The 127898-nt window shown below is 42.6% G+C and overlaps 4 protein-coding genes across 6 annotated transcripts in view; 3 read left to right on the top strand and 1 right to left on the bottom strand.

The window, feature by feature from the left end:
- CES2 (carboxylesterase 2) overlaps positions 1 to 4935 on the bottom strand; it is a 21826-nt gene extending 16891 nt beyond the window's left edge. The window contains exon 1 of one of the 3 annotated variants that reach the window (XM_034788508.1): positions 4843 to 4935. Coding sequence is in view for 2 of the 3 variants with exons in the window: in XM_034788506.1 (XP_034644397.1) it covers positions 3829 to 3910 (82 nt within the window). In the remaining variant the exon portion in view is untranslated. Of the gene's footprint in view, positions 1 to 3828; positions 4377 to 4652; positions 4780 to 4842 lie in introns of those variants that run through there. The other 2 variants (XM_034788507.1, XM_034788506.1) reach the window with 2 other exon arrangements.
- A 95-nt stretch (positions 4936 to 5030) lies between these two features.
- On the top strand, positions 5031 to 9202 carry CIAO2B (cytosolic iron-sulfur assembly component 2B). Its single transcript, XM_034788509.1, has 5 exons — positions 5031 to 5266; positions 6092 to 6171; positions 6890 to 7015; positions 8133 to 8178; positions 8761 to 9202. Exons 1-5 carry the CDS (start codon positions 5125 to 5127, stop codon positions 8856 to 8858), a joined length of 492 nt encoding a protein of 163 aa, XP_034644400.1. The 5' UTR covers positions 5031 to 5124; the 3' UTR covers positions 8859 to 9202.
- Positions 9203 to 44336: 35134 nt separating this feature from the next.
- Positions 44337 to 49807, top strand: RRAD (RRAD, Ras related glycolysis inhibitor and calcium channel regulator). The gene is made up of 5 exons (XM_034788493.1): positions 44337 to 44473; positions 44648 to 45017; positions 46499 to 46572; positions 47144 to 47348; positions 48937 to 49807. The coding sequence occupies exons 2-5, from the start codon at positions 44660 to 44662 to the stop codon at positions 49212 to 49214; spliced, it is 915 nt and encodes a 304-aa protein (XP_034644384.1). The 5' UTR covers positions 44337 to 44473; positions 44648 to 44659; the 3' UTR covers positions 49215 to 49807.
- Positions 49808 to 58118: 8311 nt separating this feature from the next.
- CDH16 (cadherin 16) lies at positions 58119 to 123292 on the top strand. Its single transcript, XM_034788492.1, has 18 exons — positions 58119 to 58147; positions 67729 to 67786; positions 71621 to 71719; positions 75298 to 75438; positions 77428 to 77566; positions 80985 to 81143; positions 85448 to 85644; positions 88043 to 88168; positions 90259 to 90409; positions 91230 to 91460; positions 93310 to 93386; positions 95778 to 95966; positions 103332 to 103579; positions 106974 to 107107; positions 110523 to 110762; positions 112231 to 112347; positions 121426 to 121542; positions 121871 to 123292. The coding sequence occupies exons 1-18, from the start codon at positions 58119 to 58121 to the stop codon at positions 121981 to 121983; spliced, it is 2565 nt and encodes an 854-aa protein (XP_034644383.1). The 3' UTR covers positions 121984 to 123292.
- The last annotated feature ends 4606 nt before the right edge of the window (positions 123293 to 127898 follow it).

Below are 127898 nucleotides of genomic sequence, written 5' to 3'. Positions count from 1 at the left end.
GACAAAGGAGATCCAGTGGATATAGTGTATTTAGATTTTCAGAAAGCCTTTGACAAGGTCCCTCACCAAGGGCGCTTAAGCAAAATAAACAGTCATGGGATAAGAGGGAAGATTCTCTCATGGATTAGTAACTGTTTAAAATATAACAGAGGGTCCTGTGGCACCTTTGAGACTAACTAACTCTTCTGTTAGTCTCAAAGGTGCCACAGGACCCTCTGTTGCTTGATCCATATGGGTAATTGTGAAGAACCTCATTTATTTCAATGGGTTTCCATACAGGAGTAAGTGTCTTCTCTGTGCAGATGCCCTTGACTGTCAGCTTTTTCGGGCAAGGAATATGTCACTTACTATGTTTGTAAAGTACAGTGTACATTTGCTACACTACATACATGATTTGCAACAAAAGTGTTTACAAACTTTTCACTATAGTAAAAAGCTTCACATTATTATTAATACTTAAAGGTACTGCAATCATTTTCATAATAAAAATCACTCCATAAACCTTTTGCAGTGAGGTGCAGTTTCTTAAGGTTTGTTAAACTTTTTAAATGTATGTAGTATGGATATTTTTCATTTCTTCTTCCTCTTTCTCTCATTCTGACTCTTCCTTAGATTACAAAGCCCAGACCAGCAGACTACAGTGTGATATTTACCACAATTTATCACGCAGATAAGCATTTCCTTATCTATCCAACTTTTCAACTAAAGTCTTTGTGCCTGATCATGAGAGATGCTGAGTGCCCTCAACTGAAGTCCATGGGAAGCAAAGGCATTCAGTACTTCAGAGAGGTGTTGGTATGCCACAGGACCTGATCCTTTGACTGAAATCTAAAAGTTAATTAGGCAGAACGCTGAATTCAGTAGCAACTCTACTGTGGCAACATCATCATTTTTTAAACAATAAGCATCTGTCCAGTCTCACACTTTTACCATGTTGGTTTGTACTTTCTGTATGACTGATTGGGCTCACTATAACCAGATTGGATGAATTATGGGGGCTGTACTTTAGTTTTAGGGAACAGCAAAATGATGTATGACTTTTCCCACAAATCTCTTGAGGAGGCACGTATTAGCTCCGCTCAAAGCTACTAGCATCTATATGAACCACCAGAAGACACAAAAAGACTTAATTCAACATAATTTTCCTCTTTCCGATGAATGTGTAATGATTTTTATAAAAAAGGATAAGGTAAAGTAGGCGATGTTTGTTATTTACTGAACACAAGAAATCAATACGTGCCCATTAAACAAAGAAGACATGCCTATGTTGCAGGCTTAACCCATGCTCTTACCCGCTATCATCCTCACACAAAACCCTTATGCATGTGCTTTGAACCTATGCCTGCTTGCCCATCTCGGGGTACAGGTTAAAGCACAGGTTCCTCTTTAAGATGGGCTCTGACCGGCCCACTTTGCAATTAAGTTGTAGCCCAGGTAACAGCTCAGGTTTTGACAGCCCTCTAAGCCTGTAGTTTCTGGCCTTCCTGCCTACTCACTTCCTACTCGCCTCCTATGTACCTGAAGCTACCTGCCAGTTTATATACACCTGGACAGCATTTAATTTTTCATTCCATGCACCATATCTGCAGTATTCAGCTCACCTCAGCCAAACAGCCCTAGAAGATGCCAAGCCAGCATGCTGCTAGCTAGCCAAAGGATCACACCAGGGTTCTGATTAACCTCTGGTGTGACTACAGCAAAGAACATGACTTTGGGAGAAGCATCCAAAATCTGCACTTGTATGATACATATCTCTGAGAGACTGGAAGAAGTGGGGGTCAAGCTGACAGTTGTTCAGTGCAGGGGATGCATTAAAAACCTAAAATGCATCTACCACAAGGCAAAGGTTGGCAATTGCAAGTCTAGCAAGTGCCAAGCTAAACATAAAATCTGTCCCCATGGCTATCGGTTACTCTCCCATAAAGGAGATGAGAACTATTATATAGGTGTGCATCAAAGGGATTAAAATAGATTTTGTGCAACATGCTTTCACAGGAGTGATTAAACTGAATTGAAATAAAAGGCAGAGAAAGAAGATGTGACCTGGTTGTCAGTGACCCAGCTGTTGGGGGAGGCTAGCGCCTGGCCTCTCCCCTTGTGCCCAAGGCCCCTGCAGGAGCCCAGAGCACACTGTGGCCCCAGGTGACAAGGTCCCAGCCCTGGGGTGCTGGGCGGCAGCTCCCCCAGCCTCAGTGCTCCAAGAGGCTGGGCAGCACGGCTGCAGTACCCCCAACTTCAATGCGCCTTGCAGCCCGGCCCAGAGCACCAGACAGCACAGATGCTGCACCCCCAGACCTGCTGCACCAGGGAGTGTGGCCCCAGCACCAGCCATCCTGCCTTCTTGCTGGAGGCAGGTCGGCCAGCCAGCCAGGGCTGGGAACAGCAGGAGGAGGCCTGGCCTTGGGGTGGAGCGTGGGCAGGGCCACACTAGGCTGTTTGGGTGGGCCCAGGCACAGCAATTTGGGGCACCTTTGGGTCTTAGTGTCCTCCATCCTGCCTCTTCCTATCCCTGTTCTGACCCTTCCTTGCTGCAGCCTGGTGAGTCTTCCTCTGGAGGGGATCTAGAACTTAAAAGTGAAAAAGTCTCCAGCCTGCCAGACCTATTAGCACAACACTGAAACTGTTAAAGAGCCATTCAAGGGGTAATGAAGCCATTAACAGGTATTTGCCAACCCCCAGGCATATACTATCAGTTTCCGAATTTACTGACAAAAACAGTTGTGCATTACTGTAATATTTACTCAGAACATGTTAGTCTACAGGACTTTAGTTTAAAATTTGCTTTAAAAATATTTCATTGGTGTGTTGCTGAAGATTATAAAATCACACCTCTAAAAAATCCTTGCATAGATTTTTAGATGCACAATCTGAGTATTAATCTTTAGCCTTAAATGCTTGGCTCTTCAGACATATAGTTTTTAAAATAAATCCTTCAAAAGACCGCCCTTATCTAAAATACACATATAAGCCCGGGCTGCCGCAGGCATAGGGGCACCAGTTTAATAATACTGCATAGGACCTCATAAATCCTAAGGACGGACCTGCCGCCGCCCATGAGTTAGGGCTTGATTTATGGCGATTTATGTCATAACTTCCTTCACATTGAGATAAAAATACACTCCAGATCCTGCACCCCCAGCCCAGAGCCCTGACCCCCTCCTACACCCCAACCTTCTGCCCCAGCCCTGAGCCCCCCAAACCCTGAACCCCTAATTCCAGGCCCCAACCCGCAGTCCTCACAGCCCAAACCCCTCATCCCCAGCTCCACTGAGTCATAGGCATCAACAATTTTCTTCAACTGGGTTGCTAGAAAAAAAAGTTTGAAAACCAGTGTTCTAAGTTTCAGAGTAACAGCCGTGTTAGTCTGTATCCGCAAAAAGAAGAACAGGAGTACTTGTGGCACCTTAGAGACTAACAAATTTGTTCTAAGTGACATACAAGCCCTGTAGTCATAGGACAAAAAAGGGAGGTTAGTGAGTTACAGATTGTTATAATAGGCTATAAATCCAATGTATTTATAAGACCACAATTTGCAGTGTCTAGCAAAGTTATGAATTTAAGCTCCCAGGCTTGTCTTTTGAAAGCGTTGTGCAGGTGTCTTTTGAGGATGAGGACTGATAGGTCAGATCTAGAGTAATCAACAAAACCCCCAAATCCCTAGCGCGTGAATACTTTTCACAGAGTGCTCATTTTATATCAGGCCTCATCAGTCCTCATATGGGTCACCCTAGCAGAATCAGACTGAAAGTGTTAAAAATGTCTTAAGGGTCCCTCCCATGCTTAAATCCCTTCCTGACTTTTCCCATCAGTAAAGGAGTTTATATTTACCCTCAGTTGCAATCACAACCGACCATGCAGCACAGATCAATGACCCGAACAGCCAAATCCTGACAGCAGGTTGCATTTTCATGTCTACACTAACCAACTGCTACTTCTCTTCTTTTAATTGCCAAATGCAGGCACAAAGGTCACATTGCCAGAAGACTGACTAAGGGCTTGTTACTAAACTCTCGAGCCAAACAGCTATTAGGTAAAAGGCCCTGGAGGTATGTGTTAGAAGGGAATTAATTTCCACCCAGTCCCTTAAGTGGATAAAAAAGTCAGTTCTGGAGACAGGTTGAACAAGAGCTACCAAGACCAACCCTGATCACTTATCTAAACAAAACCCCCTACAAAGAAGTTCTACAATTCATCATTCTTTCTGTGATCACTGGCATGTCTGGCACTTTAAAGACAAACAGGTCATTGCCCCCAGGGAGTTTACCACCGAAAAATCTGCATTTTGTGATTGCTCAGACGGGTTGCAAAAAACAAGCACTTTGAAGGTACATGGGATTGGGCTGAGTTACTGCTGTGCCACATTCACAGGAAGGTGCCATGGGAGCTTGCGAGCATCTCGGGGGGGGGGGGGGGGGGAAGCATAGCTCAATGGTTGTGAGTTCAATCCTTGAGGGGGCCACTTAGGGATCTGGGGCAAAATCAGTACTTGGTCCTGCTAGTGAAAGCAGGGGGCTGGACTCGATGATCTTTCAAGGTCCCTTCCAGTTCTAGGAGATGGGATATCTCCAGTAATTTAGAAGGACTGATTTTCAAGTGTGTATTGTTATTATGGGCTGTTGTTTGCATCCACCCCCTTCCCCGACCCCAGGCACCTCGGTGCATGGGACTCAGCAGCGGCGTCACTGTTGATGCCTGTGCGTGCAGTGACGATGCGCTGCTGACTGTCTGTGCTGGGGGGCAGCCCCACCCCGAGAGCTCCTCGGCCTGCCAGAGAGACCTGACCCCGAGAGCGGGACCGCGCTGACTCCACCTGCCCCGTCGCCTCCCCTCCCGGCACCAGCCCTGTGCTGAGGGGCTCTCTCCGCCCCTCCCAGCAGGGGCCGCTAGAGCGGAGACTCTTTCCTCCGCTGCCCGGAAGTGTGCGCGCTGCAAATCCGTCCCCTTCCGTTACCGGAAGTGTGTCCGAGCGAGCGAGGACTCTCTGCCCCTCCGGTCTATTTGTGCACCAGAGAACATCTCCCCCCGCCTAGCGCCGGAAGTGGACGAGTGTGCGGGTAATCCATCTCCCGGAAGCGAGCGCGGCTTTACTTCTTCCCCTGGTGCCGGTGCTGGCGGCCGGGGGCGATGGTGGGGCCGGCTCCCGGCGGGGGGAGCCCCCTGGAGAACGCGAACCCCCTGATTTATCGACGTTCGGGGGAGCGGCCCGTCACGGCGCGGGAAGAGGACGATGAGCTGCCCGACTCCATCGACGACCGGGAGATCTTCGATATCCTGCGCTGGGGCGGCCGGGGGGGCGGCGGCGGCTTTTGGGGGGGGGCTCAGGGGGGCAGACCGGAGGGCGCGGGGGAGAGTTCGCTTCACGCCCCATCATTTCGCAGCCCCTCCCCGCCAGCTGTACGTTTCTTCCCTGTGCGGGAAAACGTGGGATTTATTTCTCTGGTCTGGCTGCGGTGCAAGCCCGCGGTAAGCGCCTAAGCCCGCACCTAGCAGGACTGGGCTCCGTTCCTGACGTAGCCACCGCTGTGCGAAGGTATCAGTGGACGTCTGTGTGGTCCTTACACCGCCCTCATCACCACAGTCTCTGAGCACCTTCCCGTAGTGCACTGTGACGTGACTGTCAGATCAGCGCCCTTCTCCCTCATCCCCTCGCCAGGGGGAAGGATTGTGCGTGTAGTGGCTTGGTGGGGTTGGGGTGTTTCTTTGTTCATGTAGGTGTGCAGGTCTGTCATACAGAACATTGCAAAGCGCCAGGCCCCTCTGTAACACTACTTAAGGGCTCTGAATCCCAAAAAGCTGGAGGAGCCGCCCATAAAGCAAACTCTGAAAGCTACACTAGTATACAAATAAGTTAATCTAATACTTTATTATAGCTCTGCAGAAAGTTGTAGGTCTCTTCTCACTTGCCCCTTGAATAACAAAGGGATATCTATGTTATATGTAGAAAAGTGAGAAATTTAAAGGGTATGTGTGTGTGTGTGTGTGTGTGTGGGGGAAATCATCATCCATTCACATGTCCCTTTCCATTGGTACTGGGTGCCAACTGGTACTGCTATTATTTCTGTTTACTGCTTTATTTTCCTCTACATTATACATCTTATTCGTTCAATTAATGACCCGGAACATCCCCTTACTTTGGAAGAGCTGAATGTTGTTGAACAAGTTAGAGTCAAAGTAAGTTACTTTAGTAACAAAATTATAACAGAGAGGATTTAACAAGCATTGATATACTAACCACATTTTGTCTCATTACTGGCATGTTTGAATGCAAAATGCATAACTGTCTCAGGAAACATACATAGAAAATGCAATTTAGAGACATTTTAAAACTGGAGTAAAGAACTTCCAGTAAAGGTCTCATTCCTGCAAGGGTGGGATGCTGCCAATGACTCAAATAGGCAAGGAAAAGTTGGGGCTTTAATTTTCAACAAAGTTAGATAACATCAATCTCTTAAGAAATACAAATATTATTTATACAAATTAAATATTATTAAATTGCCATGGAGCATTTATTGGATTATTTTCTGTTTATAACATTTTGGTCAAATAATTATATCTGTTTTAGCAGTTATGTATATTGGGACAGATTCTGTCCTCAGTTATGTTTGTTATCTCTGACTGTAACCAGATTGCACAGGTATTACAGAACAGAATCTGGTTCATTGTCTACTTAGTTTATCACACATTTCTGGTATGGAAGGCGAATGTTTAGAGCTGTCATTTGTATGGCAGGTAAAACATTGCATTTGAGAATAGCAGTACTGTAGATAAAATAAGCAGGGAAGGAGGAGGAGTTAAGGACAATTAAGTTGAATTTCAAATAAAATTGTTAGTATTGACTTATGGCCACATCAGTGAGTTTTCTATATGGAAAATGTTTGTTTTTCAACAGGTGAATGATGCTGAAAGCACAGTAGTGGTGGAATTTACTCCTACAATTCCTCACTGCAGCATGGCAACATTAATTGGCCTATCAATAAAAGTAAAGTTGATCAGATCACTACCTGAAAGGTTTAAGGTGAGTAATAAAATCAGCCCCAAAGGAGAAGAGGGAAAATGTTTTAAAGAGAGAAACCTATAGTGAAAAATAACTAGGGCTTTTCTTTACCTCCTCCTGCTCTGGGACAAGGACATGCTTCATGAAACCAAAAAAACCCCCCACAATAAATTTGAAACAAGCACAGAATTAATAATCATTGCAGGCTCCAGGCAAATGGTGAATTGGATTTGTGTGAGAAATAACACTAACCACTTCAAAATTAACTGATGCCCTGTGGAAGAGATTCTCATTTTTACATATGGGGAATCTGACACCGCAGAAAAAAGTTAAATGCTTTGCTCCAGTCCACAAGGGAAGTCTATGGCAAAGGTAGGATTAGAATTCAGTAGTTTCTGACTAATAGTTATGGGCTCAGACCATTACATTATGCATCTGTACCAAAGAAAACTGATTCAGATAATGAGAAGAAAAAAAAAATAGAAAGTGACTGGTCCAAGTCAAAATTCCTTTGTGTAGAAATATTTTCATGTTTAATTATGAAACTGTTTATCTCCAAAATTCCAGAGTTTTGTTGGCTTGCCATAACGTTAAACCTCCTTTAAGGGATAGTGTTAACATGTTCTTTTAAAAAATTGATTAATATTTAAAAAACAGTCTGATAAAACATCCTTCAAATAGTATGTCCAGAATTTTGATAAATGCATTAAAAAAATCGTAAGGATTTTTTTTCTGCTGTCCTGTTAAATGTCTCTAATCTTTTCAGGAAGAGAGAAACTGACCATAAGAGTGGGAGGGAGAAAGTAGGAGGGGACTCTGAGCTGTCAAGTGTACAAAGTAAACAGTTTTTTTACTCATCAACTTCAGTATTGACCAAGGTGTTGCTTGTAACTGTGGGAGGTCCAGACTTTTCAGGCATGAGTTTGAAGCTGATAAAGACCTTTTACATTTATTTTTTGTGAGAGAATGCTACATTCTGCTTTCTGAACTGCTGCATACATTTTCCTTCTGTCTTTTTATAGCTTTTGTCCAACAACTTTATAAAGACTTCAAGAGTGAAGTCAAAGTAAACATTGACCTATTGTAGTTTAACAAGTTTTATAAATAATGATTACAAATTCAGTATTTTATTTTTTAGGTGGATGTTCACATAACACCAGGAACCCATGCCTCCGAGCATGCAGGTGAGCTTTTCTTAAGTCCAAGAGGTGCTATGAGGTGCTAATAATATTAAATAATTATAATATAATAATCTAATAAATATTAGAATTAAGAAATGGAATAGATCTGTCATCAAGTTCACTGACCTGTAAGTGCAGGATAGGGAGGGAATTTTAAGTCAGGTGAGACTTTAAACTCTTGGTTCCACACCCTTTACAGCAAACAGTTACCCTTATCAAAATCTACCACTAAATCCAACAACAATGGATAAGCATGGTAGTTGAATAAGTGCTAAAATACTGAGCAGTAAGATAGTAAGTTTAGGTCCTGATCCCCCAACTTGTTCCAGGCAGAGGGACCCCTGCTCTCACAGGGGGCTCCAATAATATATTAGGGACTCTGGTTCCAGCCTTCTGGAACAAGTTGCAGTACTGTGCATTAAATCATTAATTTACACTGTACAGCACAATTCTGCGGCACACTTGGCAACTATAGAATTAAGAAAAACATGGGGCTTTGTCTGCCATTACAATAGTGTGGGAGGTAACCAATTTGTATGTAAAAATGTGTACTGACCAAGCTAGTGTGGGATTCTTTTCACACAGTTAATAAACAACTTGCTGACAAAGAACGAGTAGCGGCTGCTTTGGAGAATTCACATTTGCTGGAAGTGGTGAACCAGTGTTTGTCTGGTCGATCATAATTGTTTGATGAAGAAATCTTTGTTTTTCTAATGTGTTAAGATAATTTTGTATATAATTTCTAATATGTAGTTGTATATGTTTCTGTGGGCAAAATAAAGCTACTAAAATTTATAATTTTAAAAAAAATGACTGCTCCACTATTACAAGAGTTAACGTGGAAATGGTGCATCCAAGATACCAATAAATTAAGATGACAATTTTATTTTGCCATGAGGGAATTTAACAGTTACAATTTTGTATTTTAATTCATCACCTGTAACAGTGCGACTTCTCCTTAGAGAGAAAGAACTCCCATCTTAAAATAAAGATTTGCTTTGACCAGTCATCACTATCCTAAACCAAAGACTGTTTATATTCTGATCGTTTATACACACATTAAGCCAAGGAATAGTTTAATCTTTATATTCAGATCAGTTTATGCACACTTGTACTGGACTGTTAGTTTGCTTATATTCAACCTTAGAAGTTGGGCTCTTTAAAAGTACATGTGCAAATTGAATTTGGAATTTAATTGTGTATATCACACAGCATATACACAAGTCTGCATGTACTTTTAAAAATCTGGCCAGTTTTGCTACGTTAATTCATGTGTCCTGTTCTGAGGAACCATCCAATATTTGATATAAGGTATAATCAACACACTGGGGAATATGTTAGTCTGAATTCCTTTGCTTTTGTTGATAAATCAACCTCTAATGGTATGCTTATATCAGACCTACTACAACAGGGCCCTGATCCTGACTAGGGGATGTAGGTTCAACCAGAATACAAATAATAGAAAAGATCTTTAGGACTGGCTCTTCTGTGCCCAGTACTGCTCAGGAGGGGAATAAAGGTGGCTTACAGCTAGTTCCAGTTCTGCCTTGCTGCAACACTTCACTGTATTCCCCTGCAAATTTTGGCGGCTGAATCACAATGTTAATATTTTAAAATAATGTGTTAAGTTTCACCATAAAAATGTCAGCAGTGGGTAAGGCATCATAGTTGGCCAACTAATAGCAACACCTATCTCATGTTAGAAGGTTTGGGAAGATGGCATTTTCATTAGAAGTACTGTAGATGTTTTCTTTGGCAGTGAACATACATAGTGTATACATATACAGTGACAGTAAACATATACAGTTAGAACCTCAGTTGTGGACTGACTGGTCAACCATACACCTCATTTGGAACCGGAATTACGCACAGGCAAAAAAGAAAAGACAAATACAGTACAGTGTAAACTACTAAAAAAAAATAAAGGGAAAGTTTTTAAATTTTTTTTTTTTTTTTTTTTTTACAAGATAAGGAAACTGTTTGTGCTTGTTTCATTCAAGTTAAGATGGTTAAAAGCAGCATTTTTCTTCTGCATAGTAATGTTTCAAAGCTGTATTAAGTCAATGTTCAGCTGTAAACTTTTGAAAGAACAAACCATAACATTTTATTCTGAGTTACAAACAACCTCCATGCCCGAGATGTTCGTAACTCTGAGGTTCTCCTGTATAGCTTTCAGTCCAAAGCAGGTAAGCAATTAAGTTCAGAGTGTTTTTTTACTGCCACCTTAGAGACAGAACTATTTCTAATGAAAGCAACTAGTTCATATAGCGACTGGAGAAGTTGAAAGCATTGGAAAATGTAGAAAGGGTAACAAATTAGCCTCCATTTGAAAATATAGATATGTATCCTATTCGTTATGCCATTCTACATTCAGACTTGGGCATGGTATGTGTTCTCAAAGAGTGTTGTGCTAGTGAGAGTTGTAAGGATGTTCCAGTGCTGTGGCTGGTATCTTCATGCAGATTGCTCATAGATCTTGCTTTATGAGTGTTGGTTAGTGAGTCTTCAGAATTCAAAACAGGAAACTGACAATTTTTAAATACAATTATACATAAAACTAGCTAGTGGCTGTGGAGCAATGTGGTGGATGTTTGTTTTCATTGTCCATTTGTCACGGAGTGTTGGGGGACTCAGGGCCCTGCACCCCCGGCTTCCTGCGATTCACTGCGACTCTCAGCCAGCCAGTAAAGCAGAAGGTTTATTTGGATGACAGGAATACAGTCCAAGACAGGTCTTGCAGGCACAGACAACAGGGACCCCCTCAGTTAGGTCCATCTTGGGGTCCCAAGGCATCTCAGCCCAGCCCCCCTTGGGAGGTCAGAGCCATCTCTGCCTCCCAGCCATCTCTCCAGCCTGCTTCCAGCACTCTGCTTTCAGCGACCCCTCCCACAGCCTTTGTTCAGTTTCCCGGGCCCCGGAGTCACCTGACCTCCAACCCCCTCCTGGGTTCTCATGTTACAAGCTCAGGTATGTTCCCTCGGGCAGACTCCCATCCTCCGATGCAGACCATCCTAGTCACACTCCCCTGTCAGCATTCCCACACCCCAGCAAGAACAGTCCCAGTTCGTCACACCATTATACCAGCTCTGTCTATGACATCTTTACCTCCAAATCAGTCCATGTGGGACCCATTTATTTGACATAAGTTTAATGGCACTTCAGGTTTTTGGTGGGGAGAAAAAAAAAATCCAGTCACAGCATAGATCTCTAACTATAGAAAGTTGTTCAGGGGCCAGTTGTTAGTTATAAGAAAAACACAAGGGAAAGTAGCATCTGTTACTTCTTCATGTTAAATACACACCATGGAGCTAGGCATGAATCAGAGAGTGCAATGAGAACAAATGGGCAATCTAATGTGAGCTGCTATATTTCCAGAATTAGTCACAACATCATCTCCACATGTGTCTATTTCAGCTCCTCTTGCCAGGTGATAAAATATGAGGGAATAGAAAATAAAAATAAGACACTTACGAGGGAGGGTCTTAACTTCGAAAGGTTTACTTTTCCTGGGCTGGGTGATGCAAATATAGTCTTATTCCATTGGTATTATCTAACATTGAGATTGCTTTAATTGGCTTTAAGAAGCCTCTTTGTTTATAAAAACTACAAAAAATCTGTATTGCATAAACATGTGCTTTGGTCACAGGAACACATCAATGTTGGTAATTCCATAGTAACAAACCAGCGTCCCAACCTAGTGATGGGGGAACTCTGCTGCTGGGTTTTCAGTCTCTCTCGAAACTGGTGCTGATTGCTTGAGATCATTAAAGATCCTCCTGGGGAATATTTCACAAGAATGAAGGGTGCTAGTGCCAGTCACCTGACCAGATTCCATCTTCAGTAATTAAGTTTTGCTTCTCTAAAACAATCCCTGAGTCCTTGTTGGATAGGGTATGTGCTTCCTGTCCCTCCTAACCTGTGTGTAGCCTAGTTGTACCTTTCAATACATGTGCGTGGCTTCTATTTCTTTTGCTAGGAGTCACAAGGTAAGAATTTGGCTCTTTAATTGATGATGCATTTTAACCCAAATGCTGCTCTGTGGGAATCTGTATTTACACACATATGTCTAGTATGCATGTGTACATATTCACCACATATGCAGTGATGATATCTTTGTTGTAAAAGAGTTTATCATAACTGCCACACTTAGATTCATGGGCAGAAGACATCTTCATGGGACTTACTCTAACATTCCAAGCCCCCTGAACAGATTCAGACAGACATCATTAAAAAAAAAAAAAAAAAAAAGCATCCCAGAGATAAGATTACTCTTCTGCCCCCCACAGCTACACCTAGTCAAGCTCAGCACAAGCAAGATTTATTATGGGTGTGTGAGAGTTTTCCTGTACATAAAAATGGCCCTTCTTTAAAGTCTAATATCTTGCTGGAGTTTTACACCATTTGTAAGAGGTTCTCCTCCCCCTCCTCCCCAAAAAACAACAACAACAACAACAACATTGCAGGTTTCAGAGTAGCAGCCGTGTTAGTCTGTATCCGCAAAAAGAAGAACAGGAGTACTTGTGGCACCTTAGAGACTAACAAATTTATTAGAGCATAAGCTTTCGTGTACTACAGCCCGCTTCCACTGAGCCTGGTACAGTTGGACTGATGGTAATTAAGGCATTACATATATAATATGTGTGTGTGTATACACACACACACCCCTATATATATATATATATATATATATATATATACACACATACACACACACACACCCCCCTATAATATGTAATGCTTCAAATGCCTTCCTGAGATGAGATATTATTTAAGTACATAAGTTACAATTATAACAACTCTTCAGGCTCGTAAAATTACAATGACTAGACCTGTGCAAACTACAACTAACCAAATAAAAGGCAGCTTCAATGGTTGGGAGAGTTTCCACCTTTCCAGAAAAGCTGAGGATACCTTGTGTCTTCTGGTGCAGAGAGACAATATCTCAGCAAGATGAGGCTCTTTCCTGCATCTGTAGGCACAGACAGTACCATAAGGGTTAACAAACTGCAATTTAATGCTATTACATGAAAACAGGAAATCGACCTCCTTCAGGCAGCTCTAAGTGACTGGAGGACAGTTGTGGCACAGCCAAAGATCAGAGGAGTGCAAAGGCTACTTCCCCACCCCTTTCCTGAGCTTGCCTACATGACCATGTCTAGTCTGACATTGTGTGCTTTGAAAACAGACTTTGTCATTTTATTTGACACTGTAAACTAACTGCCTCCCCCAGCTGCACTCAGAGTACTCTACTTTTTCAGCAGTTGTCTTTCTGTTATGTGACTGAAGTGTAGATAACTAAGTGCAATAGCAGTACAATCCTGTACGTGGTCTGCAGAGATGGAAAGCAGGTGAAACAGTAAACTAGCTGCATCTATGGGAGCTGCATCTATGCTGTGCTTCCTGAAAGAATGCAGACACAGGTGATAATGGTGCGTATATAACACATGACTTTTACTACTCTCACCGTTGTCTTCCCAAGCCAACCACAACTTGGCTTATTGTCATCTCTTGTGGTGCTATGTCTGAATTAGACTGTAAACTCTAAAGGGCAGGGACTTGTCCTTTAAACAATGGCTGTGAAGCACCTATGGGACCTATGGCGCTGCAGAAGTTACTAGTATAATGGTAATGATGTATTTGTGCAACAGGCTTAAAGAATGGAAGAGCCTTTGCAATTTGTGGTCTGAGTTCATAATGGCTGAGCTCCCAGCAGTCCTTTGTAAAATCCATCTTTCAGCTATATCCAGCCGTGGCTGGCTGTAGCTGTAGAGGTGGGGAAGAGAACCACTGTAGGCATAGGGAAGCTGCAAGAAACAATCAAAGGGACCAAAAGGAAACTTAAGAAGGCAGCAGATAGAGCCAAGGCTTTGCATATCAGAGAGACCCAGATGGCAGGAGGGAGCCAACCAGAGCTCCTGGAGTGTGCAGATGGAGTAGAGAGACTGGAGAATGCAGTGCTGGACCTCTTGGAGGAGCTCTGACAACACTGCTAATTATTAACACCAATAACAGCCTCAGCACAGCCATGTCTCCCCCTTTCCTGTGCTCTCTTTTGCCACTGCCATTCAGTAAGGGTGTGTGAGCTGTCTGAGTGGCTATAAAGGAACTGCCCATTAAACCGAACTCAAACTTCAAGGTTCAGACTCAAGGGAAAACATTTCCAGGCCAGGACGTTCAAGTGAATACAGACTTGACACCATGTATTATTGTTCCACTGCTAGCTTATATAGGTAGGTTATAGAAGTCTCATTGCCAAAAAGTCTCCAAAATGCTGCTTCATAGTGGGTATATAACTGACCCATTTTACATTTTAAACCCAATTTTTGAAACAGCCCCTAACATTCCCCAAAATAAATGAATCACCCTGAAATTTCACAGCCCACATCTTAGCTCAGGGTAGAATTCTTCTGGGAAGTTTGTAACAGATCAGAAAAGGAATTTAAGAATTATGTTGTTTACATATGTCCCTGTCATTGACATTATTAAAGCAATCTAACTGTTTTGGTTCATCACACTTCCCTAGCCTGCAGCCTCCAAACATGTAGTGTTTTGCTGGTCTTACTGAAGGGAAGTGCCTGTCAGAGAGAGACAGAGTGTGAGGGGTTTTTTAGAAGGGAGCATAAAGCTTGTGGGGGAATTACAAGTATGTAAAAGAGTTTGTGACGGTGTGCTCATACCATATGCTAGAGCAGGCAGGGTAACATATCTGATAGGCCAGCAGCACGGATATAAAGAGAAGGAAATTCTACTTTGCCTTACTCTTATTTAATTACTGTGATCACCCCGTGGTGCATGAAGGTCACTCTTGTGCAGCCCATGATCAGATAATGCACCTTTCCTATCAACATTCTGTAGGACTCCATTTTCTCAGCAGTTTAGGCTTTCGTGCAGGGAAGGGCAAACTACAGCCCGCGGGCCGGACCCAGCCCATCAGGACTTTCAATCCAGCCTGCAGGATTGTCACCCCCGTGGTGCAGCGGGGCTAAGCCAGGCTCCCTACCTGCCTTGGCCCCGCGCCACTCCCAAAAGCGGCCAGCACCACATCCCTGCGACCCCTGGGGGAGGGAGGGCAGAGGGCTCCGTGCGCTGCCCTCGCCTGCAGACACTGCCCCCCGCAGTTCCCATTATCCAGGAACAGAGAACCACAGCCAATGGGAGCTTCGGGGGTGGTACTCACAGGTGAGGGCAGTGCACAGAGCCCTCTTCCCTCTCTCCCCCAGGGGCCGCAGGGATGTGGTGCCAGCTGCCTGCCCCACCCCACTCCAGGAGCCACTGCTGGACATGCTGGCCACTTCCGGGAGCGGTGCGAGGCCAGGGCAGGCAGGGAGCCTGCCTTAGGCCTGCTGCACGCCGCTGCCACCACGGAGCCGCTCGAGGTAAGTGGCGCCAGGCCAGAGCCCGCACCCTGAACCCCTCCTGTACACCACACCCCACTCCCTTCCCTGAGCCCCCTCCTGCATCCAAACGTCTTGCCCTGAGCCCCTTCCTGCACACCGCAGTCCCTCCTGCATCCCTTTCCCAGCCCAACATTCATAGCCCTGCATACAATTTCCCCACCCAGATGTGGCCCTCAGGCCAAAGAGTTTGCCCATCCCTGCTTTAGTGGATTCTTGAAGAATCACAAATGATGGCTGTTCAGTTACATTTGCTGTCATAACTATAAAGGGAAGGGTAACAGCTGTCCTGTGTACAGTACTATAAAATCCCTTCTGGCCAGAGACTCCAAAATCCTTTTCCCTGTAAAGGGTTAAGAAGCTCAGGTAACCTGGCTGACACCTGACCCAAAGGACCAATAAGGGGACAAGATACTTTCAAATCTTGGTGGGGGGAAGGTTTTTTTTTTTTGTGCTCTTTGTTTTGGTGGTGGTTCGCTCTTGGGACTGAGAGGGACCAGACATCAATCCAGGCTCTCCAAATCTTTCTGAACAAGTCTCTCCTATTTCAAACTTGTAAGTAAACAGCCAGGCAAGGCGTGTTAGTTTTTATCTTTGTTTCCTCAGGTTGCAAATGTACCTTTTTGCTAGAGTGTTTATCTCTGTTTGCTGTAACTTTGAACCTAAGGCTAGCGGGGATTCCTCTGGGCTCTTTAAGTTTGATTACCCTGTAAAGTTATTTTCCATCCTGGTTTTACAGAGATGATTTTTACCTTTTTCTTTAATTAAAAGCCTTCTTTTTAAGAACCTGATTGATTTTTCCTTGTTTTTAGATCCAAGGGGGTTGGATCTTGATCCACCAGGAGTTGGTGGGAGAAAGGAGGGGGATGGTTAATTTCTCCTTGTTTTAAGATCCAAGGATCTGTATTCACCAGGGAATTGGTGAAGAGTCTCTCAAGGCTACCCAGGGAAGGGAATTAGCACTTTGGGAGTGGTGGCAGCGGACCAGATCTAAGCTGGTAGTTAAGCTTAGAAGTTTCATGCAGGCCCCCACATTTGTACCCTAAAGTTCAGAGTGGGGAAGCAGCCTTGACATTTGCCCTTGGGAATAAAGAGCCCAGAGGCAACAGGGTGGGCTGCTCTTTACCTGCACAGGCGTGTGTGCTAAGCAGGTCACACAGTCAGCAGCCAGAGCTAGTGTCTGGTATGCTTGTAAACATTCCAGTGTATCCACTATAGTTCTGATCCCTATGGCAGGGGTATTAGCTGGTTCATTGTTTGGAATGATTTCACACAGAACAACAGCCTGCAAGGACACGTCACGTGGAAGGATGACAATCAGTAAAACTCCACTCACAATGAAACCAAGACACTTCCCTAGGTCAGAAATGATGTAAACTGCATAGCAGATCTCATTACAGGCCAGATTAGGGGCCAACACAATGGTGGACAGGTGGGCACTAGTCTGGTAGGCAGGTCAAGATGGGGCAGAGCTGGCCGGCTGCCAAGAGGAGCATATGCTACAACTTTATAGAGCGAATTGTCTCTCCTTGCTCTGCCTGGGGGCTGTGGCTCCATAGTGCCCCCTATTTATGACTGAGCTTAAAATGTAGCCGGCAAAAGGGGAAGGAGGAGAATTAGTTTGTGCCTTTGTTTATAGCATATCAATAAACAACAATACAGTACTTATACTACTTATACCACAGCACTTTTCATTCACAGATCTCATAGATAAAGACAGGCTAAAAGGTTAAAGTAGATTAGACCGGGGTTCTCAGACTTTTGTACTGGTGACCCCTTTCACATACCAAGCCTCTGAGTGTGACCCCCCCTTATACATTAAAAACACTCTTTTATATATTTAACACCATTATAAATGTTGGAGGCAAAGCGGGCTTTGGGGTGGAGGCTGACAGCTCGCAACCCCCCATGTAATAACCGCATGCCCTCCTGAGGGGTCCCAACCCTGGTTTGAGACAAATCTAAACAAAAATGGAGCTTTAACATCATTAGGGGAGCTGACAATCTCCCTGCAGAGTAATGAATGGATCTCATCTCCAGCTGGGGCCACTGGTCACAGGAGTCATACAGACTAGATGGGTGTGTGATATAACCCCTGTGGCAGTGAGGTACGATAGCCACTCCCAGCACAGTACTCTTAGAACCCGCTCCACACAGAAATAATCTTAGTCACATGAGAAGTTCCACTGAATTTACTCCTGTGCTTAAATGTTTGCAGGATCAGGTCCTTATACAGAAATCAGAGTTTTCACTGAAAAGTCACACGTGGCGATTATGGAGGCCACTTCACTGTTTCCTGCTACATTTTACTTTTTATTAACCCTGGCCTATTTTCACTTTGTTTTAATGCCGGGGAGTAATGTCCTTTCCCTGGGGTCATTTACTGGGAAACAGCGCATGTGTTCCCTGAATCTCTTTGCTGGAGTGCAGAAATGGTTGAAATGATGCCATCTGACTGCCCCTGCTCAAGCAGTCACTTGCTGATGATTAACATTATTGAAAGTAAATCATAGAATCATAGAAGACTAGGGTTGGAAGAGATGTCAGGAAGTCATCTAGTCCAACTCCCTGCTCAAAGCAGGACCAACCCCAATTAAATCATCCCTGCCAGGGCTTTGTCAAGCCAGACCTTAAAAACCTGTAAGGAAGGAGATTCCACCACTTCCCTAGGTAACCCATTCCAGTGCTTCACCACCCTCCTAGTGAAATAGTTTTTCCTAATATCCAACCTAGATCTCCCCCACTGCAACTTAAGACCATTGCTTCTTGTTCTATCATCTGCCACCACTGAGAACAGCCTAGCCCCATCCTCTTTGGAACCGCCTTTAGATAGTTGAAGGCTACCAAATCCCCCCGCACTCTTCTCTTCTGCAGAATAAATAAGCCCAGTTCCCTCAGCCTCTCCTCATAAATCACGTGGCCCAGCCCTCTAATCATTTTTGTTGCCCTCCGCTGGACTCTCTCCAATTTGTCCACATCCTTTCAGTAGTGGGGGGCCCAAAACTGGACGCAATACTTCAGATGTGTCTTCAACAGTGCCAAATAGAGGGGAATAATCACTTCCCTCAATCTGCTAGCAATGCTCCTACTAATGCTGCCCCATATGCCGTTAGCCTTCTTGGCAACAGGGGCACACTGTTGACTCATATCCAGCTTCTCGTCCCCAGGTTCTTTTCTGCAGAACTGCTGCTTAGCCAGTTGGTCCCCAGCCTGTAGCAGTGCATGCGATTCTTCCATCCTAAATGCAGGACTCTGCACTTGTCCTTGTTAAACCTCAGGTTTCTTTTGGTCCAATCCTCCAATTTGTCTGATCACTCTGGACCCTATCCCTACCCTCCAGCATATCTAACCTCTCCCCCCAGTTTAGTCATCCGTGAACTAGCTGAGGGTGCAATCCATCCCATCATCCAGATCATTAATGAAGATGTTGAACAAAAACAGCCCCAGGACTGACCCTTGGGGCACTCTGCTTGATACGAGCTGCCAACTAGACATCGAGCCATTGATCACTACCCATTGAGCCCAACAATCTAGCCAGCTTTCTATCCACCTTAAATCCATTCATCCAATCCATACTTTTTTAACTTGCTGCCAAAAATACTGTGGGAGACCGTATCAAAAACTTTGCTAAAGTCAAGGTATATCACGTCCACCGCTTTCCCCCTATCCTCAGAGCCAGTTATCTCATCATAGAAGGCAATCAGGTTGGTCAGGCATGATTTGCCCTTGGTGAATCCATGTTGACTGTTCCTGATCACCTTTCTCTGCTCCAAGTGCTTCAAAATGGATTCCTTGATGACCTGCTCCATGATTTTCCCAGAGACTGAGGTGAGGCTGACTGGTCTGTAGTTCCCCAGATTCTCCTCCTTCCCTTTTTTAAAGATGGGCACTATATTTGCCTTTTCCCAATCGTCCGGGGCCTCCCCCAATCGCCTCAAGTTTTCAAAGAAAATGGCCAATGGCTCTGCAATCACATCAGCCAACTGCCTCAGCACCCTCGGATGCATTGCATCTGGCACTATGGATTTGTGTATGTCCAGCAAATGTTGCTAAGGTACCAGCAGCCAGGAGATGCTTCTCTCCCTCAGTGGGCTATAACAGGGGAAGGATGTATGTACATTGGAAGTCTGTATTCCAGTAAAGTAGCTCCAGATTTTCATTTGTGGCCAAACACAGTAGTAAAAACAAGTCATTTATGTATTCCAACTCAAAACCACGGCAAAACCCTGAGTTATGAGCCAGCTCATACATACAACTGAAAAGTGCTCAGAGTGTCTCTCTGAAATTAATTCTCTTTATCTGTGCTTGTATTAAAATAAATCCCTTACACAATTTTAAATAAACTGGGTGAAATCCTGGCTCCACTGAAGTCAATAGGAGTTTTGCCATTAGCATCAGTTGGGCCAAGGATTTCACCCACAGCCTTCTTTTAATGTCTTCTTTATTTATAAAACAAACGAAAACAGAAATGCAAGGATTAGCTGAAGACTGATGTTTTAACACTGCCAGAAACATTCTGGTAAAACAGAGTTGTGCATTATGAAATCGGAGTACATACAATGTACTTGAGAGTGTGGGGGAGAGCTGCTATATAAGGTATGTTAAAGGGAAAGGGACTGAGAGATGTGAAAGAACAGGTGGAAAGAAAGACTTGGAGAGTTCAATAGTGCCTCCCATATAGGGTGACCATATTTCCCAAAGTGAAAACAGGTCACCATGCGGGTCTGGCGTTGCCGCTTCCCCCACCGGCCCAAGACTTCTTCACCCCCTCCTAGGCTCCTCCCACAGGGCTAGCCAAAGCCCCTCCCAACCCCCCTGTTTGGGGCTGGCTGGAGCTGCCTGGCGTCGCCACTCACTCCGCTTCCTAGGACAGCCCGAGCTCTGCTGCCCACCCAGCGCCTGGTGTCACCGGTCCCCCTCCCGAATGTTCCTCCATGACCCCCTGGGGGGCACACCCCACTTTTTTGGCAAACGTGGGAATTTGTCCTGTTTTCTCTTGCCAACTAATGATCTCCCACGCCCCAGCCCCTGTTTGGAACCCCCTCCTGCATCTTAACTCCCTCCCAGAGCTCACACCTCAACCCTCTGCCCCAGGCCTGATCCCCCTCCTGGAGCCCACACCCCACAACCCCTCCCGCACCCCAACCCCCTGCCCCAGCCCTAAACCCCCTCCTGCACCCAAACTCCCTCCTGGAGCCCGCACCCCCACCCCCTGCCCCACCTCTGAGCCCCCTCCTGTACCCCAAATCCCTCATCCCCAACCCCACCCTAGAGCCCACACCCCCAGCTGGAGTCCGCACCCCCTCTAGGGTTGCCAACCCTCCAGGATTGTCCTGAAGTCTCCAGGAATTACAGATTAATCTTTAATTAGAGATTATGTCATGTGATGAAACCTCCAGGAATACCGCCAGCCAAAATTCGCAACCCTCACTCCCTCCCACACCCCAACCTCCTGCCCCAGTTCAGGACCCCCTACCACATCCTGAACCCCTCATTTCTGGCCCCACCTCGGAGTCCGCACGCCCAGCTGGAGTCCTCACTCCCTCCCGCACCCAAGCCCCCTGCCCCAGCCCAGTGAAAGTGAGTGAGGATGGGGTACAGCGAGTGACAGAGGCAGGGGGGGATGGAGTGAGCAGTGGCGGGGCCTCAGAGAAGGGGCAGGATGGGGTGGGGCCTCAGAGAAGGGGCGGGACAAGGGTGTCAGGTTTTGTGCGATTGGAAAGTGGCAACCCTATATGGTCACGTGAACTAGACCAGCATATTACGTAAGGGTCCTGAGATTGTAGTAAACTACTGGATACAGGCATTTAAAAGGAGTCAGTCATCCCTTTAAAAACAACGTATGATACTTACGCCAGTAATTTTTTTTTCTAGAAGCAGACCAACTAGTCACTAATTTTTCAGACAAATGAAATAATTGATGTACTGTTTATCAAATGGAAGCTAAAAGCAGTATGGAAACAAGCTAATCTGCCAAAATAGATTCCCCTCAGTGACTACAGGTTTCTACACAAACTTCAAAATGGATACTATTAAATGAAAGTTTTTCACCATTGCATTACTCATTCATTAGCATTCAGTAAGCACCTACTCCTAGAAACTGGAACATGAACATGTTCACTTGCATTTTAGTAATAGGTACATGAAGTCTTGTAAAGAGAGGGGATGGTCTAAAGTAGTGCACTGGCAGGACGGACAACTTGGGTTCTATTCCCAGCTCTGTCTCCAAATGGGAGAGGTCTGGAAATTGTTTAACAATTTCCCTGGTGGCGTTGGCTGCATACTACATGGTGGTAGCTGGTCCTTTTTCTTTTCTTGGGGTGTTGGCACCTATATGGTGACACCTAGCACAGGCAGGAGCTCTGGAGATGCACTTTGCCTCACTTGCCTGGTCACTTAGTCAGCAGTACGTGGTTAAAGTGTTTGGTTTTGTGTTAGTTAAACAGAAGGGGAGCCTTCAGGAAAGGGACCATGCTGGAGGCTATCAATGAACCGTGGCTGAGCACCACCCTTTGGAGCTTTGTGGAGGGGAAACCCTGTATTGCTTTGGATCTGGTGTATTTCTTTGACCAACGTGGACATTGTACTAGTGATGACAGTGCCAAGAATGAATCCACAGTAAGGACAAACCACTAACTAATCCGGAGTTACCTTGTCATCATGTCTGTTTACAGTTGAACTCAGTCTAGGGTATTATTCAGAGGGCTTTATCTAGGACCACAGCACCCACACTATAGGCTGCCTCACTTGGATTGATTCTGAATGAGAATATATCGGCAACGGCAGCAGGAATGTGAGTGTCAAAAAACAAAGGTGGGAGAAGAGGAGGTTGAACATAAATTCAGCTTTATAAATAATTTGCACCAAACTTTGTGTTTTTGAAAGTATTTTAGTCTCTATAATGCTTCATAATAGAGTATGCCCTGTCAGAAAATATCCCTCTTTCTACCAGGCACATGGGATACAAAGAGGCTCAAACTCACACAGAGCACCGGAAATCTTTTTCTGCTTGGACATTGTCTAGAGCAAGGTGGAAAAGACAAAGGTCATAGGCTTTGTGCCAGGATTTCCGTGGGGGTTAAGGAATGGAATTCATTCTTCCAAACCTGCAGGGCATCAATACAAGACACCCACGGGCACTATTCTAACCTAGACGTCGGAATAGCTGCTGTAGCCGATATGCACACTAAGGTGGGTTTGAGCCACTGGATCTGCACCGTTATGGTTCGAGTATCTCTGCTCCTGGGAAGCCCTCAGTTCCCCCACTTTTTACTCACTGGCATAGCACAGAGTTCTGCTCCATGGGAGTATGGAGTCATCTGTGTAGCCACTCGGACCACGTCCTTGCCTTCCAGCACAGTCTCATCTTGGCATTCTGAGAGCCCTGTGAGTGGCGAATAAAAGGTTTGGGCTAGCTTTGTATCTAGAGACACAGTTAAACACTATCCAGGGGAAATGTGTTAAACTTCACTTTACATACTGATGGATGACACTTTTCCTGTTCATTTCTCATATCCCTGGGTGTTGTAACATGTATCCCACACACTCTTGGAACTGTCTGTAAAAAGAATGTTTTGTTATTTTGGTCTTTTGCCTGTGCTCGCGATTAATGTGTTTACATCCATGGAGCAGTTTGATAAATATCTCCTTCTGGAACCTCATTTTATAAACTACATGTTTTGCAATGGTTTTATAGTTATTGCAAATGTTTCCCATTAGTCTGTCAAACAGGCCGCTATGCCACTTCTCCCCTTCCTAACAAAATACAGTTTGAAATAAACAGAGAGGGTGAGCGAGTGATGGTTTATGTTTGTTTCCTCATCTGAAAGGGAGACTTTTATATTACAAGCAAAAGCAAACTCTCCCTGGGGAAGGTGAATGCCATCCTATGTACTTTATTCAAGTAAGTCCTAGTGAAATTGATGCAGCTATTTGTGCATTTAAGTCCACTCAAGTGTTGTGGTAAACCCATTACCAGTAAGGTAATTTTATGATACTGCTTGTTTCAGCTGCTCAAGAAGCTAAAGACATGCCAAGATTTCACATGGCACAACTACCAACACCAGGTCACACAGATCGAAGAGCTCAGCTTATGTTTTGCACCATATTTTCTCTCTGGGAAAGCAGCAACCTTACAAGATGCTCCACTCCATTTGCAGAGGAAATGGCATTTCTCACATCACAAGGACCTTGCAAAAGTACACTAAGGATTTCTATTCCTATTTGGTGGAGCTTCCACAACAGAGAGCCCCAAAATTCAACCAGCATGTTCCCTCCTACAACACAATGAGGAGCAGTGTCGTTTTTATGGGAACCCTTTCCTCACCACACTTTCAATGCTCTAGACCAGGGGTCGGCAACGTTTGACACGCGGCTCGCCAGGGTAAGCACCCTAGCGGGCCGGGCCAGTTTATTTACCTGCTGACGCGGCAGGTTCGGCTGATCGCGGCCCCCACTCACTGCGGTTCGCCGTCCCAGGCCAATGGGGGTGGCGGGAAGCGGCGCGGGCGAGGGATGTGCTGGTCGCAGCTTCCCGCCGCCCCCATTGGCTTGGGACGGCGAACCATGGCCAGAGGGGGCCGCGATCGGCCGAACCTGCTGCGTCAGCAGGTAAATAAACTGGCCTGGCCCGCTAGGGTGCTTACCCTGGCGAGCTGCGTGCCAAACATTGCCAACCCCTGCTCTAGACAACTGACACACAATGATGTCCTTTTATACTTAAGCTCTTCAGGGCAGGGACTGTGTATTTCATGTGTTTGGAAACCACTTTGTACATCCTGAGTGCTACTGGAAACAAATACATAATAATTCTGAATTAGAGTGAAAGAATATAGTGCTGTATATCAGGATAAGAAAAATCCACTCGGTGCATATATGATCCTTTCCTGGGGGGGGAGAGGGGGTGCCATCAACTGCTCCTTAAACCTCTGCTAAAAGCTTTAGTTAAAAAAAAAAATCTGCTATTTTCCTTTAATCTTTTGTTCTTGTTTAATAGAGACTTTTATTTCCAAATACTTAAAAACATGAATAGGACAAAGGGAACTTAAATAGTAAGAAGTGAATTATTTCTAGTTAAGTATAAAATCATTTCCAGGAAGCACCTAAGAGAAAAATTTGAGCAATTAACAGTAATAGCAAAAAAAGTAGTAACCTGGGAATTGTCATACTGGATCAGACTGAGGTCCTTATAGTTCAGTGTCCTGACTCCAACAGCATCAGAGGAAGGTGCAAAAATCTCTGCAGCAGGCAGTTATAGAATAACTAGCTCATGGAATAACTTCCGAGCCCCATTAGTCACAGGTTATCTTATGCCCTGAAGCATGAGTCTGACAACACACAAGACTTAGGACTCATAACTGATTTTGCTGATTACCGTATTTACCTTTGTTAACTTCACCTGTGAAGAACTTTTACTGCCTGAAGTGGTGACTTTGCCACGTGGATCTAAGGAACAGCCCCGTTCCCAGTGATCAAAGCATCCTAGGTGCACTGGTGGCTTGCTACCACACCGGTCACAGCTTCATTCCATGCCACCATCAGGCTCTTTGAGGGACATTCCTTAGCCAGTCTCACCGATCCTGACAGGAAGCAAGGCTGCTTTTCCAGGATCCTCACAGCATTCACAAGCTTCAGCCCTCAAGGCCCAGCCCCTTACAGCACACGTTAAAACAGCCTCTTCACTGCCATTCTCTAACTGGCTGCTGCTGCCTCTACCAGCTGCACTATGTGCTGGGAAAGTGCTAGCCGAGTACAGCGCTTCAACAAAGCTTTTGTCGTGGGCCATTGCACAAATGGCCCTTGCTAAGCCAAGCAGCAACTGTCTTGATCCCTTTTGGAGAAGGGCACTAGAGCTTGGAAGCCATTGTGCCTGGACACCCCCACTGACACATCCCAGCCTTTCAGGAGGTTATTTAGGACATGCAATGCTTGTTCTTTCACAGCAGCACCAAGATTTTTCCTGAGCACACCAAGCAATACAGAAACCTGATCATGCTCTACAAAGCCTAGAGCCTAAAGCCGCTGCCCTAGTGCCTAAAATAATGTCCTCAGAGGTGGATCTGATAAGAAGCCAGTTTTCAAGCCATGGCCACACAGAGGACCATGCACTGTGATACTAATGGGGGTAGGGTTGAGGTATCATGAATCAGCCCTTGTCGCTCTTGCAGATAAACTTTGCCTTCTATTTCTCATTAAGCGCTTCCTCATTTCCTTGCCAATCAGGCAGCCCCGCTACTTCCCTCAAAAAGCACAAGGGGACAGGAAATTCCATACTGTCCCAGTATGGGTCACTCCAAATCCCTGGCCCCCAAACTGCAGCTAGGGACATAGAGGCCCAGGAAGGCTGGGGGATACCCCAGATCTTCAGGTAGCAGAAAGTTAGACCATTAAGATGAGAGAGACTATAACCAGGGTGGCCATGAGCCACACAAGCCACTAGAGACCATGAGCGAAGGGGCCCAGTGGGAACTGGAACAGGCCTGAATAGCAGCTGCGCACAGACTTGGCAGAGCAGGGTTGATCTGAGCCAGGGACTTGGGCCCAGACTCTCAAAGATATTGAGGCACTAGCTCCCCCTGAAATCCACAAGAATTAGGTGCCTCAATACTGAGGAGGGTCTGGGCTTTGATCACTTTGGAGAATTTTCTCCTTCCCTGCTGCTGGAATTGGGTGCAATCCCTGGTAGGTCAGGGTAACCCCGTCATGCTCAGCACCTTCCCCTTAGCTTTTGTGAAGGGAATTTCTATTATTCTCATAGATGCTTCTTCTTCTAAGTATTCCTTATTTTCACAACCTACCTAGTCAGGTTTCATCTGGGCTACCATCCAATCTGGCACACATAGGAATTAGACTCCAATAGTCTCAAAGGATTATAGGAGCACCTGTATTAGTAGAAAGAGCTCTTAACCCCCATGATGTCAGAGGGTTGCAATTCTCCAATTTGAGATGATTTGTGCTAATGGAAGTGCTGGCATCTGTCGCCATCTAAGGATTAAGAAGTTATTCAGCTGCCTTTCCCCCACCCTTGCAGGGTAACAAATACATCATCCAAATAATCTGAAACCTTCACAGTGGAAACCGAGAGACACTAACAGCTTTTCAAATCTTTTTAATAAGGCCCGGCTATTTAAAATCTAGTGTTTGAAAAAAGTGGTTGTATTAGCATTGTAGTCAACAATTTATTAAGGGCAATTGCTTCTGGGATAGAGAAGAAAAATCTGATAAACAGCAACAAGCGACAGATTCTTCCATCTCAATTTTGGCTTCTGTTTTCATAGCATATGAGATTTTCAAAATTGTTTTTGGACGATGAAGGCAGATCCTGAAAAATACCTTGTCAAGCTACATTTCATTAGTGATGGTCACTATTTTTAGTAAGTGATGGGGAGCTTGAAACAGACATCTGTTTCTGAACCAGTTTCTTTTCCCCCCTGCACACTATATATCCAGGGCCTCATTCTGCAAATTTGCAAGGCACTGATCACACATTGAGGTCACATACTGATTGTTATTGTAGGGTTTCACATGAGTGATGAGATGTTGGCATTTTTTTTCAGTAAGAAGAGCACTGAGTCATTTGTAGCAAAAATAAAGGGTTAAATTAATTTGACAAATATACATAAAACAAAAGTTTAAATCAAATTTTAACCTTATCTTTGACAGCATCACTTCAAATGCAGATGCAGTTGATTCATACACTAGACAGAATTATCTAAATTTCCTTGGATAAGCATTTAGGTCTATCAGACACTGTACTGTATGTTTATCAGATTATGGGGATAGAGAATAAGACTGAGAATATATTATTGCCCTTATATAAATCGATGGTACATCCTCATCTCAAATACTGCGTACAGATGTGGTCTCCTCATGTCAAAAAAGATATATTGGCACTAGAAAAGGTTCAGAAAAGGGCAACTAAAATGATTAAGGGTTTGGAACAGGTCCCATATGAGGAGAGATTAAAGAGGCTAGGACTCTTCAGCTTGGAAAAGAGGAGACTAAGGGGGGATATGATAGAGGTATATAAAATCTATAATCTATATAAAAGAGTGATGTGGAGAAAGTGGATAAGGAAAAGTTATTTACTTATTCCCATAATACAAAAACTAGGAGTCAAATGAAATTAATAGGTAGAAATTAATTAAAACAAATAAAAGGAAGTTCTTCTTCACGCAGCGCACAGTCAACTTGTGGAACTCCTTACCTGAGGAGGTTGTGAAAGCCAGGACTATAACAGGAGTTTATAAATTCATGGTGGTTAAGTCCATTAATGGCTATTAGCCAGGACGGGGAAGGAATGGTGTCCCTAGCCTCTGTCTGTCAGAGGGTGGAGATGGATGGCAGGAGAGAGATCACTTGATCATTGCCTGTTAGGTTCACTCCCTCAGGGGCACCTGGCATTGGCCACTGTCGGTAGACAGGATACTGGGCTAGATGGACATTTGGTCTGACCCGGTACAGCCTTTCTTATGTTATGTAGTAAATTACTGATTTTTACTTTATAGCGGAACAAAATTAATCCTATAGCTAAGATAATATACTCCAGATAATGCTATTTCTAGCACCATTAACTGAACTGGAAATTGCAATAACAATAGATTCCACTAATTCATAAAAATAGGTGCAATATTTGTATCACAATGGAAATACAGGATGTGTATGCATGGCACCCTCTGCCATTTTAACACTGAGGCTGGAAGAGCAGCTGAAAGGTGAAGCATAAATATCATGTCACTTTCTCCCCAAATGTTAGCACTCATTCTATTATGTGTAAAAACTCTTGCGGCCCAATCCAACTCCCCATGAAGTTAACAGGACTCTTCCACTGACTGCAATGGATGTTGGATTGCCCTCTTGTTCTTGTACATATAATTGGCTACTCTTCTGTTAGGTCCTTGATCCAGAAAGGAGAGAAAGGCAAGTAAACAGAACAATGTGGTATGAATAGCACCTTAATCCATCACCCTTTGGGATCACTGGAAAGGCTCCCATTGGAGAGGATCTAGAATACACAAATAAAACAAATATGCCAAAGAAGGAAACTGCGTGGATGAAAGCTGCCTAGGGGAAATCCTAGCTGCACTCTGGTTACCCACATTGGCTGTAGATGGTAAAAAGTATTCACCACAGAAACTACAACAACATGTGCTGCATGCACTCCCACAGATATGGTACGGAAAGTCTATGGAGGAATTGGAAAGGGGCTGACTGCTCATGTGACTGATCTGAGGCTGGTACGGTCAGGCCTCCTGCTCTAGGATACCTCTAGTAATATTACAGCATTACTAGCTTGAACTCCAGTGGCTCAGTGCAACGTTGAGATCTGGATCCAAAGCTTGAACTCCCCTCCCCCAAGTTCAGAGGGGTTTCAATACAAGGTTTTGGTTGGAGCCATCTGTACATAAATGTTCACCGCAGCAGAAACTGAATATCCTCTTGAAACTTCAAGATGACACCCTCATAAAGGGTAGTGCTCCTTCGGTGATGTTAGCCTTATACCAGCAGATGGTGCTGCAGTTTCACACAGGTCAGCATTTTCTGAGATTTAACTTTTAAGGTAAACACAACTGAGAGCTGGAGGGAGACAAACTCTTGCTGTCTCCTGCTTATAGTGAGAGCCAGATACACACAATAAAAGTGACTGGTCTTCTCCTTCACTTTTCATGGTGCCAGAGTGAGCTGTTAGAATGAGGAGTTGTTTATCCTTTCTGACTGGACCGGTAGTATCCAGTGCCCACACTGTATCTGTTACTCCAGGTTTTCTGCTTGGTTCTTCTTCTGTTTTCACTGAACTGAATCTTCCCAAAGTCTTAGACTCATAGGATCCAGGATCCTATTTCTGGATCACTTTACATTGACACCAACATTTTATATATTTTTGTCTAGTCTCCTCTGAGAATGAACCTTCTGATACACATTCCCATCGTTTCCCCATCATTTCCTCTGAGATCCCTGGGTATATGCCTGTGTCCAACCCAATACATAGTTATGGATTTTCACTGGAAGAAGATTTTCCAAAAACCAGTTGCACCAGGAGATATTGTAATGTACTGGTTTGCACAGGACCTGTCCATATCATTGTATCTTCTCAGTCTGAAATATAAAATCTTTTTTCAGTTCTGAGGCTGTCCCAACTGCACTGGGATGGGATTTATCCCATCTGACCTGGTAATTACTGAAGCGTTCAATTTTAATTAGGATTACGGTTAATGAAATCTACAAAGTAGTATGGTTTTTAGCCTCTGTGAAGCAAATTATTTGTCTGCTCTTTATACATCTGTAAAGTGCAATATACTGGTATGGTATTTTCTTTATCAGTTAATCAAAAGAAACGTAGTTTCATATATATCCACATGGACTTTGCAGTGACATATGGCAGAGTCATTGCTTTAGTTTTTCAATTAACACTTTTCTTCTTATAAGGGAAAACGCACTGCATCGGAGTGAGATCATTTCAAAAAACCCTTTCGACAAACTACTATATTCTTTGTTGTTGCCTAGTTACTTGCTGCTGTTACCTTAGAAGGCTGTAAAGTCATCTGAATGATTTTTTTTTTTTTTTTTTGTTATTGCTGCCAGAATATGAGCAGAGGTGTAATGATCAATACCCAATCTTTTGTTTGGTGATTATTATTAAAGAAAGACCGTGAACCGGGGCAAATGGGAATAAGAGAGCATTTACACTAGGAGCAATGTACTGTACTCGTATTTTATGTTATTAGCTGCTAAATAAGACCATTTCCCCCTCATAATCCAGCCACTGCTGCATGAGCTGGCAGTGAAGTCACAGACTTGACGTTTTTGATGTTAGAGCCTAGTGTCAAGGAAGTGGTTGCATGGCCTTTTGTTCTCTGGATTTCACACGTCAATCCCATTCATGTTAACTACCACTGAGAGTAGGTATCAAGGAGACAATAGACCCTCTGGGTCACACTTACAGCAATGTAAATGAGGAGCAACTCCATGACAGCAATGGAGATATCAAATTAGGAGTTATACCTCTACTGCCTTTATTTAAACCCAGATACCTTTGACAATTAGCAATTTTAAGAAATTCTTAAAACCAGTCTAAGACCCTTGAATTTCTGTTCATTTCAAAGGCATCTTTTATTGGAAAGTTCCTTTCCAGTGAGAGAGTAAGGGTGGGCTCAGTGAGACCCTATCACATCAGGTGGCATCCCAGAAGGTCCAACCCATCACAAGTATAACATATAGAATGCAAGAATGTGAGGAATAATTCCTGGACCACCACCACAACCCGGTGTAATAAAAATACAATTGAAAGGACTCCATTACATTGCCATTCTTTGGACCTGAAAACAAGTGATTACTTCTGGGGCTAGTAAGATTGACAGCAAAATAGAATAATTTCACAGTAGCTTCACGGTAGCTGGTTGAGAAGTGGATTACTTCTGGAGATGGGCCCAAGTCACAAAGTTTGATCCCAAAGTTTGAGGGGTTTTGGTTTAGCTCATTCTAGAAAGAAGGGCTGGCCATGAAGTTGGATCTGTGTTTGATTTGGGTCCATTTGTAATTATTTTTTAAATAAAATTTTCCGTGTGCTAAGATATACATGCATCATTCTAATAATTATCACATGGCCTCCTACAAATCACAAACCAGAGTAAACATTTCAAACCATTCTATTATTTCAGCCTTCATTTGGGCTCTTTACCTCACATTTTGCAATGTGTGTTAGACCCAGGAGCGGTGCCAGGGTTTTTGCCGCCCTAGGCGGCAGCGCTCCTCCTCTGAGCATTCGGCAGCGGGGGTCCTTCTGCTCCGCGTCTTCGGGGCACTTCGGCGGTGGGTCCCGGAGCAAAATGCCGCCCCCCAAATCCTGCCACGCTAGGTGACCGCCTAGGCTCGCCTAGTGGAAACGCCGGCCTGGTTAGACCTTGATCATTTGAAATTTATACTATGTCCACAAAAGTCAGGCTGGTTAATCCAGATTCCACTGGCTCAGTTTTGTGAGGATGGGGCTGAAAGTTATAGTTACTGAATCACATTAATAATAATAATAATTAATAATTAGTACTTTCTCAATGACATGCACTGACTAGTTATATTTTGTTACAGGTGGTTAAACTAGAAATGTGCATTTGGAAGGGAGGGCTGAAACTCGCTGACAGGAGAATATCCTGCCCTTAACCATAATCAGCACACAGAAGAGGGCAGTACAATTGAAATTTCACTTTACATTGACACCAACATTTTATATATTTTTGTCTAGTCTCCTCTGAGAATGAACCTTCTGATACATATTCCCATCGTTTCCCCATCATTTCCTCTGAGATCCCTGGGTATATGCCTGTGTCCAACCCAATACATAGTTATGGATTTTCACTGGAAGATTTTCCAAAAACCTCTTTTCCATCTAATAGGCAACTTTTAATTCAGCACCCAGTGGAGCAGAGTAAAATCAACTCATTGCACATGTCAGCGTGTGAAATAACATGCCATATTTCTTAATCAAGAAGTCAATTCTCTTATTAAGGGCCTGATTCAGCAATTAAACACATACTCAATTTTAAGCACATGAGTAAAGTTCCGTTGAAGTCAATGAGATTGTGCATATGCTTACATGCTTCACTGGATCACGACCTAAATCTGAGAGACCCACCCTTCATCCTTAAATCAAAAGTGTCTTCAAAAGGAAGTCAGAAGCTTTTATTAAAAAAAAAAAAAAAAAAAAAAGCTTCCCCCTGAAGCTTGCCATAGTGGAGTTGAAAATGTTTCCAAATGAGGCCACCACCTGTAAAAGGGGTAGCATGATATGAGGTCTGGTACTAATGGGGAAGCTCCTAATTTAAAAACAAAAATATTGACAAAATGGATTTGTTAACATCAGCTCCCTAGACCTCATTGTTTAGAACAATATTTTGACCTTTGGGGAAAAGGGCATCATTTATTGGATCACACTGAAAAAGACCAGGTACATGGTAACAGCAAGTTGCATTGTAGCATGCTACAAAATCTACATGAAGTTCCATTTGTCATAAGGAGCAGCAAGTGTATAAAGCATAATCCTCAAGAAAGGCATAATGTAAAAAACCCTGCACCAGTACTATGAAATCTATCGCAGATTTGATGACAGGCCACATCACCACAATTGCACATATGTAGAAAGATTCCCAATGCAAAGACTCCGGCGAAAATGATCCTGCTGCCCAGGATTATATTAGGTCTCAATAGACTTTTGTCCAGCCACCATATTCATAAAAGCATCCATCATATGTTAGTCTTATCTGAGATCATTCGTTATTTAAATACAGTCCAGATTGCCAGTCCCTGAATCCCACAGCCCTCTCTCCTTTTGTTATCCCCAGTGTAGCATAAACACTTGCTACAGTGATGGAAGTTTTTCTGTCACTGTAATAAATCCATTCCCCTAGCAGAATTCTTCTGTCAACCTAGCAGTGTCTATCCTGGGGCTTAGGTCAACTTAACAATGTCTCTCAGGGCTGTAAATTTTTTAAACAGCGACAAAACCAGGTCAAGCTAAGTTTCAGGTGTAGACCAGGCCTTAGCTTTTTCACTTTTTCTGGGGTATCATATGGAAGCATCTATATAGGTGACTTTCACAGATACCATGTTTTTAGCTGAATGGAAGAAATAGATGCTGTGTGTTGCACTATTTAAGGGTTTCAACTTGTCATGACACCAGACTAGTAGGCAGATATTATATTTATTGCAAGGGGCTTTTTGTTATAGGCTGAGGTAGTCTTCACTCAGCACTCAAGAGCAAATAGCCCTAAGTAATAGTAACAGGATATTTATTATCCCATGCTTAGTCAAATTATGGATGGTGTATGTTGCACACACTGGCCTTGACAGACTCTGACACTGAAAGGGTTTAAGACGGGGTGGGCAAACTACGGCCCATGGGCCACATCCGGCCCCTTAGACCTTTAATCCGGGGTCGGGGGCTTGCCCTGCTCTTGCGCTCCCGCTGGGGTGTGGGGTCGGGGGCTCCCACGTGTTCAGGTGGGACCTGCGTGAGGACACGCATGTTACTGCGGCTGCACAACCCAAACGCGCCATCAGAGCCTGGTACTTGCAAGCCCACGTGCCTGCTACTTGTTGGCTTCGGTGACTCTGCTGTTTTATTAGTGTTAATTTTCCATTGTTGAGGATAAAACAGAGTAGTTGGCCAGGGAACGCCAGCTGCATTGTTCACATTAATCAAAGAGGACGTGGAAGAGGTAAGTTTGGTTTAATTATTGTAATACTTTATGATGGTACATTTATAATAGGAAGTAAGGTTTAATGTTTATTTCCACTAAAATGTATCTTTATTTAATAAAGTTTATTTGAATATCTCTGAATTGTTGATTTCATCAGCATTCATGGCCCACCATACAATTTCCATATCCAGATGTGGCCTCAGGCCAAAAAGTTTGCATATCCCTGGTTTAAGAGAAAATAACTAAGGAAAAAGCTTAGGTCACGTCCTGATTTTATTCCAAACTTGTAATGCAATAGGAGCAAACAGATGATCACATACGGTACATGCTCATGATTCAGCTCCATGGTGACCAAAAGACTCAAGGGCATGCCCGAATTGTGACTTTAGTACTAAGTCAGGGCACGTTATCAGGATATTACAGTACCAGTAAGAAATAGACCTGAAGACCAAACGCTAAAAATAAATGTAAGCCTGAAATTAGACTGCATCAGACCACTCACTACTGTGTCCCGGAGGGTCAGTTTACCCCCTCCAAATACACAGCCCCGCCATCTGATCCTTTTACACACACAAAAACTGGGAAATTTCTTGTGGGCAGAAGTGAAACTAGATATACCATTCGTCCAGACTGTCTTTTTTCAGAGCAGTGATTCATCCAGTCCAGTTGGTCTGGACGTTAGTCCCCTGATGAAATCTCTGGAAATTTCTCAAAGCAATATGAAGTAAAAAGCAATGGGAAGATGAGCAACATTTGGGTAATCCCCATCCCTAGCTATTTTTGAAGCCTTTTATTGGCACTGCAGAGAGGTAGTTACTGACAATATCACTGTCTTATGTGGCAATCAGTAGGGGGGAGGGAGGGGGAAAGAAAGCATAGCTACATATATTGAAATACTGATCTAAAATCCCGAAAAGGAGCAAATTCCTTTAAGGTCCCTAACAACTGAGGCATTAGAGTTTCTAGTTTGGGTGTAAAAGACATCACAGCATCTGTGCCAGTAGCCAGTACATGGTCACAGCAACTCCGGCTTCGTGACCCACTATTAATTCCATAGATACAAGGATTAAATCTGATGAAGTCCCTTTAGGCATTTTTTCTCTCTGGTGAGCTCTGTAACTATTCAAAGCCATGAAGGCTCCCCCGTTTCCACCTCATCCTCGAAGCCCCAATTCATAGTCACCAGTCTTCTGGTAGTCTGGGTATGACTAAATGCAATAATAGATGTGGCTACAGAGCTCGTTCATTTGGCTCCTTAGTTAGCCAGACAGGTGTAATGTCTTCCCTTGGGAATATTCCACGCACAGATTTAGCATGGAGGCCAAGTTAATGCTGAGAAATCAAGCGATCAGAACAAAGTACAGAGCGAAGGATACAACCTCCATCTTGAATCTGTACCTTTATGGATAGGATATAAAATATGGTCTAACTTTGTATCATTCTGTATTATTTATGAGATAATACAATACATGGTACACTACAGACCGGAATATCCAACGTACCTTTGAATACATCCCACATACCCAAATTCTGCCCTCATCTACACCTAGGCAGCTCCATGATTTAATACAGATTCTGCACATAAAGGGATATTAGAACACTTTAGGTGATGGAAATTGTCTATTATTTTACTCCCTGCACTTCTGTGTCTTTTGCTTGTGTAAAATACCAAGATGCCATTTCCCACTGCTACCTCCCATCTCCCCTCTCTTTGACCCCAGTGTGCTAGTTTTGTAATTAAAAAAAGAATTAAAATATTGCTTCTAGATCTTTTTTTAGTCCAGGAATTTGGGAAATGGCCAGCCTCACTCTCCAGCTGGAGCAATGTGTCATACAGCTTGGCAAGATCAGATCTCTATGGATATTTCTGCAGTCTGGGTAGAATTACCTTCACCCACATAAAGCCTGATTAATTAGGCTCTATGGAGATGAGTTGAAGGGAACTAGGGGAGAAAGACTGAAGAGATGATATCCACCTCTCCCAGTGTGGAACCAGACAGATGGACAACTCTATCTGCCCTGCCCTGGTGCTGCTACTCCAGCCCAGAGCTTAATTTGTGGCAGAGCTGAGCCCCGGTTCTTCTAGGCTTGGCAGTTCATAGCCCCAGCTCCTCTGGGCCTGCCACATCAGTTATGAAAGGAAAAAAACTGCTTGAGCCCCAACACCTAATTCTTTGAGCCCCGGCACCTCTTTCATTATTATTATGCACTGCTCCAGTCTATGAGCTGGAACTGATTTCAATGAAGATGATGAAACAACACAAACATAAAAACAAACAGCCATGCAAAGACTGGAATTACAGTTATGAGAGAGACAAGATGGGCGAGAGGTAATATCCTCTATTGGACCAATCTCACTCACCTTCTCGCTCTCATATCCTGGGACCTAACATGGATACAACAACACTGCACACAAATTACAGCAGAAAAATGCTGTAAATATTATATTACAAAATTTACATAAAGTTGAACCTCAGTTACGAAAACCTTGAGAATGGAGGATGTTTGTAACTCTGAACAAAAACCTTATGGTTGTTCTTTCAAACGTTTACAACTGAACATTGACTTAATACAGCGCTGAAACTTTACTATGCAGAAGAAAAATGCTGGTTAGTATTTTATATTTAACACAGTACTGTACGGTATTTGCCTTTTTTGGGGGAGTCTCTGATACTGCCTGATTGTGTACTTCCGGTTCCAAATGAAGTTTGTGGTTGACTGGTCAGTTCGTAACTCTGGTGTTCGTAACTCTGAGGTTCTACTATATGGATGCTCCCCGACTTATGCAAGTGTGCCGTTCCGGAACGTCTTGCGTAACTTGAATTTTGCATAAGTCGGGAACGTATTCCTGATCATCACACACACACACACACACACACACACACACACACACACACAAAACTTTCTAGCTTACAGAACTTTTTCCGTAAGTGCGGATTTGCGTAAGTCGGGTTTGTGTAACCGGGGGAGCGTCTGTACTATATTTCTCTTAATGAGTCATTTCACTTGGAACCAATACCACTGAGACAGACTCATATACAATGAATCAAATCTGAACCTGCCGCTCCCCGACACAAGATTCAAAGAGATCAAGAAATAAGATTCTTCTTCTGCCCCTATCTCCAGTTATTAGAATTTACCTTGCAAAGAGAGTAAATGTAGCTGTTATTTATAATGGGAAATGCATCCTACACTTCATATGGCACAAAGCAATCCAAGGCACAAGCATTATTCCCAGCAACAAATAATAGAAAAAAAAATCAGACAATTTCCATATGATGAAGAGTAGTCCGGCCAATATGACACACACTGGAACTGAATGCTGGCACTTTTCAAGAGCTAGGAAAAGATTGAAAAGGGAACAAAAGGAGGCAGAGAAGAAAAAGGACTGGAGGAAATAAGGAGAAAGAAACCAGGCAAGGTAGAAAAATGAAGTATGGAGGGAAAAAAAAAAAAAACCTTCAGCGAGAAAGCAACTGAAATTAAAAATAAAAAAAAAGAGCTAGGATTTAAAAAATAGGGGGAAAAGAAATACAGACAAATTTATGATCCTTTATTAAAGAATCTTGTGCTCAGAATTCACCATAAGTGATAGCCTTCACTCACTAAGCTCCAGAGATCTGTTATGCAGGACTTGAATGGGGTTTGCCATAAACACGAATAGACTCAGAATCTGGCTTTATGCAAAACCAATAGTTATGTAATTTCCTGTTTCCATTTAAGAGTGAGAGATTGTGACAGGTTGGATCACAGAAACCCCCTTGGGAGCTGCCACCCAATGTACCAAGACTACCTCTGTTCCTGTTTTCCCTGCCAGCTCAGGACTCCAGCACCTTGTCTTGCTGAGCCAGACACTCCCGTCTGCTCCAACACAGACCCAGGGTCTGAATCACTTGTCCTAAAGCTGCAAGTTTACCTGAAAACAGCTCACAGAAGTGTGCTTGTCTATAGCACTCAGATGCCCAACTCCCAATGGAGTCTAAACCCAAATAAATCCGTTTTACTCTGTATAAAGCTTATACAGGGTAAACTCATAGATTGTTTGCCCTCTATAACACTGATAGAGAGATATGTACTGTTGTTTGCTCCCCCAGGTATTAATACATACTCTGAGTGAATTACTAAAAAGTGATTTTATTAAATACAGAAAGTAGGATTTAAGTGGTTCCAAGTAGTAACAGACCGAACAAAGTAAGTCACCAAACAAAATAAAATAAAATGTGCAAATCTATGTCTAATCAAACTGAATACAGATAATCTCACCCTCAGAGATGCTTCAGTAAGTTTTTTCTCAGGCTGGACACCTCCAGGCCTGGGCATAATTCTTTCCCCTGGTACAGCTCTTGTTCCAGCTCAGGTGATAGCTAGATGATGGCTCCTCTCCCTCTTTTGTTCTGTTCCACCCCTTTATATATCTTTTGCATAAGGCGGGAACCCTTTGTCCCTCTGGGTTTCCACCTCCCCCCCTTCCCCACTGGAAAAGCACCAGGTTAAAGATGGATTGCAGTTCAGGTGACATGATCACATATCACTGCAAGACTTCATTGCCCACTTGCCAGTACACACATATACAGGAAGACTCACAGGTAAACACAGCCATCTGAGGATAATGGTCCTTGTTAATGGGAGTCATCAAGATTCCAAACCATCATTAATGGCCCACACTTTACATAATTACAATAGGCCCTCAGAGTTATATTTTATATTTCTAGTTTTAGATACAAGAGTGGTACATTTATACAAATTGAATGATCATACTCAGTAGATTATAAGCTTTGTAATGACACCTTACAAGAGACCTTTTGCATGAAGCATATCCCAGTTACATTATATTCACTTATTATCATGTTTTTATAAAACCATATAGACTGCACAACGTCACAGAGATACTCTGTGTTACGTTTGCTAAAGACACCAAGTCTATGGTACATGAATAAAGCACTTATTCAGACAGGCCACGGGTCCAGTAGAAGCAGAAATAAGTTAAAAAAAAGCAGTAATCAAAATTGCCTTTTAATTAGCTATTAATTACAATTGAAATATCTGTTAAAAGTACAGGGAGGTGTTGTTGGGGCAGGGAATCCCCCAAAGAGCCAAGGTCAACATTTTCAAACTTGGGTGCCTACAGTTAGATGCCTAAATAAAAATGGGACAATTTTCACAGGTACTGAGCACATGCAACTCCCACTGATTTCAGTGAGAAGGTTTGCAATACAGGTACTCAACACAGAAGAAAAATCAGGCCACTTTTATTTAGGTATCTAAATATGACAACTAAATAAAATATATCCTGGAGCCATTGACCTCCTCTGTATCCTCAGTCAAGTCATTTAATGGCTCTACGTCTTAGCTTTCCCCTCTGTAAAATGGGGATAACAATAAGTTACCGGATAGGGATATTGTGAGACTTTATACATTGTCTGTAATGTGAACTGAGATCCTTAAAAAAGGGTGCTATAGAAGGTGCAACAGAAGAAAAATATTCTGATTTCATTAGCTCTTAACTAGGAAGTTTCCTTTATTTAATTTCATCCAATTATTCCTGGTAAAGCCAGCCTAAACAACTCCCCTCCCTCCAGTTGGATGCAGCTCCAGATGTGGGTGAATGTTTGAGATGCTGTTCTGATAGAAGAACACTTATCCATCCTATGGTACAGCTGCTTTTGCTGTTGGTACTTCTGGGAATGATGTAAAATAAGATAATGCTATTAACAAGTTTGGATATGCCACAAGTGATAAAATAGATGATCTAGTCTTGGGTTGCGGAGCACTTTGGAGTGCAGCTGTATCTTCACTATGTTCAATGGCTTTTGCTTGCCTCAAATTTTAACTCAATTTACAAGAAGGATGGCCTTGTGGTTAAATCACTGGCCCGGGACACAGTAAATCTGAATTCAATTCCCGGCTCTGCCACAGACTCCCTGGGTGACCTTGGACAAGTCATTGGGTATTAGAACACTCCCTTTCTTCCATTCTTTGTGCATCTTAGGCCAGGTCTACACTACACCCCTAATTCGAACTAAGGTACGCAACTTCAGCTACGTGAATAACGTAGCTGAAGTTCGAAGTACCTTAGTTCGAATTAGTTCGAACTTACCTTGGTCCACACGCGGCAGGCAGGCTCCCCCGTCGACTCCGCGGTACTCCTCTCGGCGAGCTGGAGTACCGCAGTCGACGGCGAGCACTTCCGGGTTCGACTTATCGCGTCCAGACTAGACGCGATAAGTCGAACCCAGAAGTTCGATTTCCAGCTGTCGAACTAGCGGGTAAGTGTAGCCAAGGCCTTAGCTATTAGATTGTAATCACTGTGGAGCAGGAACTGTCTCTATTTGTTTATACAGTGCCTAGCACAACAGTGGCCTGATCTTGCTGAGGTCACTAGATGCTACTGTAATATAATAAAATAATAATTATAAATAGAATTAGATGTTATGCAAAGAAGTATGCTGTGATCCGTCTCCAGTAATTATCCTGCCTTATCTGTTAATTCTTTCCAACTTCACTGAATAGTCGGTCCTATGCAGCTCAAAGGGCATCAAGTAGCAGTATGACCTGTCATGAATCTCTTTCTCAGGTTCCAGGCACAGATCCAGAGGCAGATGAGAAACAGACCTAGCTCCCTGGCCATTGTGCTCCCTCTGTGAAACTTTTAGTCATCCCACCAGGAATAAGTGAATCCTCAAGGACTCAATCCAAGGCCATCTCACTTTCTGTAAAAAGACTACTCACATAACCCAGCATCAAGTCCCTCAGAGCCAGAGGTATCGTGCCTCAGCAGTCCCCGCATGCCTGGTGTATTATTGTATTCCCCAAAGTACAGCCAGAGTACACTCCAACAACCCTCCCAAGTTTGCCAAAGAGCCACACAACTATTTCCAAAGAATGGACTGGATCCTATGTGTCTGGAGTGGACTTTCTCCAAGGGGTCACAACAGGATAGTTTTAGAATTTTAGAAAAAAAATTTTTTTAATCTTTTAGGTTTTTAAAAATAGATTCAATGCTTCAGTGTGAGTTTGTTCCTTCTTATCACATATTTGGATCTATTCATTGTACATAAATGTACACACACACACTATATTTCTCACAGTCCTGGTAAGGTTTTCTTTTCTTTGAATGCTGTTACTGTAAATGTTTATTTTTAGTTAATTTTCCTGTAGCATTGTTCTCATGATGTTTTTGTTCTATGATTGTTGTGAAGGCCTACTCATGTTGTCTCTTTTCCCTTGAGGGCTCTATCTTGCAATCACACCATAAAAATATGTAAGATTTTCTTAGAGCAGGAAATGGATCAAAGTAGTGTTCCAATAAGTCCCAATTTTTTTTCAGCCCCTCCACCCCCCTTTCTTTCTTTCTTTCTTTCATTTTCCAGTCAGTAACCATGACATAGGGGGTGGTTTTGAAAGAACCACGTGTACCTTTGCCCAACACACACCTCTTATTAACGATAAGCTGAAGGGCTGTTTTTTGAGCATGGGACACATGAAATTGCATGTAGAAGGCGCTTAGTCAAGATGTTTTGATAGATCCCAGTTTATCCCAATTTATCCCCTTTTTAAACAGATTTTACTTACACATTACTTAAAATGTTAGCCTTGGCTTTGCAATTTAGTCAATTTAACTGAAGCATTTACAACCTTTAACCACCCCGTTAAAGTCTATAATTACAACTGACAAGTTCAGGGCCATTTTTTGCTTGCCATGTTGCAAGGCAGAGAGCACTAGCTGCGAACATTTGATGACCTTTAACTGTCCTATGAATACCTCTAATTGTAACCAACAGGACAGGTAGGCCAAAAGCCATCCCAACATCGACTAAGCTATTACAACAATTCCACGAAAGTGATGGGATGTTTGTTTGATTTAAAAGCAAAAAAGTCAGTTCCCTGAGGTTTGTCCCTTTATAGTGGTTTCCCTAATTATGTGTCTGATGTAAGTGGCTTCAACTGCACAACATGTTACATGAGAATAGAAGTTTAGGTGCAAACATGCTGTGTACTGAACTGGTCCAGCAACCCCACTACCTATTCTGCGGATTCTTTCCTCCCTCTCATCTGTTTCTGCCTATTTGCTTCCTTTCTCCCCCTCCTTGGTATGCTGTCCACACTGGCTTTGATCCTAGAGGCTTATCTACATGGACAATCCTTATACCTGCATAGAACCCCAATAACAAGGGATTCCATATGATTTCAGGGATTTGCCCACACCCTTCAGTTTGCAGAAGTGTGGGCTTGGCTTATAATCTTTTAGGGGCAGGAAACTGCCTTAGACCGTCAGTAAAGTGCCTAGCACAGTTTGGGTCCTGTGAAAATAAATAATTTTAAATAATGCTCTGGTGAGCCAAACAGAATATAAATACAGATGTCTGGTTAGTTATATCTACCCATGTGGTTACAGGATAATGACTAGAGCAGCTCTGTGTTATTGGGGAGAGAATGTCACAGTTACATTAGGTTGCCCAGGTGAAACTGAGAAGAATCTGTCCCTTTATGTTTTATATTGGTCTATGACAGGGGTCGGCAACGTTCGGCACGCGGCTCGCCAGGGTAAGCACCCTAGCGGGCCGGGCCAGTTTATTTACCTGCTGATGTGGCAGGTTCAGCCAATCACGGCCCCCACTCGCCGCGGTTCGCCGTCCCGGTCCAATGGGGGCAGTGGGAAGCGGCGCGGGCCGAGAGATGTGCTGGCCGCGGCTTCCCACCGCCCCCATTGGCCCGGAACGGCAAACCGCGGTCAGTGGGGGCCACGATTGGCTGAACCTGCCACGTCAGCAGGTAAATAAACTGGCCCGGCCCGCTAGGGTGCTTACCCTGGCGAGCCAAGTGCCGAACGTTGCTGACCCCTGGTCTATAAGAATCTTACGCAAGGACACACAGCTCGTTGGAACAGGAACTGTGTTTTTGTTCTGTGTTTTTACAGCACCTAGCATAATACAGTCTTAGTCCCTGAGCAAACTCTTAGGTGCTACAGTACTAACTCCTAATGCTGTTGTAAAACAGCAGCAATATTAAACTCCTGACCAGTAAAGTGAAATCTGAAAAACTGTGGGACAGACATTTTCAAAAGAACACCACAACACTAGCCTTGTGACAAAAAGTGTGTTGCATCCTATACCATTCACAAATACACACATGGAAACATTAAATACAGCACTGTAATAGGGAACAAAGGAAGCAGTTAGACTTGTGTATTTAGCGGGTAGTGTTGGGATCTTCCACAAAGATGTGCGCACATGAGGGGACAGAACCAGAAATGGCTCTGTTTAGATGTAGAACCTAGCCAATGTGCTGTTGCTTTAACAAAAGAAGGTTTTTTTAAGCTCTATACATATTTATAACACAAACATTATTAAATTGAAGTGTGGAACACACTTCTTACTGAAATATTCAGCTTTTAAAATTAAGTTACAGATCAGTTTTCCATAATTTTATAGTGCATTTCAAACCAGGGGCTTGGTTAATATGGTAGACTCCAGCCTTTCATAATATTTCTAATATGGTATCAAGTATCGGGGGTAACCGTGTTAGTCTGTATCCACAAAAACAACAAGGAGTCTGGTGACTAACAGATTTATTTGGGCATACGCTTTCGTGAGTAAAAAACCGCACTTCTTCAGATGCAGCAAATATTTGGGACACTAATATGGTAGAGTCCCAAATATCAATACAGACTTCTATGGTTCAGTCTTGCAAAACTGGTTTAATGCTTTACAAAATTCTCACCCTTACAAAAAGTACGAGAGTTGTATTGATAGTCCCAACACCATCATCATCACAAACTGTACTATTATGGATCATTATTCTAGAATGCTGTTGGTATTTATGGGAAATAAATTTGCTGGTCATAGTCATTTCCCAACAGACTCATTAAGGGACAAATCATCTCAGCCAGCACCTTGTTTGCAGCCTTTAAGAAAAAAAAGCCAAAGATTGAATGAATAAGGAAACAAAACCACACCTAGCACATTTATAGGGCAGAGTTGGGAGGTTCGCGCTGTTACTACAGTGCCTCTGCTCTAGAACCTAGATAAAACTGAGCACCCTCCTCTCCAGAATGTTAGTTTGGAAATTCATGCACAAAAAAAGCCAAACAGTAAATAAATACAAATACGGTATTGTACAGATTTACTGAAATTTGAGAGACAAGGTCGGTCTCTTATTTTACCACGGTCCAGTGCCTAGCACAATGGGGCCTGACCCTGTGGCAGCCCTCTCCAGGCTACTGCACTGCTAATAATTAAATAGAAGTTGCCCACGTTTATTTATGTTTGTGTAACTAGGGCTAAAGACAGCAGATACCGCAGTGATGAGCCAGATACCTTAGACCGCTGGCTTACAGGAACCATTATCAGCACTTCCATCCCGCTGTACAGCTTCCAGGCGTTGGACGCGCATTAACTAATTGATGCCCCGGAGCCGGACCCCTGGGTGCTCGCCAAGGAGAGGCCACAACCCGGGCTTTCCCTTGCGCCCCGGTGTGTACAGGGCGCCTGGACGTGCCCCAGCTGCCTGCCTGGAACCCCCCCGGGTTTCCAGAGCGGGGGCGGTCCCGGGCTTTGCCTCAGCGTCACGTCACGCCGGGGAGGGCCGGGCTGGCCGCGGCATAAATAGGAGCGAGGCGGCGCGGGCTGCCAGGAGCAGTGACTGGAGGCAGGAGCAGCGCTCGCGTGGCGACAGGCACCGCCGGGGAATCCCGTCTCCCTTCTGGCCCCGTCCCAGGTAAGCCGGCCGGGAGCGGACCCAGGCCTTTGGGGAGGGGGTGGGGGAAGCTGCCGGGGTCCCGCCGAGCTCGGGTGGGGGGAGGAGGCGGTTTCAGCGCCCCGCTGCCTGGCAGGACGAGGGGCAGGCGGGGAGCTGCGGAGCCTGACACCGCCCGGGTCGCTCTCCCCGCAGCTAGGCGCCCCCATGACTCTGAACCGCGGGGACAAGCTGCGCTACCTGGAGAAGCGGCGCTGCAGCACGCCCTTCGCCGCCCACCAGCACCTGCACCGGCGGAGCATGCCGGTGGATGACCGGGAGCTGCAGACGTCCGTCCCGCCAGGCGACCTGCTGGGCGAGTTCTCCCCGCTGGTCCGCTGCACCTCGTACAACCCGGACCGGGAGAGCTGGGCGTCCGACTCCTCCGACTCGGTCATCTCCTCGGGCAGCGACTCCGACAGCAACCTCTACAAGGTGATCCTGCTGGGCGAGCACGGCGTGGGCAAGACCAGCCTGGCCAGGATCTTCGGCGGGGTGGAGGACTGCCCCGATGCGGAGGAGGCAGGTGAGGGCGGCTGAGCCGCGGGCTGCGAGAGATCTAGGGGGGAAGCGGCGCTGTCCCCAGCCGTAGCGCCCCGGCGCTAGCAACTCACCCCCTCCCCGCCCTGCCCAGACAGCGAGCCCCAGGCTGGAGCTTGGCTACAGAGCCGCCGCTTTAACAGTGCCTGGCCTTGAACTACTGCTTTAGTGCGGAGGGATTTACAGACCCCTTCTCGAGCTGGACGTGTAGTGTGTCCATAAACGCCATGTGCTCACATCTATATTACATATAGACATAGACGAGTATAGGATATAACACAATGTGTGGTTCAACAAAATGAATATGTATTCACACACTAATAGGCTTGCATAAGCATATTAATGTATAAATGCATATTCAGTGTGACTATAGTTGACTATTAACTCAGTTACATCAATACATTATTATTAATGTAATGTAAATGTAGCTGATTTGGGATCCTCATTACATGTTCCTCTTAATAAGGAAAGCCTTAGTTTCAGGGCTTTGTTCTATAGAATAAACAAAGAATTTTTATGATTAAGAAACTTAATTGTTAATCTTAAACAGTTAAGTTTCTTAACACTTACAGTTTGGTTACTGAACAAACTAATTTTTCAATAATTTAATACAGTCCCATTAGATGGTTTAAAGGTTCATGCAACAAATAAACTCAATATAACAGCTGGGTATTATCAGTAGAACCCAAAGCACTTTACAAAGGAGGGCTGTATCATTATCCCCATTTTCCATATAGTATGTTTCTAAATTTGTCTTATTGAGGACATAGATGGCAGTCAATTGACTAGAACTGCCCTGAAGCAAAGTTCAGTTTTGCTCATCGGGAGTAAGGAAATCAAGGCACTTTTAAACATTACTCCTAAAAAAGCCAGACATTAAGTTTAAAAAAAAAAAAGCCTCCCTAAAATAATGAGGGTTCTCACTTAAACCCAAACAGCAGGAAAATGCAGAGTTAAGTTTCACTCTCTATATAGTTGTGCCTATGTATTGCGACTGGACTGCGGGAGTCTTTGGGGTGAGACTTCAGTGCATGATATTCTATACCCTGGGGCACAATCCTGAAGTCCTTATTGAGTCAATGAGAATGCCTTGAGTAAAGATTATTTTTAAATATATGCTACAATAACGAGGTATAACATGGTGAGTGAAGGATGGAGTGATGGCCTTTACTCTGAATTTACCTACTTTTCTTGGCTTAGGTCAGTACTCGAACATAGAAGCATTTAAAAAAAATATTTTTGAATTCAAAATTTGTTAGAGACAAACAGTATTTTATATATTGCACATACCATGCAACTTCTCTATTGCCCTAATGAAAATATCTACTAATAGTAAATTAGTTAAGAACCAGTTTGGAAGCAATAACTGATAATCACTCTACCTTAGTCAGTCAGGTGTTAAGTGTTCTGATTGACTGCAAAAATCTTGGCAATGAAGTCTAATAATTTAAAATGTTCTCTCTACAGGGAATACATATAACAGATCGATTATAGTCGATGGAGAAGAAGCTTCTCTCATAGTGTTTGACATATGGGAGCAGGTACGAATAGTTCATTTTATTTATGGGTTATTTGTTAATTGCACAGCCTAGGCCTAGATTCAGAATAAGATGATTGTGTATGGCTACTCATTGTTAAGTAACATCCTAATAGAAAATATTGAGATTCTTTGTTCTGTATTCATTCACCTAGTTTTCTAGAGTACATTTCAAGTAGCTAGGCTATTTCAGACCAAGTTTAGGGCCAGACTGAACCCCTTACTCCTGCTGTTGGGGAGTTACCCGAATAAGCAGACTCCCTCAAGCCAATGAGGCAGTCCTGGGAGTAGCTGCTTATCCATCAGAGTAAGGGGGTCACAATCTGGCCCATCCCAGGCATTGATGCAATTTATGGAAATAGAAAAGCTTTTACTTCGTAATAGAACCTCCAAAACTGGGATTTTTCCCTCCCAAGAATGATTTAGTAAAATTTTTAATACGGACTTAAAATGTCATATAAAAGAATTGCAAGAAAACTAGCTGTAGCAGGGTTTCCAAAATCATTCACTTATTAGAATGTTTAGTTTTATGTATTTTCAATGCAATAAATGGTTCCATTCTTTTTTCCTTTTAGGATGACAGCCAGTGGCTTCAGAATCATTGTATGAAAATGGGGGATGCCTATATTATTGTGTACTCAGTGACAGACAAAGTTAGTTTTGAAAAGGCCTCAGAACTGAGAATTCAGCTAAGAAGGGCAAGACAAACAGAAGATATTCCCATCATTCTGGTAGGGAATAAAAGTGACCTCGTCCGATCCAGAGAAGTCTCAGTAGATGGTAAGAGATGCTACTGAATTGTGAATTCAAGTCAAAGTTAATAACTAAGGCTGCAAAGAATCCTGTTCTACTGCAGAAAGGGACATGATGTGAAGAGTCTGGTTTATAGACATTCCATGTTTAAAGAGTTTGGAGCACAGAGAAGCAAATTGTCAGAGAAGCAGAGCTGGTTGATTTCTGACTATCCTTGGCATAGTGCCCTGAAGCTGCAGTAGTAAAGGAGTGGCTTAGAGCTGCAGCTTCAGGGTACTACTGCATGCATCTCAAGGTCAATAGTGACTGAAAGTCATTAGCCATCTTCTGGCTGCCCAAGGACACTTATAAAATGACTTGATGTGTCCATTTCTGTTCCTAATGCACAGAGGTACAAAACCCACAACTGGCAATTTCTGCTGAGGGCAAGACCATATAGACTGAACAATCCTTTCTCCTATAAAGTGATCTCATGATGGGATGGAGATATGTTGGCAGGGCAATGTGGGGACGCTTGCCCTGCTTAAGTCCATGCTGACACTTTTCTGTGTATTTCAATGTCCAAGACTGTCAACCAAGCATCTGCATGAATCCACATCAGCACTGAATCCACATTTAAAAAAATCATTTTTATATTCACTAGGTGGAATGTTACAAGATACCATCAGTACCCTGATGAGATACTAGCTCTTTCAGTCTGATTCTGTCATGGTGTCCTCTCATTCCCTGCTTTAGACTGCCCACTATGCCTGCACAGGTTGTTCAACCCAGGCAACATGGAGCAGTCACTTGCTTGTGGGCTGGTGCAGTGCCCAGAAAGTCTCTATTGCCCCAGCAGTGAGCCTCTTTATTGATGTGGTTTGCTCTGCTCAAGTTGATTAAGTTTACAACTTCAGGGTCATTGTTTTACCACAAGCTGAACATGGAAATTCATGCTTCAGCAATGGTGAAAAGTAGCTTTATCTCTGAAATATTAGAGTTGTAACCTCTTACTGTGGATGCAGACCTCACTACACCAGAGTGACCTATGCTTTCCTGACTGCTAGCTATGGTCTGGTGATCTGGCCTTCCAAGCTGTAACCTGCTTTATTTGGAATGATCTTAGAAAATTCACTGGTTACAGCTTTTGCAGAATGTGACAGTACAGCTGCACCAGAGCTTTCACCTGAAAGAAATGGTGATACCTGCTCTGTGCCTTATGCTGGCTGCACTCTTGTACAAGCGTGTTCGCACATCTTGTTTAAACTGTGAACAATAGTGGGCCATGCTATTTGAGGGACTGTCTGTTGCCTTATGTTCCATCAAATTGGTGGAATTGAGACATCCAATCCTAGCATGTTATCTTGGAGAAGGCTGTCCCCAGTCTTTTCAAGGATCTGAGGATGCAGGGGAATCAACTAGATGACCTCTTGAGATTCCTTCCAGTTCTGATTCTATGACTGGAAATTCATCTCAACATGCATCAAAGTACAATAGTGGTATAAAGGCCCTATTCCCCTAATAAGGTGTGCATGTGTTTGGTTTTTTTAAGTCACATTGCACCTTTGGATGCTGATGTGCATGAAGAGAAAATCTCATTCTACTGTCACTCACTTGCCTCTTTCTGTATTTCCAGAGGGACGGGCCTGTGCTGTGGTGTTTGACTGCAAATTCATTGAGACATCGGCTGCTCTTCATCATAATGTGAAGGACCTGTTTGAAGGTATCATTCGACAAATCAGACTTCGCAAAGACAGTAAGGAAGACAATGCCCGGAGAATGGCCAACACAAAAAGAAGAGAAAGCATAAGCAAAAAGGCAAAGCGATTCCTTGGGAGAATTGTGGCAAAGAACAATAAGAAGATGGCTTTCAAGGCAAAGTCAAAGTCTTGCCATGATTTATCTGTGCTTTAGAATCTTTCAGCCAGGCCAGATGCTGCACATGGGTTGTGAACAAGCATTTGACTTATGAAAAGGGTGGACAAACCTACATGGTCATAAAAATGAATGACTTATTGGACTCTCTGTACTGCCTTATGGTTCATAAGCAAGACCTGGAAGTTGTATTACCATGTTCACTTCAGTGGTAAATGGTTTAAGCATCAGTGTGTGCAAGTAAATGAACTAACTTTAAACAAGTGGCTTCATATGCCCTCGTTTTCACTGTGTACATTTGTTACATGTCCTCCTGTCCTGTGGATACCAGAGATGCAAAGATAAAGGATGATAGGAAGTGAAAAAACTTGTCTCCTTTGCAGAGCAAAACTTGAAAACGTTTGTACGCAGGCTCGTACACTTTTTTGTATTAAAAAAAGCAATGAAATACTTTTTAAATTTAAATAGGGGGGGGAGCAGTTCAAACAGCATTAGAATGGGAGTTAGCAAAATAGATATAGTTAGATACAGAATAAATATCATTTTATGAAGTTAATTTGCACTTCCATTAACTGTTACTCAATTTGTTACTTGTTTACATGCAGATTTTATAATAAAGTTATTTCCTGTTATGCTATTAGGCTGTGTTTTTTCTCATAGCAAGCACAAAGTGAGACAGCAGTATTTTTCTGCTAGTGTTTACTGTACAAAAAATCTACCAAGCACAGATCCTAATTAGGACTTGTCTACACATGGACTTCCATGATTAGATATTTCTGAATAACTTCCTTATTCTGGAATGAGATTGTCTGCCTGCTCAGGAAATGCATTAAACTAAAATGGAATAAGTGTCCAGACAAGGAGTTAGCCAGGAACATTCTCAGCTGGTATAAATAGACCTCAGTAGCTCTATGCAGATGTACACTAGATAAGATTCTGGGTTTTAAAAATGGATGTTATTCATCTTGAATCAAGAGTATTTGATATAAATATGTATAACGGCTCAATTCTTTTACAGATAGCTCCTTGGCCACATAAGTAGACCCATTTATTTCACTAGGACTACTCATGCCAGTAAGGGCCTGTTCCTTCACCTGTTTAAGGTGTCAAAACTCCCATAGGCTTCAACAGGAGCAGGAATAAGCCTGCTGTGTAAAAGCTTTAGCCAGATGCAAGTCTTGTGTCTCAATAGATGATATATTGAAGTTCATGCTGTGCTACTCCTAAGGTGCTTTATAGCCTTACATGGTGTTAAAGGAGCAAATGAGCTTCATTTTCTCCCCCCTGTTAGGAACTGTCCTGTTGCAGAAGAGGCAGATCAGGGAATTCTCTAAAGCTCTGATAAAAGCCTCAGCTTGGAAGCCCTGTGGCTAATATGAGTGACATGCCATTCTGGTCTAGAGTGCTGTTTCCACTTAGTTCTAGTGTTCTTTTTGCTTCCTTATTAATATTTCTGATTTTTCCCTATTGATTAGATGGCTTGTCTAGCTGTTGGCTTAGTAAGTCATGTGTTGCATCAGTTTTCATTTCCAGGCATAGAACTTATTCTCTTACATAAATTCATAACTCCCAACTCTAACCAAAACACTCTTCCTGTTCTCTCCTCCTTCCCTCACCTCCCATCTAACATGAGATTTTCAAAAGAGCTTCAAACTTTCATGGTCAAGTTCTTGTATAGGTGGCTTTTACTTTTTCCACACACAGAATAACTAGTGTATATCCATTCCACCTTACTGCTGGATCTTGTTGGTGCTCACAAGCTACATGTGGATCAATACGTGGGAGACCTCCAAGGAAAAGCCAAGTACTGCAGGAAGAGGAATCCGTGCTTTTGCAGATGGCATTCTTTGCTCAGACTCTGTAGTCAATCAATGCTCTAGAATGGTGCCTAGGTCACATGTAAAACCAACTTATTGAATGCTTGTAAAGAGCCCATGACAATTGTCATAAGAGGTGTTAGCTGTGTTGGACTCTAACCAAAACACCAAGGTTGATTCCATGCATTTCCCTAACCCTCTTCCCCCTGAAACTTCAACTGAATGTAGTACTCTTCACTGCACTAAACTGTGGTCACAATCATCTAATCCTGCTCAGCAGTGGCAACACAACTGCATCTATTTACACTGGAAGATTAACTCTGCTGCAAAACATTCCAAGTCACATGCACCTGCTGTGGCACAGAATCTGAGCATGTTCCCCTTGGACTCCGTGCCAAAACTACAAATGTTTTATGGAGCTTTGGTCTTACAGTCACCTTGTGCTTTCAGAATGACCACTGGAGGGTTGATAGCCTGTCAGATTTACTCTTTGTTTGTAGGACACACTAGATACAATTGCTTCACTGAATGTGGGCTCTGAATTCTATTTTTAACAAATACAAGGAATGTGATGCAAGACCACTGTTTAAAATTTGGGGTCTGATAAGGCACCATGTATGATGATTGTCACTTCATGCTACAACATGAATGTGGCAGCAAAGCCTCCTCAAGGTCATGGTTAATAGGTGTGCTCATGACTACTGTGCATTGTAAATCAGACATTTTTCTGTATTCATTAATTTACAAGAATGGACTTTGGACAACTCTTTAACCTGACATATTTATGAACACCCTGGCAGAGATTTTATAAAATGCAAAGTATTTAATTGTTTATAGAGAGAGCATTGTCATATGGTGGAACTGTATGAAACAAATTGAGTTGGTCTAAAGAGACCATGACCAGTCTAATCTTCTCCCTTGTTGAAATATGTACAAAGACATTTATTCTAAATACTCATTGTCATGTTTGTACAGGGTTTCACACAATGGTTCCTAATTCATAACTAAATCCCTTAGGTGCTACCATAATAGGACAATTAATAGTAATTTAATCCCAACTCATTTTCCTGTAACAGTAGAATTACTGTTTTCTAGGGACAATACTTCTGGGATCAATGAAATACAACATGAAGTTCCTCCAGCCTCATGTTATTAGGTGGAACTTTCAATTGCACCTACAGGAGTTAGGTGCCCAACTCACTGAATGTTAATGAGAATTGGGTTCCCAATTCTATTAAATGCCTTGGAAAATTCCACTCCACCTCTTTGAGTATCAGTATCATGTCTAATTTTTTGCACGTTGAGATCTGCAATTGCAAAGTCAGCTCAGAATGCTATTGTTAGTGTGTGTGAATCTAGTGCTTATGAAAGTTACCAGAAAGATTTGCAGGGAGCAAAGTCTTCTGTTTATTTCCAGAACACACACAGCATGGGCAGTGGCACTGCAAGCTTTCCTGTACTGCTTTGCCATGGTACATCAGCCCTGACTTTGAGAGACAGGCTTTAGGATAGGAAGGTAATTCAGTCTCCACCCCCTTTAATCCTCTGCCTTTTTGCTGACTGCTAACTAGAGAGCCTCTTGCTATTCAGTGGTGGTGGCTTTTGTGTTGTTGGCATAATTACAGTTGTTCACAGTGGATTTATCAGCATTTTCTATGGCATGGGTGCTAGAACCATTTGTATAGTGGGGGTGGTGAGAGCCATTGAACCAGAACTATGAACCATGTATATGATGGAAAGCACTTCAAGCCAGGGGGTGCAGCAGCACCCCTAGTTCCAGCACCTATGTTCTATGGTGGAAGGAAATAGTTGAATATCCAACCTACATCTGATCCTGCTAACTTGTAAACAAAGTGAAGTCTCCTCAATTTATTATTATTAAAATGCCACTGTAGCTTTACAATAGGAAAGATGCTAAACACATATAATTTCTTTCCCACAACAAAAATATTTACAATAGAAAGAGTCAAATGCCTGGATGCTTTATTATTCCCTAAATGCCTATTTCTTGGGTAAATTGTAGCATTACCAAATAATAGTTTCACTCAGGAATATTTTCTCAGAAAAAGGCATTACTAACCATAAAGAAGTGGTAGAACATGGTTATGATCAGGGCTTAATTCTCAAACAATATTTCCCAGAGCTCCCCATGCTCCCTCTCCCCATTTGGGGCTATGGGCTTCAGCTGCACACTGGAGAGGTCTCAGGGCTTTAGCCCTGTGAGGGAGGAGGCATGCCAGGGCTTGGGGCTTTAGCCCCACAGGTTTAAAAATCTTTACCAGAGCTCTGATCTAGACAGCTCTGGCTGAATTTAAGCCCTTATTATGATCATTCTTAAGTGAAAAAGAATGAACAGTGAACTAAGGATTAAGAACCCAAAGGAATGCTCACCAGGAGTTCAATGAAAGTAGGATAATAATATTACACTGAAGTTAGGTAAAGTACAATGGCCAACTCTATTAAAAAAAAAAAAGTACTGTTATGTATGGTTACTCTGTACATTTCAAAGATCTCACTGCATCTCTATCCTTAAACAAAGGTGTTGTCTAATTAATATTGTCTATTATTTTATTTGTTATTGTCTATCATTCCTAGGACAATTTGGATTCCTTTTTAAATGAAAATAACCATACCTTGCCAGTATTGAAATTTTTTAATGTTTAAAACAAGTTTCCAGTTTAAAAAATTAAGAGTTTGACTGGTTTGAACTGCCCCCCTACTCAATGACAGTTTGCATCTCGAGGGAGAGAAAGAGGGATCTGATATTTATCCTTAAATAAAATTATACTGAAAAACGATTTAAAAATCAAAGGGGGAACAGCTGATTCAGTTTAGAAGCCTACACAAAGTTCTAGCACTCTGCTCTAGGAGGCACAGCTATGGACTTCTTATCTTTCCGCAACTATCATGCCCTAATAATCACCTATCCTGAAAACTGTCACTCTTTCTCCCAGTGGATTACCACCCCAGACAAAAACAGATGGAGAACATTTAAAGGATTTATCCTCTCACTCTCTTTTTTCTTTGTCTCCTCAAACTGTTCTGTTTAAAACAATCAGGTGAAAACCAATTGGGAGCTGGCAAACTTTTTCTATTTCCCATATCACATCACATGAGTAGTAAAAGATTTGACTCTGACATAAATTTGGCAAAGAGCTTGAGACCAAGAACATGTATTTTATACATATAATATCTGTTTTCCCATTCTCCTAAAAAACAGTTCCACTCAGCCCCAAAGTGGGGGTAGCTAATAGCCAGGGCTTGAGGAGTGGGCACAGAATCTGTGCCATGATGTCCCCCACTCAGAAGAGTCTATACTTTGCAGATGCCATGGCAGAGGAACAGGCTGAACTATTGCCATGTCCTCTGCTTAACAAAACACCCAGAAGCTTCAGCTAGTAGAAAATATCACCAGATGAATTAAATTGGTCAGGCCAAAAGAGCACGTAACTTCTGTGCTCTGGCCTGGCTTATCATACATTTCTAGGTGCAATGCAAGTAGCAGAGGATTATCTAGAAAGTTGTAAATAGCCTTTGCTGGCTAACACTGAGGCTGCCTCCTCTTGGTGCCTCTTTTCTGGTTACCTGCAAAGCTCGTTGAAGTTCTTGTAAGACTGTGGTATTTCCTGACTTTATTGTGCTTAACAAAGTTAACTGTTGCTTTTACATTCAGCTCAAAATGACTTGATACATTATGAGGCATCATAGCAAAGATCTATTCACTACCTCCCAAGATCCAGGGTGTATAAAAAACAAACCCCAAATCCCTAAACAATCAAACAAAACAGAGCTGAACTAGAACCTACAATGCATTTTAAAAGCAAACCAACTCACATGAACTGCATTTTAAAGTCAACGACTTTCCACTGCCGGAATTGGTAATGAGGTCTATCCACTGACCTGTTTTAGTACAAACAATAATGAAATGCTCTTTTGATACGTCAAATGTTAAGCTAGTACCTTGCAGGTATCTCAGTTGTGAGACTCCCTTATATCACATGCTCAGCATTTTATGCCGACTTCCACTATATCTATCCACCCTCCTTTGTTACGTACTGTCACTTTTGCAGCAGTAGCTCTATAGGAGCAGGAGAGACACCCCTCTGCTGCTACAAAAAATTATTGAAAAACATCAGCTGTCAACAGTGCAATATAAACTGGGTCCCCCAGCCCATTGTTTTACATAATAAAGTCTAGATAAAAATGTCAGATTTTGCTGTACATCCATCCATGATTAAGACAGCATAGCAAATTAAATTACTCTCTCCTTGAATGTCAGGGGTACTGGGTGCTTACAGGGCAGTGGGGGAATGGTACACTTGTTTCCAATCTGTTGATGGATAGGGATGGAACGTTTAATAATTAATGCAATCTGACATCCTTCCCTCATTTTTACCCTAAGTCCATTCTGCAGTGGAAATCTTTTAGGCCATTGTTGCATATGCTCTTTTGCACTCACTGTTCACAGAATGCTTTATACCGTACTATTGCAGCTCAATGAGGCTACCCAGTCCAACTTGGAAAATATGCTTAGACGCTTGACGCAACCTTCTAAAGATTCGCTATCAGGTCACAGATAGGCGCAGTAGAAAGGTTTCCATGATTTTTTAAAGAATAAAATGTTTTAATTGGAATTAACAAATCAATGTTTCTCTGCAGGATTTGCAACCCACACATTGCAGCCTTGTGCTAGTCCAGGAGAAGCTGGAAGTGGGAACTGACTATGAAAATACAAAACTGGTTAGTGTCTATCAATCGGTATACCATATTCTCATCTCTGTACTATCTGAGCACCTGGTCTCTATTCACTGCCCATGCTGAAAAGCAAAGACATCACCAAGCAGAAGTAGTGAAAAAGTAGATTAGGCTTTTTAATTCTTTCAGTACAAATTAAGATAAGGTTTTACTTGTCACATAGGTAAGGAAATAGAATTATATTAATATACATGTAGTGTTTTTATGCTCATACATATGTGAGTTACTATTACTATTTATTTGTATTGTGAGAGTGCCTAGAAGCCCTAGTGATGGACCAGGACCCCACTGTGCTAGGAGCTGTACAAACAGAACAAATATAACCCCTGCCCTAAAGAGCTTACAATATAAAAGTTAATGTAGACATGATCCCACAGTGACAGGCAGCAGCACAAGAGCCTGATAGAATGTGTGTTTCTTTATACTTGTAAGAATAAAGATGATCCAGTTATGGTCTAGCTGAACTGAGCTTCATGCTGAACTAGAAGGTATCCAAAGGTACATTTCTATGTCCCCTCTTCAACCTTGCCTCCAAATCCCAAGTCTGCCTGGAAGACAGGCTAAACCCCAGTGTAAAATGGAGCCATCTCAAGTAGGGTTGCCACCTTTCTAATGGCTGGTAACCAGACTCCTGAGGCCTCACCGCCTGCTTCGCTTCCCCCCAGATAAAACAAACAAACAAACAAAAAAAAAACCCACAACAACAACTGGGGATCAGGTCTTGTCAAATGGCATCTGGACACGCAAGCCAAAACCCAGACTGTCCAGGTGAAAACTAGACAGATGGCAACCCGAACCTCAAGACTGTGCTACTTTACACCTGACATGCCTGGTGATCCCTGGCTGCTAAACTCCCTCCTGGGAACCCAGGCAAAGGATATGCTGGTCGTACTGCATGCTAGGAGAAAGCCAGCATAAGAGCCACTATATTAGTGTTACCATATTTCAACAATCAAAAAAGAGGACGGGAGGAGCCCTGCCCTAGCCCCACCCCTGTCCTGCCCTAGCCCTGCCCCTGCCCCTTCCACTCCCTCCCACTTCCCGCCCCCTCAGAACCCCCCCCCCCCCCCCCTCTGCCCAAAACGTTACACCCCCAACCCCCAGACCGCCCCCCCCGAACTCCTGACCCATCCAACCCTCCCGCTGCTCCCTGTCTCTTGACTACCCCCTCCAGAACCTCCCTGCCGCTTCTCTGACCCCCTGGCCCCCTTACCGTGCTGCAGAGCAGCGCGCTCGGCAGCAGGGGGAGGGGAGCAGGGTCGGAGCTCCAGACTGCCGGAGGCCTGTGCCGGCCAGCGATCTGCGAATACAGTGGGGGGGGAGGGAGAGAGAGGAGGGGAGTGGTCTCAAGTTGCAGGGGAGAGGAGGGGGAAGTGGAGGAAGGGCTCTGGCTGCCGGAGCCCCGTGCGAGTGGCAGGATCCGGCCGGCTGCCCTGTCAGCCGCGCGCGCTCTGCATGGGGGGGAAATCCGGACATTTACAAATCCCCCCTGGACACTATTTTTAACTCAAAAAAGCCGGACATGTCCGGCAGAATCCGGACTAATGGTAACCCTAACTATATTAACCCTGCACCATTGGAGAATTTGTCTATGAAGCAAGGAATTCTCTACTAGACAGTTAAACTTGCTAGGAGACCGTTTAGCACAGCTGAAGTTGTCACTGCTTTGTAAACAACGTTTTTGGAATGTCCCACTTTAAAAAAAAAAAACAACACACACAGTTCTTTTGTTTCTTTTTCATAGTTAAGTTAATACACAATTTTTTAACTTTCACATAAATGGGGTGCAGAGATCAAATTAACATTATATTCAAGGAATAAGTGGCAGTGGTCAAGCCACTAACAGCTCCTGCAGAACACCATCTCATTCAATGCACATTTTGCAAGATACACACATTCCCCTGATAACTAAGTCAGTCATGCATGCATAACTCAACTAACTTTACTACAAAACATAGCTAATTAAATGTCAGATCGAAAACTGAAATGGATAAATCCCTGAAAGTAAGGATATAGTATGGAAACACTCAACAACACACCCTTCATCTAATGATCCCCAATGTTTCCTTTGCACTAACATTCATCTTGAACTATCATTCATGATTAAGGCCTAGTCCTGCTCCCAATTAAATCAATGACAAGACTCCCGTGGTTTTATGGGAGTTTAAGAGAAGGTTGTTTTCTAAAAATCCCATGAATTCCCAAAATACTAACAGATTTGTGATGAACAATTTCATACCCAACTTTTGGAAAATGAGCTGTAAATTAAATGCGCAGTTAACCTCTAGGGATCCTGGTTAGTGATTGGTACATTTTTAATTATAAAGTAAATAATTAACCACCAGGCCTTTATTATTTCATTCTCAATGTTATGTTCTGCCCTTCAAGCAGCATGATGAGGTAAGGAGCACTTTCCTTTTATCAAGAAAAGCATGGAATAGGTTAGCTTTTTCATCCTCCTGCGAAGATTAAGAGCTAGATTGTGAACTCTTTACTCTCGCTGGTCCCACTGAAGGGATGTGTGTCCCCCACTTGCCAAGGGTAAGGCAGTCGCACATCTGGCCTTCTGAAAGTGACCCCTAAAGCTAGCAGTTTTGCCTGGATGTTAGGTTCTGAAGCTTCTTGTTTTGCAAATATGCTTAGAAACATGCTAACAAAGTATTAAAGTGAGGGATGTGATGGCGAGCAAATGTCAAAACAGAAAAAAACCTGCTGACAATTTTTGGAAGGGGTGGAAACTTTGTGTCTATTGTAAAGGTTACTATTCTGGGCATAAACTTCAGATCTTTCTTGGGTAAAGGTTTTGAACATTTACTATATTAACCAACCAATACTGTTAGTTTGATTTTAATGATTTGATAAGTGTGTGTGTGTGTTAGGGTTTTAGTTTTGCGCTAGATGTGATTCATCAAGGTGGCAAACTAATCAGAAATCAAAGCTAAGGTTATTTAAATAAAAAAATAATCACATTTGTTTTAACTGGAATTTTTCTTTTAATGACTTCTGTCAGAGCTTTGGGTATAAAACCAGGGCAAAATGTTTTATCACAATGCTAAGGGAAGCCATGTTGGGGGTAAAAAAAAGAGTAAACACAAAAATGGTGAAATTAGACAACTATGCTGAGAGCATGTTAGAAATTTAAGGGGAAACATACATTAAAAAAAGCCAGGGGCTAAATCTTGGGACGTGCTGAGCCCCTGCAACTCTGATTGGAGTCAATAGCAGTCAGGGGCGCTCAGCAGCTCTCAGGATTTGACCAAATGCAAGGGCAAACCAGTCCACAGTCCCTTGCCTGAGTAACCTGACTGAGCACTGCGTAACCATGGGCGGAGGGAGGGGGAGAGTGACAACAGACATGGTCTGTGGGGGCTAGGACAGCCTGAGGCTTCCATGCAGGGAATGGACTCAAGTGTCCATGCAGCAATCAGCCCTCTGGCTTCACCCCAGCCCCAGAGATATTGTTTCATGGACAGGGAAGGAACAAGTGGACCAATAGGCTGTAGAATAGCCCTCGGAAGGCAATCAGTCAGGGGTATAAGACCACCCCAGACTCCCCTGTTCCCAACACCATATTCAAAAATACAGAGCCTTGGTCCCAGTCCAGGGCAGAGGTTACTTTTTCCTGCTAACCCAAGGAGCAGAGTCAGCGGGCTTGGATACACATGGAGCTGCTTGGGTTGGGGACAGGAAATAAAAGGGTCGCTTGCATTAACGCCTTGCCCTTGAGCTACTCCCAGCAGGCACTGGTCCCCCTTGCCCCACCCTCATGCACCCACTGAAGGATTCGTCAGTCTGGAGTGCAGCTGCTTTATGCAGTTATAAGGAGCTTATCTATCCCTTACTGCTGCATAAGCCAGGGTCTGGATTTAGCTCAGACAAAAGATGGGGGCTTTGACTGAGAGTAAGCAAATGAGGGGGCTCTATGTTGCCAGAATAATTGTTTTCTTCACAGCGTCATGCATTGCGGGAGGTTTTCTATACTGCGTATTTCAAAAGGCCCCTTAAGAAACAACAAGCTATTTTTAATTCACTGACTGCAAGACTCATTTTCCAAACAGGCAAGATAGAGGTGTAACTAAGACTCAAAGGGTTACTAACATCTATTTCAGGGAACAAATTCCAGATCAGGTTTGTAAACCTTTGTGATGAAGTTTAGGCATCTTCCTAGACACTACCTTTAATTCATCTTTAGGGGTTGTGAGGAAAGCTGTCAAAACCGTACAAACATCTTCAACGTTTTACATGACACTGAATGTGGCTTGTTAGGGTCACTTGGTGCATAATGGACTAAGTAGATGTAGAGCATTTTAATTTTCCTGTTTCTTTCAGCTTTAGATTTTTCTACAAGGATGAACAAGAAAGAGCTCAGCTGAAAAACCCTAATATTACTTACTATTTTAACATCACTATCTGGGCAGCGACAGGGAAAGGAATAACCTTTTTATTTCAAAATGTATGCCCCTACCCTGCAGCTCCTTACTCCTGTGAGCAATGAGATTACTTGCATAAGCATTAAAGTAATTGGCCAAACCTGCTTCTAGTAAAACCAGGTAAATCAGTGGATTTAGGTCCTGATCTTGGAAAGACAAAAACATGCTTAACCTCATGCACTGTATCAGTGGGACTACGCACTCAGTATGAAGTTAAACATGTTTAAATTTTTGCAGGATTGGGGCTGTACTCATGCTGTGCAATGGGGTAACCAAAAGCAGAATTTAGCCTAGTAAGACTGTTTGTGTAAGTCACTCCTGTGACTATTTGGTATGTTTGCAGGACCAAGCACTATATTTTGAACTGGAATAAAACCAAAATCTATAGGCATCAGTCTGGGGAAAGTCTGAACAAGGCTAGAATACTTCAGTTTATATCCCTGTCCTGCTTCACCAAATTGCTGCTTTTATTTTTACCCAATCCTTTTTTATGGGGGTGTGGAAAGGGGAGGATTTATCAGGTACACATCACCAGGACAAGGAGGAACTTTAATTAATCTATACAAAATTAAACATGGTTTCTCAGAATGTTCACTGCAAATATAGTTCTGCATGGTACATTTAGTTAAAAATCATTAAGAAATGGTTACATCATCAACTCAGCAAATGAATGTAATGGGAGACTGAACTTTACAAAGGAGAACTAGGCCATGATTCAGCATTAGGGGAGTCAGGGTTGCCAACTCTCCCTCTTTTATCATGAGTCTGGCAATACATGGGGTTTTCCTTCAAGGCCCAACTCCTGGAGACAAGTGATTTGTGTGACACTCAGCTTTCTAGGCCTCATGGATGCAGAGAAAAGCATGAAAATGTGACTTGAATTAACCCCAAAAGGCACACAAAACACCACCACCATCACTCTGCACGTCACTCAGACATACTAAATAAATCGATTTAAATCTCATAATATTTTGGTTCCTGACTCATAATTTTTGAACATTTGGGGTTGGCAATACTGAGGATTTTTGCAATAATTAGTAGAAAGTGTCCATTTTCACTCAAAGAGAAAATAAACTCAGTTAAAAAAAAATAGATAAATTCACGGAGAATAAGTCCATCAATGGCTATTAGCTAGGATGGGCAGGGATGGTGGCTAGCCTCTGATTGCCAGAAGCTGGAAATGCGCAACAAGGAATGGATCACTTGACAATTCCCTGTTCTGTTCATTCCTTCTGGGGCACCTGGCATTGGCCACTGTCGGAAGACAGGATACTGGGCTAGATGGACCTTTGGTCTGACCCAGTATTGCCATTCTTAAACTCACTGCTGTTTTGAATTACACCAGAGTAAATCAAGAGTGACTCTGTTGACTTTAGAGTAGAATTTGGTCTAAATTTTTTCCACTTACACCCAAATCTTCCTTTATTAACTCTTCACAGTGATTCAGTACATTATGAAGTGTACCATTCATTCTATACCCATCAGTTGCTCCTCATTAGGAGAGAGGACAACCTATGGTAGACCTAAATTGGATCTTAGGGCATCGCCAAGGTCTAACTGGAGAGATGGTTATGCTTTGACCCACTGCCATTTAGAAAAAGAAAGGAAAGAAAAGCTTGACAGAGCTGCAGTACATCACACACTCTTTCCCTATTTTGAGGTCTGGGTTTTGCTTTCATTTATGTAAATTGACAGATATTAAATTATGAAGATCTTAGAGATTTTACAGTATAAAATCATCCCATATCATTTAGAATTTTGTCACGTGCATGTGCCCTCACCTCTAGGGTAGCCCCTCACGCCTGGGCACCATGTTTCAGGGAACTTCGTTTCTTGTACTCCCCATCAGTGGGCACTTCCTTGGCTGTTATGGCCAGTCCCAACCACTGTCTTCTTCTCACTCCCTCTGTAGGAGTTCTGTAGCTCAACCCTCTGGCCAAGTCACACAACAGTTTACTCCCCATCTGGAGTAACAAAAAAGATCCAACTTAAAGTCCAAATCAAATGCTCAGACTAATAATTCTTCTGCCCTTCTCAGGTAGTACTGAAGTCTGGGCTCCTCCACACCTTCTCCTGCAGAGCCTCTCTTATCTTGCTTCTTCCCCAGCTGCTTCCTTTTTCCAGGGACTCCTGCAGTTTGCCTTTGATGATCTCCCCACTTCATTTAGGGCCTATCACAGACATTCCCACAGGAGCCTACTCTGCTCCCTGTGAGTCTCTCTCTCCTTTGGCTGGCCCTGTGGGTGACAGCCTGACTATCTCAGGCTCTGCCCAGAGGGGAAACTTCCTTCTAGGTTCTTCCTGAGCTCCCATCTCTGTTTAAACCGTGCTCACCCTGCTTCAACACCACTGACTGGGGTCAGCCTTTCTAATTAAGCACCATTACACCCAGCTGGGACCACTAATTAGCTCTTATTTTGCCAGCTCACAAGTGAGGGATAGCTGCTAAATCAGGGGTAGGCAAACTTTTTGGCTTGAGGGAATAGAAATTGTATGGCGGGCCATGAATGCTCACAAAATTGGGATTGGGGTGTGGGCTAGGGATGAGGAGTTTGGGGTGTAGGAGGGATGCTCTAGGCTGGGACCGAGGGGTTCAGAGGGTGGGAGGGGGATCAGGGCTGGGGCAGGGGGTTGGGGCATGGGGGCAGGCTCTGGGAACCCTCAGGTTTACCTCAAGCGGCTCCCGGAAGCAGTGGCATGTCCTTTCTTGGGCTCCTATGCGGAGGCGCGGCCAGGCGGCTCTGCACACTGCTCCATCTGCAAGCTACCGCCTCTGCAGCTCCCATTGGAGCACATAGGAGATGGAGCGGGCCCATGCTGCGGCTTCCAGGAGCTGTGTGATGTGGCCTGACCCTGCCCCCCAGCCAGAGCGGGGCTGCATGGTGCAGCCCCGGACCCAGTGCCCAGGCCGGAGCGGGGCCAAGCCACGTAGTGCGGTCCCAGACCCAGCACCCCGGCTGGAGCGCCGGAGTGGAACCGAGCTGCTGGTGTGGCTTGAGGGCTGGCTTAAAACAGTTTGCAGGCTGGATCCAGCCCGCGGGCCGTAGTTTGCGCACCCCTGTGCTAAATCATGGGCAAAGCTGAGCCCAGCTTGCCTCAAAGGGCCAGCCAGCCATGATGGGGACCAATGATTAACAAATAAAGTGGGTAAAATCCTGGCCTCTTTGTAGCCAGTGAGTGTTTTGCCATTGATTTCAATGGGGCCAGAACATCACCCAATGATCCTATATTTTCCTTGCAGTCCCAGATGTAATAAAACCTGATTGTGCATTCCTTGCAGGATTGGGTCTATTCAATCTCAAAGCCCTTTTTAGAGTGTGTGTGTGGGGAGGGGGGACGAAAATAAGGAAAGAGATGAACTTATGAATAGGAAGCATCTGATACGTCTTCTTGCTCTGTGTTTTGGGCAAGAATGTTTTGACAGATGCATGCACCCAAACAGAGCAATTAAGAAAATGAACCCAGCAAAGATTTGTTGATTAGTTTTGTTGCAACAGTCTTGAATATTTGAATGATCTAAATATGAAACTATGTTTCTATGTCTGGTAGGCAATAAACAACAACAAAAACTACTGTAAAGCTCTTGGCTTTATTTGATTAAAAATAGAAACTGAGGCCCCAATCCTGCAAAGATGTACCATATGCACTGCTTAACTTTACTCACATGAATAGTCCCACTGAATTCAACAGCCCTATGCATGTGAGTAAAGTTACGTCTAAGTGTTTGCAGGACCAGGACATACCAAGCTACCACTTACTGAACAGCCAACATATCCAAACTAAAATTAACATGCAGAAGAATTTAATTTGACCTGATCCTGCAAACACTTACACAGGTGCTTAACTTTACTCATATAAGAGTCAATGGCACTTAAATTAAAGCATGTGAGTTAGGGTTTTGCTGGATTAGTGCCCTCATGATTAATTTTGTTATCAGCTTGTTCTTTCTCTTTTAGCATTACTCTTCTCAGTGTTCAATCCAATATTCCTTCCCTGATAAATAATAGATTTAAAGGCATCAGGAAACAAAGATAGAATAGTATCGGAGGGGTAGCCGTGTTAGTCTGGATCTGTAAAAAAACAACAGAGAGTCCTGTGGCACCTTTAAGACTAACAGATGTATTGGAGCATAAGCTTTTGTGGGTGAATACCCACTTCATCAGATGTATCACCTTGCATCCGATGAAGTGGGCATTCACCCATGAAAGCTTATGCTCCAATACATCTGTTAGTCTTAAAGGTGACAAAAGACTCTCTGTTGCTTTTTAAGGATAGAATAATAACTTACTACGTCCAGTACACGTATAAAAACAGAAGAAATGAAAATGATTCATCTGCTGTTTGGTTTGTTGCCCTATACCCTGGGAACTGTCAACTATTTTAAAATATTGTACATCAGGGATACAAATACACCAAGTTTCTCCCACTGAACCTAACAGCAAATCATAACTGGCTTTTGAAGAATCAATTTTTTCCCATTTTATTCCCTTTTAATAAACTTAAACATTTCTGTTAAGCCCAAATGTCCTCTTCTCTCTTGGAATGCTCTAATAGTGGATTTATTTGTGGGTAAGAAATGGATTTGTTATTCATAAATATTTTGTTATTTTAATATTTGATATTTCTAACACGTGTAGAATAAAAACAACTTGGTTACACCCTGCAACCCCTTTATCTGTCTTGGAGGTAACTGAGAATTGGGCTCAATCTGTCCAATTTGTGTCCACAGTACCATCACTTAATCTAACTTAAGGGCTATTATGCTATAACATCAGAGGGGTAGCCGTGTTAGTCTGGATTTGTAAAAAGCAACAGACAGTCCTGTAGCACCTTTAAGACTTAGTCTTTAAGACTTAGTCTTAAAGGTGCTTCAGGGCTCTCTGTTGCTTTATGCTATAACAATCTTTCACATTAGCATTCCAATACGGTATTTCTGTTTAGCAGAATTCAAGGTTTAGAACATTGAAAACATTAACATGGAATCTTTACATTCGATTGAAATTCTCACCCTTGAAAGGAGGCAAAACTTTTTAGAAACCATAAATAAGAGCTTAGAAATCCTGGCAATGTTGTTTGTTTGTTTTGGTATTGGTTTGGTTTTTTGTCTTTGTTTTGGTCTTCTGCTTAATTTTTGCCTGAAGGATCTGAAAGTAAATTAATGTGAGACATGAGCAATGTATTTAAGGCAGGTTGAGCTTGTGTGAACCAGTATTTTCCTGGCATAGTATTAACTAGAACCTAGCATAGTAAGAGGCCTACTACCAGCTCAAGTTATTTGGACTCAGGGAGAGAGAAAATAAGAATACTGTAGGATTATGTTAAAGGTGACCTACAGAAGAAAAAATATATTTGTGCCTCTTTTTGATTATTTATGTTGCATAAAAAAAGCTTGAAAGTTTTTTTTTTAAATTCTATTTTGTGTTTTTTCATTACAAACATCAGGAATATTAAGTTTTGGTTTTTGTTTATCTACTACTTAACTCCTTGGACTTGAGTAGGAGCTTTCTCAATTGTGCATTGAAGGAGAAGAGAATCTTTAACAAAGAGAGCTTTCCTCCCAAGTGTTTGCAAGAAATTCGAGTTAAACAGGTGTTAATAAAACTAAATAAACAAATTTTAAACAGCCTCACTAAAAATCCCTTCTTCTGTTAAATTGCTCAGGTTTCAGTCTTGTTATAGTATATAGTTATAATCCAACGAGTTCTCCAGTCATACAAGTAGCATTCCAGCAAAGTCAGGGAATCAAGACCTATTTCTGCTGTGAAAAGCAAAGAAGAAAAAAGTGCTTTAAGAACTCCTTTCAAGTCTTCTTTAAATAACAGAAAGAAGCAACAAGGGCACAACTATATTTTACCCTCTTTGTAGGTCCTTTAAAATACATCGACACATAAAACAACAATAAACCACAAGGCCAAAATTCCGTTGTTTTAAGTGACAAAAAAAAAAAAAGGGCTACAGCTCTCCAAGTTTAAGAGCTTTCTAGCAAGACACTTCCTTTACAATGGTTTGTCTTGGGGTATCAAACCATTGTGTTGCTCTTCTGATGATCCATTCTTTGGCTGAACCTCACCAGAACAAAAAAGTGTTGCAGACATCAAACTTATTTTAAGTAGTTAAAGAAACAAAGATCTTTCAGTGAAGCTTGGAGTAATCAGAAGTATAGGGGCCAGATGGTCAGCACATCCAGTGGTCAGGGCACTGGACTGGGGCAGGAGTTCTGTTCCTGGTTTTGCTACTGACCTGTTGGGTGATCTGGGGTGAGTCACTTCACTTCACTGTTTGCCCTCCCACCCTTCATCATCTCACCTATTTTTACTGCAGCATCTTCCGGGCAGGAATTATCTCCTGCTATGTATTTGTGCTGTACCTAGCATCAGGGCTTAACTTGTGCTGAGCAGGGCCGGCTCCAGGCACCAGCCTGGCAAGCAGGTGTTTGGGGAGGCCGCTCGGGAGAGGGGCGGCACGTCCAGCTATTCAGCGGCAATTCGGTGGATGGTCTCTCACTCCCACTCGGAGCGAAGGACCTTTCGCCGAATTGCCGCCGCAGATCACGATCGCGGCTTTTTTTTTTTTGGCTGCCTGGGTTTTTTGGTTGCCCAGGCAAACCTTGGAGCTGGCCCTGGTGCTGAGGCTTCCCTGTGCTCAGCCCTGGCCCCTCTTTTCATGCTAGGCACAGCCCCAGTACTTCTTCTGTCAGTGGCATTTAGTAAGGCATGCAATTCTACATTGCATGCAAGGCGTGACCTTGCACATATGGCGAGTGCAAGGTCATGTGATGCGGAGGATGCCATTTTGTTTCGCTTAAACCCTGGCACCTCTTTCTTTACAAATTAAGCATTACCTAACACAACAGGCCTCCTTGGATTTGGGCCTCTCAGCACTGCAAAAATAATAGCAGCAGCAGCAACAGAACCTGCTATGATGCCACTGACTGAAATCTGACTCGGGTCAGCACAGATTGAAAGTCATTATTAACTGAATGAAATAGGTTTGGTGGTCTCAAAAGGTGTCAGCATCACAAAAGTCACTGTCACAAGTGTAATGCTTGTTGGCAGTGCCAGAGGGAAGGCTAAGGACTACCCTCTTTCCTGTAGGGGGGGTCCATGCAGGGCCAGGCTGAGATGCATTGACAATAATGTGTGGGGAGTTTGCTTTAATTCTGCTAGCTCAGAAACTCTTCTGTGGTTAGATGTAAAGCTTTGTACTCCTGTCCTATCAACATGCATTCAAACATTTAATGGATAATCGTAGATAGATTTAATACATAACTTCAAAAATGGGGGTGACCAGCTGTATCATGTAGCACCTTCTGCCAGTTCTACATTAGATGGTATGCAGTCTACATATTTCCTGGTCAGGACCTGTATATTTCTAGGTCCCTGACTTTATTTCAAACGGGCTCAGATATGTATTATAACCATGTTTCACCATATAAATTTTATCTTGCTATGTGATTTCAGAGGCAAAACAGAGAATTTAATTCGGGGAGGGGGGAATATTGTTTCTTAAGTGAATTCCAACTCATGTGAGGTTTCTTTCATTTAACTTTAGGGTGTCTAAATGCATGTTTCCTGTCTGGCTACTGATTATCTACTCTTCCGTTATTCAAGTGAGTGATATATTTTACACATATCATGTTTGTATTGCATCTTAGGTTTCTATGAACATACATGCATTGCTTATGTTAATAACTTTACTATGGTACATGCTACAAGACTCCATATACTAAATAAGCTAGAAGTCAGACAATAAAAGGCCCTTATAACAGAATGAACATAAACTTAGGGTGACCAGATGTCCCATTTTTAAAGGGACAGTCCCGTTTTTTGGGACTTTTTCTTATATAGGCACCTATTACGCCCCACCCCGTCCCGTTTTTTCACAGTTGCTATCTGGTCACCCTACGTAAACTAGTACAATATTCTATCATAAAGTATCAGATATAGTTCTTGAGAACAAAGAGGAAAACAATATTAAACTCCAAAATTGACATTATATATATATCAATTAAATAAAACAACAACTTTTAGCTTTAAGAACAATTTTGTAATTCCCCACCCATCCACTCCCCATTGTTTCTAAACTCCTATGATGCAAAGTGCAGGGTAAATTTCTCATGCCATAAATCTGGCCTGTGCCTTTTAATAAGAGAAGAAACAGAAATTAGATTCTTTATTACCGGGTCTAGAGACATTTTTGGCTCGGCAACATCTATTGGGGTTGATTCTGACCTTGCTTACCAATGTAAGGCCCCAGTTCAGCAAAGTCCTTAAGCATATGACTAACTTTAAGCACACGAGTTGTCCCACATGACTAGTCCCCCTACTCATGTGCGTAAAGTTAAACACATGCTTAAGAATCTTGCTGAATGAGGTCTCAGTCAGGAGCTACCCCACTCAGTCGAGTTTACACTGAGGTAAGTTAGATCAGATGAAGTGTGCAGGGCCTGATTCTTCACTGTCATGCACCCAGTGAAGCCATTGTACAAAGTGGGTGTAAAAAGCTACCAAATCAGAAATATTGCACTCGGGTGTAAATGGCTACATGTAACCCACACATTTCCTGGGTGAGGTGCTCTGTCCCATCTAGTGGCACTGAGACCACTTAGAGAGAGAAAGAGATTAATGAGTCTGCTCTACAGCCTTAGCTATCGGCCATACGGCTTTTAGCTCATGCAGTAGAGGCTCATTCATTTAGTTCCAGGGTCCCAAGTTTGATCCCGCCCACCAACAACTGGGGTCTGTTGGTATTACATACACAAGATGCAATGCAGCAGAAGATAGGGCCCAGAGAGTCTAATTCTGGATATGCAGCAGTATCTTAAAAAAAAAAAAAGTCCTAATTGTGAAGCCTACCTAAGACGTCTTCCAATACAACTCTTATCCACACCTACAAATGCTGAAGCCAGAGCTCCCCATCATGGCCACATTTACCAACTGATCCATACTCATGAAGTTGGGTATGGCTGGGTGAATGGTTTGGGAAGGATTAAAATCCAGTCTCCCCAGAGCAGGGTGAGTTCTAAGCAATAGCAAACTGAACACAAACTTCCATGAATTTGGGGTTAGCAACCATAATGTTACAGTGCTGTGTTGTGATGTGATGTTGTTTGGTCCATGATATTGTGACACAAATCCCCCCATATTACTGGCTCAGAAGAACCCTCAGCTTTGCAAACACAATTAGTGGAGCATGGGAAGAAGTTTGATTTGAACCTATTCCTGAAGCATATTGTGAACTCTCACAGGTGTATACACCATGAGCAGAGGAGCTAAATATGATTATGAATGCTCTGAACACAATAAATCCATAATGCATTTGACCAAGATGCACTTACTAATGCATCTGTTTTATACTTAGGTAGAAAGAGAACAGGTTGATAAGGGCAATGACCCAACAAGAGTAGAAAAGTATGGACACAAGTACGAAACACTGCTGGAGGTTAATGATGTAGAGTTTATACAGGTTAAAATAAATCTCTCTTACACATACACCTAAACACTGACAAAACATATTCTCTCTCTCTCTCTCTCTCTCACACACACACACACACACACACACACACAAACACGCACTTCCAATGGAAGAATATTTACTTCATTGACATCTCTTGATGTTAGGTATTGATATCTAGACATTAGTACCAAAGAGACACATACTTGGTGAGATCTCCCCATTTCTAGTTATTAGTACTCTTGTATTCAGTGGGAAATGTTCTGTGTGTTTGTGAATGGTTATAAGAGTGGTCCCTGCCTATTCAAGGCTTTCTTTCCCTATTCAAGGCTTTCTTTTGTTATATATTACTGTTCTGTGAATCATTTGTACCTTTCTGGATTTTTTTGTAACACATTCACCATCCATTAGAGTAGCATTGTACATTATAATACAATTCTCTGAGGTTCAAGATTTGGCTATATCTATTATGTCTCTGTATTAGAATAATGAGCAATAATAGTGTAGCTTCCTTTCTCAGTTGCTATTGCATATATAATTTGTTAACTCTAGTTATCAAATAAATAAAATGTGTTACTTGTGATTTCAGTTTCTATAGGATGGCATATGCTCTATGTACAGCAGGGGTCGGCAACATTTGGCACGCAGCTCGCCAGGGTAAGCACCCTGGCGGGCCGGGCCAGTTTATTTACCTGCTGACACGGCAGGTTCGGCCGATCGCGGCCCCCACTCACCACAGTTCGCCGTCCCAGGCCAATGGGGGCAGCGGGAAGCGGCGCGGGCGAGGGATGTGCTGGCTGCGGCTTCCCGCCACCCCCATTGGCCCGGGACAGCGAACCGCTGCCACTGGGGGACGTGATCGGCCGAACCTGCCGTGTCAGCAGGTAAATAAACTGGCCCGGCCTGCCAGGGAGCTTACCCTGGCGAGCCGCGTGCCAAATGTTGCCGACCCCTGATGTACACACACATTACAAAACACACATATGGACCCAATTTCACAGAGACATTTTATACTGAAGACACTACTACACCAGTACTGAGAAACAGTGCGATGCATAGCAAGGAGTTCTGATGACATCATATTAACTAAACAGACTGAGCAAGGTGTGTTTATAGCCATATCCAGAGTTTTCCTGTTTTACATTTTATATAAGAAGGAATCCATAAAGTCTATAAAATACAACAAAGGAAAAGTAGTGTATAAGGCTACTCTGACATCAGTCAATCTAGGCATTGTATTCATCATCATGATAGCTGACAGCTCTGACAAAGAAGAGGTCTTCAAAACATTTATTGTGGTATATTGAGGACTGTGTTGCAATTGCAAGCTATCACTTTAAGGGCAGGGGAGAGGGAAGAGGAGCTGTTTCTGGTTCTGTTGTCAGGCTAGGGAGCTAGGATCATAGTGACCAAAAGCTAATACTAAAAGGTGTTGAGAGCGCGCAGCTCCACTGATTTCAATGGAAGTTGTGGGCACTCAGCACCTTTCAAAATCAGGTCCTATATGAGGACCTACTACTTTATCCTATTTGCTGCTAGAAACAGGTTGAACCTTGGCTGAGACTAGCTGTTCTGTGTCAGGCTGCTGACAGTGACTGTAAAGGAAGATGGATATGTAATAGGATGGTCTATTTAGTTTGTTAACTCATAGCAAAATGATTGCCATTTCCATATCAGCTCCACATCTCTTATCTGAGCAGAGACGGATTAGAGTAACACCTTACAGGTGTTACAGGTGCATACAGTAAATGCATATACATTTACTCTCACTAGGAAAAGTCTGAGGACACTGAACCCCATACTAATCTCTTTACACTGGTGTAGATCCAGAGTAACTCCACTAACTTCTATGGAGTCACATTGGTGTCAATGAGATCAGAATCTGGGCCATGAACTTGAAGCAAGGGACATGTTGCCAGGAAAAAAATTAAATTAAGAAATATTTTAATTTGCTTTTGACAAAACTAAGAGGTTAAATCCTCTTCCACAGGTTTTCCCAGTGTTGTCTGCAATATATCCCACCAACAGTGAAGAATACATTGAGGTACCTGAAAATTATGGTGGTTCATTCCCTCTGTATCTGAAGAAGGTAGGAATTTAAATACTGTTTCATACAACCAACAAGGTGACAAAAGGTAAAATACCTTAGACTTCAGCTAAAGACCTAATCAAGATTTCAGTGGCCTGATCCTCATCTTCACTGGTGTAAATCTGGAGTATCTCCACCAAAATTAATGGAGTCATGCCAGGGCAAAACTGGCATGATGGAGAGGAGAGTCAGACTATGACTCTCTATCAATGGGCCGTTGTATAATAGGACCTTTTTGCTATATATAAAAAAGTCAATTTAACTCTTTGTTTTCTGTCTGCTTTCTAATCCCTAGTAGCTCTCTTCCATCCTCAAAGTGCTAGTATCCAGGAAACACAGGAACCAGCTGTTGTCATCATATAAAAATATATTGAATTGAATACATTTGGTTTTGGCAATCTGTTTTTTGCTCCATAGTGATTAACTATTTCAGCCATGTCTTGTGTTAGTGACGTGGTTTGAAGTTGGGAGTTCAATGTGAACAATAAAAGGGAAAGATTCGATTGATCTTAATTTGCCTAAAGAGCTGAGAACTCAATAATTGAAATTTTCTATTTTTTGTTGTTAATTTTATGGGAAAAAATGGTTGAAATTTCCCATGGAAATGTCTGAATTTTTAGGAACAAATAAAAAACTGAAAACATTTCAACTAAAAAACAAGGGGTTGAAAGCTGAAAATTTTGATTTGAAAATGCTTCTGGACTACATACTGGTAGTTTTAGTCCAGGTGCCTCATGATCTCATTCTCCGCTCTGGGCTGGGGTCCCTAGACACACTATGTCTCCCATAATGCACCATAGTCTTGCCTCTTCTTGAACCACAACCAGCTGAATATCATAGGATTTCTTGGCCATGGTGCATCACAGGAAATGTTTGTCTGGAGAACCCAGTCCGTAGAGAAAGATGAGGGCATGAGGGTCCGAAACGAAAACTCCATAAGGCACCTCACTGGCATTTCCAATAGAAATTTTTCAATTTATACCCCAAATGTTTCAGTTTTCTATGGCCCATATCCTTAATCTTCACAGAAATATGGAACAGATCCAGTCTATCTTAGGTTTTACACTAGTATCCATTTAAGTGTGGTCTTTCCATAATGTTTGATGAAAATAAAAAATGCTGATCCGAATCTGTAAGTAAACACCATTTACTGTAGTCACTCAGGTTAAATGTGTATTTTAAATAGTCCCATGCCATATAGATATTCTTCTGATTAATAGATTCCAAAAAGTCATTCCCTAGAAATGGGGAAAAGGTAAAACTGTATAAGAAAATAAAAGCTAAGTAATTTTAACACAAAAGTCAGAGAGCACATTACTGAAACAAAACAGGATCAATAACTATCACTGATAGTTGCATTTTTTTTAATTCATAACAACTTGTTTGAATTCAATAATTGATCTCTGTTAGAATAGCAAGTAAAACGTCATTTTCTTTCATAGTCACAAGCACCATCTGCCATTTAATAAGTGTTTTCTGTAACTCAGTCTGTACTTAAATTGACTTCAAGCAGATCACTGCCATTTTATGGCTGCTGTTCTCTGCACCACCAACTCGGATGCTTTAAGGTCAGCTTTGATAGTCAGTAAAGTTAAAGCCAGTATCAGCACAAAAATATGGGTATTTCCAGGCCTGAGTCTTTGGTGTCAGAACTACTTTGTCGATAGTAACAGCAGTATCACTTTCCAGAGCTGGTACCTTCTAAGTGCATGGGCACATGGATTGGTGCCAGGGACAGAGACATTTTTTAAAATAAAAATATTAAGGGCCATATTTTCAGAGGGCCTGAAAAAATAAGCCTTGCATGTGCAACATGTAATGGTCACGGGAGTCTCTGAGTGTACAACTGTCCAGTTGTGTGTGAAGTATCAGAGGGGTAGCCGTGTTAGTCTGGATCTGTAAAAGCAGCAAAGAGTCCTGTGGCACCTTATAGACTAACAGACTGTTAGTCTATAAGGTGCCACAGGACTCTTTGCTGCTTTTACAGTTCCAGACTAACACGGCTACCCCTCTGATACTTCACACACAACTGGACAGTTGTACACTCAGAGAGTCCCGTGACCATTACATGTTGCACATGCAAGGCTTATTTTTTCAGGCCCTCTGAAAATATGGCCCTTAATATTTTTATTTTAAAAAATGTCTCTGTCCCTGGCACCAATCCATGTGCCCATGCACTTAGAAGGTACCAGCTCTGGAAAGTGATACTGCTGTTACTATCGACAAAGTAGTTCTGACACCAAAGACTCAGGCCTGGAAATACCCATATTTTTGTGCTGATACTGGCTTTAACTTTACTGACTATCAAAGCTGACCTTAAAGCATCCGAGTTGGTGGTGCAGANATCTGTAAAAGCAGCAAAGAGTCCTGTGGCACCTTATAGACTAACAAACTGTTAGTCTATAAGGTGCCACAGGACTCTTTGCTGCTTTTACAGTTGTGTGTGGAAATTCAAGTTTTATGCACTCAAATGGATATACCTGCAAATATTTGTAGGCATATTTTTGAAGACTGAAAATCTGCCCCTCAATTTTTAATCAGAATAATTAGAGAATAATAAACTCAGTATCTTATTGTGTGTCAAGATGCCTCGTCCTTGAAAATAACTTACAAAATGTACTTGTTCTTGAAGCGTTCGCGCTAATCCTGAATTTCCTACTTAGGCGAAATGTCCACTAAAGTCACTGGATGTTTTGCCTGAGTAAGTACAGAAAGAATGGGCCCTTAATGACTGGATACCACTCTGTGTTTGTCTGTCTATTGTGCTTGCTTGTACCTTTAAATTTTAAGCCCTGCATTTTGAGATCTAGGCTGAAAAGTGCTATACAAGAGCTAAGTATTATTGTTCTTCTTGAGACAGAGGTTTACTTATTTGACACAGATCAGCTGTTGCAAAGTGCCATGTGCACTTGCAGCTCTATATAAAGAATAAGAATTTGTATAGTAACAGAACAGGAGCCAAAAAGCAAAAGAAATTAGAAACAAATATTAATTTAAAACTATGCAACTGTTTAACATCGTCAGCCAGAATCCCCATCTGACTAGTATGACTTTGCAAATGAGGATTGCTCTGGGTCCATGGTGGGAAAGGCCATTCCTGGATACATGTCAAGTGTTGGGCCACATAAGAAGAGCGGAGCCTCCTTCATTTGCATCATTCCCCAGTATGCCTCTCTGCCCTCCCACTTGCTGGCTCACCACAGCCTCCCGTTTTGAAAGTGGAACCTGGGGATTCAAACCTCTCCCAGAGACAAATGTCACTTCCAGATGACAATACTCTCCAGGTATCCAGTGGTAAAAGACCTCCCCATCTTCTGTCTACTCCACAGATGTGTTGTGCTGTTTGGGCCACGCCTAGTGGTGATCTCACATTAGTATCCATGGAATCTGAGCATGAACCAAGAAGAATTAATGGCCCTTGGTGGCCAGCTATTACAAATGGCAGGCATTGCGCTTTGAGCATTAGTAGCTGTGAAGCCCCAAATGGTAAATAAGATGCATCTATTAGGAGTAAAATGTTTTCTCCTCTTTTGCTTTGCACTAACATACTCCCTTAATCACCTGATTTCCAACTTCAGATAAACAACACGCTCAATGGTGAGGCTGACATTCAGTTGGCTGGAAATGAAGAAGGCCTATTTGGAATAGATCCAGAGTCTGGCATTCTCTACGTCACTAGACCCCTGGACCGGGAGAAACAAGCTTTCTACACTCTTCAGGTATGGCACACACCGATGGCACAAGCCCCATCTCATCTCACTGCCCTACTACACCCCCCTCCCGCAGCTGTCTAATGCCATTGTCATTTGTTCTGTTGGAAGTAAATATTGCCAGAGACCAAAAGGAAAAAACTCAAGGACCAACTCCTAAGACCTTCCCTCAGTTTTTATTCAGTCCTTACACTGGCAAACTCCCATGGAAATCAACAGAAGCTATGGGTGCTCTCAGCTCCTCTGAAATCATTTCGGCCATTCATTTAGGTGCCTAAATTTGAATTTAATAACTAATGGCCCTGGGCTTTGGGGCGGAGACTGTGTCCGCCTTGTTTTTGACTCCATGGAGGTCTGTCACTGTTCTTTGAATCCAAGGTTTACAGACTAAATGCATTAGATCTAGTCTGCTCCAGTTGATTCAGCATTTACACAAAGTAAAGCTTATGTACAGAGTCCTGTTTACACGCTGAGCCTTACAAAACTGCATTAGTGCACTGTGCATTAATACTCTGATTACTGGCACAATGAGTTTACTTTGTACCACCTTTTACAGCAGCTTGGGCCAGATCTGGAGGTTTACTGAGCACCTATTGAGAACCGACAACTTCCACTGAATTCTACAGGAGTTACAGTAGCTCAGTACCATATCTAGACTTTCCTAAGAAACCATCTGGACTGCTTCCAGCTGGTTCTTCTTGGCCCAATCCCCTTCTCTCTAACATGTGCTCTGCTCTTAAAGGCGCAGTACCTACTCCTAACACGAGTTTCTATTTATCCTTCTTCAGATTTATTATAAGTATCTAACATCCCTCACTGCTGTTCTAATGCTCTCAACCCTGATCTAGAAACCTCCTCCCAGTGTGGCTGATGCATAAGCCTGTTTTCTGTAGGGCAGAGAATGTACTTTTTCCCACGCATGGATTTGGTGATGTTTTTGTGTATTTGTGACAAACTGAAGTTAGACAATCATGTCAATAGACTGCCCAGCAGTAAAAGAGCTGGGCTGTTTTCTGCATATGAAATGGGAATGCCATTTAAATACAGATATCGGGTTGTCTGTCCACACAACCTTCTTTCTGGACAACCCATGGGGCAAGATTGTGGCTAGCCCTGTCTGGGTGCAGAAGAGGGTGCAAGAAACTCCCTCCCATTGTTCACCTGGTCAGGAACAACCACAGTCCCCTAACTTATGCTAGTGCTGAGGGGCTGTTAGCACTAGTGACTGTGGTGCAAAATACCCTGAAAGGCCTGGGAGTGTGGAGTGAAGGCAAGGCTATTCTCCCATACCCCTTCTGCACTGGCTGGGGACCTAAGTGAACAGAAGAGCAGTGTATTCTGCATCCTCACAAAAAGAAGTACAGGAGCTGTCTCTGATCAACCTCTCCCCACAGCCACCAGAGGCATATTACCTATGTCAGCACTGAGGCCAGGTGAGGCCTGAGCCAGAGGTCACCATTCTTTATCATATAAACCTATATATTATGTTTTGTTTCTTTCTGCTGCATTTTGAGTATTGCCCTCTACTGGATAGAATGAGAACTGGTCTGAGAGTCATAGATCCCTTACTGCTAATAGCTAATGGTGATTCTCCATCAGTTCAAGGGCTAGTAGCCTGTTCCTTCAGTGCAGGAGGATTTGGGTCCATTCCCCACTTTTGCAGTGAAGTTAGAGATGGCCACAATGAGCAGCACATTTGTCACTAAGAAATCATAGCTGGCTGGTGTATACACAGGGTATATTAATCTTACTGTCATGTGACAACAGTAAAGAATCACAACTTTCTTCTAACACTGAATAAGGAACTTTAAATAAAATAGCATTATCCCTAACCCTAGTCTAGTTTTCCACTGCTTCTGCCTAGAACCTTCCTCAGCACCCCTCCCTCTTGGCTTCTCGTTATAGATTTACAGAAACAGTACACATACCCTCACACTAACCTTAAAAGGCAGCATGTGCAAATGAGTACTATTGAAATACATGTTCTTTTAAAATCAGGTGACTGTAAAAGATGAAGACAAGCAGCTGGTTTTTAACCCTGTAACCATAACAATAGCAGTAAAAGATGAAAATGACAACATGCCAGTCTTGACCGAGGATACGTTCTCTGGAATTCTTAGCAAAGGGACAAAGCAAGGTAACAGTGACTCCCTGACTCCTTTCTATAAAGATCTATTTCATTTTTACTTGCCTCCGCCCCTTGACTCATGCCAAGGTTTTTATACAATGTGTATGCTAATCTTGGCACATTTGATGAAATGTTCCATTTTTAAGACCATCCATCCATTTATATAAATTGTATCATGTTTATATTAGAAACAACTCAGAGATTATCTGCTCTCTGAGGACGAGTGGGCTAGAGGGAAAATGAACAAGTACAAAATGGCTTCCCTCCTCAGAGATAACCATAACCATACGTGTGGATGTGAGAAGCTGAGTGCCTTTCTCTTTGGGATTAGCACATTCTTTTCATTTGTCATTTGGCTGCTATATATGCAGTAAACAAGAGAGAAAATATAGAAACCATGTGATTGCTTGTTCCATAGCCTTTTGCACAGTACAAAGCTTCCCGATCACTGATGCTCAGTAGTGAAATGTCAGGGAGGAGATAAGCAGGCTAAAAGGAGCCTATCTTAGAAGCTAGACTGTTCTATCATTAGTTTTATAGATAAAATTCACAACATATTTTTAAACAACAAACATTATTGCCTAGCTGAGCCTAAAGTCATAAAGAGAATGTTTTTAAAATGGAACCCAAGGTAATTTCAGGGCTTTCCTACAGGAAGTCAGAAAGTTTGACATGGTTAAACCATCAAATCAATCTGCCTGTGCATCTAAGTCCTCATGTCAACAAAGACATTTGAATGTGATCTAGGCTATCAAACACAGAGAAAGGTTTCCTGAAAATTTACTCCCTCCAAAGTCAGGCACCTCAGTGAAATGAGGTATCTTCCAACTGATATGTCATGATGGCATGAGATAACAAGGGGCTGAACTAGATGACTTCTTGAAGTCCCTTCTAGCCCTAAATTTCTATGATTCTATGACACAGGGGCCAAACTCAGCTCTCATAGACACTAGTGCAACCCCCCCTTGGCTCAGCATCTCCACTGAGTACATGCAAGTTGCTCTGGGACATCTCCTGAGCTGTGATATCTTGTGGTAGATGCTGAGGTACTTTGCACTTACAGCCTCTCAGCTGATGATCTCAACATGCTTCACAAACATTAAACCTCACAATGCCCCTGTGGAAAAGCTGAGTGAAACCAAGGCACAGTGGGTAAGTGTCTCAAATTGGGCACCTTGAACTGAGGTATCCAACATTAGTGGACACTTCTGAACACTTAGGCCTAAATTGCTCACCCAGTACCATAGAGAGGCCAAGATCAGAAAAGATGTGTAAGGTGAGTTCCCTTACACTAACAGACTCCCTTAGCACTACCTACATCCACTCTAACAAGGCCAAAGAGGTCTAAGTAGGGGTAATCCCCCACCCTATTTTAACTTACACTTCTGGCTCCTCTACATAAGGATGAGTCTTGAGAAGATTAAAAAAAAATAAATCACATTTTAAGCTTCAAGTGGTGACAGGGCAAGTTGTATTTTAATGTTAGCCGGTTGAGGTGAACCCCAAAGGGGGAGTTTAATGGGTTGCTTCTATCTGCTAATGTGTGTTAAAACACATCTTATCCTATCTACAGTAAAGTTTTAAAACATGTTAGCAAGCACCCTTTTAAAAACACTGCTCGTCCTTGCCCAGCATACCCTAAGAGGGTCTAGGTTAAACACTGAGTTGGTTCTCCACTGACTTCACCCCCTGCAAAGTGAAAGCGAAGGAGGTGTAAAAAGCTCCCATCTAAGAAAGGTAGCATTTTATGCTAATACAGGTGTCAGTCAGGACAGCAGGTAAGAGGCCGTGGTATTTACACTACTGAAAATCAGCTGTAGCTCCACTGAACTCCACTGGCTTATATTGCTGTAAAGCAGGTGTAAATAAAGGAGAATAAGGCCCTTAATTAATAATACAATTTCTTTATCTGAAATCTGTAGTTGCCTTAAGTGTGACAGCTTCCTCAATGCATTCATTTGGGTTGCTTTGGTTGTGCTGCTTTGTATCATATCCCAGGAGGGGGTTCTTGACAACAGCATTCTTTGTATTGTAGAATGTTATAAAAAGTTTGGAGTGCATTTCCATATGATTGCGAGAGCCATGGAAGCAATCTCATGCTGCAGTAACAGGTTTCACAGTGTGAAGACTAAATGAGTTTTAATGGGTACTTGTCATTTGCTACAATTTGTCACAAAAACTGAGGACTGAGGAAAACAGGCAGAGAACTATATTACTGCAATCTGAATGCGTTACTGGCATTTAACCTAACAGCATTTTCCTGATTCTATTTTCCAATTTGTATTAGTCCAACTGTTAACCCTTATGCGACCATAGTTTCCCCCACTACACGGTAACAGGAACATAGCAGAAGTATTGAGTCTGATGGTTCGTACCCTCATCCCCGGGAATGATCCTTAAAGACATTATTGGACCATCATTATGGCTTATCCAGGAAGGAAGGGAACTAGGTCAGTGGGCAGGTGCTTGGGACTCTGTCAATGTCTGTCTGTGTTTGTTAACCCGCCAAATGACTGTGATGACAGTGTGACATCAGCACTTTATGAATACTGATTGTATAATCCATGAACCAATTCCTGCTCTCCACTCTCTGTCTTACCCCACTTACACAAGGGGTAAAACCAGGGCAGAACTTGGCTCTACTCTGACCATGTCTTAAAAACAGTCAGCTCTGGTGTTCTTGAATCAGGCCTCAAAAATATGAGATGGTCTTAAAAATCATGAGATTAAAAATAAAATAATAATAAATAATAATTCTGGGTGGGGGTGGAGGGGGTTATATTTGCCTTCCGGTTTCTGAGCCTTTAGGGTGCACTTAGGTCACATTTTCAAACTTGTTGCTGCCACCATGCATGCTAGACATTTACTTTTTCCCAGCTGAGAGCCTCACTTGATCAAATGCTTCCAGGGGTCGGTGCTTTAAGAAAAACACCAACTACAGTGAGGGCTGGAAACACGGAACCTGTAAAAGGGGGATCATAAGGAATGTTGTGAGGTTTAACTCATTGGTTGTACAGGACTCCAAGTGCCTTGCATAGAAGGTACTACATAACTGCAAAGCATTTATTATTCCAGATCATGTATGGTAGCCATCTGAAGGATCCATGGAATTTAAAATCTTAATTGATGTAAGTTTACAAAAGAAACTAGTATACTAGCATGACTACACAAAGGGAGGTTAAATAAAGCAACTGAGGGGAAGTTACACACACTATACTTACGCTGTCACCTTCACATGGAAAAAAAACCCCACATATAAAATGCCTATAGTCACAACACAGTTAAATTGATTCTAGATAGGAAGAGTCAAGTTAAGGAAGGAGAATTGAAATTCTGTGGCAGAAAGCATTTTTCATGTTGAATTAAAATGTTTTTTTAGATAAACCATTTTGCCACCAAACCCAATCTGTGATCTTTCTAAATCCAGGAACGTCTTTCATGCGGGTCAGTGCTATTGACTTGGATGACCCTTCCACACCAAATGCTGATCTACGGTATAAAATCCTCACTCAGACTCCAAGCCAACCCTTAGAGAACATGTTCCAGGTAGATTCAAGGACAGGGGCTATTTCATTATCTGCAGAAGGTAAGATAACGCTGGGTTGCTTTGTCCTTTGTATTGAAGTGTCTGAATACTTCTGATCTTAAGGTTGAAGGGCCTGAGGTCAGTTGCCTCCTTTTGTGTGCATACCCGGGGAAAGCAAGCAGGCACTCCTTTTGAGAGCTGGCACCTATATTGTTTATGTACCAATAGACTGGAAAGCCTCATTGCATATGCAAGTCTATTTCACATGTAACTCACTCTGCTGATAAGGCTTCTGGATAGTCAAATTTCTACACAATGGAAAAGTAACAGAGTGCAATATCCACTCCATGACGAAACTCCTTGTTAAATTTTTATATATTACATTTCCAAGAGCTTCTCATACCTTTGACAAAATAGGGAAGCCCCTTCCAAGAGTCTCCACCAGGACTCTGATTCAGATTTTTAAATCATCTAAATAGTGCCAATCTAATCCCATCACATTACTCATTTTAGTATCACTTCATCATAACCTCCAAGTTGAGTAAATTGTCTACTATCCTGGATGGAGTCCCTGCTCTTGGTTTCCCGTTGCCTTTCGACTGTGCCACCAGGCTACCCAGTTATATTGCTGTACTGTAGGAAACTATTTAATCACACAGATTTCTACCTGGTTTGTGATTAAAATCCTTTCTGCATGGAACCAGGTTTTATTTTGTACTAGATTTTTCTGAAACTGCAGATTATAAAATACAGCTGAGCACTTAAACATTGTTACCCTTGTAAAATACAGCCAGATGCTTTGTATACACCCACATACTGCATGGCCGGTAATGACAGGCTGTAGTCGTGGTTTTGTAGTGCAATGAACGGTCCTTTAGAAATTCACTTTGTGCACATACCAGCAGTCGTTGTGAACTGGATGAAAGAGGCTACAAAGACTAAGCCCATGTGAATGTAACAGTCAGAAAAATCAGGAAAGTGCAGCTAAATTAAGTCAATACAAATGGAGAGGGGATTAAATCAATCTTTACAGCTTTTTTAAACCCATAATTCGATTCATGGCACAAATTGTGCCTAACCTATTAATTGATATCAATGGGGAGTGGAGAACCAAATGGCTTAAGAGAAAAATAACTCTTGTAAAAAGCCTAGAAGAAAATAGAATAATATTAAATGTTGGCAAAGAGAAGTCCTTACTAGGTTAAATGTCTGCTGCTCCCCCACAACAGAATACCCAGCTTTAGAGTTTTTTCATCCCATGCTACAACAGCTGAAGAAGGAATCTTCTTGTGTGGGTTTCAATGGATATTACTCTTAGCAGGTCCTGTTGGCTTAGACTTTCCTTTCTTTTCTAACTGCCATGTGTTGTAGAATATTGTCTAACCAAAGAGACTATTTCCATTATTTTAATTAAAGTATGAAGATGGGTTATTATAGAGTAAAATTCCCTCTAAAATACAGGAATAAATAGAGCAGCAAGTAGAAAATAACAAAAACAAGAAAGAGATAGTGGGGCCAGATTTACAGAGGTCTGCATGAGAAAAGATACAATTGTTTCAACAGCACGTACAAATGTTTGTGTTACACTACATCATAATTGCTTCTGAAGCTACAGGAGCTGGTCGTTTGTGCATGGCGTTACTGCAGCAGTGCAGTGAATGCACACAATTTAGGTGTGCAAATGCAAGACCTAGGTCTGAAAACCAGGCCCTGGTTTTACTTACTACTTTTATTTTTACATTTTTAAATGCTAGATAGGAGTGGCTACTGTATGTAACGTACACTTGAAAGCAAGCCCAAGGCTGAGATAGTAGCTCTAAGTGTTTTCATGAGACTGAGGTTCAAGATCTGCCTTGAAAAATAGTGAGTGGTCATCTCCTAGGAGAGCTCTTGTCTGCATCTTAGATAAAAGCTAAAGGTCACAGGGGCAATCAGGAAACAGAGACCAACCATGGAGATTTGTTTGCTTCACTTATGTCTGAGCTCTGTTTTAATTAGACTAATCAAAATGCATGTATTGAGTCCAGCAGCAAACCCATAACAAGGCAGGGTCAGCTGAACTGAGGCCTAGAGGCCTACGGAGGCACCTATTCAAGCACTGTTCCCAAAGTGTCTGAAATACATTTTACAGGGAATTGACTTTCATTGTGCTAAAAAGAGTTTAGTTATGGAACACAGCCTCCTTAAAACAGAGACCAGGGGAAGCAGGCTGAGGAACCCCCGACTTCCATTTTATTTATTTATTTGACTCCTAGTCCTATTACTTTTCCTACTGAAAACGCAATCTGAGATAAGCCTTAGGGCAGGGATCTCAAACACACGGGCCGCTATTTGCTGTGGCCCTCCAAGCTCCCCGCCCCCTCCGGAGTTATTTCCTGCGGCTGCCAAGCTCCCCTCCTCTGCCGGCCCCTCCCCCCCAGTGTGCCGTGTCCCCGCTCCTCTGCCTACCTCCAGGCGCTTAGCGCTCAGGGGAGGAGGCGGAGCAGGGGTGGGGATTTGGGGAAGGGGTTGGAATGGGGCAGGGAGGGGCGGAATTGGGGGTGGGGACTTTGGGGAAGGGATGGGAAGAGGCGGGGTAGGTGCGGGGCCTCATGGAAGGGGTGGAGTGCGGGCGGGGCTGGGGCGGAGGGGGGGCGGGGTTTGTATCTTTATATGAAAAGGTGTCAGTGATGCGGCCCTCGGGCCAATGTACTAGTCCTCATGTGGCCCTCCTGGTGATTTGAGTTTGAGATCCTTGCCTTAGGGCCTCTGGTGTGGGACCTCTGCCTTTCCCCAGGAACCCTAACAGTACTGCTCCTTGGATTCACATCCTGCTTCACTCAAGCACTCAGGGGCAGCCCTTTTGAGTATTGGCTGCTTTTGGTTGGGATCGCTTGAGGGTTTAGACCCTCATGTCCAACTTGACAGATCTGTAAAGCGGGAAGGGCTGTTTAAAGTAAATCTGGGAGCCCGTGCAAAGCCAGCCCTTACTAAAAGGCCCAAGAGTCAATATGTGAATGTCTCCTCTCCATAACCTGCTCCATACTTCCCTGCCATCCCAGCAAGGGGGACTCATTCGCACGTAGACTGGGCTGGCTCCAGGCACCAGCGCAGCAAGCAGGTGCTTGGGGCGGCCAACGGAAAGGGGCGGCACGTCCGGGTCTTCGGCGGCAATTCAGCTGCGGGTCCCTCAGTCCCTCTCGGAGGGAAGGACCTACCGCTGAATTGCTGCTGAAGAATGAAGCGGCAGTGGTAGAGCTGCCGCCGAAGTGCTGCCGATCGCGGCTTTTTTTTTTGCTGCCGCTTGGGGCAGCAAAAACGCTGGAGCCGGCCCTGACTGGGGTGGTGGTAAGGTAATAATGGATGGGTTCAGATCTGGAGTGTGGGTTTGTGACAAGAATTAGGGAAGGAGGGAATGGTGGTTTTCGGTTAAAGAAGAGTAATGTGGGGAAGCGTGTGACATGCCCCAGCCAGGGCTACACTACAGTGAGAAACATCCTGAAGTTATTTTCCCGCAAAGCTGTTGGTCTGCATGAAGCAAATTGACATCAACCCCCTTCAGCACTAGAGTGTGAGCAGCTAACATCACACCAATGGATGGTGGGGGCCAAAGTCCCTAGGACCCAATATCGCTAAAGATGTGGCAGAATTGGGTGAATGGGCCCTAATGAGCAGGAACAGGATAGTCCTAATGAGAGCCACTGGAAGCCCTTTATCCTGACTTTCTGCAATGGGATGAAGTCATGTGCTACATCGCAGACAGCACAGTTAGTCTGTCATGGGAAATTTGTGGAACACATTGCAGGTAAGTGATGGCAAATTCAGGTCAAAGCCCAGCCCTGAGCAGAATGGGTGATTCACCTTGAATTCTTCCCTGGCTCCAACTCTCATTTTTCCCTTTCACCTACCTCCGTGCCACATCCCTCCCCAGGGAGTCCAAACACATCGTCTCCCTCCCTTGGCTGGTTCTTCTACAGTCTGCGGCTCTTGGATGGTCTGCCCCAGGCAATACTGCTTCCTGTGGCTTTCAGCAGCAGAAACCACCTTTGAGAGAAGATTTAACAGAAAATATCCCACCACTACCAGTGACAAAAGATGATATCAGGGATACAATGTACTTACCACTTATCACCCGCAGGGGAACCAGAGGCGGCACTTCTACCCCTGACTTTGTGGGAATGGCAAAGCTGAAGTTAGTGTGAGTCATGGGGGGGTAGGATATAGGAACTCACAGAATCCCTGACCCCCACTGCAAACTAACTGGCCTAGTTGTTTGGCCTAACCTACCAAAGAAGAGGGGGCCAGTTTTCATGTCCCCTGTCCAGTTTTCATGTTTCTGCTAAAGGATATAAAAATGCATTTGACAAAATTCTCTTTATTTGCAGGTAGCTCTTTGCTAGACTCATCCCAGGTCAGCAATTATAAACTAGTTGTGCAAGTTAAAGACCTAGGAAATCAGTCTTTGGGATATCGTGCATTAGCGAACGTTGAAATTGCAGTTGTGGAGAACACCTGGATAACCCCAAGTCCCGTTCTCCTTCAAGAACACCTAAATGTAACTTATCCAAAGAAGATTTCAAAGGTGAGTCAAGGAAGCAGATTTTTCAAATTCATGTTACTTGGCTGAATTAACATCACACCCTTTAGAACTATTTCTGAGCGCTCTCCTGCATTAGTAGGATAGGCTTTGATCCTACAAACTCTTATGCATGTGAGCAACCTTGGGTATATGAATAGTCCCAGTGAACTCAATAATATTACTTACACGTGCACTTACAGACTGCAGCCATGGAGTGTAGCTTCCTTATGAAAGGATTGTTGTGGTCAAAAAGCTAAAAAGCCCAAGTAAAACCATCATGGCAGCAGGCTGAGTTTAATTAGGAGTACTGAAAAGGGTTCTTGTTCTGTGATCTTAAAGTGATGACTGATGGATGTGTGCTTCATCCATGCCATAGTATTAAACACCATTGGTTTTTCAGACTGCCATATCTATTTATCAAAGTGTCAAAGCTCAACACCAGGGTTTGCCATTCATACCCCTACACACACAATAGCGGATATCACTGTTGGATTTCCCCAGCTTTCTTCATCCAAACCTGCCTGATTTCCTGTAAAGCTCTCCCCATTCCAGCACTTCCAGAAATGCAGCGCTGTTGCTGTGTAATGTATGGACAGAAACCTGCTGTGGTTCTGTTTACTGGAACTCTGAAGGGAATCCCTCAGGAATGAACAGATGAAGAGTGTAAAAAAAAGTTGCTTAAAATAACATTCTTATTTTAAACACTGCTCACAGACTGCACTGTCTCTCCTACTCTCCTCTGGTGGCTAGTCAAGAAATGCAGTAAGGGAGCGTTCAGCCACACAACTCCATGTACATAGTTTGGGAATAGAGTCATTTGGGTTAAGAAGCATGAAAGCTAAACAAAGTCATCCAAGAAACATTAGTGCTAGCATAAATAAATGGATGTTTAAATTAGAATACGGCCTCCATAATGGCTTCTCCCGTTATTTTGAGACTTGATGAAGCATTACACACATCCCATTTATAAGAGTTACCATTCCACTTTCTCCTTGTTAGGAACTGTTCTGCACCCATGGAACTGAAAGGGTTTATGCTTGTAAAAACAACTGACAGGTAATATTTTACCAGGGCTGTGCAGTCTAAACAAAAGTGTTTGTATCTACAACATTTCTATGGCAACAGTAAAAAATTGCTCTGAGTTTGCTTGTCCACTTTCCCTTATAATATCTGGCCTAAGACAGTTTATCACTTTTTGCTGGTATGATATTGCAGATCTTTTTAGCTCTAGTAATTTAATTTTGGATTTAAATCAATCTGAAGTGATTTAACTTTCAGTCTGCTAAAGGATGCCAGGCAAATCTTTCGCTGATTTGATTCTGCTTTGGCTTGAGAGGATGTACAGATTATACCATAGAACTACAAGGAAACCTGTCCCAAAGCTTTATAAGAATTTCAGTTATTTTTAGCATCCAGCGATCAAAGCATTATTAGCCATTTGAATTTAATGGATATAAATGTTGAGTGGGGTACAGTGGACATTTGCCATCTCTTGTCTGCAGCCTGACTAACAATGATATGACCTTATAGTGCTTGTCACTGAAGGATCTCAAAGCACACTTACAAACATTAAGTATTTAAGCCTTTCAGCACTCCAAAGGGCAGGTAGGCAACTACTGCCTATTTCACAGTAACAGAGGCAGAGGGGCTAGGGAAGACCTGATTTTTAGAGGTGATGAAGACTCATAAATCTAATTAAAGTCAATGGGAGCTGCTCAGCCTTGAAAAATCAGGCCCTGAGTGACTTGCCAAAGGCCATACGATAATCTGACAGTATTGAGGATAGAGTCCAATTCTCTTGATTCCCAGAACCATGCTGTAGCCAGCAGGCTACATCTGTACAGCACTTGCAGATAATATAAATTGTTTTTAAAATCTCTTGTGGCAAAGTATCATGGCACGATTTCCAACCACAGCTGCTTTAAAGACAGATACTACACGTTGTCTAGGTGTCAGAGCAATGCTGCTTGTTACACGCCCCCATGACTGCCTTTTAAAAAATGAACATAATTTTAAAGAAAGGTGCTGGGCTGGTAACTCCAGAGATCAACAGCCTCCATTTATCCATCAAACAGGGAAACTGTGCAAACAATCCCATGCTGCTCTGCCAATATGCCTCAACACAGATCTGAATGGAAGACGTATAGGGTGAGAAGGCAGTTCATTTTCTATGTATAGTCAATCTCTTGTTTCTCTTCTCAGTCTGCCAACAAATATGCCAATTAGTGATCATTGTGATAGTGACTGTGGGTGATCTCTTGTCCACTCGGACTGAACTGAGACCACCAACTTGTTTCATCGGCGCACATTCTGGAGATGGAGCCTTTCTTATTTTATTGCCATTTCCTGTGAAATTTGAAATTATTGTCATTTCTGTGGTTGTCTGTCCCCTTGATCCCAGGTTAACTGGAATAGCAGAGAAGTCCATTACTATCTGAAGGAGAGCTTCCCTCAAGGCCTTTTTTCAATTGACCTAGAAGGGAATATCTATGTGACACGAGCACTGGACAGAGAAAGCCAAGCAGAGGTACATATGAATATAACGATCAGTTAGGGAGTTTAGCTTAATAAATCCAAAGTTTCAGTACCCAACCCTTAATTAGCACTTGAAGATTTGACTAACGAGAAAATTCACTAGATACTTATTCATTAACAAACCTGCATGTATGTGAAACAGAACCTTAAAGTTACAACCATGCAGTTAGAACCATGCAACTAGAATCTATCTATTTATGTACTTATATGGCCCTCATCACTGGGAGGTAGGGAAGTACTATTATCCCCATTTTACAGATAGATAGGGAAATAAGGCATGGGCTAGATTAAGTGACTTGCCCAAGTTCATATAGGAAGTCTGTAGTTGAACCAGGAATTAAACCTACAGTTTCCTATCCCCTAGACTAGCTTTCCTCGCTTATTAGTGATAGGCTCTGCTATTGTTTATACCAGTGCACCTCTAACATCTTTATACTCCACCTTCAGCAAACTCCCAAATATAAATAAGCCAGTATTTTGTTTTTCTTTCATCCAAATACAATGGACTGCATTAATATGGTCTGTCTTTGTATGCCAGTATCACCCTGACCTCTGCTTGTTCATGTAGTTGTTCCCAGTGGGCTAAATCTTAAGATCTTCAGCCAGATTGTATTCAGTCGTGGTTCTGCCGAATGTCATTACTATCAACAGGCATTTATTTACCTGAATGAGGTTTGAGTAAGGACCTCAGGCTTTGGCCCACTGAGAAGAACAGAGCCAGATTTTGGCCTATGTTGTACAAAGAGTCCCCATCTGGGATAGAGAGTATAGATGGTTGTTTGGGGGCATTCCTGAAGCAAGGGGGGCCTGGATTGAGCACGGCTATTCTCAAGAAATCCCTGGCTGTAATTGGCCTTTGGGGTCCCTTCTGAATTTGCTCCCAGCAGTCAGCTGGGGTATCGTGAGGTGTTTGAATGCGGATCCTGAGCCAAGTGGAACATGGCTGGACTCAAGGATTTGGACACTATTGTCTGCACAGTTTTGGCCTACATGTTAATAGGAGGCAATGTCCTGACCACAATGCCACAGGTCACACTTTGGCAAGGGGATTATTCAGAACAGAGTCTGCTGATTTTTCTGTATTAAGGGAACATATGGCCCTAGTATTTATAGCAGGAGGCCTGGACCTTCCATATAGTTGGAAAGCCTGCAAGCTGGCATTTGGGTTTCTAAAGTATCACTGATGGTAGAAAGACGACAAGTTTTACCTTCAAACTCTAGATTCTTATCCCTGGAATGTATAAAGCTGAGAGCACCATGTCCAATGAAGTGAGGGTCTAAAGACCCGTTACAAAAAACAAACAAACCACTTTATCATACTGTAATTTGAACCTTGATCAATACTTGTCTGCATAGTTTATAAATAGAATGAAATTTTGGCGCTGTCTTTCAGAGGCATGCTAATCCAGAAATGATTAGCTCATGGGACAAAGTCTCATGTTCTGGATATGACCGAAGATTAACATGTTTTGGTAAAGCTTAGTTTCCAAGTGAGACTGTGCTGGTAACTCAGCTGTTTATAGTACCCACTGTCATGGTTCATATGCAGCACAGAGTTTCATAAGAATTAATTTCATATGGATCACTTCCCCTAGCTGGAGGGACAATCTGTAGCGCAGGAAAGGGGAGAGAATGTTAAATATTACGGGTCCAGTCCTACACTCTTCTCTTCAGCAGAACTCCCATTGGTTTCAATAGGAGATTTGCCAGATTAAGTAGTGCAAAATTAGGCCCTATGTAACCTATAAGAAGTTTAATAGAAAAGTTCTATACAGTGTAATAGAGAATGGTAACCAGTCTATATAATTTCTCACAGAATTATATCTCTGCTATGATAGTCTATAGCATGGCTTAAAAATCTTAAAGAAAGCATCTCATTCTCTATTGAATTCTATAGACGGAGTAATTTCTATAGAACTCCCATATAATTTTTACAGAAGCATATTGGTTCTATCCCCATTGCACTGAGTAGGACTTTTCCAAAAGGGCAAATATAAATGTTAAGTTCTATTAAATGAATAAAGTTGATTAAATCTTAGGTTAATTATAAATTTTCTTGTGAATTCATTTGAACATTGTCAGTATGAGATTGAGATTTTTGCCGAGAACAAGGATGGAATGCTGTACAATGAGCCACTAGAGCTCCTGCTAACAGTGATGGATGAGAACGACAATGGGCCAGTATTCTCCCAGGAGATTTATCAGGTAGAACTTGAGGAGAACACAGCCAAAGGTGAGAGTTGTCTATCTGTGGCATCACAGGAAGCAAAATGCTGATGGTGGCCAACATGTGGGTGGAAGCAATACTGATAAGATGACCATTCTCTACCCCCGGCCCAGTCATGCAGTTCTTACAAAGTAAGACTTCAGTGAGAGCGTTGCCTGCACAAGAGGCAGGAGGTATAATTCAGAGGGTCATAGATTTTTAAGGCCATTAGAAGGGCCATTAGGATCCTCTAGTCTGACCTAAAATAAAATGCAAGGAGAGCATTTGAACTCAGTCCCCTTGCATTCAAAGGGGAGTGCTTGTTCCCTTAAGCCACCACGTGAGCACCATCAAGAAGTGGGTTATGGCAAACTAAACACTTTGTGAATCTTGTATTCACCTTAAAACATAAAAATTAAATATAAACCAATAGGACCAGTAAAAAAGGGAAATGAAAACCTTTGTAATTTAATTATGGGAAAATTTGGCAACTGTATTACCTAAAATGGTACCTGCCTGTACTAATATTACCTAAAATGGGCATGTTCCAAAATATCCTTTTGTCGAGTTTCTTGTTTTGGTTATATTCCTGTGAAGATATAATGTGCCAACATATTCACTGAATCCTGTATATTAAGAAGAAATTGCTCCAAACTGCAGATCAAAACACACTGATCTTGGGGAAAGTTTGGATCTGGTTCTAAATGTTGCAACTTAGGCTCATCTCTTACGCTAACTGAAGAGTTGAAATGACAAATAAATCACTGCTTTAAAAAGTCATTTTTTTAATTGCTGTGTTTATAGTTCCTTTATTCACTGGTAACTGGTGATGTTTCTCTGCATGCAGGGAGTGAGATTATCACAGTAAAAGCAGAAGATGCTGATGACCCAAAGACCAACAATGCTAAAATTGCTTATGAGATATTGAGCCAGGAGCCTCAAGTGTCAGAAGGCTTTTTATTTCATATTGGGAAAGATAGTGGAGTGATAACATTACAGGATTCCGAACTGAAGACCAATGCTGCAAAGTACTATCACCTCCTTGTTCTCGCAGCAGATCTTGCTGGGACTGAAGGGGGTATGTTTTCTGAAGGATCATGGGGTCTGAGCAGTGATTTGTTATTAACCTGTTGCAGTGCCCAATGTAAAAAAACAAAACAAAATACCTCACCTAAAACAAAAACACTCCCTCAGTTAAATACATTGATCAAATTGCAGATGGCATGAAATTGTCACAACATGCATCACTTTCCAGAAGTGAAATTCAATAAGTCCAAAAACAATTGCCGTTTTGGGGAAACTGCTCAATATAGTAGGTCTCCTACATGTAAATATTTAGTCAGACAGTAGCTGTGGCATTCACATTCTGGATACAAATTTGTTATGTGGTCCACTATCATGAATTGAGAGGATTATTTAGCGATCACCCAGTGACACAGCACCATTGGAGCTCCTGAACCTGCTGGTTTAAGTCACGGGGTGCAGCTTAGCAACTGCAACACTTGTCGTTTCTATAACATTTTATGGGAGGATCTCAAAGCACTTTACAAATACTAAAAGCCACTTAGGAGTCTGGTAGTACACCCGTGCAAAGAATAAGAAGCGCCTCTTTGTCCCCAAACTGGGTACTGGCATTGCCAGACTGTGTGAAGGGGTGGGAGGAAAAGCAGCTGCTGCTAGGCTGAAGAGATGGGTTGGGAGTGGGCAGATGGCAGGCAGAAGTAGTGAGAGGAGCCTGAGGACTGCCCCAGCTGAGCTGTACGGGAGGGAACAATAAGCTAAACCAATAAAAGGACTTCCACAGTTGACCCTCTCCAGGAGCCAAGCACAGGTCAGGCTGTCTGTCAGAGTCTTAGGCCTGGTCTACACTAACCCCCCAATTCGAACTAAGGTACGCAACTTCAGCTACGTGAATAATGTAGCTGAAGTCGACGTACCTTAGTTCGAACTTACCGCGGTCCAGACGCGGCAGGCAGGCTCCCCCGTCGACTCCGCGTACTCCTCGCGCCGAGCAGGATTACCGGAGTTGACAGGGAGCACTTCTGGGTTCAATTTATCACGTCCAGACAAGACACGATAAATCAAACCCAGAAGTTCGATTGCCTGCCGCTGAACCAGCGCGTAAGTATAGACAAGCCCTTAGTTTGGTTCCTGGCACAGTTCTGCACTGCACCTTACTCAGGCTGGATTGTAAAGTTTCAATCTCTCTCCAGTGAAATTAACCTCCTGCCTCCTTGGGAAAGAAATTAGTATTATTAACACTTTGTACAAGGTGCCAGAGCCAGGACTAGAATTCAAGAGCCAGATTCTCAGCTACTGTAAATTGGTGTAACCCCAGTGAAGTGAATGGAGCTCTGTTGATTTAAACCAGCTGAGAATCTGGTCTCAGTCTCATCTGCTAACCAAGGTATCTTGCTCCCTCCCACATGCATATTATAGTGTTAAACACATTGCAACCCCTGGAGAAAAAAAAATAGTCCCTGAACTCTTGTGAGTGATCACATGCACTAGAGACATACCGTACAACTGAGGGGGAGGCAGGGTTTCATACTGGAATGGCTGGGATACAGAAGAGAGGGAGTTATTTTTAAAGTGAATCGGTGTGTCATATGTTTTAGATAATTTTTTTATATTTGTGTGCCCACACATTGAAATACAGACAATTCTGGAATTAAGGAACTGCTATTTCAACTCCCATTTATGATGTCTACACACTGCACCCAGACTTTGCTGTCCTGGCTTCTGTAGTCTTCAGATTCAGATCAGGCCCTGAATATAAACAAGATTATCATCTCCTCTCAAAAGCACAATATTGCTGACTCTGTACCAGTCATCCTCGACATCCTTCCATTACAGAATAGCTACTTCTGCATCAAATATTTACTTTGATCAAGAAATCTGAAAAAATCCTTTGTGTTTGTTTCCAGGTCTCAGCAGCACTTGTACAGTCTTCATTAAAGTTGTGGATGTAAATGACAGCCCTCCTGTATTCTCACAGACAAAGGTGACCCTCTTACACAGTATGCAAGTGATTTACAATACGTGTAGATCAGTGACTGGGAAGATATGGTATGGTCTTAAAGACATCCACAAAGTGATGAATATTACAGCACTGTAAAGACACATGCTGTATTCTCCCCTCAGTTCTATTGATGAAAGGAATCCAGAGCACATTAGATTCAACAGTCCAAGCAAGAAAGATAAAAATGTAGTCTAGGTATTAATGAAGGAACACAAACCAATGTCCATGCAATGTCCATGCAGGGGCACACATGGGTAGGTATATGCATACATGCTTGTGTTTGTGAATAGGTGTGGGCGTGCATGGATGCATATATTTGTGCATGGGTGGGTAGGTTCGGGCTTGTGTTTGTGCATGGTTTTATTTGTGTCTTGTACATGTGTATTGGTGTGTTTATAAAAGGTGTCTGCAGTTTTGGATTGTTGCATTCAAGTGAGGATGCATTTTTGACTAGCAGCATGTAGTTAGTTTGTTAGCTTCGTGTCTGTATGGTTGGGCTGTATATGCAGGTGTGCATGTGGATGTATGTGTGTGTGGGTTCCTGCATATATATGTGTGTGTGTGTGTGTGTGTGTGTGTGTATGCATAGATAGTTGGTATCTACTTGTGTTGGTGTGTACACATCTGTATTCTCTAATTCGAGATACTGTTCTCCTCCCATACTCATCGCAGAAGTGATAACGAAGGGAACACCCATAAACCCCTTAGAAGAGCAGGGTGTGTGCATGTAGGGGTAGTTCCGTGCACAGGGAGTTACAGTACTGACAACAGCAGATGTTCAAAAACCATGAGTCTGGCCCCGCAAATCAGGAGATTATCTTAAAAAGCCACAAAATTTAGAAAAAATAAAGATGCGGCTCTTTTTTTCCCCTTTCTAATTTTTGAATTTGTAGGAGGTAACACTTCAGTCACAGTTTTAAGCTTTTCTCCACATATAAAAGAGCAAAAAACGTGCTCTTCATATTTTTTTAAATAAAGGCTGAGATTGTCACATAATCACCTGTCTCTAGGAGCTGAGCTATAAGCAGACCACCAGATATCGCAAGACTCTCAATAAAATTATGAGCATTAACAACACTGAATTGGGTGTATAAAGACAAAGAATTGGTAAAACACTGAGAAGCGACTCATGAAACTTTTAACGTAGGTCAGAGTTTTGACTGACTGTAGCAGCTTTGACAACATCCTATTTACTGATTGCAACATTATTTTATAAAAGCAAAGGCTCGCTTACTTCATACAAATGGTCCTGATGAACTGAGTACTACTTCAAAAAGAATGACAAGAGATTTTGCTTGTAATTTCAATGTTTCCCTGGGTTGCTTAAGGGTAAAATAAACACAGCACAAAACACAGAAGCGATTCCAAGTGCTCTTGATTGATATCAGCCCTGTTAAGATGTTGTCACTCTTATTATAGAAGGTGCAATGTTTGATCTCAGTGGGGACAGAATTCAAAGATTAACACACCAGAGTTGGAAACTTTGTTCTGATAGCTAGCTGTCAAAGGAGTGCTGACATCTTACAGCATGGCATCCTGCTGCACTGAATATAATGCAAATAACCCTGCAGCTTAATCACTTCCATATGTAGATAGATATAAGAAAGGTTAAGGGTAGGATTTTCAAACATGCTCAGTGTTGGCCTAATTATGCTCCCATTTAAGTCAAGGATAAAACTCTCACTGACTTCAGTGGGAGCGGAATTAAGTTAATAAGTGTTTTTGAAAATCCTTCCCTTAATGTCTATGTATTAGACCTGGCACTCCATCACAAATGTTAATTTACCATTTCTAAGGTTACAATAACAAAGGCATTTACACATATATTCAGATACGTAGTGCTAGAGAGTCAAAGACCTGTCACAGTTTAAAAAAAAAAAAAATGGAGAGTTTGTATGGACTTAAGATACTACCATGCTTATTTACCATTTATAAAAAAACTGGCTACCTACAAATTATGCACATAGCTTCTCTATGCAACATATTTATATTACTGTAACCTCCTCCTTCTTCCCTCATCCCCTCCATTTCCTTTATAACTACTTGGTATGTTCATATGTAAGATCACTGGGGCCTGGATAATTTCCTCTACATGGCTGTACAGCTCAGAGCACAATAGGACTTCTAGACACTATCATAATAGGAATAATGGAAATAATACGGGTAAACCAAATCCTAGTTAAACCAATCCTATATTAAATAGAGAGAGACTGTCTAATAATCATCCTATACTTATAACCACTGGTGCAATCATCATGTCTTATACCAACTTCTTTTCTTCTACTGCACCTAAAAGTAACCTGAGGGAAGGTGTAAAACAGTAGCACAATAAAAAATAGAACTTTGATTTCTCTTTCATCTTTTTAAATGCAGTATGGGCCATTCAGTTTTCCTGAGGATACAGAAGTAGGTACATTAATAACAACAATTACAGCAACAGACGCGGATGAAGAGATGAAGTTCAAGTTCGTAAACTTTTCCGTGGAATCAGGAAATGAAGATGAAACTTTCAAAATTCTAAGCAATCCGCAAAATGGCACAGCCAGCATCTGGCTTGAAAAGGTACTACGTGCTTTTAGTCTGGAATATGGTCACGGAATAGTGTGTGTGTGTGTGTGTGTGTGTGTGTGTGTGTGTGTGTGTGTGTGTGTGTGTGTGTGTGTGTGTGTGTGTGTGTGTGTGTGTGTGTACACCACAGGAGTGGGCCCTCTACCTTTAAATTTGCTCAGATCAATAGGCTACCCTGCTATTTTAATATAATCCTTTTTACCACCTCCTTCTATTCCACCTATTCTACCACATATTCCTTCTACACCCCTTTCCTCCAACCAGTCAATTACACTAATATAGATTTCCTTAGACTTAGTGGGCCAAAATTAGAGGCAATTTGTAACTGGGTACCTATTTGTAAGTGAGTGAGAATGTAAAGAGTGAGGGCTTGTCTACACAGAGATTTAGTGCACAGCCAGCCAGGGTGAAAAGCTACAGAGGACTAGCTTGCCATACACTAACTAGCCATGTGGATCCTGCTACCACACACTAAAAGTTCTGAAGTGACAGCAGTATGTCAAAGTGCACTATAGAACTTTTAGTGTGTGGTACCAGGATCCACACAGCCAATTAGAGTATGGCAAGCTAGTGCACTATAGATTTACATGTGGGCTTGCCATGCACTAACTCTCCCTGTAGACAAACCCTGAGTCTTAGCTGGTTTTACTCAGATGTTCAGGAATAAGGTATAAATTACAGCAGTTTAGTGTCACTTCTGAATTAAAACCCCTGTGCCAGATTCTGATCTCAGTTCCTCCAAAGTAAATGTAGAGTAATTCTAATGACTTTAGTAGAGTTATTCTGCATTTACTCTGTTAGAACCAAGAACAGAATCTGCCCAGTCACGTCCTGTTCTGTGTCATGAGACTGGCTCTCCTGAAAACTGTTAGGAAGTTGGTCTCTTGCTGAGAGACCACCACCATATTGATAACAGAATTGTTTTAATTTAATATGCTTTTATTTAGTCAGTACTTAGCACTCTCTCTAGTCACTACAGTTTTCCTTTGTCTTGTGGCACCATATGATAAGGTAAATGCCATTAGCACTGAATTGTCTGAACATGGATGAATCCAACCAGTTCTAAATGACATCCAGATTCTACCCAAAGTGTATGAACGTATTTTAGATGGCAGTCTCACCCATTTCTGGTTTACGGTTTAATGAGGATAGGGGTTACTGAGACTTTAGAAGCAGCCCAGCTCTACCTCCAAACATTAAATCCAAGGGGATTTTGTTCTGAATTTCTTTTAAGCATAAACAATGTTGTGAAAGGTGCCTGACTGTCAAACCTAGGCCATGTCTTAATTACTAAAAAAAGGTTCATTTTTTTACCTTGTGGTATCTAATGCAGGTGAATTATCCTGAGGTAAAAACACAGTGAATACAAGGTAAGTTTTACGACAAGTTAAGCTAGGTGAAGTCAGCACTATATCTTCGCCTAGGGTTGACCTTATGTAGTTACCTCGTGGTAAAACTAAAGTGCCTTGTCTTCACTATGTTTTTACCTCAGGATAGCTTACACACGTTAGTTACCCTGACATAAAAAAATAAAATGTATCTTTTTTAGCAATGAAGACAAGCCCCCTAGAAAGGATTGTCCATCTGCCTTGTATTTTAAAAGGCTCATGTGATGCCTAAAGTTCCACGATCCGTATCCAAAGAGGAGGCACTATGAAACTTACCTTTTTTTCTTCTTTCTTCTTCTTCTAACTTGATATTTCATTTTTCTGAGGATCCACAAAAGGAGCCGAGTTAACGGGCACTAAGCTAAAAAGAACATCTGCGATAGGAAAAAGGAGCTAGCGAGATCTCTGTTTACAATGACCTTATCAACACTTCGGTGCGGAATTCTGTGCTAAAATACCACGGGTACCAATTGTGGGAGCACTAATTTAGCCAGGGCTCTAGGCAGCTGTGGCTGTTTTAAGCATGGTATTGTCTAACCTTGCTCAAGGTCTACATGACATGCTGCTCATGAACATCAATGACCACTAGCGCGCCTACCAGTATGGTGACCAGATGTCCCAATTTTATAGGGACAGTCCTGATTTTCGGGTCTTTTTCTTATATAGGCTCCTATTACACCCCACCCCGTCCCGATTTTTCACATTTGCTGACTGGTCACCCTACTCACCAGTGGTAGTCTCAATAGAAAATTTGAAGAAAAACAGACAAGGCTGTGAGCGGGGTTATAGCAAACTCCTCATTCCTATGACAGATATTCCTTTTACTCTGCTCTTTTGTAGAGAGCCAGCAGAATTCAGTATAAAGTTACAGGAGAAAGGTGGGGAAAAGACAATAATACACAACTTTCTAGAACTTTGGAGTTAAACTATTTGCTTTCTTAGAAAAAAAAATAAATCTCTAAACTAAGTTTTAAGAATTAAGAATTAAGTTTCAGGTTTTCTATTCACTTTAATCTGGCAATTTTGGCTTGAATTAAAAGAGTAAGTGATCAACTACAGACTGAGTAAATAATTAAGTCATTGCACTTGTTAAATAACAAGCACCAGAAGTAGTCATTTGGCCATCATCCCTAGGAAAGGAGATTGCCATTAGAGATCTGATCCTGCACTCCTTGACTTCAGTGGGAATTTTGCCTGGTTAAGGACTGTATGATTGAGCCCTTCTATATTATCATGTATCCATTTTTCTTCCGCATTCAAGAAAGAACAATCAAAGCCATAAAAAGGCAATGAGGGTTCTGTCCTGGGACCATATGAGTCACTAATAAATAAAGGCAACAAAAGAGATTAACTTTTAGTAATTATATAATGCAGTACAGCCTTATTGGTTTATTTCTGTGTAAACCAGTTTTACCTTTCCATTGACGTCAGTGAAAGGGTAAAAGCTTAGCTTTTCAGTGTCATCACCGAAAGTGCTGATACTCTTCAGCAGACAGCAGTATAAGTGATCATTTCCTTTCAGTGAAGTCAGCTAAAGCCTTACCTTTTTACTTGCCCTGTGCCACTTACAAGGAGAGTTAAGCCCTTGAAAAAAGTTAGTGGCATAATGTTAAACATAATATTTAAAAACTAGGGGCTCAGTGGCACAGAGCTTCATTTTTAGCATACGACTTTGTATAGCACAGAAGTGAGAGGTCATAAGCAGTATAGGAAAAGTTCAAATAGTTCTTTGTCCAAATTGCAGTGTCTGGGTCATAAATACTAGAGTTCGGCAGTACCAGCTGAATACCTGGTGGACAAATACACCCTCTAATATCACAGTTGGGAGTCCTAGCTCAGGAGATAGCCAGGAGGGGATGTGGCAAGTTAAGTTTGAGATGAACTGTGCTGAACTGCATGGAGAACCTTGCACCATCCCTGGCTTGAGCCAGTCAGTATTTCACTGTCATGAGCTGCAAATTCTGGCCTTTAGACTGCAGCAGACATTTCACTTGTCTTATCTGAGCATTTGAGTTGCTGTGAGGGTCTCCCCCTTTAGAACAGCAGGGGGACTGAGAACCCAATAGTCAGGAACAATGTGATGAGAATGAATCAGAGAAAGCAGCTCTTGAATCAACAAATTTCTTTGTGGGATTCAGCCACTGAGAGTGTTAGACCCTAAAATCTGAAACACAAAACGCTAACCCTGCCCAGATTGCTCTATAGGCATAAACCACAAGCCAAGGTCCAGAACCCATTGAAGTGAGTAGAAAGACTCCCATGAATTTCAATGGGCTTTGATCAGGCCCTGGCACAAAATTTAAGGGGTAAATTCTAATCTTGATAACATGGATATCAGACCAAATTCCACCGTCAGATTAGCATATCACTGGGGTAGCTGAAATCACATACATGTATCTGAAGACAGCATTTGGCTCATAGCCAAGATGGAAATTACACAGAAGAATCCCCTTGTACCAAAGCAGAGGGTACTGAGCACAAGGCCAGGAACACCTGAGTTCTAATCCTCTGACATTAACTTCTAGTTGCTATGCAGCCTTGTCACTTTGTCCCACATCTCAGTTTCCTCATCCCTAAAATGGGGATTTCACAATTCACTTACCTCAGAAGGGTGCAGTGAGAATTAGTTAGTTAAAAAGCATGAAGCTTATTGAAAATGTAAGTGCTAAGTGTAATTATTATGCTTAAAACTATGCTTAAATGCTTAAAACTATGGTTAAACCTACTGGGAGAGTAATCTATCAATCTCCTTCCTTCTCACAAGCCTATGGTTCAGAGAGATACTATAACAGAGATAGCTACACATAATCACAAAGGTAATCAGTAGGAGAAAGGAAGGAATCCTGCACCAAAAAGTGAGTTGCAGCCAATCCCAGAGTGCAGTTTCAATCCATGATTGTATTTATTTGGTCTGTGTTTTAAAAGCTGCCCTTACAGAATGATGATGATTACAGTATTCTAATCTTATTTTAAATCTTTGAGAGGAATGTTAACTTTGTTTAGTAAACCAACAGGGTTACTAATAATTCTACCCCATCTCTGTGACGCAAGCCAGGCACATCTGGAAGTAAATCATTGCCAGTCCAGGAGAGTTGTAAAACCAAGATTCTATCAAGTCATCATTGTTTTCAGAATGCTCCTCCTCCCTGGCTCCAATTTGGGGACCTTGGTTTTCTTGTCAGAAGTGCTGGTTGGCTTGGCTGGGACCTCCCCCTCTCTCCCGCACGCCTACTCCCTTCTCCTTTTTAGGGGCTCTTTTGGGGTGAGGGTTAATTTGCTGATTTTTAACATATAAGGAAGCGAGAAGTTAAAGCATTTTCTGTATCTAAACAAATAAACACATTAGAAGTGAGTTTCAACTAAATTCAGACTTGAAAAGAGAGCAGAAGATGGGGCTCTCAGAGTATGTTTACACTGGAGCAGGAGGTAGAATTTCCAGCTCGGGTCAACATACCTACACTAGTTCTGATCAAGCTAGCGAGCCGAAAGTTACAATAATGTCACAACAGCATGGGTGTCAGACTGGGTTAGCTGCCCCGAGTACAATCTGTGTGAAACTCTAGGTACGTACTCGGGCAACTAGCCCGTCCCGATGCCTGTGCCCTGCTATGGCTGCATTGCCATTCTTAGCATGCTAGCTCAATCAAAACTAGCCCAGATATGCCTACTCGAGCGCCAATGTAAACATATCCTAACACTGACTCCTCTTTGTGGCCTGGGGCAAGTGGCTCTGCTTCAGATTTCCATCTGGAAAATGGGGATAATAGCGTTTATCAGCCTTGTATTGTGGTTGTTGGGTTTCATGAATGTCTGTAAAAAAAACAAAAAACTTGGAAGACCCCAAAAGTATTAGGTCGGTGCTAAGTAGTGGCAGGAGCATTCTGTATTTATATATAAAAACATCAGACAACCATTGCAATTTATAGGTAGAATAAAATGAAATATTTTACAGTGCCTAATAATTTAAATTTATATAGCACCAGGATTTCACTTCAAAAACATCATCAATTACTTACTTAGGGCCTGATCACTGGAGTCAAAGGAAAAGCTTCCATTGATTTCAGTGGCACAGAATCAGCTCATTATTAGATACATATTAACCCAACTTTACCCACAGGAAAGATGAAACACAGATGTGAAATGACTTGAGCAAGGTCCCCAAGTGACTCAGCAGCAGATCTGGGACTAGAACCAGTATCTCCTGACTCCCAATAGCGTGCTTAACCAGCACACCACACTTCCTCTCTGGAATGAAAAAGGCAGTGTTATATTTTTGTATTTTGCCTCTTTTAAAAGATCCCATATTACAATTGCATCTTCCTTTCAGTAATGTTGTCATACCCCTCATTATGACAGAGGCAGTATCCCAAAGTCTCCACAGGTTCAGTTTACTAGAGGAATAATTACAAAAGAAGTTAGTTTCTTAGCAGGGGGATTTCAATGCACACTGAGGAGGCGGAATGCTCACAGAGTATTGTGCCATGACCAAATAAGGAAGAAAGGAGATTTCTACCCCCAAGCCTTAGTGAAATATTGCATATAATGGGCATCTCTCTCAGTTGTTCCTGCTGTGTTTGCTGACGTGCAGGTTTACATGTTAAACCACAAGTGCTAATAATGTAATGGGAAACCCTTTCACAAATGGACTAGGATATTTGATAGTAATGGTCCAAAACACAAGAGTAATTACTGTAGTATTTTTATAGAAGGGACTTGAAAGATTTATTATACATAATACAACATAAATGCCTTGAGGTGTAAGCCCCCAGTCAAGATACCTGAAGGCAGAACTCAGCTCTAAGAATTAGAGAAGGGCTGGTATTGAGATTAAGTTTAGGGCAGGGTTTGAATTTGGCCTAAGTGGTAGAAGTCTCAAAGGCCTGGTCTTCACTAAGCCCCCACTTCGGACTAAGGTACGCAAATTCAGCTACGTTAATAACGTAGCTGAATTCGAAGTACCTTAGTCCGAACTTACCGCGGGTCCAGACGCGGCAGGAAGGCTCCCCCGTCGATGCCGCGTACTCCTCTCGGCGAGCTGGAGTACCGGCGTCGACGGCGAGCACTTCCGGGATCGATCCCAGAACATCGATTGCCTGCCGCCGGACCCTCCGGTAGGTGAAGACGTACCCAAATTCTCACCATTTGAAACTGTCATGGAAAAAGTCTGTTCTCAGGAAATTTAACTCACAGACGACCCAAATTACATCCCTTCCAGTTTTGGACCCAACCCAGAACAAAAATCTAGGCATATGTTTGGATATGGCGATTCAAATTTCCTCTCAGTGAAATTCAAAGGGCTTTAGATATAGGTGGCTGGTTTCAGTGCATTTCTGTTAGGGATTCAGATGAAACACTTATTTCATTCCCATTTCTTTAAATAATTCAAAATACAGTGATTGAAATGGCTTACCTTTAAATATGGTGACTTACAAAAACAGCTAATTGGAAAATGGTTTCTCTCCATGGAAAATTTTGACTTTGTGGCAAAAAATTTAAAAACAAAAATTTCTAGTCAAAATGGTACCACAGTGCCTCAAAGAAGTTGTAGTTTATATGCTTTGTATCCCCTTTCTCTTTTTTGGTCTGGGCTTCCTGGCCAGACTACATCTCCCACAATGCACCACAGTCTCCTTTCTTGCTGAGCCACAGCCAGCTGAACATCATGGGATTCTTTAGTGTTGGTGCATAATGGGAGATGTAGTCGGGTGAGGGAACCTGGCCCATAGAGGAGGATGGGGCAAGAGGCAGACAGACTAGAACTGTTGCTATGAGGCAACAGCATTTCTGAATTTAAACATCTTGGCTTTTGGGCGTTCAGCTTTTCAATTGAAAGACAATATTTTCCACGGAAAGCAGCTGCTTTTAGGGCAAAACTTCATTCAGTCACAAAACCCGATTTTCTGTCAAAAAATGTATCAGTAAATTTTTGACTAGCCTGATTAACAAAGACACCCAATTAATGTGATTACAGGAATTTGACTACGAGACTGTTCAGGAGTATGTTTTGATTGTCTCGGTGAGAAATGATGAAGAACTGGTTGGGAAAGAGCAGGATGCTAGCTCTACAGCTACAGTGCATGTGTTGGTTAAGGATGTAAACGAAGCACCAGTGCTTACACAGAAAAGGTATGAGGTCAGCATACCAGAAAGTGTGGCGTTGGGAACAGTGCTACTGACTGTTAAGGCTACTGATCCTGACATTCACACACCATCATTAAGGTAAGATTTTCCCTTTCTCTGATAAGATTGCGCTATGTTGCATCCTTTGGGACTGATGATTTTTTTAAGTGCTCGGAAATGTTCTCATTTGAAGAGCCCGAAATGATGTGTTCAGTGAACATGGTAGTTTCTGGTACCTTGACATGGCTTTTAGCCAGGAGTGAAAGTAACTTAAAGGAGTTACCGGTACGACGGAGTCCTGGGGGGACGGGGCCTCAACCGGAAAAGGCGGGGCCTTTCAAGATTTAAAGGCCCTGGGGTTCCAGCTGTGGCTGGGAGCCCCAGGGCCTTTAAATCACCCTGGAGCTACCAGTGCAGAGGCGGCTGGGAGCCCTGGGGCTCAGGGGCGAATTAAAGGGCCCAGAGCTCCGGCCACCGTGGAGCTCCAGGCCCTTTAAATCACCGCAGGAGCCCTGCCGCCACTACCCCGGGGCGGCAGGGCTCAGGCTGGGATAGCAGCGGCAGGGCTCCGGAGGTGATTTCAAGGGCCCAGGGCTCCCCGCAGTGGCTGGAGTCCTGGGCCCTTTAAATCACAGTCGGAGAAGCTGGTCCATTCGTATCAGCTCTTGCCGGTACACTGTACCGGACAGTACCGGCTTACTTTCACCTCTGCATTTAGCCCAATGGCATTAGAGACAGCCACTCCTGGCCTGATTCTTTGCTATACAGGACAAAACCACCTTCAGTAATGAATCTATAACCATGAAATGACAACACCTTGAACTAGAATAATCACACTAGAGAATTTATCACACTAAGGAACTGTAGGAGGTGATGCCTGGAGAGAACTGGCTGATCAAAAAGAATAATATGAGATGCTGGTATGCTTGTGATTTTAGAGGGAAATAATAGGTTATTTCAACCCAAAAGGACATTTCCCCACCCTGGCAACTTTCCAACACTTGGGGCCAGCCCCTACCCTCAGTAAAGCCCCATGCAGGGTGGAGTGGGTGGCATTGTGAATTTCCCCTAGAAGGGAGCCAAAGGGGTGAAGGAAGTCCTAAACACCACATCCACACATTGGTGGATCCATGACTGCGAGGAATGTGGCTGGGCAGTGAGGAACCAGAAGAAAAGCATCATACCACACTCAAATTTGTTGGGATTTCCTTATGTCTGATACTGCCATCGCCAGTCCAGATCCAGATGGACAGACTGCTGCGGAGTTGAACAGGCAATAGATCAAGCCCTGTGTTATCAGTTTCCTAACCCGGTGACTACTCTGCACTGTGAAACAACCTGAGGGACAGAGGCAGATAGAAGTGAGTCACAGTGGGAGCAGGGAATAGAGAGGGGGCACACAACTGCCCCAGCTCTCCCTGGCTCTCCCAAGATCCATGAGAATTCCCTATAAAACACCATTACCCCAGGGTTTTGAGGGTTATACCCACACCTCTCCTGCTAGTAGCAATGAAGTAAATCCACCCCTAAGTTAAAGGGATGATCTGTAGAAAACTGAGTTGAAATAATGTAGATTTTATTCGGGCTTTTCCTATGTAGGCCATAATCTGGCTCCGGTTTAGGCAATGTAGTACCCACGCTTTCATAAATATGATCACATTTATATCCTTCACTATCTGAATAAATGTAAAAGCCAAGTATAAGGAATGCTAACTGCAAGATAATTTTGTTCATTCGGACATGTGGAGTTTGTTTCCCTAATGATGCTGGAGAGGTTGTCAAATTAACACATGAGCAGGAACTGCATGTACCAGCGTGTGAGCATTACCTTTAAACTGGGGACAGTAGTTAGAAAAAGATATTTATAGACGAATACGTTCAAAATGCTAAACTCATCTGCAATAGCCCATGGACCATGGGTTGGGGTTTTTTTTTTTTAATCAAATAGAAGGTTAACAGTTCATTTTTTATTCAAAACATAAAATGGAAATTGTAATTGTTTAAAGAGCATCCACAGCAAGAGAGAATGAAAAATTCTCACATGTTTTAGAGGCACATGTCTGGATTTCTGGCTAAAATGGAGGAGGTAAATTATAGATGCCCTGGCACCCTGCCGGAAAGCAAGCAGAAATTAATGAGCCAGTGTATAATTTCCTTCAAAGCACAGTCTACAGTTCAAATTACCTCTTATTTGTTCCTGTAAATGTGTACCCAAACAGCATTAAAGTAAGGACACAGTTTTAATCTGATCCTTTTAAAAATGGATTAACCACTGGTCTAGTAGTGTTCAATATTAAATATAAATACAAAGGGAATCCTACCCAGCAGATTCCTGGGGGCTTTCAAAATTCTGGATTTCCATTTTGTACCCAGTACTTGAAATACAGTTTTCCCTGGGAAAGCCAGAGGTAACTTGTGAAAGTGCTGCATGGCTCTATTCCAAATGCATGCTACAACATGCTAGCATTGTCTCATCCTCTCCCATTTTGGCTATTGCAGCCTCCTCCTCTCTGGCCTTTCTAACATCCCTCTTGTTCCCCTCAGGTTCATTTTCTGGCTCCCCTTTCTCCACCATATCAGATATCCTGAGTATCAAAGTCCATGAATATGCAGGTGGGGATTCTTTCAATGTGATGGAATTGTCAGCTGGCACAGACTTGGTGTAGCCAGCTCCAGGAATCCTCCTTGCAGCACGCTCTGGAGCCAGGGGCATGCTGGGATGGAGTGCTGGTGAAGCTGATGATCTGGCCCTAAAAATTCCACCACTGCCCACCAGTCAGACAGTATGTCAGATTGAAAACAGTGGTGTGCATCTCTCTCCACCCCCATCTCTTCTGCCCGCCAACCATAACTGGTCCAGAACTCTTGACCCGTAGCAATAAAAACCCATCACTTTTGTGAATCAGGCCCACAAGTGATTTAACTCATTGAACTGAAATTGATCTACACAGCCCCCATACTCCACAGAATAAGAGGCCCTCTCATTGACTTCAGTGGAAATCACCTGTATCCCCCTATGGGAGAATATGGCCCCAGGAGAATTTCTATCTACTGTCCCCAGTTTAAAGGTAATGCTCCTTTAAGAATTCCTTAAAAGAGACAGGGTTATTTTCACATTTATTTATACAATGAAGTATCTGTTTTTAAAGCTCTGGGCTTGAATATTTCAGACTCACTAGATATTCTGTCAATTCCATCTTAATTTTTGATTTAGCAGATTGGAATTTTCTTCCTTTAATTTCATGTTAGTGATTTTGACTTTACCCCACAGCCTGAATCTTACTGTTCAGGGGAAAGGTGAAGTGAATTATATAATTAATAGCTGCATCATAAATGTGCATAGTAGAATTGGCAGGCTAATGAGGAATAAATCATATTCTGCTCATTGTGAACTTGCAATGATATTACAGGCTAATAACAAAACAGAGTAGGCTATGGTCTTATTATTCATTTAACATACTATAGATCACCGCTATCACATTTCACTCTGCAGTTACTCCCTAAGAAATGATTCAATGAACTGGCTTTCCATTGATGAGCATTCTGGAGAAGTTAGAGTCATGCAGGCTTTGGACAGAGAAATGATGCAGGATGTTTATACAGTGCAGGTTATTGCTCAGGACAAAGGTAAGAATGTGTGTTTGGTTTTGGATGAGAGATGTTTCTTTTGCTCTCAGGGAAGAGACGGAGGACCAAACTCAGAGGTGATGCATACAGGTTTGTAAGTGGCATATTTGTAAGTGGGTATATGTCTAAATAAGACATTCAGTCTACATTGGCATAACATATGCATTTGGAAAAGGGGGGCAGAAAAGTTGTACTTTCTCTAGACTTTGACACACCTCTCAGATTGGCCCCTTGTCTCTCCATGGAGTCTATCTCGATTACAAAAACAGGAGCATCATGAGTCTATGAAACCTTGCATGATTTCATTAATTTTGCCAACAGCATGGAGAGAGAGATTTCTAGCTTAAGGTTTCATTCCTGCTTACTTTAGGGACATGGGACTAAGACTTCTGTAAGCAGTGATGGGCTTGTGTTTACATTATGAGGTAAAAACTAACAGTTCTGTCATTACCATATATGAAATATGCAGCAGAACACACCTTCACCAAAATCCTTCCTTAATGGACTTACTGGTGGTCCATTTACTATTGAAAAGGACAGGTTGCACTTCCTGGACCTATGCATCATCTACACATCCATATCTGAGATATACAGACTGCAAGGATTAGTAGTTTTGATGATCTGTTACAGCCAAATTCTGCTCTCATTTACATGCTGTAAATTTGAAGTAACATCACTAAGGCTGGGTCTACACTACCCGCCTGAATCGGCAGGTAGAAATCGACCTCTCGGGGATCGACGCTCTTACTCCACCAGCGGAGGTGGGAGTAAGCGCTGTCGACGGGAAGCCGCAGAGGTCAATTTTGCCGCCGTCCTCACAGCGGGGTAAGTCGGCTGCGATATGTTGAATTCAGCTACGCTATTCGCGTAGCTGAATTTGCGTATCTTAAATCGACTCCCCCCCCCTGTAGTGTAGATGTAGCCTAAGTCACCAGATTTACATCAATGTAATTGAGAAAAGAATCTGATCTTTTGTTTCACCTTCCAACCAACCAACCAACCTGAGATATCACTTTTTCCCCCCCAAGTGTTTTGTCAATTTAAAAATAAAGTGGCCACTACAGAGCTGGGAAACTTAAGGGAAATTGCTTAATGCCAAGAAAACAAATTATTTAACAAATATTTTGAAACATACCTAAAGAAAAGCTAGCTACTTTTTCTGTTAATCAAAGCCATTCACCACAATCTATATTCCATACCCCTCCACACTAAGAATTGTATAAGGCTGGCCTTATTGAAATGTCCAGACTTAAAAAACTCTTTCCGTTGTATTTAACAAGAGAGCTTGCTGAGTGATATTCAATTCACATTCAGCATCACAAACAGCATAACTTGATTTTAATTTTTCTAACTCTACCACCACTGCAATCAGTGGACACAGGTGCATGGTCTGATTGTATGGATGGAAAATGACGAGGTTGTTTTTTTTAAAGACCAAAGCTGTTAAGTAAAGCATATCAACCATTTATTCCTATAAACGGTGCTTCTCAGCAATGATTCACACTTCAGTGATGTCACAAACAAATTTACTTAAAAAACAAACAAACAACTAATTCAGACAAGAACATTCCTCTTTCAGCCTGTCTGATTCACACCTGTGTCTGACACCAGATAGAGAATTTACTATTGTCATTGTCAATGAAAGAATCATACGTGAATGCAAGTATTGTAATTATATAAAAATCTTCTATGTCGTATGAAGCTATAGTCATCTGGCTGCAGTGTGTAGTGGATGAAAGGCTTGGCATTCAAATTGCCTAAAGCCACCACCACCACTGAATGGTAAATCACTGAATGTATTTAAAGGGGCAAGGTCAAGGAAATGACTGATCACATTTCTTTACAGACGATTGCAGTGAGAAACAAATAGGATGATTCATTCCAAAATATAATAGCCACAAGTGCTCAAAAGACCCAATCCTGCAAGGCACAGTAGGAGTTGAGACAGCTCAGCACCTTATGGAAGGAACTCGGCACATTCCAGGATCGCACCTGATAGCTTAGCTTAGTGTTCTCTGGTTACTGAGGGAGGGTCCATTCATAGAACTGTCTGTAACCATACATAGTGTTCTGAGTACTGACAGGGCAACAGTGGAATCACCTCCACAGTTCTAACACAGATACTGGCTGCTACTACTTAGTAAGGGATTTTTTTCCTACTGCCACTTTATCAAATTTATATTGGTAAAGGTGCTAGTGACTCAGCTTGAGGCTCACAAGACTTGCCACACAATACGAATCATTCTGGCTTTTGATCATTTGGTTGGGGCAGAGTACATGGACAGCTTTGGTGCATAGCTTTGTCCGTTAACTCTGACAGGGATTTCATGACTATACTGATTAGGTCTGATATTTGGAAAGTATTTGCCAATACATATGGTTTTATTGCAACTTCTAAGAAATATCAATTGGTTCACCTAAGAGCATCCTCCTCGCATGGGTTGAGACTTAAATTCTCATCCGTTGAACATCTTTGTCACCCTTCTTTAGATTCTCTGGTCTAGGAACATCCCTTTTATGAAGAGCTTAAAATTATAGATATTCCTTTGAGTGTTGCTGTATCAAGGCAGCATAAAGAGGTGTTGTTATCCCTCTCTCCTACAAGTGATATCTAGATCATACATCACATGAAAGACTGAATTCAGACCCAAGTACTGAGTTTAAAAAAATAAAGATGATTGGTTTTAATTTTACCAGTGCACTAATAAGAAAGCTGGGGCCATGTTTTCAGCTGTTGCCATTAAATGTGCAGACATGAAAGTGCACGTATACGTGTGTGCACAAATGAGAATTTGGTCATACAGACTGGATGCTGTAATTGAATGCATTGCACTTGTATGCTAGCAATCAATAGGTGTAAATGGGTGAGAACACCTGAAAATTTGGCACTGGAAAGTCTACACTGACTTCCTATGGGGAGAGAGGGTTAGGATTTCTGATAAAGTTAGATAAGGAAACATGCTTTCATTCTCCTCCTTACAAGTTACTTGAAGGTTCTCAAGGCCAAATGATTCATGCTGTATGACCAGGCTGAAAATGTGAGGAAACTTCCAAGATATTAGTGGTTATATTACCTAAGATATTAGACCATGATCGCATTACAGTATTTGATTCAGAGCTGTATTCTATTAAGGCTTTCTGTGAACCTCATTTCCTTTATATGACTGTCTGGTTTCATACACAAACCTTCCCACTTTCTCAAGTTTTATGGCCAAAGCTTTCAAAAGGGCTCAGCACCCAGAATCAGATTTTCAAAACAGCTCAGAATGCTGGGGGCCAGTTGGGTACTGAACATTTTTGAAGATCTGGTTCCAGATTTCCAGAAGAGCAAGGAAACATTATAAACAGCAGTAATTCTAGCTCAGAAGTAATTTCACTGCAATTTTATCTGCTTCACTTTGTGGTTTTCTTGCAGGTAGCCCATCAATGATGGTCACTGCTGATATAGCAATCCACATCTTGGATGTCAATGACAACTCTCCATTCCTAGTAGGAGACTACTCCAAATCCCATCTCTGCACACCTCAGAGGGAAAAGCAATCCATCATTATCAGTGCATTTGATCCCGATGGGGAAGGAAACAGTGTCCCATTGATTTTTGCTCTTGCCAATAGCCCCATGCTTCAGAGAAACTGGAGGATCAACCTGATCAATGGTGGGTGAATGGTAACTACAGGCTTCATTACAGAGAAGTGATAGAAAGCCCTGTTTTAGTCCCCCTCTAACTTTCTCTTAGGAAAATTGTTTGGGCTGAGAATTCCCATGTTGAACATGAAGGCCAAGGAGAATGTTTGTGGGAAGTGGGAACGACATCTGGCAAATGGTTTTTCCATTACAGGTCACTAAAACATTATTCTGATTTCAAAATTTGCTTTTTGTTCTTTTTTGGGTCTTACACTAACAACTTTTTACTACACTTTCAAACGTTCCACATGGTTAAACACCCCTGGAAAGCTCAGAATGTATTTGAAGGAGAGGAGTTTTAATTAAGCCAAATGATCAAATATTGTTTGTTATGGATGGTTTGAGGGTCCAATCCTGCTCCCTTTGATTTCAATGGGAGTTACTGACCCAATTCCTGCCCTTGATAATGCCAATTGGAGGTTTGGTCATTGGCTTCAAGTAGGAGCCGGATCAGCACTTGATCATGCTCCTTCAATTGACTGGTTTCAGCCTAGAGAGCAATAGGATTTTTCCATAGCTGACTGCTAACAGTTCTCCATTCCACGCAAGTGGTGGAGGGCAGTATTTTTGGAGTGGGGGCGGGAGGCAAGCACTCCAGGTCAGCACATAAGGGTTGTTTTATTAGGGAGAACCAGTAGTTTTTTTTTTCCTAGTTAAGATTGAAAATACAATATAAGGCTGATTTTGATCTCCTTGTAACTCTTAAAGAAGGGTAATAGTCTCACTTTTCCAGCTCTTCCAGTTAAGTCTCAATAGCAACTAGAAGATTTTCTGAAAATGCTGATTAAACTGAGTAGGCACTGGGAGATCAAAAGACTATAAAATGGCTCCCTGTTGAAACTTTTGGAAATTGTCTCCTGTGTTTGTGTCCATCTGACTACCGCATATGATAACATTACACTGAAAATTTCAAACATTTTAAACTTTGGTTCACACAAGTGGCAGTTTTCAAAGGCAGGAGTGGTAAAATGTTTAAGAAACGATCAATATTTGAAAGCCAGATGTGGTTATCATTCCGTGATGAAGCTTACGGAGAAAGGAATTATAGCAACAGAGAAAGGTTTTGTCATCAGCCTCTGAACTAATTCAACCTCTGGTTAGTTTTCAAAAGTCAAAGGAAGTTCTCACATCTGGCAAATAGATCTATGAGGTGTTTACATGAAAGATGCACAAATAAAACTCCAAGATAGAGAGATAGATGGGTCAGTAGGGATTTTAATATAATATTTGTGTTAGATACCAAAATCAAAGTATTTTCTCTTAAGGGCTATTGTTAATGGGAAATGTTACTGAATATTTTCAGTGTAAGGTTAGAAGAGAGGGAATGAATGCAAGCCACAACTGGTTTGTTTTGTTTTTCTCTCTCTCCCTCCCTTCTCACCCTCAGCTCTGATATTTGTCCTTCTGTTTCATTTTGCATGTTCTCTGTTACTCCGCAGACACACATGCTTATCTCACCATGGGAATCAGTTGGCTGGAACCCAAAGTGCACCTTGTTACCATTATCCTGAAAGACAGTGGGACTCCATTTAAAGCCCAACACATTCAACTACCAGGTAATAAGAACGCATTTCATGATGAGAGGGTTCTTATAACAGTCCATTGATCTACTCTAGCGGTTCTCAAACTGTGGGTCACACCCCCATTTTAACGGGGTCGCCAGGGCTGGCTTAGACTTGTTTGGGCCAGAGCCAAAGCCCGAGCCCCATTGCCCAGGGCTGAAGCCCAAGGCGGTGGGGCTCAGGTTACAGGCCCCCTGTTGGGGTTGAAGCTCTTGGGCTTTGGCATCCCCACCCAGGGCAGTGGGGCTCGGGCTTTGTCTAAGGCTTCAGTCCCCTCTCTTGGGGTCATGCAGTGGCGTATTTTCACCTAGGCCAACAAGGCCTAGGCCTAGGGCGGCAAATTTGAGCACCCACGGAGAAGCTCCCCTGCTCCAGCTCGCTTCCTCCACGAGCGTGCCGCCACGTCCTGTTTCTCTCCCCTCCCTCCCAGTGCTTGCGCTGCGAAACAGCTGTTTCGCGGGGCAGGGAGGGAGGGGGAAGGGGGGGAATGCGGTGTGCTGGGGGAAGAGGCAGGGCTGGGGCGGGGATTTGGGAAAGGGATCCAATGGGACAGGGAGGGGGCGGAGTTGGGGCGGGACTTTGGGGAAGGGGTTGGAATGGGGGCGGGAAAAGGGTGGAGTCGGGATGGGGTCAGGGACAGGAAGGGCAGCAATTATTTCAGGGCCTAGGGGCGGCAAAATCATTAATCTGCCACTGGGGTCACGTAGTAATTTTTTTTGTCAGAAGGGGGTCGCGGTGCAATTAAGTTTGAGAGCCCCATATCTACTCTTTTCTCCACATTAGTAAGTTAAGGAGTTACAAAGATCTTCCTTTGTAAATTATGGTCTCTGCCGGCCTCTCTCTTTTCCCCTCTTTGCATGTGGCACCTGTAATGTAGCACCTGCAGTAGAATGTCATCTCACATAGCACTCAGTTTGTTTTCTGGGTTTTAATCTGGAGGGTGTTTTTTTATAATCACACTGGTGTTCTATTATTTAAGCCAGTCTCATTATATACAGCACACCATGTGCCACGCTGGAGCTTCAGTACAGACATCTGCTTGTAAAAGGAGTCTTGCCTCATGTCAGGCAGCACAAAGTGTTGGTAACAGCAGAGAGATCTGGCACAGGGGGAGACGCAGGGTAAAGTGCAACCTCAGGAAAGTCCCTGATTTGACAAGGTTGCTCAGATACGCTGGCTGTAAAGGGGGCATGCCTGCTAAGAGACAATAGCCACAGCAGAACATCTTAGGGTGGGTGATTGCTCCTCATCTCAGCCAGAGATAGAGTGCCTCCATGGCAACCCTCTGAAAGGAAGAAGGATCACTAAGAGACAGACTGGCAAAGAGAAGACACAGAAAGAAAGACAGGAAAACCCAAGGATACTCTTTGGACCAGTCTTGGTCACTTCCAAATAAAGGGCTAAATAGTTACAGCTCCCCTTTGCCAATACCCTAGGAAGGGGAGCGGACACAGGGAGCCTCTCCAACTAGCACATCAGTGCAGAAGCCAGACAACAGAGATCTAATATTCAGGCTGTGTGAGGCAAGTGACTACACCAAGCAGCCAGCAAGGCCAGCAGCATGGCCAGGGTCCTGCCACACTGTGCGACAGCAGATGCGGTTCCTTTTTGTAGCAGGTGTAAGCACAATATAGCATGTTCACTGTGGGACGGTATATGTGTCTGCGTTGCACTGATGAAAGTCCTCAGAGTATCTCCAGTCAGCCACCTTCTCCCTATACGTCCTGGAGAGAAGCAAGTCCATGATTTGGCCGATAAGGGAGACTCGTGACAAGGGGTTTAGACTGGATAATCAGAATGGTCCATTCTGGCCTTAAAATCCATAAGTCTGAGGTAAGAGGTTTTTAAGGTCAGGCTTGACAAAGCCCTGGATGGGATGATGGGGTTTGGACTAGATGACTGCCCCAGGTTGCTTCCAACCCTGTGATTCTAAAAGGTGAAATATTCACAGCAAGCTATTCAATACGTGCAGGACTTGTAGAGTCTTTCAAAATTCTCCAGCCAGTGCAAATTATTAAGCACAATAGAGAAAGAGTTCATGCTTGTTACTCAAAACATCCAGGTTAGGAACATGCCTCAGCAAAAATAAAAATGAATTTTCCAGAGAATTAAACCATGTAGCATTGAGCTTCCAGTGACCTAATGCTGAGGCTGTTCTGTGCATTCCTACTGACGCTATTTTTGCTGCCTTCCTTCAAACTGTCCTGAGTGCCAGAATACATTTTGGGAAGAGCAGTTTTGTTTCTCTGACAGCATGTACGTGAATGCATGAATGATATTTTTGCCCTAGGCCAAGAACCGAAAATCTGTGTTTCTGTTTTGCATCTGAGCTGTTGCCTTTGTATTTGTGAAAACATTTGTAACTTCAACAGAAGATATGCAGTCAATTATTTTAGTCTCTACCTTATTTGTATCTTATTACCAAGAACCTAGACCGAATTAATGTCTGGTGGAACCTCTTGTGTTAGTTATGTCATGTAAAGAAAATGAAAGCTTTCCTCAAGGATAAACACCGGATGCTAGAGCCCCAAAGAGTTACAGAATTAAGGTGCCCTGTTCAAGGACTGTATTAACAGTGCAGAACATATTTTTAACTACCAACAGTGTACATGTTAACAGTTCACTTACCGCTCCTCTCCCAAGTAAATATCCACAGTAATTTTCCTACTACAGACCCAGATGAAGCTATGGTAATTGGATGGAAAAGCCCCTCATGTGCAATGTGAGAAATGGCTGGGGTGGCTGCTGATCCATATACAGAGATTTCTTCTAATGGTTGCTATTTAGGGACAGAGAGGGGGAAGTATGGAGACTGGAGGAAGAATGAGGGTCTAAAGAGTCAGGGAAGGCAAGACCAGTAAGTCTGACTTCAGTGGCAGGAGAGATCCTAGGCACATGAATAAGAGATTAGATCACAAAACAGGGAAGAAACATGAGCTGTTAAAAATGAATCTACATAAATCGTAAATCTTATTTACTAAACTTAGTGGAATTTACTTAGGGGATAATGAGCAGAACACACAGGATTGAATACAGCAAATAATCTACTCCAGGTTCAAAAGAAGGCACATGCCATAACACAGCACAGTCTGCTAGTATCTAAGGCTCTAAGTGCTGTAGAGAAAATTATAACATTAAAAAGTGAAAGCAGCTCAGAACAGGAGGAGTTTCACAGGTGTCATCTTTTGGGTCTGTGCTAGCGTAATTCTGAGCAGCTTATATGAGCTGTATGTTTGAGAAAGGGCCTTGTACCTTATATTTTATACTGAGCTTTGCCTCTGGGCATCTTTATCTTTACAAAACTAGGATTGGACAGCTGTATTTGCTATTTAAAGAGCTGCTCTTGCACCTTTACCAGGGACATTTCTGCTGCTGACATTCTGCTATGGTCATTGTCTGAAAGCAGCTACAGACCTATTTACAAACAGGGCTTGAGAGTTCTCCTAGGCCTATACTCACCTATGGAGGGAAGCAAAGCACTGCTGAGAGGGATAACTTCTCCCAGGGGAAGGAAGGAAGCTGCCTACTTTGCTCTTATATTGGGACTGATAAGAGGAGGAGCCAGAGAGAAAGCTGCACCTGAGTTGGGCTTAAAATCAGCTCCTAATCAAGGAGCTATGCAAAGGGTCATGAGAAATTTGAAAGGGCTGGTGGAATGAGCTTCACTTTATTCTGGTGCTGGAGAACAGAAGGCTACCCCATGGGCAATGACTCCATCTGGCATTTTGAACATTGTTCCCATGTTTAGTGTCAGTTCTTACAATTTTGCTTGTTTGAGCCCTGTACAGAAGAAACAGAATTGAACCATCTCCTTTTCCTTGATCCCAGAATGTCATCATGGGCAGATGGTCAGTACTGCTCACTCATCTAAGTGTCTGACAGGAATGACCAATTGACCTTATGGCCACTCTTACTGATGACACTCACTCAACTAAATAGATAATAAAGGGCTCAAATTCAGAGACAGCTGGATAGGTTAGGGACACATATGGATAGGCTAATACTGTCTAGCTTAGCCGTGAGCATGTTTTTAAATTAGGAGGCTAAGAAAGGGAAATCTTTCTGCAGTACTTACCTGTACAAGCACAGAAAACACATAACTAGTGCATTCAAACTTGACTCTGCACAACCTTGCAACTTGGATGCAGTGAGTGTGAAACTCTACCAAGAACTCTACCAGAATGGCTCCTCCACTGTCCACGCTTAAGTGCCTGTTAAAGATCCTCCTGTCCCAATGCTTATCGAGTTGACTAGTTTATAATTTGACTGTTAGTGTTCCCGCCCCCTAACCCGTCTGTCCTTAAGACTGTGAGCTCCTCAGTGCAAAGACCATCCTCAAAAGTGTCTAACACTTAGAAGTTGCTACTGAGAGTAAAACACTGCTAAGAAATGATGGAATCTAAGAGAGTATGTTGATTATGAGCATGCATCTGAGCAATCCAGGCTTACAACAGTGGTTTGAAATTCCGAGGCCTAGCAGGATGGGGTTCACCCACATTAGGTGTGCATTCCTGGGCATGTTTCCTCTCACGGCATAGGTCAGGAGTATCAGACCAGGTTGCTGTACCATGTGTTGATGAGCCTTAATAGGATAAAGCACATCCTTGGCTATGCCTCTGGCCTGGAGAAAACCCTGGTCTGGTTCACACAGCTACATGGTGTGGCAGTGCGGAATACAGCCTCTCTGAGGCAAAGTGGGGTGCTTGATTTGTTCACAGCCCTGCCGGTACTCAGGGTGCTCCTCTGGCTCGCCACTGTTACAGAAATGTGCAGGCATGTGAGTGCTGGGACAAACCTAAAGGGTGAGGACAGGCTTGTGTGAGCAATGAGCAAATGGCACCCAAATAACTGCAAAACACGTACTGACTTAATCTGATCCTGCAATGAGCACCTGTTAATGTCAGTGGGGTTCTGCACAGGGTGCCCTGCCTGGAGCTCACTCCGGAATCAGGGACATTGTTGGTAGAACTATATTTTAATGAGACGTTTCCTCTTTTAGCAGACAGTCTGCACTTCAAGGGAGTGTATTCTTATTTCTTCAGTCTGGGCATTGCTGCAAAACAGAGAAACACACAATATACACCAACAACCTATAGCATAACTAAAATACAACAGGACCTCAGACATATTCCTATTCAGCACAGTTTGGGAATCACAGGGTACTAGTTTACGTTTCAAATGCCATTCTTATAGTTTCAGTTTTATATTAAGTCACACATACTGTAACTGGATGCTGTGAGCACATGGAACAGATCCAGTTGCAAGATCAGAATCAACTACACGATGCCACAGTATATTGAGATTTCTAAATAGTTAATGCACTGTAGTTTGTTTTGTCTGAATTCATAAGATGTTTCAAAAGCCTCAGTTATATTTTATAAGGTCAGCAGGCACTTACATTTTTGAGAGCCCATGGCAGTAAATGTGCGTGGGTTCAGTAGTCTGTTATGTTTTGATATTTGTATTTAAAATTGCTACACAGATTCATCTGCATGCATTGCACTTGTATTTGAAAGAGAACCATTTAGAGGGGCTATTTTAAGGATCATTAAGTGGAACATCCTAAGTGCAAACACACTGAAAAGATAAATGGAAACATTTAATATCAATGCATCATTATTCTGCTGCACCCCAGTTGTCTGTAATCAGACTACTGTTCCATAGCTCCTTTTTAAAGACTGCAGTAAGAAAGTAAATACATATAATGAACTGTAGCAGTAACACCATTCATTAACACAGGCACTTACTTTCAAATAAGAGAATTCTGTAAATTCAATGGCAAAATCATAGCGCACCTATAGCGCTGGGAAGACAGGAGAGAAGAGTACTCCAAAAGACTCTTTCACCCTCATAAGAGCATGGCAGGATACTGGGCTATTGCTCCGTTGAATACTAAGGGCATGGACCTTATCGAGTTGGGTCTCTGATTCCCATTCTTGGATTGTCATATGGAATCACTGCCATACCAGGTCAGACTGAAATCTATCTACTCCATAGTCTCTGATAGGCTACGTTTACACAAGGATAAAAGACCCGCAGCATGGCCGTGGCTAGCCAGGGTCAACTAACTCAGGCTTGCAGGGCTCCAGATGCAGAGCTAACATTTCTGTATAGACATTCGGGCTCAGGCTGGAGCCCAAGCTCTGGGACCCTCCACCCTTGCAAGTCCCAGAGCTTTGGCTCCAGCCTGAGCCCGAACGTCTCCACAATGATTTTTCATCTCTGGAGTCTGAGCACCACAAGCCCAAGTCAGCTGACCTGGGCCAGCAGTGGGTTTTTTATCCCTTTGTAGACGAAACTATAAAGGCCAGTGTCTGATGCTTCAGAGGAAGGTCTAAGAACCCACAGTGGGCAGACCTGGGAAATTTGACATCCCCCATTAATCTAATCTAATAGACAGTGATTTAAACCCTGATGTATGAGATTTAATAGCCTTTCCAAAATTTTTGTGAGCATTATCTGTTATAACTTTGGATATTCTTGTTCTCCATTACATGACAAGTCCCTTTTTGAATCTTGCTAAGTTCCTGGCCTCAATGACTTCTTGTGACCATGAGATCTACACGCTGTGTATTGTGTGAAAAAGTCTTCCCTTTTATCAGTTTTAAATTTCTCACCTTTTAATTTAATTGAATGTCCCATGATCCAAGTCTTATTGAAGTCAATAGAAAGATTTCCTTCGACTTCAATGGTCTTGGGACTGGGTCTTTAGTGAAACTGACTAGTGCATCTGTAAGTTTAGGTAGACAAATGCTCCGATTTAAATACATGATTAGTCTTACTGAACTCAAAGGGACTACTCATGTGTAAGTTAAGCACATGCATAAATCTTTGCAGGATGGGTTCCTAAGAATTTCACAGAGATTTGGTCACACAAAGCTTTTGTCAAACAATTTGAATCTCAAATAAATGTATAAAATCACAGGTCTGTTTGCAGACAATCTATGAACAGGGAAAAGAGCTAAATTTACCTTATAAATTACTTGTTGTAAGTTGTTCACCGGGTTCTATTAATGCAAATGATTTTCTCATGAAAGGGTTAAGACTGATATCTCAGAGTTGAGGCTTTGCTGGTACATACAGAGTTGAATATGAACCAAGCTTTTGCTTTTAAAATGTTAGTTTATACAGCTAACTGTGCTAAGTAGGGTTGGAAAGTTGTTATTACTGAAGATGTTACTATTTTAAAATAATTTTGCTAATGATTTCTTTGCAATTTCTCTCCCTGTCACATTGCTAGCTAGGGCTTAAAATATACGGAAGATGGTTTTTATTTTTGCCAAATACCTAGGCGAGGGCAGAGAAATGGTTCAGGGTTGTTTACACCTCTGATATGTGAGGTGCTCATCAAAAAATTTGGTTGAGAACGGGGATGGGCAAACTTTTCTGGGCAAAATAAACCCTGAATCCTAGTCTGAAGCTGACCTGAGTTCCCATCTGTTTGAGTTTTAACCATATGAATACCAGGTCTTTGCCTGCGCCTGCTTATCGTAGTTTTAGATAATTTTCTCTGATTCCCATTCTTGGATTGCCCAGAAGGAGGGTTTATTTTGTTACAAATAAGGCAGAGCTGAGTTCAGCTGCAAATTCAGGATCCTTTTCCTTTCCCAACCTTGTAATCCTGTGTGACCTGTATCCCAGGGGAGCCGCACTGATGTCACTCAATTAGGGTGAACTGCAAAGAATGGGGCAGGCAACCCCCAAAGCTGGTGGATATTCCAACAGTTAGATTTACCAAACATACACAAAACAGCCTCTATAATACCTTACTGGTTACCAAGAAGCCAACACGGTTCCCTTAAAGCAATCCAGCATCAGGCCTTCACCCAGACACCCAAGTCAAATATGATGAGGATTGCTGAAAATCTTATTCATCATATAAAAGAGTTCTACCAATCCCAAAGGATTGGACACATTACCGCCCAGGTTAATGAATATTCCAGACCTTACCCAAATACACGCTAACAGACAATTCTTATTAACTAAGCTAAAATGTATTAAAAAAGAAAAGAGAGTGTATTGGTTAAAAGATCAGTATGCATACAGACATGAGTACAGTTCTGAGATCAGATTCATAGTGGAGATGGTGAGCTTTGTAGTTGTAAAGGGTTCTTTCGGATTTAGTCCATAGGTTCAATGTTCATATTCAGGGTGATCCAGTTAGGACTGGAGATCTCTGCCTTATGACTTAAGCTTCCCCTGCATGAAGCATCAAGTAGATCTGAGATAAAAAGGATCAGGATTCAAAGGGGTTTTATACAGTTCCAGGCCTTCTCTTGACAGGTCGGAGTCCTTAGGCGAACAGTAGACAATCATGGAAACTTTGAAGTAAACCTATTTTCTAAGCATCACCGGTAATTAGCAACACAGATTAACATAAAGCAATTGCTTGTTTTCACCATTTGCAGGTGATTTGCTATACATTTCAAAGAGAGATGAATACAGCAATATCCTATGTTTACAGTTCATTTAAATGTTAATATTTCCTTTTGATCTCTGAATTAACAGAATACAGCATAGACAGGGACTGCTCGATTATATGCAAACACACAAAAACACAAACATTATCTACCAATATATCCCTAAAGGTTGAATCTGGGTCAATCAGCCTGCAAGTTGCTTAACCCTTTCTGGCCATGCGTCACACTTTGTATAATATTCCTTGCAATTATATAACAGTGGTAGCAACAATGATTTGCATCGTCATACTCTAATCAGATAACATCACACCCTGCCTTACATTTTTAGTATTCTTTACCACAAGAATCAGTACAGGACTTGGTGGAGGAGGCAGTATAGGCAGGTATGCCATATCCAACTATTGTTAGTACAGACTGAAAAAAAATAAGGGGTGGGGAGGGAAGAGGGTGGGAACATGTTCGAGAATGTGCCCACTTGGGAATTGATTGCTCCAGGCAGGCACAAGATCTGTCCATGTGGAGCTCATCATCCTCCCCTCCAGTTTGAGTTCTGGCGAGAATGCTCTTTCAACTCAGGGGATTGTCCCTATTCATCTCCGATCTCCCTCATGGGAGTTAATCCTGAATTCTTTGTCTTTCCTTTTGAACCCAGTGACTATTTGCTTGTGTACCATGGAAGGAGAATGCATGCAAGAAGTTGGAAGGATGGAAGGGAAGCCTACAGTGATTTCTGCAGTAAGCGTTATCGTTGGTACCTTGGGAACTATAGGTATGGAATTGCCCACAAAAACAAAACAAACCAGAGTCTACTTTGTTTTAGAGAATCTATGTCTGTTCATTTCTAGCTGAGGTAGCATTTCAGTGGAAGTATTCTCTGATGCACAAGCTATGTTTTGATATTCTTACTATTACCTGCCATAATATTCACATTTTTTTCTTCTTCACTTCCAATATCATTTACAAACACAAAAAACCAAGAACAAAGAAAGCAAAAAATAACAAGGACTGGTTTGTGAACTGTTCTAATACAAAAATGTGAACACTGACAAAGAGCTCGTTAATGTTAAACTCATTTTGTTTTCCATTTCTCCCCCCAGGTTTCTTCGTGCTCATAATCTTTGTTCATTTGACCCTCCTGGGAGCTAATAAAAAGAAGAAACGCAAAGCTTGTGACAACCTTTATAGTCCGTACCATGACACAGCAAAATAATGGCCCAACTTATTTTACAAAACACTTGCAAATGGATAGGTCAGCCAACACAGTGTGTGTGTCAAATCACATTCAATATGGTACAGTATATGGGATATATACAGTATACATCACAAACAATGCAGTGATTGAACTCCCTAAGTAACTGAAATGTCATATTTCTTTAACCTAGGAAACCTCCTTCAACAAAAAAAAATGAACTAGAATGTTTTTTGTCAGTGTAAGAATGTTTGAATTGGTTTGAAAAAGTAAATTGGGGACAGACAGAGAGGAGCAAAGTCCCAGGGACTCCAGGTTTGTATCATCTTCAGCAACAGAAATGTGATTCCTTTCTCTCTTTAAGGGCCTGATTCTAAAAGGTACTGAATAGGTACTCTTAGCTGGGTGTTGAGGGCATTCGGCACCTTGCAGGATTGAGCTCAAATAGAAAGCCCTACCTTGTTCCCATTCATGTCAATGGTGAAACTCCTGACGACTTGAATGAAAGTAGGATCAGGCCCCAAATAAGTAAGTAAGAGAGCAGCACAAGGTCTAGGTTAGTCTGGACTCCATGGAAGCCTTGCTGATTTGGTAGAACCTTGTTCCCTCTTTTCTTTAGATAGGGTACTTATTGTTAGAAAATTGCCTTGCATCCCTGTTGTCATAAGCAGTGTTAGCCTGTCTTGCAGTATAATAGAGTAGCCCAATCACATTGTGTGTGTATAATTCACTTCAATCCCCCATTGTAAGACAGAATTTTGAACAATAATGGCTGAAAAACAATCAGTAGTTATTCTACATCCTTGTTCATTCTTACAAATGATACTCTCGACTCTCTTCCTCCTGCCCCTTGGAAGTTCATGGGTTCTAATTATTCAATGACAAGATCAGAAACTGCAAATGAAAGCTGAAGTACTTTTCAGAGCTACCATTCTAGTGGCCTCATTCAGCACTGCAGAAAAATACTCTTCTGTTCCTTCTGCTCCAGCTTACTGCAAATGAAAAATAATGACTTTTGCTTTAAAAGATATTAAAGAATTGTAGATTTCTGGGAAGCTATCATTTTCTACCTGCTGGGAAATTTTCATGGGGCATTAAGCAATTTGGAGGCTAAATGATGATTGGAGCTCAAGAATTTTATAGTGCTATAAGTTGTATGAATCCAATAGAGTTTATTAAATATTGTAATTAAATGACCCTTTTGTTTTCTCTGATAAGTTAAGTGACCTATAAACTAGACTCTGCTCACTAAAGTATTTCTCTGCTTGTCTTTATATTATGTCCAGATGTTGGAAAATAAATATGCACCATAAGAAATTAAAGCAACAACATTAACACTCATTTCAGATCTCTGCTATTCAATTAAATCTACATAAGGAGAAGATACCGCTTTTCACATTGTTTCTCATGGCTGTGAAACATCAGCAAGGAAACACTGCCAATAAACATGGAGATTTAATATTTACTGGGCCTGAATCTCAGGTCTAACCCAGTTGCTGGGAAGCTGGCTGAACTGACTTCCTGAGGAATCCCTGGTGTAAGTGAAATCCTTGGGTGGTAGAAAAGCAGCCAGAATAGCTCCAACAATCACTCCACCCTGAGGATCCCTGGCTGCCAGAATGGACCCTAACGCCACCCAGAATTCCACTGGGGACTGGCCTGGCTCCAACACTGAGGGCACACAAAGGTAACTTTGCTCACCAGCCAGCCCAGCTGCACCAAGCGTATCTCGCCACAGTCAGGGATCTAGCCCATTGTTTGTAATCTGACACATGCAATTCTGTATAAAACACACACACTAAATACTTTCACTGACAGTGACTGTGATTCTACGAGCTGTCTCTTACAGGTTAAAATATTGTTTTTTGGGATTTTTAACGTCCTAGACGATGATGGACATTTCATTTGGGTACTTAAAGCTGTGGGACAATTTCTGTGTTGATTTACAACCTCTGCATACCTATTGACTTTAACTGACATCATCAGGATTGAAGTAAAGGGGCGTTAAGTACCTAAACTGCTTAGGTGCTTTTGTAAATTTCACTAGGTACCTATCTTTAGATGCCTATCTTTGTATATCAGCCCCTAAGTCTCCTAAATTACCTAGGGGTCTGACTATACTATTATAAATTCTACAGCAGCACCGCTGTGATGCTGCAGCGTAGACACTGCACTACAGACACTACAGAGATGGAATGGGTTTTTCCATCACCATGGTAAATCCACCCCCTCTAAAGACAATAGCTAGGTCAGCTGAAGAATTCTTCTGTCAACCCAGCAGTGTCTACAGTGCGGGTTAGGTCAACTTAACTATGTTGCACAGAGTAAAACATTTTTCACAGCCCTGAGGAATAAAGTGAGGTCAACCTATGTTTTAGGTGTACACCAGGCCTCAGTGACTTTTGAAAATGTCCCCCCCGTGTCTCCTAGTTGTGGGTGGCACAGCTTACTGAGATTCTATTAAAACACACAACTTGGATTTTAGTCAGAAAAATGAGATGTCTCTTTCATAGACAACCACAGAAACTACCTATAAATCAGCTGCAGTTCATAGAGCAATCTATTAAAATACTGACTATTTAAGATGGCCTGTAATTCTGCTTTGCCCCCAAATATGAAGACAGGTTATGTGAAGCAGAGGCTTACAGAGAGAGGTGGAAAGGTGTAAGGACTTGTGTGGACACGGATATTAACAGTTCCTCTCCCCAAAACCCACTTTATAACTCATTAAGCCAAATTGGTACGTACAAAAGTTGGATCATTGCAACAATAGCACAAAAGTTTGTGTTCTTGCATTTCACTGATAACAATATGTCTGGCAGATGTAGATACAGTTGCTGACAGTAATAACAAGCCACTTTCCTCAGCACAACGATGGTGACGGAGGAGACAAGGTGTGGGTGGCATTTCAACTCTCTGGGAGGGTTGTTTGTAATCAGTGTTATTTGAATGTGGTTGTTGGCTCGTGATTTCCTTTATTTTTGCTGTGTAACCAAAATCAGATACATACATAGCGAGGGCATGGATTTTCAGCGCCTGGCTCCCATTTGCGTTTGCACTGTTTTGCGCAGGAACACTCCTGAGTGTACACTTCGATGCAGCACCACCTGCAAGCAGAGGTAATAGACTCTACCCCCCTGTGCACTCAGCTGATGGGATAGGAAATGACAATTCTATCACCTGGATATGCAGGTGTGAGAATCTCAATAGGGTTCACAGGTGTGCATGCAGGTGTATGTTCAAGATTGCATGCACACAGCAGGAGGCTGGGTTTAGGCCTCACTAGAAATACAACCTTGTACTTTTCCGAAAACCATGTTATTTACTTGACAGACTTGCCTGGCTTCTCCACAACCTGCTGTGGTATTGGGAGTCTATGTATTGTGAGCTAGGCAGTCATTTGAAAATATGTGGGTTTTACCCAATACTCCATAATGATCCCTTACAGTCACTATAATCTAATGTGTAAAGCTAGGTTTTTTCAAAGGAGACAGAGAATTAAGTGCCCAATTCCCATTGAAATTTACTGAGAGCTGGGCACCTAACTCCCTTAGGCTCCTTTGAAATCCCAGACTCAAGCCAAGGGTAGGCAATTCTAAGAAGTAGCCACTTGACGTTGTTAGCCATAAGAGATTTTGTCATGAAAGTCATCCTGTCATCTGCTGGAAGGAGCTCTGTTGCACAGCTCTTGTATGCACAGCAAGGATTCTCGTTCTTCCCCCCAATGGTGATCGTTATAGGAGCTCAGACACTAACCCACATGGGAGAACTCTGAGAGGACGGAGCAAATCCACAGAGGGGGCCACTCTGTCAACTCGGCCTCCCTTTTCTATTTCCCTTTTCAAACTATGTTTAAGGAGCTTTCAGTTCTGGCCTTTCCCTGACTGGTTTTTGGCTTTCTGTGAGCAAGCGCAAACAACCCCTCTTTGCACCCTCTGGACACATATCTGCTATCACCACAAGCTACACGTTGTCTTTTTAATCAGACAGGGATGTCCTGTTTTATTAATCCAAGGTGGCAAATACAGAGACATGCACATACTGAGAATGTCACTGCCAATTAGGTTTTCATGATGCTAAAGGAAGGACCAAAAGCAGCACAAACTATTTCTAAGTCAAGCAAAAGAAATCCAGCCACCTATTGTTTTTCTGGTAGCTGTAGACACCTCCTTGTTAGCTAGCTTTACAGTTGGAGTTGCTCATTGGCTTTCTGTGGATATAACTGGCTTATGATTGATTAGCAGAAAGTTTCATTTCACTGCCTGATGAAAGTAACCTTTAAGAACCACAGCCTGTGCCTATGATCACATCTGAGGCCATTTTCTTACATGGTCATGCTCACATGGTGAAACTTCAGCCCCCTCCTGGTCTAAACAATCAAAAATGAACAATCATTTTTAGAAACTAAAATGCAATCAACTGGCTGAGGGGGCTTTTGCCAATCCAGACATTTGATTTATAATTCATAAAAAACAAAACTAAAACAGCAAAAACCCCATACACCAGGAGTTCTCAAACAGGGGGTCGTGAGGTTATTACATGGGGGGTCGTGAGCTGTCAACTCCACACCAAACCCCTCTTGCCTCCAGCATTTATAATGGTGTTAAATATATTAAAAAGTGTGTTTAGTTTATTAGGGGGGTCGCACTCAGAGGCTTGCTGTGTGAAAGGGGTCGCCAGTAAAAAAGTTTGAGACCCATTGCCTTACACACAACTATCCCCGGGGATTAGAAGAGGGTTTTGGTTCTGTTGTAACAAAGCTCCATTGAAAGAGAAGGTGGGTGAGGAGACCTTTGTTACAATTGAAGCTGATCTCAAAGCTTGTAACGTATAATAATTAAATCCACCATCTGCATGTTGCTTGTTCCTTTTTTTAGTAGCTTTTTCTTTTCTTTTCTTTTTAATTTTTGCTAAAAATAAAACTGACCTGAGGCTGACGTGACCGGGACATGCAGTACAGCCTGTTCAGTTTAGACTTGGGCCTGAACCCTGCACAGAAGTCAGATCTGAGACCAAAATATGGTTTGCTGGCTTTCTGGAGAGGGCATGCTTCCATGAGCCCTTCGTTCCATTTCTGAAGAGAGTAAACTCCAGTGGAGTTTCCACCTAGCAAACCAAGACAACTGATATCTCGTAGCAGAAGGGTGCCGGATTCTACTACCCTACACAGGGATGCAGAGCTGATCTTTAGGTCCTAGAACCCTAAACACTGGCGCAGTGGGGTTAGTACTAAACCTGAGTGGACTAACTTTTACCAGGTTAGAGGCTTTCTCAGAGGCAGAAGGAACTAGGGTCTGGAATGGGGAGGCATTTCTATAAATGGCTTTGCTATAGCTAAGTAAAGCTTCCCATAATAAATGTGCAACCTCACTGCATGAAAACCAGCTGAATTTCTGCTCTTGTCCTTGCATTACGCATATTCATCCCCTGTCCTAAAAAGATGATACCTATGAGTAAAATAAATCTCTTTCCTAGCTCACGGAATAGTGTCCAGGTTCAAGCAGGTGCTTTGAGGAGTACTGTAATTGCCAATTACCAATACTTAGCCAGGCAAGCCTGACAAAAGCTGAACCATTGTTTTTAAAAAGAAGAACAGGAGTACTTGTGGCACCTTAGAGACTAACAAATTTATTAGAGCATAAGCTTTCGTGGACTACAGCCCACTTCTTCGGATGCATCCGAAGAAGTGGGCTGTAGTCCACGAAAGCTTATGCTCTAATAAATTTGTTAGTCTCTAAGGTGCCACAAGTACTCCTGTTCTTCTTTTTAAAAACAATGGTTCAGCTTTTGTCAGGCTTGCCTGGCTAAGTATTGGTAATTGGCAATTACAGTACTCCTCAAAGCACCTGCTTGAACCTGGACACTATTCCGTGAGCTAGGAAAGAGATTTATTTTACTCATAGGTATCATCTTTTTAGGACAGGGGATGAATATGC

The sequence above is a fragment of the Trachemys scripta genome, chromosome 13, assembly GCF_013100865.1.
Source record: "Trachemys scripta elegans isolate TJP31775 chromosome 13, CAS_Tse_1.0, whole genome shotgun sequence".
NCBI classification, from domain to species: Eukaryota; Metazoa; Chordata; order Testudines; family Emydidae; genus Trachemys; species Trachemys scripta.
Note: the sequence above shows the minus strand (reverse complement) of the source record. Positions and strands in the feature narration are given on the sequence as shown.

What these genes read in the sequence shown, in the direction of transcription:
- CIAO2B (XM_034788509.1), top strand. Translation starts at nt 5,125, where the DNA reads ATGGTGGGGCCGGCTCCCGGCGGGGGGAGCCCCCTGGAGAACGCGAAC. An exon ending in CGACGACCGGGAGATCTTCG is followed by an intron (nt 5,267 to 6,091) that starts ATATCCTGCGCT and finishes TCTACATTATAC; the next exon opens with ATCTTATTCGTTCAATTAAT. An exon ending in CCATGCCTCCGAGCATGCAG is followed by an intron (nt 8,179 to 8,760) that starts GTGAGCTTTTCT and finishes CTTTTCACACAG; the next exon opens with TTAATAAACAACTTGCTGAC.
- CDH16 (XM_034788492.1), top strand. Translation starts at nt 58,119, where the DNA reads ATGTTCTGCCCTTCAAGCAGCATGATGAG. An exon ending in CTGTATTCTCACAGACAAAG is followed by an intron (nt 93,387 to 95,777) that starts GTGACCCTCTTA and finishes TTTTAAATGCAG; the next exon opens with TATGGGCCATTCAGTTTTCC. An exon ending in CCAGCATCTGGCTTGAAAAG is followed by an intron (nt 95,967 to 103,331) that starts GTACTACGTGCT and finishes ATGTGATTACAG; the next exon opens with GAATTTGACTACGAGACTGT.
- RRAD (XM_034788493.1), top strand. Translation starts at nt 44,660, where the DNA reads ATGACTCTGAACCGCGGGGACAAGCTGCGCTACCTGGAGAAGCGGCGC. An exon ending in CCCCGATGCGGAGGAGGCAG is followed by an intron (nt 45,018 to 46,498) that starts GTGAGGGCGGCT and finishes TTCTCTCTACAG; the next exon opens with GGAATACATATAACAGATCG. An exon ending in TGTTTGACATATGGGAGCAG is followed by an intron (nt 46,573 to 47,143) that starts GTACGAATAGTT and finishes TTTTCCTTTTAG; the next exon opens with GATGACAGCCAGTGGCTTCA.